Source organism: Acanthochromis polyacanthus, chromosome 5 (assembly GCF_021347895.1).
Source record: "Acanthochromis polyacanthus isolate Apoly-LR-REF ecotype Palm Island chromosome 5, KAUST_Apoly_ChrSc, whole genome shotgun sequence".
NCBI lineage: Eukaryota > Metazoa > Chordata > Actinopteri > Pomacentridae > Acanthochromis > Acanthochromis polyacanthus.
This window is the reverse complement of record NC_067117.1, coordinates 25,599,758-25,743,936: the sequence shown is the minus strand read 5'-3', so window position 1 is coordinate 25,743,936 and position 144,179 is coordinate 25,599,758. Positions and strand designations below refer to the sequence as shown.

The window sequence follows — 144,179 nt, the reverse complement described above, 5'->3', positions numbered from 1 at the left end:
ATACAGTGTGTGTCTCAGATGTCTGAACTGTTAACAGCTCCATAAATTTCCGTCTGGACTTCTGACGTGGTTTCATTTCAATAAATGTTCAAATGATCCAATATCTTTCTTAAAATCAAAGATTAGAGAATCAGTCAAAAAATAAAATGAAAACAGATTTGCGCATTACGACTTTGTAATTTCTTTTCCTCTGTACCATTAATCATCTGATGCCCCCTCAGATTTACCGGCTGTTCCTGTCTATACGACGATATCAAACGCACCGGCTACAACAGTAACATGCTGCTGACTTACTGATACTTTGGCATCATTGATCATATCATGTCATATTTAGTCATGTGTTTTAATATATGAGATTTATGATGATATGTGTTGAATTATTATCAATGTCTCTGCTCAGTGCTCATTTCAAGCATATGTATGGGAACATTTGTCAAGGTAAAGTAAGCCTTGTATGTTGTTTAAATTAAATTTCAACATTAACAAAACATGGAAGCAACTTGTAATTCTGTGCACTTATTGACAACATATAGGCCTCTATGCAAAACGATTTTCCTACTAACGAGTCCACACCACCATTTTGTCATGCCAAAATAACAAAAAAAAAATAAAAAATGAAACTTGGCTTGCTGGACATGACACTCTATTGATGTCAGAGGCCTCAAAAGCTGGTGCAATGTCAATCAATGAGTGTATTTTTGGAAGGAAACATGGACACATTTATACACTTACAAGAACTTCCTGGGGCCTTTAGACCTTTGTTTTCAATAATTATATGCTTTTTTTCCAGTTTCGAGGGCCAGTAATTGAAATGTTGGCCTCTGTTGGAGCCATTTAATCATTTAGATTTGCTGGGAACAATTTTGACTGTGTTCTCATCAAATTTCATGGCTGTGGAATATGTCTTGAGTAATTGAAGCCTTGCAATGGCTTTTCCCGGCAATATGTTTTAAGCTAATTGTTTCTGAAAACACATGCAATTCTCAAAATGATGCCAACATATGTTGCAGAACTTCGGTTTGGGTCCAAAATAATGCATAAGTAAAGTCAGAATGAAATGTGAAATGGTGGAGCAACACAGCTACCCTAGAAGACATAGGCTGTGTCCGAAATCACATACTAACGTACTACATACTACATTCTCAATGAGTATATACTGTATACTACTTACTATAAGTATGATTAGAATGCCGACCGTTCACACTGTAGTATACTACTACGTTTCCCATAATGCATGTCAAACCTCCAACGACAAAAACCGGAAGTACGGCTATCAAATATCTCGGCTGAATGCCGGCTTCAGGTCGATTTTACGCTAACAAACAGTCACATAATTAATGTGGCAATTTCAAGCCAGCACTCCTCATGCAGTTATTAGCCAGATTATGCGAATCGTTTCAGTTGTAGCTGCAGGCGACTGGAGGTAGCTGCTACTTGTTCTGTATGCAAAGCGAGCTGCTGCAACTAGCTGCTAGCATTCAGTAGCACGTTGTGAGGCGTCTGACAAATTTAAAACGTTGGTCAGAAAACGCTTATTTCTCAAATCTGTGGGGTGATTAGGATGACTACTTAACCACATAAAATAAAATAAAAATCGCCCCGGTCCGGCCACATATCCCGCGGAGGCTTGCATTTCGGTGGATAACTCGCAAAGCATTATGGGGCGGTTGAGTATGACTAGTGTGGTCACCGCGCATACTTAAAAATTTTCCGGATATAGTATACATCCGGGTATTTCTCGCGTACTCAGTCTTTTCATACTATCCAATGTGAACGCACTACATACTTATTTTGACGTCACACTTAGTATGAGTAGTACGTTAGTATGCGATTTCGGACACAGCCATAGACTAACCTAGAAGGAAGTAAAAATTGCACAAAAAGAGAGAGGCAAATGAAAACACATATATTTATATTCTTTAACTTTAAAATATTAAAGGCATTTAGTTTTCCTGATAAACTAGTTAAACTGGGCAAGACTAAGAGCAAAGTTCTCTGTCAGTATAATAGCCTTCATGCAAATTAATCTGAGTAAATATTCAAATTTAAAAAGGCGATAAAGTCATCATACAACTTTTATTCCCCCTCAACTTTATCTGATTGTGTTGTTAGTGCTGGATTTTCAGTGCAGTTTAAGGTACGACCGATTAAATCACTGGTGCAGCTCTAATACTGTAGCCTAGCCGCGCTAGACAACCCACGGCAACGAATTTAATTCTCTGCCAGGGTCGGTCTAGTTACCCTCGGTAAGCCTCGAGGTTGGATGCTCCTAAAACTGGCCGACGAATCACCATGAAGTGTAGAGTCAGAAGGCGGGCGTAACTAAGTGACGACAGAGGCGCCACGATTCTGACAGAAACAACCGGAAACAACTAGCCTAGCCGCACTAGACAACCCACGGCAACGAATTTAATTCTCTGCCAGGGTCGACAACAAAAACGACAACAGTCATTGAACTCCATTAGCACCGACTCTGAATAATCTTTCTGTTAACATGTCTGTAATATACTTGAGCTTCACCCATTGACTGTATAAATAAGGCTTCACCGAACTACCACATCCTCTGATTTCCGGCGCTCTAGGAACTACGTTAGCCTATTCGTTGCGCTGATTGGTTGTATATCTACCCAATTGCTGCAGAGGGATTTGAAAGACAACCTTTTAGCCCGCCTCCCTCCTTGTCGAGCGTTCCTAGACCCTTGTGTCTTCAGACCTGGGTCTAGTGCGGCTAGGCTACTAACACTGTGCAATATTCATCCCCCGTAATTAGCAAGTGGCTGTTATATAATCTACTAAGCATCATCAACATCATGTAATAAAGAAATTAGTAGGTTTAATGCATAATTGAAATAATCGAGATGCCAGATGCCTGTGGGCACTCTGCTTAGCTTCAAGAAGTCAGTCAAAGCAGCAAATCGGCCTGTAAATTTAGATGTTCATTCATCAGGGAGTGTTTCCAGCTGCATTCATTCTTTTTTTTTTTTCAGTGGTCAGAATTCCTAAAGCTAATTTCAGGAAAGGCTAATTACGGAGTAGGAAGTAGAAAAAGCTACAACACTGTACAGATGCTAAATTAAATTTGCATGACTGGGCCATGTTTCGACTTCTATTGTGGACTATTGTTGGGTTAGTAATGCTGAATAATTAATGACAATTTGGGTCTTTGCAATGTAGCGTTATTTTACAGTTTGGTTTAGGCTTTTTTTTTAAATTAATGATGATGATGAGGCTGCTTGTCACGTTTGTCTCTTATATTGTTTTAACTTAGCCTCAACTTTGCATTTTTAACAAGGGTCATATTAAAAAAAAAGAAGAAGCACTGGCAATAATCATGGAATTCGCTCTGGGGACAGCAGTGTCCCAGATATTCAGTGGCTTCTACTATAAAGGGTTGGTCGGTCACATGCTTCTACCAAGGCACCATTAAAGGAAGGTTTGGCGTTTGTGATACAGTGTTGATTTATGTAACAAGGATAATTAGAGTTGGTTACAGAGTTATAATAGGTTAGTCGGGGGACTATGTCTAGGCTGAGATTGGTAAATTGCTCGTGTTGCCACTGTTGACTGGTGATTGTAACCGAAGACACCAGAGCTGGGAACAAAGTCACTCCCATTAGCTACTCCTTTTATAGCAGATGCTTACTAGTTCGCCCCATAGTTACTAGATTACATTAAGATTTTAGACTGTGTTTAGGTTTTGACCGAAGACAGTCTAAAAGTCTTTGACTGTCTTTGGACTGAAAGTTTTTGACTGCCACTGTCCCTGGAGCGGGTCAAATATGTTACATCGCCGAGAACTAGGGGATGAGAGTAACAAATATGGAGAAACACAAAACTGGGTAAAGAGGCAGGAAAACTGATTGTGTAACAAAAAAAAAAAAATTTCTTTTCAAAAAATAACGAAACAAAAATTCAACACAAAGCTTATTAAACCCAAAGCTGCTCCAAAATCAAAACACCACACTTGGCTTCACGCAGAACGCTACAAGACTGACTCAGCACACTAGCCGCTGATCTGGTCCACTGGCAACGATGATCACAACCTACCCTACCAACACACAAACACACACCAAGGAACAAAACACCCCCTCCCACAAAAACAAACACACACACACTCTGGAAGATGGGGAGTTTGACTGGGGCGGTACACCTGCCAACCGGTAATGCAGGTGTCTTCAGGTGATTTCAGAAAGATTACATTGCTGTACTTGAAGCCAAGAGGCTGCACAGTGAGAAGATCCCTGGTTCACCTCTCACAAGTTTGTATGTTCTCCCATGGGTTTTCTCCAGCTACTCCAGCTTACTCCCATAGTCCGAAAACATGCTGAGGTTAATTGGTGATTCTAAATTGTCCATTGGTGTGAATGTGAGTGTGATTGTCTGTCTCTATGTGTAACCCTGCGATAGACTGGTGACCTGTCCAGGCCCAAGTCAACTGGATAGGCTCTAGCCTCCCCCCGATCCTAATGAGGATAAAACGGTGTATAGAGAATAGATGGATGGACACTTACTCATCTTTTTTGTCACTGTTAACAGCTTTTCGACAGGGATCAAATTTGTACTACTTGAGTATACAGCTGCTCCATTTAGTCAATATTCATCAACATATGTTTGTTTGTTTTTTTAACTAGCACATGTTTTTTAAACTTGTCTTCATTCTAAAAAGTCTTTTCTTTGAGTATCTGTTACAATTTTCAAGAAACTCAAGCACAGGAAAAGAGACGGGGATCAGTAGAGTAAAACAAACATTTTTATTTTTACAAGACAGTTTACAAGAACTCAGGGTTACAATGTTAACCGGAAAACTGCAACCAGAAGGGTTTGCTAAACAGATACCTAAACTAAATAACTCATGAGAGCGCATAGTGGATTGGTGGGGAAAACTAAATGCAGGAACCAACCAACTCGCTGAAGGTACTACCTAGGCAGGCAAGCCAAACAATACAGAACTCAACTGAGCGAGAATAACTTAAAGGGGAACTTCGGTTTTTTTCAACCTGGGGTCTGTTTTCATATGTCATTTCATACATGTGAGTGATGGAGAAATGAATTTTCGACATACAGTATTTAGCCAGGCAGGCAGCTTAGCAGCTCAGCTAGCAGCTCAGCTCGCGAAAAGTATGGGGCAAGAGGCCCCCCCCTCCACGTCAAAGTCCGCCCTCATGTGCTTTTTTTTCCCCACACTGACCGGCTCGGATAGTCTCAACGAGTGTCCCACAACATACTAGAGGTGAACGAAAACCTCCACATTACCTGGTGATCGCTCTTTGTTGTGGTCTGGATCCAAAGCTCAGAACGCTAGAAAGCAAATCTCGTTCTGAAATCGCGCGATTCGTGTTTTGGCGCTCGCGACAAAAGCTCTTGCACAATTTCACGAGTTATTGCCCAATTTCGGAACGAGATTTGCTTTCTAGCGTCCTGAGCTTTGCATACAGACCACAACAAAGAGCGGTAATGTGGAGGTTTTCGTTCACTTCTCATCTCTAGTATGTTGTGGGACACTCGTTGAGACTATCTGAGCCTGTCAGTGTGGGGAAAAAAGCAAGTTAGGGTGGACTTTGACTCGGGGGCGGGGGGCACTCGCCCCATACTTTTCACTAGCTGAGCTGCTAGCTGAGCTGCTAAGCTGCCTGCCTGGCTAAATACTGGAGCTATTTCGAAAATTCATTTCTCCATCACTCATATGTATGAAATGACATATGAAAACAGACCCCAGGTTGAAAAAAACTGAAGTTTCCCTTTAATGACAAATTCAGAAGAGTGACGACACTCACTAAGAAAAAGAATCCAGATCTAGGAATTACTCTGAATAACAGGGGCAACTAATGTGGAAGAACGACTACATTCACTAGGAACCAACTAGGAAAAAAACGACTTTAGGAAATATTCAGAACTATTAGTAGTCAGTGTAAATATGTCCAAAGACCCAACAATTTGAAAGTATAGGAGTATATAAAATGATCACAGAGCAAAAAAGAAGGTTTGTAAACTGTGAAACACAGAACACCTAGCGAGAAACAAACAGGCTTTAATCAGCACAGGGGGGTTTTATTGTGTTTACTTCTCTCCGTCTCACTGTGCTCAGACATACTGCATTTTAATACAGCTGACTGACCAATGAAGCTGTTTCCATTGACATGTTTTTTCTCTTTGTGTTATCAGACAATGGAATAAATATGAAATAGTGACAAATAAACTGCTGCTCATTAGGGCTACAGATAAACCACCACTGAGGAGTTGCTTTAGCTGCTTCTTTGAAATATCCATCTTGTCGATGTTACAGTTTGCTTAATCTACAGACTTAACATTTTCACTTTGTTGAAGCATTTAATAGAAAGTTAGATTTCTTTTTGAGTTGCCCCCTCTTTATTAAAATCATGTTTGAGTTTTCCATTTTACTGTGCAATTTTGCACTTAAATAATATAAACCTTTGAATTTAAGTTTACATTTTCTCAGGTGTCTATAGCTTGGTCGATGGATTAATTGGTTGAAAAGCCATCAGGTAAATTTATAGTAAATTTTGTGTATACTGATTTCAGACAGTGCACTGGGCGGGAACGATGCAGCATGTGTTGCTTTCAGCTCTGCTGCTGAGCTAGCTGACTGGTGGTTCCTGCTTTTCTGTAGTCATGCAATTATTTAAAATTATTTGCTAAGCTATTTCTTTACCACTGACTCTACAGTTGCTTCCTGGAACATTAGAAAAATATACCCTAGTGCTTTAGAAAAGAAAAAATCTCACCAGTCTTCCACCAAAATAGATTTGCAATGCATCATGAAGGACTACTCAGCCTGAAATAAAACTTTCCATTTCGGAAAAAAAAAAAAAGCAACAATTTACACAAAGGCGGTGGTGACTCAGCTGCACTTGAAGAACAAATAAATATGCTTCATCTCAGTGAGAAGTAGCAATGTGAACAAGGTTTAACAGGAAGTGACACAATACGCCACTGTTTATGCACAGCAAAATGATACAAAGAAATATTCACACATTCTCAATTCCATATATTCACCATCAGAGCTGGTCAGTGAAATTCAGTAGGTGGAAGCACTGCGTGAAATTCAGACTACTGCAATAGCAAACAGAGATTGTATTTTCTGCTATAGGCATTTCCCAATGAGAGGCATTGCAGAATGTGACGAAACAGCTGTCAGACTGTTGTGCTGCAGTCAGACATCACTCACAACAGCTTTTTCAGTGTTACGAGTTCACACCCTTTACTCTTTCTGCTGCTTTACTGTAAATTTCATGTAACGAAGAGGGTATTTGTACAGAGGGAACTGTGACACTGACAATTCAGCTTAATCATAAAAGGTTGGATTATTGACTGTAATTACTGCAGTACAGCAATAATACTTGACATCAGTGGAAGCTGTGACACTACGTCTGTGATAGGCTGCATGAATGTGTTGCCTTTTACAAACAACCTTGGTAGGAACCATCCAGGTCTGCCATTATCACTTATTTTCGCTATTACGGTAATTAATGTGCAGATTATTTGTTTTTAAACTATAAGTCTAGTAATGAATCTATAAAATGTCTAAAAATGTCTCTCAGAGTAAATGTGATATCTTAAAATGTCTCGTTTTGTCTGATCAACAGTGCATCCCTTTAATAAATACAGTTTAATGGGATAAATAGCACAAAGTGTATGTTTCACCTGCAAGTACTTATCTAATACAGTGAACCCTCGCTATAACGCGGTTCACCTTTCACGGCTTCGCTGTTTCACGGATTTTTTTAGTGCAGTTTTTTTATGCTTTTTTTAAACAGTTCATTGTGTTCTGCATCCTGATTGGCTAAGGGACTGAGCAACGTGAACAGTCTCCACGCCTCGTCTCCTCTGCCATACAGGCCAGCGCTGCCTGCTGTGGAGCGCTGGATCATTTCTCTCCTTGGTCTCCATGTAGTGAGACACCCTGAAAGACGGAGCCGACGGAGCAGCCTTTTATTCTTTCCCCCCGCCGTCTCTGGGCACCGCAGCCGCGCTCCCAGGAGAAGAGCGCGGGCGCAGCCTTCCCCACCCCGGACTGCTCCAATTGATTCAGCCAGCCCGCTCTCTGAGGCAAGAGTACGGCCGCGGCGTCCACCGAGCTGCAGCTGCAGCGCTCCCCCAAGTGCAGTATTGTATGAAAACTGTAAAAAAAAATAAAGCTGAGGACTTCACGGATTTTGCCTATCGTGGGTTCTTTTTGGAACGTAACCCCCGCAATAAACGAGGGTTCACTGTATTCTCAAGTTTACACTAACATAAGTACATCTCTGTGCAATAACACGATTATAACTCCATTACTATTAATTGCACTGTGTGGCTACATTTTTTATTTTCTTACAACAATGCACATTATTACATTTTATGCTTTTACTTTTCTACTTATGTTTATATTTATATGGCGTTTTTTCCTGCTTATGTTTGTCTTTATATTTTTTTTGCACTGCTTTAAATTACTAAGACTTGGAGGAGAGCAACTGTAACAAAAGCAATATCAGCTTCAATAATGTACTTCTGATTCAGAAAATATTTGTGTCTGAGACGCTGAATATGCTGTTGCATTTTTTTTTTGCATTGAACGCAATTAAATTAGTGGTAAAACTAACAATATTTTCGCTGATTATTCCAATTGATTTTTGAATTAGCTATTTTATGGCTAGTATTAACACATTTAACATTTTCATAGTACAATGCACATTTTTCCATTTTATGCTTATACTTTTCTCCTTATGTTTGTACTTTTTAATTTACGACCTATTTTTCTACTTCAGTTTATCCTTTATGTTTTTCTACTTTTTACATTTCGAAGACTTGAATGTCAGCAACAAGTATTTGTGACTCAAAACAGCATTTATTTATTTTGTTGATTTAATAATTGGCTGTTTGTTAGGCAGCTTTAATTGTGATCATGTGCTGCTGTCCAGGTCTATCCCTGCTGCCAGCAGAGGAATGTTAATGACAGCGAATGGGACAAATCTCAGTGGGAACTGGGTTAACTAACAGTCTAATGTCTTGCTGTATCCCAAGTTGAACTACGCATTTGCAATCTCACAAACGCAGAAACAAATTATAAATTGTGCCATAAAAAGAGTGGCCCATCTCAACCTCCTGACCTGACATTCCAAAAGCCGGATTTAATCAGGTTTGCCTGCTTCGACATGATTACGGAGATATAACAGCAGGACGGAAAAGCAAATAAGGATTAGAAAGAAAAAAAAACCAACACCTACTGAAGGAAGATGCAGAAATGTTCGCTGTACTAAATTCCATGCAGGTGGGCAGCGCATTGCCAAATGTTCATGTTTAGATGCCAAGATGCCGTCTTCGCTGTAATGACTGTGCTGGTTGGAACAATGTCACTGTCGCTCACAACATAAATGAATAATCAAACAGGGGCAGCTCTCCATTGTATTCAGTCTGAATAAAATCCACTACTTACAAAATGATGCCTTTACACATCAGTTCAAATACAGATTAAAATGTATTTTCTAATGAGAAAGGTAAAACAGAAAAACTGCGAGCAGTGATGTAAAAATATTTGAACCCGTTTGTTACCAGAGGAAAAAACATACCTGATCAGCGACCATTTTAGGGAATTCTAATTCAGCCTCAAGGTCAAGTGTTTTGGGGGGTTTTTTCATCTATTTTTATCCACACGTGGACAAAAACTGAAAACATCGGTCTACAAACAGATTTGAGCACGAGAAAACCATCCTGGATCTTGTTGCATTCAGTTCAGGACAATGAGAGAAGCAGAAAACTGTGTGAAACTGCTAAACAAGAATAGAAATGAGGTTGTGGAAAACAGTACAAGGCGTGGCATGCATGAGGAGCATGAAAAGAGCAACTAGAGCATTTAGTTTTCCTGCACTTGTGTTGTCACTGCACTTACTGTGTGTCTCCAATTTTGGTCACACAGTGAAATTAATGTCTATAAAACCACAATTTTTCCTTTTCTCGTCATCAACACACTCAGCTCACCTTTCAACCGGTATTTTTTGCTGTCAGGCTCAGGTGCTCTGTGGCTCAGCTCAGCTTTGTGTGCACTGCTAAGAACAGTGTGGTAGCACATAGACTGTAAAGCATCCCAACAGATGGTGTGATATCAGAGCCTACTTTAAATTTCACACATTTGAAACTGAGATGATTTTTTTTTCAGTGTCAATGAAGGAATTGATTTTTTTCCTTTCTTCTCAACCACTTTCTACTGTTTTTATCAGAGTCCTCAGAGTTCACAAATTTGTCATCAGGTGATTTTTATTATTTATTTTAGTCCACCTGTTAATGGGAACGTGAACAACTGTGTATCTGAGAACTACACTCAACAAAAATATAAACGCAACATTTTTGTTTTTGCTCCCATTTTTTATGAGATGAACTCAAAGATATAAAACTTTTTCCACATACACAATATCACCATTTCTCTCAAATATTGTTCACAAATCTGTCTGAATCTGTGATAGTGAGCACTTCTCCTTTGTGGGCAGTCTAAGGCACACCTGTGCACTAATCATGGTGTCTAATCAGCATCTTGATATGGCACACCTGTGAGGTGGGATGGATTATCTCAGCAAAGGAGCAGTGCTCACTATGGAAATGGTGATATTGTGTATGTGGAAAAAGTTTCAGATCTTTGAGTTCATCTCATAAAAAATGGGAGCCAAACAAAAGTGTTGCGTTTATATTTTTGTTGAGTGTAATAGGAGAGCTCTCCACAATGTGTCCTGAGATAATTGGACAAAGATAAAGAAGAGGTGCACATTATAATTTAGTTCATATCTGATGTCCACTTTCATTAATTAAAGGCATTTACACACTTTATAGGATATACAGAACCAAATACAAGCTATTGATGGACAAAAAAGCATTAGCTGTCATTTCAGTTTCTGGATTTATGAAGTGTTAGAAAGTAAAAATAACCCCTGTAGACACATGAACTGAGCATTTAATAATAATGGTTACATTTATATAGCGCTTTTCAAGACACCCAAAGCGCTTTACAATGAATCCATTATTCATTCACTCACACATTCTCATTCTGGTGGTGGTAAGCTACATTTGTAGCCACAGCTGCCCTGGGGCAGACTGACAGAAGCGTGGCTGCCAATCCGTGCCTACGGCCCCTCTGACCACCACCAACATTCACACACCAGTGTGAGAGCACTGAAGGCAAGGTGGGTTTAATGTCTTGCCCAAGGACACACAACATAACTAGGCGAGAGCGGGAATCGAACCGCCGACCCTTTTGATCATTGGATGACCCGCTCTACCACCTGAGCCCTAGTATAACTATTTGTAAAGTCACAGAACTTCACTAACTTGCTGAGGCCTTAACCAAGTGTAGCCCCGTGGCTACGCTAAGCACATGGGGATGGTTAGTGGAGGGGAAGCTACAACACTACGCTTCCACTACGGTCAATAAAGCTGGCTACACCAGGCATGTGAGCAGCATGTTAGTGGAGCTTACTCACTGGAGATCAAATGTAAAAATAGACCAGTCTTCTATTTATCTTCTTTTCACAACATATGTGGTCCCCTTTAACACACCAAACTGAGCATAAAGTGTCTAATTTTAAAAGTTTAAAAAAAAATACTGGAGGAAATGGCTACAAACAGGGGTTTCACTTTAGGGTCTTGATCGCCCTTTCTGCATTGTTTTTTACCCCTTACAGAGCTGGCTGTTATCCGGAGATGTTAACTTGCAAACCAGACCGCTCAACACTACCTAAAGGAAAGCAGTCCTTCTTGTTTTGCTACATCCTTACACTGCAGGTGTGGCCCCTAAATTAATAAGATTCAGTGACAAAACATCTTCAAGAATGGTTCACATACATTATGCTAAATGATGCCTACAGAACAGGGAAAAGCAATGGAAAACGAAAAAGTCTGTCATAAAGAAATGGTGGTAAAGAGAAACAAAATATCTGGAAGACTGAGGAAAGCTGTCAGGTAAAACTGCACATGAGCGCAGTAGAAAGACAAACAAAACCACATGACTGCAAATCAGCTTGTAGTCGATTTAGCTCCTGCACCATTTGGCTGGATAGCAACAGCAGGAAAGCTTACCTGCCATCTCATTCTAAAAGTCAATGTCTGTAGTCTGCAAAGCAACATCTGAATAAACCAGAGTCATCCTGGAAGTTCCAATTGAGCTCTTGAACTGTGAATACCAAAGAGATAATTAAAGATCTAAATAAAGGCAGCGGCATTTGACAAAACACCCACCTTGCCAACTCTTAAACATGGGCGGAAATATTCTGCTTTGGGGCTGTGTGGCAACCAGTGGCATAAGAAACACTGCAAAGATAGAGAGAGAAGAAAGGATTCCACTGATGCGGACATCATGCAGTCCTGTCAAAACAGTTTCTACCACTACAAAGACTTTGGGCAAAATTGTGCATGAACTACTTTAAGAAATAAGCTGACGACTGGAGAGGGTTCCATGGTTCTACCTGGTTTGGATTAGGTTGTTTAATTGTATGGCCATGGGTCTCTGGGTCAACAGGCTGCTTCTACTGCAGGTGGGCTGCAACTTTGTGTATGTTCCAACTTGTGGATTCACTTTTTTTTCAGTGATGTTTTCAGAACTATAAACAGTGCTGGTAAATACTTCTAAATTCTAAGTGCTATCTTCTCAAATATTACTATCAGTAGCAAAAAAATTTACCATGTAGGCTATAGGCAGTTAGGGGGCCGTTCTTATAACTGTTTGTGCCAATTTACATGTGCTCCAAGTTCCTGCAGTGGAAAGGCACTAATTATGTTTAATATCTGAGTGGATCTGAACAGATCCAAGCACTGTCATCTCTGATCACAATACGTCACATTGTCCGTAACAAACTGTGTTTTTCTAGGAGAAATAGTACTTTATATGTAAGCAATATGGTATACATTAGTTATTTTGCTTTTAATGATTCTCTTACCTCCTACAATCATGCTCTTTGCCATCAGAATTGCTTTTAAAATAATCAAATTACCTAATTGTGTAACAGTTTGCTATGAGTTGCTTTGCTCACTTGGATCAGATCTATATTGCTTTAGTCTATTTGGGTCAGGCCTAGCTTTGCTTAGGTCTGGATTAGATCTGCGTTTTGTGAAAATGGATTCATGAACAATGAGTCAGGATAGGTTTATCATAAGCTTTTTTGGGATTGGGTTCACCATATTGGACCATTGAAGAACTCCCAGTCCAGACTTGAACATCATTAAAAGTCTGCTCGATCTTAAACATGCCGTGTGTGCAAGACAACTTAGAAATATCTCAAATTTTAAACTGACCCACAAGGAATAGCAGCTGAACATTCCCAAAATCATTTTTGGATACAAAAAGAATTTTAATGCTGTGATATCTGCCACAGGGTTTTTCAAATTAATACTTTTGCCAACTTTTTCATATGCTTACTGTTTAGTATTTTTGTTTCAGTTTTTTTTTAAAAATCTTCAGGCTCTTACAATTAAAAAAAGAAGATCATACATGTATATATTTATATTTTCTGTCTTTAGTGTGTGTGTTTCATTGCAGTGAAGTTATTATGCAGTGCAGACTGTACAGCAGCTACATGAATAACCACTATGAACATAAAATAATGATACTGAGCTCAATATAAAAAGAACTGTGTAGGAGAAATAGCCTTTTTAACACATCGTTCCCAAATTGCAAGGATTCACAAATAATTGGACACTTGGCCGTTCCTTGGACAGCCTGCTTTTATTTCAAATTGAATGTGTGGAGACACAGAACCTGGAGAACAAAAGCTGTGTAACTGTCCAAATACTTACTCTCTGGAGTGTATATTATGTAACAAAAAATTCTTTTTTCTTGGGCTTTTGATGTTTTTTTCTACTTTTTCCACTTGGTCCACCTTTGACTTGTGGTGAGGAGAGGGGAGGTGTTGCCCACATCTCTTGTTTTTTTTTTCCCCTCACAGCACAGACCCAAAGTGCACCAATAAGACATAAAGTGTTATTCTCACCAGCGGATGTTGTTATACCTCCAACTTTAGAGAACTGGCAGTAACAACAATGGGAGCAGTGTCGTGTATGCTGCCAAGCCTGGAGCTTGTAAAACAGAACTCACGAGTCTCTCCATCGAAGCCGTATATCTCAGTGGGAAGCGCTGGACCTTCAGGGGGATCTCATCAGAGAAGTAAATGAGATATCTTACGTGAAACTCAGATATGACAGATCAACCCATCATCATAGACATGATGTAATACTGCAAGATAGGGGGTTCCACTTGGAAAATTGCACTGGCAGGTAAAAAAACAAACCAATGGCTGACAGAGCTGACCTTCCTGGACTTTTCTATGAAGTGACCATGACTTTGTTGAAGAATCACTGTCATCATACGCACCTAATAAACAAATTTTTACAGGCCCCTGTGGCTCCTTTGGAACTGTTTGTGAGGAATGGAACCTAGAGTTTGGTGGGTGTTGAGGTATTTGTTCAACTACACCAGCAGTGCAGTTATCTTCTGGTGGACAAGAAGACATTTGGTCCCAAAGTGGAAAAAAAGATGCTTATATCTCTCAATTAGGAAGCATTAAATCTTGTGATGAGAAACTGCATCAAAACATGTAGTAGCGTGCCATTGAATAATCTGTGAGTCGAAGATGTAAAATAATTTAAAAAAAAAAACATTATTGGAGAAGAAGGGTGAATATGTGAAGCCAGACCCCCAAAACATTCAACTCTCCCCAACAGTGTTGATGAAGAATGAGCTAAACATCAATCCAGACTCCAGTAATAGTGAGGACAGTCAGGGTAACAAGGGGAAGAAGGAATCTGGGGTTCTGTCATTTAAATGCTGAACAAGGTCTGGTTGGACAGTTTGCTATGGAGCATTTTAATTGTGAATGCAGGCTGTTTCAGACCACACCGAGTGTACGCATCGATGCTGAGTTAAAAATGCACGAAGAAAGAGTTGAAAGGATCACATCTCGCTTCCACTGCACGCGCTGCTGGAAGGACAACGTGATTCTGAAAAGATCCAAGGCACACACTCATTTCAAACTTCTCGCCCACTTTTTATCAACCGCACGCCCCGCTCAGCGTGGTGCGCAAACCCTGCTTCTGGGAAAATGTATCCTGGCAGGTTTAAGCAGTTCTTTGACCCACTCAGCGTTTACTTTGACCCGTTGCTTCATGGTGTACAGCTCTCTGGAGTCGCTGCGCTCCCCCAAATCTACCTGGATGGCGAGGGTCATAGAACACATTTTTCATTAAAACTTCAGCTTTCTCAGTCGCCTCTGCTTTATAGAGCACTCTGTGTGTTTTTGCAAAGATTTCAAAAAAGATTGACTTTTTATATGTGCAAGAAAATACACTTTCATAGGTTCAGCCCTAAGTATGAAAAGAGTAAGAAAGTGCAAAATAGCATGTGCCTTTCATAATTAGACATTTTCCATCCATGTACTCTTCCTGCTCGGGGGGGTCAGTGGAGCAGGGCAGCAAAAGCCTCAGTGTTGTGTTTAATAGCAGCAGTTCGCTGCTTCCAAGCCTCTTGACCCATTTTAAAGTTAGTTTTTTTACACTGATTTGCATATGCTAGTGCAAACATATGGTTTCTTCGAGAATCCCCCAATTTGGTGCCCCTATCGGCATATCAGTTTTTAGCGCTATTAGAAACAGAGAGTATCTTGGCTAATGCACTGAAGAGGAAACCCCAATTGAAGCAATTTAAATATCCGATCTTCGTGAAGTAGCTTTTGATTTTGCTACATTGACATCAAATGTAGATTTTTACTATGAAGAATTTTTCTGCTATCAAGACTTTGTGTGTCATATCTTATTTCTGCCAGCAGATTTGTCAGAGCACAGTGTAATACGTTGAGTTACAAATATATGGATGACTTGAGTTCAGATTCTATGTTTTGTTTTGTGTATTTTGACAGAAAAATACATTCAGGAGCTTATGAGAATGGACGCAGTTATTTAATAATAAAGTTATCTAGTGGTACGTACATTTCTCTATGAATCATTGTCAAGAGGATAAATTTAATATTTATGACAGCAACAGAATTCTTCCCAGTTTTATCAATAATAATATGTCTCAATATTAAAGGTGATAACCATCCGTGGAGGCTCTGTCATAACTGTGTTGTGTTTGGACATGAGTAATATTTACTGAATCCAGTGTGCCATAGACTGCAGCTTCTTCATGTGTGTGTTTTATATTTTAGTCCTAAAACCACCAGATGAATTGTGGGATACATTTAGCTCTAACTACTGATGCAAAGCAATGCGGGGAGAATCGTGCATTAAGTATGAGCTTGAGTGCGCTGTGTGTTGACATTTTTAAGATGTGGAACACGCCACCATTGCTGTTTAATAGGACAATCTGCATAGCAACTGGGAGACAAACAAACTAGACACTGACCGATAGTTAGCACAAGACAGTCTGCTGCTTTTATTTACTTTTGAATGTCAAATAGTTCATTCAACAGTTGGTGTGAGGCGCTTTAGCCAAAGACAGAACTAAAAAAGACAGGTAAATTCCATTGCCATGAGCTGTAGCACTGTGTACGCAAAAAGTCAGGAAACTTTTCAAGGTAATGTGTAGACTGTCCATCCACCTTGAGGTGGAACTGTCAGTCTTTACAGTCTGAACATTTGAAATGAAAGTAAGTTTGCACACAGACTATTCACAGTGGACTTAACGTCTTATCAGTACAGTATCTATCAACTTGTCTCTTTTTCTGTGGTGTGTGAGCACCAACTTGGTATTTCTGAAACAAAAATGTCATTATTAAAGCAGATGTTCCACGCAGCATCGCACAGTGTATTATCAGAACTTTGAAAGGTCTTCATTAGCAAAGTTATACTGGTATTAAATTTTGAGTGTAGGATGATGAGATGTTATGTACCTACAAACTAAAGCTGGAATTATAGTGGGAGTACTATTAAATATTTGGAGGGCATTTAGTTCTAATGTTTTTTCAGCACAGTGAAAATTTTTTTGCATGCTATGATTGGGTAACGAATGTTAAACAGTGTAGGATCGACCAGGCATTATCAACAGTGGAACATGACAAGAACAGATTTAACACCTTCACAACCACAGTGGAGATGAGGCTCCCCTTTTGATCAGCGAAGCAAGAGGGACACCAGGACACCACGCCAGATGTGGGACATGTCTGGCATGGGGGCGCGAAGCATCAAGTCAGCAGGAAGCGAGGCCGAGAGCTGACTTTAAAGGATTCCCCCCAATACAGACCTCCAGGATGTGTATTGGACCTGTCTTAGCAAGGGACTGGCTCAAAACACCCAAGTACCACCAAGCCTTCAAAGGAACCAAATTGAGGGCAATAAAATTCTGACTAATTCCTGAATCACAGAAGAGGGGAAGCTCAGAAACCCGGAGAAACACTTCAAAGACATTCCATTCACAAACAAAGGAACTCTGGACTCACCTCAAAACTAACAAAGACAATCATCTCCCAATTCTGGACAAAACTCCCTTTATGTACATCCATGTCACCAAACAAGTGAACTTTTCAATGACTTTGTGATTAATCTACCTCTTACCTCTTACCGTTAATATTTTATTCCTCCTGATTAGTATCAATGTAATAATTTTTAACATGTCTGCCGATCACATATGAGCATGTTTGGTACCATTTTAATCAGCTATCTATCAGTAATGCTCCTAGATAAACCATGTTCAACAAATTTTAATATTTTGGAAAGTTACAGAAATTTCCTGAAAATGTAACTCTGTGGGACATCTGGACCTCAGCTTTCCCTGACAGGGGATGTACCAGACCCCTGCTGAGTTAATGATATGCAAAGGCACCCCTTTAAAAGACCACATCTGAAAGCACCATTTTGAGTTCTCCTGAAAGCAACACCCTGAGTTCTCTTGATACCATCACTCTGAGAGTTTTTTTGAGTTCTCCTGAATTTTGAAGTCGACTTGCTATCCATCACTCTGAGGCTCCACTCTGTCCACTGTTGTTCCGATCCACATCAACCAAGGCTGACTGGACCATCCACCAAGGCAGCATCATCATCATCATCACGGCACGCAAGTACCTTTCAGTCACTGGAACTTGGTGTAACTTTCTCAAATTATCTTTTCAAAGATAATATTTACAGGCTAACAAATTAGCCTACGATCAACTTGACGGCTGCTTTCAGGTGTGGTCTATTTATCCCTTTTCCCTCAGAACCTCATATTTTAAGTGTAATATTAATCCCAGTGTTACGCTGAAATATTGTGTTCTCTTCCTTCCTTTTTCCCATCATTCACATCTCACCATCTTATTTGTTTTGTGTTGTTGTTGTTCGTCTTAATGTGTGTTATTGTTGTTGTTATTGTTTAGCTTAGTTTAATAAATGTACATAAATATAAGTTCAGGGCCTCAATTGTTTTGTTGTTCACATCTTGGTCCCTAACTTGTGTAGATTCCAGCTACCTCAATTTTATACATAATCTTTCAAGCTAAATAATTCCCCTTATGATTCCTGAAACTCTTCTTGACAGCACAACAAGAAGTGTTTCATAGGCTAATTATTATATTTGTCTAATCTAAATACTTCGCTGGTCGAATATCAGGTGGACTATATAATAATTCTGTATGAAACTCTTAACCCCATTTGAGCAAACATTATCCCTACATTAATATTGGTGGAGAAACATTATTATAATCTTATGGTTATAATTGGTGGAGAAAACCCTTACAACCAATTTAAAACATATATCAAAACATATATCAGAAATCCTACAACAGCATACCAAGGGTCATTAAAAGGTTTGCTAACATTTATTTAAATGATTTCCCAAAGCATTATGGTAACAGAGTTGGACACATTTTTACCCAAAATGGAAATATATAAAAGTTCCTCTTTGATATAACCCTTAAAAACCCATATCTGACTATATGTTTAGATGTTTTTTACCATCACACTAATCCTACCTTTAAATGGCTGGGTTGTTGCTATACCCATGTGCTTACTTCAATTCAGTTCAGTTTTATTTATATTACGCCAATTCACGTCATATGTAATTGTCAGGGTCCTCTCCTCACCCTATTCCTGCCTGGCATCCCAAATACCCCATCCTATCTGTCTCCCTCCTTTGTCTCTCCCTCTCTTGCTCTCCTCTCCATCTCCCTCCTTTTTCTCCCCCTCTCTTGCTTTCCTCTCCCTCTGCTCTCTCCTCAGCGCTGCACCTGAGTGGAGTGTGGCTTCACAGCTGCCTTCACTCAGGTGATTACCCACCTCTCCCAGGATCCGGGCAGCTGTGGCTCGTCAGCTGATTACACACAACATGCAATAAAAGACCGGCTCATCCTCCCACACGCTGCCAGATTGTTAAACTAGACTCTGCAGTCAGTTGCTCTCTTGCCACACTAATTCTCTCTACATTCTCAGAGATAAGTAATTCTAACATGCTCTTCTGCTCTCTTCTCCATTAGAAGACCCAGCTGCCCGGAACCCCGTCTGATCTGCCTGTCTCCCCGAAATCCCTCCAAACCCCTCCTGGACTCCGTTGGCACCAAGCCTTCCCCCTTGGACCCCCTACTCGGCTCGTTTCCCGGATTCCCCAGCCATTCTCCTGCTTCGACCCACCTCTGGTCCTCCACCGGCTCCTCTTCCCCTCCGGCGCCCCTCCTCGACATTTCTCCCACGAGACGCCAGCCACCGCCTGGCCCATCCACCATCATGGCCCCGGATCGGCAGCGTCTGATGTCCCTCACGCCGCCTACACCTGTTCCCCCCCACCGGCTCTTGCCCTCGTCTGCCTCCGGCCTCCAGGAATCCATCCACATCTGGTTCCTCTCCCCTCCCTCCACTATTCACCTCCTTGAGCAATAAAAGTCACTTCATTTCACCCAGCCTTGGTGGTGTGCTCTCTGCTTGGGTCCAACCCCCCCCTAGAAACGCGACAGTAATCTCATAGCGCTTCACATAGTAAGGTGAGGACCTTACAAATTTTAAATGAGCAAATCCTACAAATCCAATGCTTCCTTTGGATTCCCATTGAGCAAGCCCTTGGGGACAGCAGGAAGCAACAAAAAACCTTCCCTTTACCTGAAAGAACAACAAAAAAAAAACAGACTTGGGGAAGATGGCCATCTGCCTCGACCAGTTGGGGTGAGGGTGGAGATAAATGCAGGATATGAAGATCTGTAATTCCTGTCTCTAACCACACCAATGCATTTCACAGCAGCTGAAGCTCACCAGCTCACCTTCAACTACAACTGCAAAGCTGCTGTAGTTAAAATGATCGCAAGTTGTAATGTTGGAGTAATACCGCCTACACACGAGAAGTAGAAACCAGTTTTGAAGAAGAATAATGATACAGAAAGTTCAACTCTGCAAGTTAACAGGATGGGCTCTGTATGTTTATTACAGATGAATCCCAATTTGTGGTCTTAGGGGTTTTTGAGTCATTGCTACACTGGGATTTCATGGTGGAAATGCTCAGCCATTGTGTCGACTGCTTATTTTGCTCATGATGTGTCTTTCCAGCGTATGAAAAACACCATATGTTAACATAAAAAACTTGAATTTCACTGAAGGAGGTCTTAAAAAGGAGTCTTTGTAATGAACTAATCTATGCCAAATTAACTTTTTGCTTCATGCTGTCAGTGCGGTACAGCCCACCCTCCTGGCTTCCTGCTTCGCCTCGTTTCCTTTTGGCAGCAACGTGAGCCGTCATCACGGAAGTGGCTGCAATGGAGAGGTGGAAGTGGTTAAGGTTATAAAGGCCTGCTCTTTCAGTCCACTCTCTCTCTGGGCAGCCTTCCACTTCCTCCTGGTCTCTAAATCTCTTTAGTTTGTTTTGCATCTTTATACAACACTCTTTCATACACTTACACTCACCCATACATGTCTTGTAGCACTAATGCCTTCCACCTCCACACCCTGCCGTCATTTTGAGTAACGGTGAAATAAATTCACTGGGCGATTGAATCCTGTTGTGTGTGGACTCTTCTCTTTTGTTTGTAGTTAGAGGCAACACATTATTCAAAAGTGCTTTGCTTTGCAATATCCTGTAACTCAAAGGATATCGCCTTGCCGCTAGAGGATCCCCGGTTTGCGTCCTGGCCTTCCCAGGATCTTTCCGCGTGGAGTTTGCATGTTTTCCCCTGTGCATGTTTGGCACAGGGCTTCCTCCCACAGTCCAAAAACATGTTCAGGTTAATTAGTAACTTTAAATTGTCCGTAAGTGTGAATGCAAGTGTGATTGTTTGTCTCTATATGTAGCTCTGCCATAGACCGATGACCTGTCCAGGGGGTCTCCTGCCTTCCCTCTAAGTCAGCTGGGGTAGACTCCAGCACTCCTACAACCCTAATAAGGATTAAGCGGTGTATAGATAATGGATGGATGGAAAGCTCGTTGAACATTTGTGGTATCACTTAAATGTTGAATTATGGAATTACTCTGCATAAAGGGAGTAAAAATCTGACAAAAAATTGGCATAGAGCGAAACACTTTTATACTGCCTAAAATGTGGCGGTACTTGAGATTTAAATATTCCTTTTTAAGGCCTGTGAAAGTACATTGTCACCTCAGGATTGTGTGAAAGAGAGAAAATTTTTCTCTTGACTTCCTTCAAGAGAAGGTTAGAGCTCAAACTCGGCTATGAAGGACCTTCAGACATAGATGGTCTACAGACACTCCAGCACGACTCTCTGAAACTGATGCTCATGCATGCAAAATATTCTCATCATTCATTTCACCACCTGAGTTACCTGTAGACGAAGGTTGATTATGTGCGGTGTCAGTGTACGTGATAGCCTCATATCTCTGCAGACCTTGATCTGTCATTTTCCTAAACACAACCTCCCCCCACCTCACTCCTCCACTCCCCTTCTCCTCTACCAATAAGACACCAAATGACCTTAATTAATGGAATTTCACCTCCTCTGTATTTTTCCATCATCTCCCTCAAACCCCTCCTGGAGTTCTCCTGTGCCCAGAAATATTAAATATTCATGTCTCCATCATTTTAATATTTAAGTAAATCAAATGGATTGCGCCAGATAAAACTAACAGCAATTATCTATGCAGCGATAGGGAGATTTATTTAGTGCTATGAGTGACAGTTGGTGAAACATGAGGCTGAATGTCTGCTGCTCTCCCTCTTCTTTGCCTATGTTTCTTTCTTTCTTCTTCTTTTTTGACAACACTGCATCTTTCAAGGCTTTCCTTAACTTGAAAGAGAATCGCTGGCACAGCTTATGAAGAGTTTTGAAAATGAGACATCCACTTTGAACCAAAAGTGACACAGACCTCACTGTGAAGTGGTTGACAACATAAGAATTACAAACTCTAGTGCTATCCAGCAGATTGTTATGGATAAAGTGGTTAAAGACCTAAAGTGGCGACTCCATTTTTATTGAGATGTAATGATAATGAGCCTCACATGTTTGATTTCACCATTGTTGTGACCACTTGGGCTGCACTTACAGCCTAATTTAGGGCTGTAATGGTACATTATCACTGAATGCCTTCATGCACCACAAATCTGGCAATTTAATTGCGTGTACGCTTGTCAGAGGATGTTTATTCATTCTAATCGGGGTGAATATTAGTCAGTTTTGTTAAGTTGCACAGATGCAAAACATATCATGATGTATTAAATTATTGGTAATGATTTTTCATGCCTTACTGTCAGCTATTATTTTAGTTTAGCTCTCAAATAATGAGATTGGGCTTATTCTGAACCACAGCCTGCATGCAAAAACCACAACACTGACCAATAGGCAGACATTAAAAACTCCTGGGAATTTTAATCTGCTCAAATACATAAAATTGCGCCCCTGTACCTCAGCTGGTTGAGTGGGCGGCCCATAAATAGAAGCTATCGTCTTGATGCAGCGGGTTCGAGTCTGGCCATTTAATGCATGTTTTTCCCCCACTCTTCTCCCCACATTTCCTATCTCTTTCTACTGTGCACTGTAATAAAGGCCAAAAAAATACATAACTTAAAATTAAATTACATAAGAATTAATGACCCTGAATTACAGCACTAGTGTAATATTTAATAGCCACATAATATGTTGCTAGATACTCAGAAAGCAACAATATGGGGACGCTACAAGATGTAAATACAGTTTTGAAAAAAGACATTTCCCGATCAAATTTCCTCCCATTCTGATCCAATTCTTTTTTTTTTTTAATTAACCTGAGACCATTTTCCTCGATAAGACACTTCAAGTACAGTACATTGCCTGTAGTCCTTGGTTGTAGCAACCAGAAGATGCATTAGTTTTTTGTTGACATGCAGACGACATTGTGGGGGTTTAGATAATAAAGAGGCACCATGACATAGTCCTCTGTGATGCATAATGATCACCGCTCAATGCAAATATATTAAATCAAGCCAGAACTCACTAAGATAGTATCCCTAAACCCAGCGATAAATCTAACAGCTGCCCTAATTGCCTAGAGCAGCAATAGCAGCACAGGACAAATGATTAGTGGGTTCAGTTTACAATATAAATTAATCAGTTTGAGATTGGTAATGCAGCACTATATATATATTTACAGTCATATATATGGCACTTGTGTGATGGTGGGTTTAAACAAACAATCAGACTTAGCTTTGTAGCGATACCAATCTGTTAAAAAATGCATAGATTGCCCTGAACTTGACCTAAGGATGTATTTTAGGATTGTGATCGGGACATACATAATTGGCATGTTGTCATCTAATTGCCTAAGTTAATATGATGAATATATCAGCAACATTCAGCAGACACAGACCAACGCTAGTCTTTGTTTGGTATCTTTTTACAACTCACTGTCAACAATATTCACTCTCCTTTTAGCTCTACTTGGACCTCAGCCACCTCCTATTTCTAGCTTTAGTTTAAAGCTGCTAAATAATGTCCAGTGATTCGCAATTAATCAACTGGTTCTTGACTATTAAGACAATTGGCAACACTTTTAATACTGAATTAAACAGTAATTTTTAAACAAAACACAACAAACTAAAAAAGTCCCAGCTTATTAAATTATAATATTTTCCGGTTTAATTGGTTTACTGTGACAACAAATTAAGTATTTTTGACTTGTGGACATAAAGACATTTGTTATCTTGGGCTTTAAGAAACACTCGTCAACATTTTTCACATTTTCTGACATTTAAGAGACCAAAAAACTAATTAATTATTGAGACAAGCGTTGTCAGATTAATCTTTAGTTGCAGCCCTTTTCACGAGCTAATTGTCAGTTTTGTGTTTGCTGGTCACATCATGTACTGTGGTTTTATGCAAGTACTTCTGACTGAAAACTTCCACATGTTGCTGGTACTACACAAAGCAATAATAAGAGAAGACAGTGAAAAATAGGAAGTTTGTGGTCTGCAGAACCAAAACAATGAGCTGAAAGATACTTTAACACTGCAGACAGCTGCGGAAAACAATAAATTTAGATGATAATTTTGTAAGTTTTGCACCTTTTACTCTACATATAGTAATTTGATTCATTTTGCGCATGGAAATATTGATTACCGCAGCTTTAAACCAGGTGCATGAACACTGTAAACAAGGATCTAGTGTGTAAAATAATCCCACATTATTATGTGTTTATGGATACGCGTGTGATTGAGCTGTTGGGGGGGGGGGGGGGGGGGGGGGGGGGGACTCCACTGAAAACATTCTGTGATTTCGGATGGTTGCATCATGAAAACAATGAAACTAAAATTAGGTGACATCATATTTATGAACCAAAAGGCTGCAAAGCACCTTCCTGTGTGGTCTCTAGCACTGTACCTTTCAGTGCAGTGTTTCAGGATGAACTCTAACAAGGATTTATCCCAAAAAAAAAAGTCCACGTTTTGATTGTTTTTGTTGTTTAAATTGAAATATGCCTCATGTCAAGCTCTAATAAGTGAGCTTCGCTAAAGCACTTCAATCACTTCCCCACCTTCCCTGCTTCTATTGATCAGAAGCCACAATTCATCACATTTACTGCAAAGTCCCTGCATGGATTCACCACAAAAAAGACAATTTTACCAACAAAAAAATCACAGATGAGGTTGTTTGGTTATTGTGATAAACGATTTTTGCTCATGTTCAAATTTCCTTTGCTCTTTCTCGTCATAATTTACCTATTCATTTTTTTAAATCTTCTTCTTGTAAATTTCCACTTGATGTCTGCTTATCACAACGACAAACATCCCGAGATCTAATGTGCACCCACTTAAGCAGAGGAATGGCAGGTGCCCATAGGCTGGTGGCGCATTACTGTGCTGCGATGGGTGTTTTCACGCGTCACCAGTGGGCGCTTCTTCCTGCGCACAAAGAGAGCAGAGCCGGGGATGCGCACAATGTGAGTCTCCGCTCAGAGGCACCGCTGTCCTCTCCTGCTTCTTGGCAGCATCTTGTGGAGTGTAACACGAGGAGGTCGAGGAACAAGAGCGCGTCGTCTCCTCATCCCAGCACCCCCAAAAAAGAGAGAGAGAGAGAGAGAAAGGGAGAGAGAGAGTGAAAGAGGGAGAGGAAAAATCACTTGAGATTTGTGGAATTTACCGAAGACAGAGGTTACTATTAAGTCCCATCCTCAAACACCGAGCGGAGCAGAATTAAGTGCAGAGCGCAAACACGGCGGGGAGCGCAGAGCAGAGCAGAGCAGCCTCCTCTCTGGCTTCTGAGAGAGTTGCTGTGAAAAATGCACATCTGACGGATAGTGGAATTACAATCAAAGCAGTTTAATGAAGAGGAAAAAATCTGCATCCTAGGACAAGTAAGTGATCAGCTAGAGATCATCCGTGCATGCTTGGATGCTGTTGTGACGCCTGATTTATTTTTTTTTCCATTGCATGCCAGGAACTGTGTCCTGTCAAGTTTGCTTCCTTTGCTTTGCAGGAGAAATGACAGAAAACACAACTTCATTTGACAGAGAGCAAAAATAAAACAAGCCTACATAAATCAAAAAAAGAAAAGAAAAGCCTCAGTCCTCTGGCTGTGTGTGCTTTAAATTTGCAAGAGGGGACAGAGTGTGCATGCTGATAGTGGTCTCACATGCCTGATGCTGATGGCTGCGTTTCTAGCAAGCCTCAAATGGTTTGAATGGTCCTACTGGGATTTCTACTGTTGGGGCTCATTTCCCTCATCTAGGACAAAGTCCATATGGTGCTGCTCTGCTCAGTCACACAGAGAAACAGCATCAGGACTGTCCGCCTGGAGAGCAGCTCTCTCTCCAACTTGTTTAAGGCAATTATTTCAGTCTCTGCTGAGCAAAAAAAAGGAGTCTGAGCTCATGTGGATGATTTAAAATATTGCATTTGTCATTCTGATTTGCTTCCCTTTGTCCTCTAACATAAAAATATTCTAATTCTGTCTTCAGCTTTTTCTACATAATCTCACAGGATCCTGATAGGTGATGCTCACAGAGCACAGTTATTAAGGAAATGATCTTAACAGCCCAGTTCTCTTTCTTTTTCATGCCCATGCCAAATATTTGCCCACTGGTTTTCCTGCACTGGCAAATATTCATTTTTCTCCCTCTCTTTTTTTTTTCCCTCCCAGACTGCAAATGGACAGAACAGTGAAATGCAGTCGGCTGCATCTTCAAAGTATCCTACTATTCAGGAGGGATTGTAATTGTTCTCCCGTCTATTTCTGTTTATTTATAGAACCTCTGCAGGATAACAAGTTATAACCAAAAGAGAGGTGAAACATGTCTTTGAAGCCATGCAGCGAATTATTCTGTAACGCAGCAATATCCAGCATGGCAGTGCAGGAATGACTTTATACTGTACCACCATTTGCTTTCAAAAGCCTTTTTGATTGAACCAGAGTGGCAATTACATTCTACAGCCAGTTTCCTTTTCCGGAAAGGCGGTGAAATGAATTGAATAGCATATGAAAAAAACAAAATGTAAAGAGGCTGCCTGAGTGTCTCCTGCTCCTCGTGCTTGACCTCGAGTCATGTGTTGTGCGGCTGTATCTAGGATGAGGGTCTAGGGATGTGCCTGGCTGATGATGGGATTGAGAAATGGATCGCGTCTCCCCTCTCTTTTAAGTGCACTTACTCTCCTGCCCCTGCGTTAGGCAGCAGCTGAGGGATGCAGCCGTGTTTAACATCGCAGGGAGTCACTGGGGGCGTCCTGCTGTCTTCCAGGGATTCAGTGATTTTTCGCATGGAAATACACAGCTGTACAACGTCTGCCAGAGCATCCTGGCCAGATGTTTAGTTGTACCGTGGTAAACAGACATTTCAAATCTGCTGTCAGAGGGGGTCATATGTGGTAGTGAAATTGCAATTTTCTCTGCATTTGAGTGTGAAGTGCTGTCATGTCCCTTTGCTTTTCACTTGAGTGATATTTCCCAAGCACAGCTCCTGGTTCTAGTTATAGCTCTGTGTTGTCTTCCAGCATTCAACCCTGACCTTAGCCACAGTTGTGACCAAACCGCGCTGTTTTATTCATACACAACAGTGTGACATGCCAATCACTCGTGTGAAGTGGCTACTTTTATTTTTAGTCGGCGTGGCTTGTGCTCAAAATGAAATGGAAGGAGCATCTCTGGAGAGAAATCGCATGCAACCAATACTTCCATGAATGTTAATGTGACAGCTGTTGAAGCTGGGTTTGGGAGGGGCCAATTACATGAAATGGCTTTTTATTTGAAACCTTAATGCATAATTTGCCATAGGAAGCACTACTCACTCAACCGAGAGCCTAATGCAGAGTTGTGGCACAATCAATACCGAACAATTACGCCGTCTCTGCTTCTTCTTTTCATTTCCTTTCAAGTATTCAGCTCCAGTATGAGCCATGAAATACAGTCGTGTAGCTTTGCCTTTATTTGTTAATCACTTTTTTTCTGTTCTGGTTCATGTGAAACAGACTCGCGCAGGTCTTCAGTCAGTCAGAGTAAATTGGGAAGCATCAGTGCAGGGTTAATTGTGAATTCTTCATTCTCTGGCAGTAGCACAGAGCAGCTGTGTATTCAGATTGAGTCCGGCCCTGGTGGCGGATCCTTGTCTCCCAGGTTCTCCTGCTGAGTGATTTAATGGAGATGGCAGCAGATAGCCATAAAGATAATAACTCCATGAGGATGAATGCATCACACACTGCAGTGAATTCAGATTCCTTGTGCCACCGGTGTTGACTTCTGATAGAAAGAGTTCTTTTTTTGTTTTTCTATGATCTGATATATATGGATCTCCTGGCTCTGTGTTTCTTGTGTACCGCATGTGATCTGAATGCAGACTTTGAGAGTGCACACCCTTTTGATAGAAACTCTCCTTTCCTCCCTCCCTTATTAGATTCTTTTGCAATTATGCTGCCCTCAGGGGGGAAATGGATGCCTTTAACCACCTCTCCTATCAATTATGCGCCAAACAACAGCCCCACTAACCAAGAAGTCATCTCATTTACTCTGGAATGCGTTTAGCCAATGACTTCCATTAGGTTTAGCTTCTGTGGAGGTGAAAGTGTGATGGCTCATTACATTTGGCAGAGCAATCTTTTGCTCATCATTTCAGCTGAGAAAGCTGAAGAAGAAAAATGCCACCTCGCTTTCGTCGCCACCGAGGCCAAAAAGAGCTGTTTTGTGTTTGCTCCGGGTGAGGTATTGTGTTCTTTCTTCTTTTGGATTCGCAAAAGCTTCAGGTGATATCGAGCTCTGCAAGGTTTGACACTGGTGCGGCTTTTTGAAGGTCAAAAGAATTACAGTTTGTGTTTTATGAAAAGACAAGTGCTCAGTGTGTTGCCTAGAATAACATTTTTTTTAAATGTGTTAAGACTCACAGGATCGGAGCATCATGAGACAGTTAATCTCTTCACTAAGAAGCACCGCAAAGCTGTCCACTGAAAACTGAAATCCTTCAAGGCAGGAATGACACACCCTTCTTACACATAAATCTGGGCAAGAAACATCATATATAGGGTGTTTAATGGAACAATTTTTAATGAAGAAGCAAATGTAGTAGAGGTTAAAAAACCAAAACATTTTTGCAGGTTTTAGAAGATGTACTCAGGAGGAAATTAAAAACAACCATTATACCTGCAGAAACACGAACTGTGCAACAACCAACTTGCAAAGAAAGTCTTTTCAAGGAGATTTTCCTCTCACGAACTTGAAGCTTTTTGGAATGATGGGTTGGGATGCCGAGGTTGGATCCTCCTGGAAGCGGATGGCAGCTAATACGGCACTCAAACTGAAAAATGCAGCACACTTTTTTTTTCTTTTTTTTTACACCAGTAGAATCTCAAACCGTGTAATCCAATGTGATGGGTTTTTAGAGTGGCAAAACGCCCCCTAAATTTTGAAAGACACCAGGAAATCCACTCCGAATCTAGCTGTGCCTGCAATTACACTAGATGAAGAACAATTACTGGCACCAGGACACATGAGCTAAGCCAACACTGGCCATTAAGTTATGATCAAGCAAATGGAATGATTTCTCCTCTCTGTGCTCCACTGTGCTTTCACACTCCTCTATAAGATTATGTAGGCATGCCTTTCACGTCAAAGCACAGCCGCAATCCAATAGTTACAAGTTGATGAAACAAGTGAGTGGTTAGTATTTAGGTCTGTTTCAAGAACTCCAAAGATAGCCCTGGGTTAATCCACACAACAGGGTTGTGCTGTAAGAATGAGGGGTTGGGTTGAATTCTTAATCCTGAGAGGCGTATCAGTTTCCACTTACTGTGATGTAGGTCAGAGCTTGAGCAAAGCCCCTCCTGTGCCACTGATACTGCAATTACAATGCTACAACTCTCTGTTCCATCGCCACATAAGAAAAGTTTTTATGGCCATTTACGTCATTGATCACTGGCTACAGCAGCAAATCACTGCGGCTGCTTGTGGTACTAATAAGCTATAGGGCTGGACTATAAAATCTTTCTTTATGGTATAATTTTTTATCATGATATGTATTGATACTGAGACATAAAGCCCAGAATGTCTAATCCAGGGAGTCTACCATAAAGCAGTCTTACTCAGTGAGTTACCAGCAATGACCTTTATGCAACCAAATATATTAAAGTGGCACTTTTAGCAATTATGTATCATGCTTCCACAAAGTCCGAGGGCTCACAAGAGACAGGTTTTAAAAAGAACAGTTACATTTAGTGCACCAGAGACTGAGATATTTTGACTTTTAGCCCTTTGGATGAATCACACTTCACAACCCATATTCCAACAAAAAGCATGTTCCTCTCTAACACAGGCTCTTTGTTTTAAGCGGTGCTGGTCTAATTACATGAGGTTTACAATTAATTGCTTGTTACATGTTCCTTGAAATATGTAATTGCACCATTTCATCACTTTTAACAGCAGATGTACATTAGTTTCTTTAGCCACCAAGAGAACCAGAGACACCATATGTACATATCTTAAGTATTTAGTGTGTAGAGTTAGAAAATTAAAAACCTTGTTGGTTTAACAAGCAACAAGCTTTAAACTTGAAGTAATTGACTTATTTAAAAAATCAAGTTAGAGCTACTATATAACCAATTGCATATAATTTGAATGCAACATTTGTAGTATAAAATTATTCCAAGTTTTTGCAGTGTTTCTGTAGCTTCAAGGTCATCTTACTGTATGGCAGTTGCAAAATTAGCAAACAGCCTTATTTACCCATAATGACTTACTTTTATGCCATGAATGCTGGAATAAAATGTGCAACTGCTTTGAAAGATTGTATCTTTTTTCATTCATGTCAAATGGTAGTTTGAATTTTAAATAAAAAGCAACAATGCTAATGTTTACTCACAATAACTAGTCAGCAGCTAGCTTAGCCTAGCACCTAGCACTTGAAATCCCATCCTCATTGCGATGCCATGTAATTAAACCCCATTCAAGTCTGAAAAAAATCAATAATTTAGGTTGTATGGATGCTTTGTCGTTAGCCAAAATTGAAAATGTGAATAAATATTTTTTGAAATATGGATTTTAAGCTGTATTCTTAATAGTTTCGGTGCCTAGCTAAATTGTTTCCCCTTAGCCCCAGCATTAAGGTAGCACATCCCAGACAACCTTGGTAAATGATATGAATTATCTAGTCCAAATGATTGTTTAATTGGGAAACTGTCCCTCACCCAAAAATGTCAAAGTTTCACAATTACCCACATTAGTAATGTTGTTACTGAATTCCTAAAATGTAACCTCGGCCTGCACAATACTTAAAAACAAAAAACAAAAAAAACTACCATTGCAATATATAGTTTCCCTGCTATCTATACCATGGTGTGAAAAAACACAGAATATGCCCCGGATGACTTGAATGAGTCTATTTGGAAAGAAAATATATCATTCCAGAAGGGTGATGTAGCAGAAGTGGAAATCATTTAAAATAAGCTGAGAAATGAGGAATTATTTTGAGTGTGAATTTCATATGGTGTAACATTGGCAAAGACATCTGAAATAGCTTTTTGCTTTGAATGGCTTTTCATATCTGCCTTTGCTCTCATAACACACAACTCTGTATAGTGGCAGCAATTGCAAGATACTGATGAAAGAGTACCGGGTTTTACTTGAACGTTAAACCTTAAAATTCTGAAGACCCGATGATGTTAGTTATGATATGAATTCACCTGAGTAATTTAATATTTAAGATTCAAATCCTTCCAAGAATAAATACAGTTTTATTGAACTTTTACTTAACTTTAAAAACTAAACTATATGTAGATGACGGAGATGAACCTGACTAATTTAGAAAGTTACAACTGTCTAAAAATAAACACAAGAACCCAATAAATCTAATGATTCTGTGGAATCCCAGTGAGCAAACTTTCTTTTTTCTTTTCATTATTTTTTTAACCTTTTGTAATAATGTTTTATTTTTTTATTTAGTGATGCAATCCTGGTAGTGTACAAATCTATATCACAGTGAAACTTTAATACAGTGCATTTCCTTGAGACAAAATATGAATCTAATGGTACTCAAAATGTCTCACTTGCTGCACAGCTGATTATCAATAGATATAACAATTTACTGATGTTCCACAGAAGCCTCACATGCAGACTACTGTAGAAGCTAACTGAACAGCTGTGCACAGAGAAGCCTCTAGTCTCCGCTCAGTAATGCAGCAGCAAATAAGATATTCTGATGTTTTATTTACATAGACTGTTTTCTGTTGGTGGAGCATTATAAATGTCAGTAATGCAGTCTATCTTTGAATTTTGGATGCCGAAATCATTGTTGTGATTATCATTCTGCTAATAGTTTATCCCTCCGATTGACTTTTGCAAGCAAATCTTCCTTTGTAATGTTTCTCTCATGGCTCTGCCTCATTTTTGTGTGCACACGGGAAGCCTGCATGTCAACAAACTCTGTGTCTTTTGTTAAAAAAAGCAGAAGAAAAAACTCCTCTGTTTATCGAGGAACCATTAAATGCTAGTACATTAGGTTAAATCAGGCCAACTCTTCTTGTAGATCAGTAATGGAAAATGAGGAACCATACAAGTTTTCTTTTTTGCATAAAAAATAGACTTTGCGTGACATGTTTGTGTTACTATTGCACCCATTGCATTGTCAATTTAGGGTTAGGGATAGTAGGGTTAGGATTAGGAGGGTTAGGGTTTGAGGTAGTGCAGCCCTAATGTAATCCCTTCATCGGTTGTTGCTGACAAAAGCAATCTAGAAATCTGCTACTGCCCAACACCGAGAGCATTAAAGTCATTGTCTTATACAGAAGACTCCTTTCCCAGGCCAAAAAGACTACTAAACTGAGCTTTAAGTGTAATGGTATGCGACTGCAAATTTGTGTCCTCCTATAGTGCATTTATTATGTCTGTCAACCCTGTTTCAGTGTGTGGCCCTCTTGTATTTTCTGTTGATCTAAGGGAAGATGATTTGTGTATGTAAAAAAGAAAACAGTCACTTTAGTTACATTCAGTCGACCACCAAACCCTTTGGTAAAGTATGAAGTGGCACTTTGTGGTGTGCTGGTACACAGTCTGCCAGCTCCTATTAATAGTCAAATTGGAAGAGAGAAGTATCTTTTGAGGTCAATCATTTCCTTCCTCGCTCCTCTTTAAAGCTGCAGAATTGAGCTTGTTAGGCGGGATGAGAAACATGCACAGTAAAAGAAAACATACCCATTTAGCAGCTGTCTCGTCTTCTGTGCCACCTGAAAATCGCACCACCGGCTCCTCAGGTTTTTTTGTAAGCTGCTGTTTTCTCTCACCCATCCCCTTCTCACTTCCTCAAGATTCGCTTTCCCTTGTCTTACAGTAACTCAAAAATAATAAGAACCAATTATGTAACTTAACAACACTGTAATCGTGTTTTTTTGCTGTTGAATGCTTGTCGTATTTGGTTCAAAATGTCATATTTTAATCACATCCATAATTACTTTCCCCTCAGATTAAAATTCCTGTATTCAAGGGAGAGCATTCCATTCACAAGCAATTGGATGAGAGTCTTATTAGCCCTCGGCAACTAAAGATGATGTTACCATGGAAACAAATTGTTCTGCTATCAATCACTGGATGCCTTGCAGGTAAGATGCTTTAACACATATTTGAGTCTCACTGCATTTGTTGTCATGGTTTGTCACAAACAACATTTCGCCTTTAAGAAATGTATATTTATTCCAGAAGAATGTTGGGGTCCTTTTGTCGCTCTTAGCAGTGTTTCAGTATATATACTTTTTAGTGAAGAAGTGACAAAATCAGAACAGTTGTAAATAGTCTTCCCAGCCAAAAATGCTACACTGATTAAGTCGAAGTCATTATGTGTACACTGTTCTAGCGTGATGTCCTTCAGCGTTCCCTAGAGTGGTGTCCTGCTGCATGTCTACTGTACACTGTTAGGGACAACTGGGAGTCCAATCCCATTCCTGTTTATGGCCTGTCCAGATCATTATCGGGATCCATGCAGCGAATCCAGCCTCGCATTTTAGCACAATCTACTTGCCACCGTGTCTCATTCTGCCCTTGTGTAGCCACCTGGGATTCGAGCAAAAAGCACAGACACTCTACCAGAATGTCAACCCTTGTTCGAATGACATTGTAAATCCCAATGAATGTTATTCAAATTGGCTCATGGGTAATTCACGCCCTAGCACCCAAGGGAGTGAGATCCAAGCGGTCTCACCTTCCTAACGGACAAGTGTTTTTAACAGGGACTTGGCGTCTGCCTGTAGGTGCTCGTTCTTATTCAGTGTCGTGATCATATACTGGAAGCAACTCGCAAAAAAAATCACTAAAGCTGACAACAGTCATTATTAACATCCGAGGTGACATGTAGTGTGACTCAATATTCTGGAAGAATGCACCAACTTCACAAAATAAATTGGCATCTTTGATGTTTCCATCCGTGGCATTCCGTTCAAATTCACATTAAGGAGAGGATGTCAAACAGAACTTTGGGGTGAATGGATATTATTGGATCTTTTATCAAGAGATCATTGTACAAGAATGTTTTCAGATTTCATCCCAAACTTCATTTTTTGTAGATTGATTCAGGGATAGACTGATTATCAGCCTGGCCAAGTATTGTGACCAATATTTGCCATATTTGTGATAATCAGTGTATTTATTGGCTGATTATTGATAAACTAAATGCACTACTTCAGGTCTGATGAAGCCTCTTCTCTCTGTCTGTATGGTCTCAGAATTGTTTCTCAAGCAGAAATTGCAAAAACTGAACAAGAAATGCAAATCAGGAATGCATCTGGTCTCACAGCGGCTAAGGCTATGCTAACAGCTAGCGGCTAAGTTGGGAGGGAGTCACAAATTACCCTGAAACAGAGTATGGAAAATAATAACTAATAGTGCTTTAAAATATGGATCGTAGTGGACACTTAATGTGATAGATCAGTGAAATATTTTCATATTATAATATAAGACAGTCTGATCAATCTCAGTGAATTCCACGTAAACAGGGGAGAACGTTCTAGTTTAATTGCTACTATTTCTATTTTACATATTCAGCTATAGTCACCCTTATTAATGAATGACAGGTTCCCTGCAATCACATACAGTTAAAACATTACATCTAATATATATCAGTTCCAAATATTGGTCATCAGCCTTTATTGACCATCAATATTCGATATCGGCAATGGAAAACCCATATAGGTTGATACCTAGATTGATTTAATTCTGATTTGTCCATTTGCTAAATAACCACCAAGACTACCTATGATTCATCGTCCTGTCTCATCTTCCAACCTGCCATGACTCCTTGACATATTATCGCAGGTTAAAACCACATGTAGAAGTGCTAGCCACATGCTGCAATCTGTTAGCAGTAGGATATTAATTAGACCTACTCTGGCCGTCTGTTGACTCTGCTTTCATTTAGTACCAGATTGTGTTCCACATCCTTTCCTTTTAGGCTGCTGGCACATGACTGCATCCTTATGGCCTCAATTAACTGCTGCTTGTGTAGCATGACATAGATATTCTGAAAATAGATCATGCTGCTTTCATGTATCAGCCCGGTCACTTGCAAAGCATCACCCATTAATGAGGAAATATGTGAAAAGAGGCATTTTACATTAGTGGCCAACCATTGTTGACTTAGGCGCTCAACTTAACTCCTCAACCGTTGTTATCTATCATTATGTTACTGTTCTGCTCCTGGCAAGCAATTAACACCGAACACCTCGGTTTAGTTGCATCACTCAGCCAGCTCCATTAAAAACTCTCAAACACCTTAGCCAGCTAAATATTTACACAGGACTCAAAGCTTTTTTGTGACACGTTTTGCAGTATTTTTTATTTACTTGCATTTTTACTGGGAAGCCTTGAAAGAGGGAGATTAATCATTTCTTTTTTGGACACACTAGCAACAATGTGATGATTTATTATGATGATAACGTGTCAAAGTACAGCCCAGTATGCAAAATTAGAGTAAATACACATAAGTGCCGTGGTCAGTGTTTTTCTTCTGCATTCCAAGTGTCAGGTTCATCGGAAAAATGCCGTACTATAGAGAGAAACACATACCAAAATGTCAGCATTAGCCATTAATTCCTAACAAGGGTAAGTGGGATTTGCTTTCCTCACAGCAAGATAAGCAAATAATGCAAACAACACATCATAAAGACTGTCCTAATGCAGAATTCAGAGAATAGGAGACAATATACTGTGTATATAGTATATCGGAAAAACTAATACACACTGGGTGTCACACAGTTCCTGTATTTCTGCAAGATTAACTGTTTGTCCTTACAGGGTTTGTGCTTTTGCTGTATTCTTCCAATATTTTCTCTTTAAGGTCAAAGAGACAAATTTTCTCGCTTGTATGACTATAGACTTTTCCCCCTTTCTCCAGCCTGTACAGAGGATGTCATATTTCAAGGGCCAAGATGGAGGACGGAGCCAAGTGACCTCATTTTACCAATCAACTCCCCAGACCACCAGGCTACCATCACGTGCGAGGCAGAGGGGAGCCCTCCTCCGCAGTACAGGTAAATTACCACATCAAAGTAATATTCCCCCACAAGCACCGGCCTGCGATGCCTACCTGCCCCACATCCGCATCACATGGCGAAAACCTAATGCTGCCTAATTGCTTGTGAGTCTTCATTGCTGCTTCCACAGGAATCAAAGAGGGCACCGATAACGTTGATTGCTATTGATTTGCTAAAGAACAGCGTTTTCTGGACATGAATGCTCCAGAGAGATTATGCGCTGTCCGACAAAAAGGCAGGCTTCAAAGAGCAGCAGCTTAATTGAGCATCCATTTCTAATTGAATAAAGCTTATCTATTTTCAGCCTGAGCCATGATGTGGAGTTAGCGTCGGGGTGCCGCCGCCGCCGCCGCTGCTGTTGATGAATATGCCAACACCTAAGATATGACTGGGGTTAACTTTCATAATGATAAGATTTAAGCCACTGTACGAGCTGAATTCATAATATGGTGTGCGGCTTAAAAAAATCATTAAGGGAGAAAAGGAGATCCCAGCGACTCATTTGCACCACAGATCCTTTGATATCTCTCTGGCTATTCCCGAGTGGTGCAGGGAGCCTGGCTGAAAATGGCAGCTGGCGGTGTTTTTTGCGGTAGATTGTGTTTCGGAGCTTGGTCAGCACCATGTAGATGCACAGCAAGCAGAGGGGAGACGCAATAACCTTGTGAGTGACATTCCGTTAAATGCTTACATTTCCTATAATGTGTCTGCACTGAAAACACGGCTCAGGCACAGCAGCGGGGTGAGGGGGGAGGGATCATTATACCTGTTGTGCAACCTGAGCTATGTCGGGAAAAGAAACCATCACTTGCATGATTTCTCTCGCAACTTAAAGCCCTCTGACGTCCGCTTGTGTTGTTCAAGAGGTTTTCTCTTTCAGGCTGTGTCTGGCGTTAATGCAGTGGAGGGAAGTGGTGCTGTTGTTAGGATGATCTGCTGCTTTTTCTGATGTAATAGCTGTTACAAGAGCAGATATGCACCGATTATCAGCATCGGTGTATCTACAGATTAAAGCTGCTCTAATCGATATATGATATGAACAGTGGATCAAATGACGAAGTCTGATATGGAAGTCCCCACCTGTAGCAAAGAGATCTGCAATTCCCTTTAGCTTCACAGAGCGCATTGTTGTCTTTCAGCTCATTGTTTTGGTTTTACGTTCCGCAACTTCGCCGCCTTCATCTGCTGTCAAGCGGCAGATGGCAGCTTTCTTCATTTCAAAAAACAAATAAATAAATCTCGTAAATTAGCTTTATACTACATGCCCAACACCAAACGCAGACAGGGCATGTTAGCGACCAGCTAATGAACACCCTGGAGCATTTAGCTGCTAATGTGCCAGATGCATTTGTCATGAGTAGATGGAGATCAAAACAAAGGTTAAAGTTAGATTTAAATTAGCCAGGGTGCAGGAACACTACTCCAAATGAATGCTAATGCTAAGGTGTCTTCTGGATGCATAAATTGGTTGGCGTTTAATCGCATCCGCCTCACTCGGTAGCATTTGCACACGAACATGTGGCTTTTAAGTTGTTGTGGAGTTCTTACCCTACCTGATCAAACAGAACGATACAAAAAAAAGGACAAAACAAAACAATGCAGATTTACGTTCTGTGATTTTCATTTTTAAAAGAAATAATAATGCGATGCAGAGTAGTACGTGGGTGTTTTCATACAGCCTTAATATTTAAAAAAAGTAGACCACCCACATCTTCGGAGTTCTGTTGATAAAAGTCATTGTTATTGCCCTCTCTATTGCTCTGATTTCATGTGCATCTTTGGTTTAACTTTGCGATGATTTTCTGGTTAGCCTTGTGTGGCTTCTCATTTTCGGTGGTACCTAACTTTCCTCTATTTCATTGGCTTCTGTTTGTAGAACAAAAACAATGCACATATCTCTTTGGCAATATTCATTTAGGTCAGTGGCTCCTAATTATGGATTTAAAAAAAAAAAAAGTAAAACTAGGCTTAAAAAGAGGAATTTATGTTTGAGTAAGCAAACTCACCAATGTGGGCTGACATTTTTGATGATGCCTTTTCAACACACTAGCTTTTTGCCTTTTTGTTTTTACTTTGAGGAAGGAGTCATTTTTCTGAGCTTTATTTGGGTTGCATCAGTTTTTCTGACACTGATTGCCCTTGACTTGTTTCCCTTCTGGCAAGGAGAGGATTTTTTTTTTGTCCCGGTGATAAAATAGAAAGCATAAATTCTTTGCAATTTATTTCACTAACACTGGAATTAGAACCTCAAAATGTCCTGAGCAGGCTGAAAGAAATGCCTTTAGGAAGTGGCCATGCTGTGACTTTCACCACAGTCTGCAAACTATTCTGGCCTACACCCTGCAAATGAACAGTATTTGTATAATTAGATATGCCAAGTGAGAGGGTATTACATTCAGAGCTACGCACTTAATTTCCTCAGTTACTCCGGCTATTAAGAAAAATTCATCCATTTAATATCATACAGAAAATTGGGCCACACAATATTGAATTTGTCAGAGGAGATGAAGTTAACCCTTGTCAGGGAAATGCAAATGGGCTCATAGCTTCGAGTATGTCACATAGAATTGATTGTTTTAGCTTTCACATGTATCACATGGTCACATTTCACATATAGCACTCATGAAATGATCAAGTATTACCAGGATCTATTTTACTTTGTAAAGGTTTTCTCTGATTCCGGTGGAAAGGGGCCCAAATATACACAATGTAACAGAAGTCTAGCATAGGACAAAATGTTATAATCACAGGTACGGGAGGTTTTTATTTCATAAACTGGGACTATTCCTGCCCAGCCCATGTAGACATATTTAAGTAATCCAGTAATGCAGATTGCTATGCATAAACAGACTATCTTTATTCATACATATGTAGAGAAATTTACGGAACAAAAAGTCCAGCGTTGAATTGATTTATGTAGTCCCACACTGTCTAAAGTTAAAATAACAGTTCTGAAATTATTAAACATTTAACACGGTGTCAGAGTCCCTACTTTAACTCTCTAAACAGAGTTAAATTAACGCTCATGGATTAGACAAGTAACACTGATGAGATACTACTTTTTTTTTTTAAACTATTGTTCTTTTTAACATCCTGGTTAGTGTTAGCTTTTCTTGCTAAAGTGTCAGGTTATCTACACTTAAAGGTGTTCAAATTAATTAGAATGAATATCATTAACGACATTTTTTTTTAAAAAGAGACATTTTTTCAGCCCTTTTACCAAAAATGTTAATATTGTGAGTGAAGGTATGATGTACAATCTCTCATCTGATCCGTGACAAATTTTCGTTTGGAAATGTCTGTGCTGAAAGTGTTCCTGAAATAAAACAAAAATGATAATAAACGTACTGACATTGTAAGCTCATAAGAAATCTTAGCGAATTCAAATCCCCATATTATGCGCACAGATTTATGTGCATAATATGGGCATTTGAATTCTGCGCAGAGAAAACGTTAAGCAAAACACTAATGACTATTACATAGCCTTTCGTGGCGTATAGATCCATGAGGGAAGGAAGCAGCATCACTATCCCAAGAGCATACTCCTCTCAAATTGCTTTGGTAAAGAGGTGCCTGTGAAGAGATGCTAATTTAGTAATCCAAATTTATGCAATTTCCATACAATCATGTGACACAAATATTAAGGACACCAAACGCACGCACTCATGATTATTGACTATGTTACCCATTTGTCTTCTTGTGGCGTCTGTCAGGTTTTCTGTTACTTGTTACTCCTGCTCCTGTAGTACCTCTTCATCCCCAGGCTTGCTTCTTAAGACAGCTTCAATCAACTGATAAGAAACAAAAAGAGAAAACAAACAGAGAGAATGCATAACCTGGCGATACACAACTTTTCTCAAGACTTGAGTTTTTTTTAAAAAAGTCAAAATGTTCAAAACAAAAAGCAGATTTGGCATCTCACATATCTTGCAAGAAACCTGATCTAAGATTATAATTAAGGCACTGCAGCTGAAGCTTGAGTCAGATATTTCAGAGGCAGAAGACAAACCAGAAAAGTCTGAAGGAAAGGGAAAAATGTCAATGATTTTATTCTTTAGTGTGTATAGTGTTTGATTATACCTGCATGTATAGCTTACCATATGGTTTTAAGTTTCAGACCGGCACAACTTTTCCAGTTTTTCATTGAAACTCAAGTAGTTCAAGTCCAATGAATAGCTTGAAATTGTACAAAGGTAAGTGGTGAACTGCCAGAGGTTAAAAAAGGGTAAGGTTACCTAAAATTGAAAAGTAATGTCCATTTCAGAGTTATACAAAAAGGCCTTTTTCGGGGAACAAGAAATGGGTTAACAACTTAAAGCTGTTCTGCAGCATTGGAGATTGATTAAGCCTTAAAAGCTGGTGCTACCAAATCCTACAGGTGTCACAACTTTTCTTGATTACTTACAAGACCCCTCTGTCTGCATAAAGGTAGTGATGGAGCACACAGTGGCGCCATACCTTCCAGAGCATTATTTGAACAGTATTATTCTGCAGAAACAGTACTATTCTGCAGAAAGTAGTGTAAAATGGTGAGGAAAAGGCAATTCAGAGTAGAAGAGAGACAGACCATCACAACACTTCTAAGTCTTTTCCTACAGAGAAGGAGAAAGTCAAGGTGTCAGCGAGCCAGAATGTAAAAAATCTTTGAAAACTTTGGTTAATCACACAGGATTTTTGTACGCTGTCGAGTAGGTCGCTGAAAGAATGGTTCTTCAATGTGTGACATCAGCTGTCAAACATGGATGAGGATGCGTGATGGTCTGGGGCTGTTTTGTTGGATCCGGGGTCGGTGACTTGTACAGAGTGAGAGGTACCCTGAACTAAAACGACTACCACAGCACTTTACAGTGCCATGCAGTACCTTCTGGTATGTTCCAAGTTGGTCAGGGGTTCATCCTACAGCAAGATAATGACCCCAACAGCCAGCCAGAACTGCCTTAGGAAAAAAGAACACGATGGTAAGCTTGAAAACATGAAGTGGCCAGCACAGTCTCCAGACTTAAACCCCATGGAGCTGGTTTGGGATGAACTGGACAGAAGAGTAAAAGCAAAGCAACCTACAAGAGCCACACATTTATGGGAAATTCTGCAACAGAGTTGGGAAGAACTTTCTGAAGAATATTTGATTTCCATTGTGGAAAGAACACCACAAGTCTGTTGAGCGGTTGTATCTGCCAAAGGTGGCTATTTGTTGAGTCAAAAGTTTAGAATACATTTTTATTTCAAAATATTTTTTAACATCATTTGTTCATTTGTTCTGTGCTTTCATTTCAAAGTACAATGAGACATTAACGTGCATAATTTCCAACAAAAAAAATGGAAAAACTGGAGTGTTATAACACTTTTGACCGGTAGAGTATATGATTGCAAATAGAAAAAAGACCTCAATGGATGATGCTATATTTTTCTTGCTGTCTGCAAGACAGACCAATCCGTGAAAAGACCAAAACCAAAGCTTTCATCCATCTCTGAATGCTATATGATTTCACTTTCTTTTGCATCTCTCAGCCCAGGCCCCGTGCTTCCTGCTGAGGGTGTAAATGTTTAAAAATGGTTCTCAATTTTACACTTTCATTATTTTTAAACAGAAGGCCCAGTAATTTCTTGAAACAGCTTGATGCTCAAAAGGAAAACGGCATTTGTTGGGGACTTTGTTCAGTTGCACACGAATGCAGATTCGGCATTTATGGCAGCAGGATGGTTTGGAGCACGATCAGTTTAAAGTAAACAGCAGTGTCCATGTTCATGTTAATAAAGGAACGTGTCACCCGGTGCATCAGTGTGTCTCACTGATGCATTTTTAATAGTTGTTGGATAACAATGGAGCTGCTAGATCAGGCTTCGCATAGACACATGGAAGTGATTGACACTAAGAAGAACATACTGAGTATTACCTACCTTATCATTGTAGCGGGGGGTAAATCATTAGCAGTGACTGTCTCTGTCAAAGTGTCAGTCACAGAAAGTGCTTTAGAGACTTTACAGTCATCTGTTTGTATGAATGCTCAGAAGTCACTTGTGGAAATAGCTCATCGCAGAATCAAAACCAACAGAGCAGAACAGAATGCGGGCTGGCATTTTGGAAAAAGCAGGAAACCACTAAGTGAAGAAGGCCCGACAAGTAAAAACATCCCAAAAATATACTGAATTATAAATTGGTGATGGGTTTATCTTTTAACAGGCTGTTTGACAAAAATGTAAATTCTGTCTAGTTGATAAAAATGTTACAGTAGAGATGTGAAGCAAATATTTCAGCGGTAATATGCAGCATGTGTGATTAAAGGAGAAGGCCAGGTTGTCATTTAGGTTCATGCTTATATTCCTTGTGAGTCTAGATTTTGTTTCCCCTGGAGGAGAGTTTTTGTTTTCCGAAGTTTGACCCTCTAAACTCCAAAACTCTCTACCAGATTCTGAGCACGTTATCTATAAAGGGATTAGCAGAGTGCTGCCATTTGTCAGAACAAAAAAACAGAAATAAAATCACCACATTTTCTGCTTTCTGATGGTCCTTGATGTCTTCATCTACAGGAAGTCATTTTATCAGGAAAATAAACCAAATTTGAGCTTAAAATGGTGATGTTTCACTTAAAAATCCACCAAAAAGAAATCGTTAACCAGAATCTGAAAAAAGCCAAATCTTCTCTTGTTGATTGAAGTATAACAGTCGAGATATGAAGAGAATATTACAGTTTCAGTTCGCAGAAATAGTACAATACAGATATGCAGCAGTTATGACAAAATTAGAATGCCAGGCTGTCATTTGGATGTATGCATATATTCCTTGTTAGTCTTAGTTTCTACCTGGTTTTATACCATCTAGATTTGGTTTTCCCTGGAAGAGAGTTTTTGTTTTCTGATATTTGAGCCTCTGAATCCTAAAAATCGCAGTCAAGTTTAAAATACATTATCTATAAAGGAGTGACACTATTTGTCAGAGCTGGAAACTGTAAAATATGAGAAAAATCCCTAGATTATCTGCTTGAACTCCTCATGTCATTACATTAGGAAAATAAATGAAATTTGAGCTTAAAATCCTGCCTTTTTAGTTAAAAATCCAACACAAAAAATGCTTTAGCCAGAATCTGTGAAAAACCAAAAATTCAGAGCTCTTCGGCTGTTGATTGAAATCTTGCAGTAGAGATATGAAGCAAATATTACATTAGAGATATGCAGCATGCGTGATGAAATGAGAATGCCAGGTTTTCATTTGGGTTTATGCTCATTCCTTGCAAGTTTCAATTTGTAGCTGGTTTCATCTCATCTTGACTTTGCTATCCCTGGAGGAGAGTCTTTGTTCTCTGAAATTTGATCTTCTGAACCCCAAAACTGACCACCAGGTTTCAAATGTGTTATTTATAAAGGGACTGGCAGGATGACGCCATTCATAAGAGCAAAAAACAGAAAAAAATCACCAAATTGTCACTTCTCTGATGGTCCTCGAACTCGTCATCTACAGTGAGTCTTTGCGTCAGGAAAATAAACCAAATTTGAGCTTAAAATTGTAATATTTCACTTAGAAATCCACCAGAAATAACCCATTTGCTTTAACCAGAATCTATGAAAAACTAATTAATTAGAGATATGAAGCTTGTGTGATAAAATGAGAACGCCAGGTTGTCATTTGGGTTTAGGCTCATCTTCCTTGTGAGTTTCAGTTGCTAGCTGGTTTTCATTCCGTCCTGATTTTGTTTTCACTTCGCTCCACCTTCACCTCGCCCACTCAGCGACACGGCGAATATATACGAACGGGAACCCTGACAGTTCTTCGGTTGACAAATAGACCAGTGTAGCACCAGAGCACACTCCAGGGCTCAGTGCTGTGCTTTATGAATACACCTGTCACTGTGTTTACTATGAATCTGCTGTAACACAGGATCAAGGGCACAGCAGTGATTGGAAAGGGGGAATAAAAAAAAAGTGCTCTGGCTGCTGTCTCCTATCATGTAATGTGACTTCAGACAGATGTATGACTCTGCCTTTGTTTACGGGTTGGGACATGGTATCAGGGACATAAATAGAACTGGGAGAGTGTGATTAGACGATCGTCTTTTTTTTTCTGTCATGAATTCAATCGCGGCATGAGACCAGATAACAGCATTAAATCTTGAAACAGTTTCAGATGGCATCGATTTTTTATCTTTTGGGGGTTTATCTGTCCCTTTTATAAGGTGAGGAATTTCTATGACCCTTGGGCTTGTGAGATCATTTCAAAACCAACAAGATAAAATGGAAGAATGGAGCGCTATGGTCTTAAATGTATGCTGTAAATCTGAGGAAGTACTGTAGATATATGAGCAAATCTAGTCTGTCTGTGCTTGACGAATATGGATTTATGAGTTAAAGCATCATTGCTAGGCCATAAATTGTAATTGTAAATTGCATTAAGTCCTCTGAGAAATGTCTGTGGGGTGTGTATGTGCTGTGTGTTTGTTAATATTTCACTAATTCCATAGGATTTTATAAGCTAGCACACGCATCTACACATGCAAAAGCACCGATACAGGGTGTTATTTTTGTAATATTTATCGTATTTTTTCCAGGTTGAAACCGAATGAACTTCTATTTACCTAAAAGCAGCAGCAATAACCTGAGAAAACCTAGCGTGTAGCGAGTAGCCCGGTCAGCAGTAGAGTTTCCATTTTCAGCTCTTAAGCTAGTGAGAGTGTGCGAACAGCGTGTGGTCTGTGTGGTCACCGCTGTCTCTGCGGGTGTCTGGCCTCAAGAAAAGCCAGGTGAGCCGGTGCTGCAGTACAATCCCCCGGTCTATTTGATGAGGAGACCTCATGCAAAATTGATGCGAACCTCAAGGTCATGAGGAGTTCATTTGGAGCATGCTCAGATCAGCCTGCGCCTGCAGCACACCGCAGCAAATAGGACTGTTCTCCTGGACGCTGTCCGACTTACTGCGAGGTCCTCTCAGCCTGATGTGGTGTTAAATTCAATGTGTTTCGACGTGGACTGCGCTAAAACCAATGTCTCACCTTTCTGTTTTAGCGATGCGGTAGAAGGAATTTTAATAGATAGAATGATAGAACCAGTGCTTTTAAATCAGTAGAAACATTGCCTTCATTGCTTTCTGCACATTTGCTGACTACATACCACAGGAAATGGGTTATTGATTATTATTTTACATGCTTTAATTGAATTTTCTTTCTCCAAGTGAGTCCCGCACTTCAGTGAATGCAGCGTGTCCTTGTCACAAGCTACGGCTTTAGAATGATTGTGAGTTGTCAGCAGCTGAACAAAAGAAGGATTTCTTATAGGCATGAAGAAGTTTAAGCACCTGATATTTCAGATATTTTCAAGACATAAAGAAAAACCAAAGAATCCCCTGCACTGTCCATCATCTGAACTCACTTAATCTTAAGCTTAATGAAGTGTCACTAAGAGTTTATGGTGTGTAAGAAGCTTGTTGACCTTTTATTGACCCTCAGACATGAAACCACTGAGCTATGAGACAGGAATACCATATGTAGACTTGGAGGTTGCTCAAAAGTATTTCACTGGTTGAAGAAGGAAGGAGTTCTGCGTGTGAAATCATTCACATTTTCTTCTGGATACTTTCACTAGTTCTGGTATTGTAGGTGTCTGAAGTGGAATTTAGGTACCATGACTGAATGAAGTACTAAACAGTTTTTTCATTGCAATTAACAGCATTTTTAGTGAGAGTAAAAATAATTAAAATAATAAGTATTATTAGCGCTCTGTATGTCATTTGTAAGCCATCAAACAACGCAGCATTGGGTTGCCAGATTGTTGAAAGTCATCCTTCAGCGTGACATCACACTCTTTTAAAATCATTTAGAATAATTTAGAAATATTTACACCTACAGATGTAGCTTAATGTGAGAAATGCCAAAATTAGCATTTATAACTGCAGATTCAATGGCTTATTAGCCTTTTTTTAAATGACTTATTAATATTTAGATTTACAGATTACTATAAAGTAACAAATTAAAGATTTAGTAACATTTAAAGCTCCTCTCTGTTATGTTCCCTTTCATTAATGACCTAATAATGGTAAGTCATGTGTTTTACTATTAATGAACCCTCGTGTTGTCCTGACCAAAAAATGTCGTTGCCTTGTCTGGAAAAATTCCAAAAATTCAGAACAAATCTCCCCAAATTAATAAAAAATTTGCAAAATCTTCAGGAAGAAAATTCCTGAAAGGTTTCCCTCAAAAGTTTTATTTTTTTAAATAAAAAATGCCCAAATTTGACAGCAAAATTCACTGGATTTTTGGTTGATTTTTTTTTAATGTTCTTAAACATTTTGTTTATTTGTTTTTTTCCACCCAAAAATGTTTTCAAATTTCCTGAAAAAATTTTTTGAAAATGTGGAAGCTTTCATTGTGATTTTTTTTTTTCCACATTTTTAAAACTTTAAAACGGGTCAATTTGACCCGCAGGACGACAGGAAGGTTAATGAATTGCTAATGTTTATTGTTCAAGATGACTTGCCAAGTTAGACACTAGCAATCTAGGTTCTTAAGTGCTTATTTAATGGGGTATAATCTTCTATCAATGCCCTGCTAACAATTATAATTATATTCTTTTCTATTGCTGCTGTAACATAATAATCCTATCATTTACTTTCATGCATAGATTTTCCTCATCTTTTTAAAACTAAATAATAATGGTTTATAACTGATCTATAAAGAATTAGTGAATTCTTTATTAACCATGAATGACGTGATTGAAAAACTTAAAATTTATTTGGATGGCGTGATGTGACTGCTCTCAGAAATTCTGTTGTAATTCTGCCATCCAACGTGCAACATGGTGTTCTGCACTGTTCCAATAGCAAAAGAACTGATGAATTGATTATGATGGAATGGATGTCGGAAAAATAGCAGCTAATTTGAACATATGTACAAAACTCAAACAGCATTCTGAACAACTGTGAAAGAGCACTCATCAAGTCAAGGTTGCATTCCACCTCTCTTCTCCTTTTTGTATGCCGCAATTACAGCCTCGCTGCCTTTGTTAGGGCGCTGTGTGTTTTTCTGATGTTCCTTCACATGTTTTATGAGCGTGTAGGTTCACATTTTCTTCCTTTGCCTCTCACTGCCACCAGATGAGAAGGTGCAAATGCAGGCTTATTGTTTTGTTCACAGCTGGCCAGTAACTTTAACGAGTTCCATAGCCGCCTTTCTAAACAAAAAAAAACCGGACAAAATGATCCTTTAAATACGCGGCGGTAATGTGAAGGATGGATCTGTGTACGCTACCTCCTGTGACAAAAAGACAGCAACCCATTTGCTCTTGTTGATCTTCCCTTATCTTTAAATCACAGAAAGGCAAACAGGAGCTCTGTGATGACACATCCCTCGCGTCTGCTAATATCAGAACACATTTCTCAGGTGTTTCTGCAGCAGTAGCGGGTGAGTTGCTTACCGATTGTGGTGCGGAACAGAGCGACCATCACGCCCGGCCAGCTGTCGACTCTAGAGGTGTGTGATCTGTCCAGGCTGCCCACCTTCCTCTCCCATTAAGTTCAGTCGTGCTGGGTGGCTGGAAGTCTAACTAGCTTCCTATCCTTCTCCATTTAACCTCCGCCCTCCTTGCACATACAATAATCCTCCCTTTGGCGCAAACAGAGGCAGAAAAGCGTAGCGGAAAATGCACAAGTAGAAGTAAAGAGGCGTAATCGATAAAGCCTAATACTACAAATTACTGTTACATGTTTAATGTTTGTGTTTTCACATATATCCTTAGAAACCTGCGCTTTTTCATGACAAGTGCGGGGCGTTTAAAAGTAATTCTGTTGGAACAGTGACAAAATCAGTCAGATTAAGTGACTGGCACAGACTGTTAGATGAATAATGCAGGCTACAAGATGAAAGACAGCTTCGTCTTTTGTAGTCTGTCAGGCAGGAAACGGGGGAGAGCCATGACTGGCTTTAAGACTGCATGAAGCATCATTCTAACTGCCTGTTAGTTTGCCTGGGAGGTAAAAAAAATATTGATTTTTTTCTTCTTATCACTGGAATTGTCATTTCACAGTCTTGTCGTCTCGGCAGACTTACACACGGCATTCCAATAATGCTTTATTTCTCACATTCCGTACGACAACGTAATCATTCATTTGTGTTAACGCTCTGAGATAAAGTCCTGTTTGCCTCCCCGCTCCTGTAGATGCAGTATAGGAGTTTGTATCTCCTTCATATATGTCACTGTCAGACTGACACACTGTAGGTTTCGGTGAATTTACAGATAAAGTGTTTTTACTGCTCAGCGTCAACATTATTCGGTGTTATTGTCTCTGATGGTAGCAGTGATTAATAGCTGTCACCTCCTGAATTCAGCTTCCATGACAGAGTATCTCACGACCTTTCTTTGAAGGAAATGGTCCTAATACGATGCAACGCGAAGGTGTCAGAAAGCAGTAAGTCAGAAACACAAAGAGCACAAACAGAAAACTAATTAGAAAGCGCTGGAAGAGCACATAAATCTGCGAGGCTGCACGGTCCTGCAGATTTGTAATTTTAATAACAAAATCTTTAGGCATTTTAATGTTCATTCAGGATTATGCAGCATACAGTACAGATACAGTTCATTCATTCATCAAGCATGTGCAGTGATTGATGAACAAAGAGGAACATGACTGCTGGGTGCTCTATGAGACTGTGCTTAGAAACAGCATGTTAGCATGTTTATTGATGGTGGTGTGTTCACTATAGCGGATTTTTGAGGCCGATACTGATATTGATATTTGAATGCTGAAAAAATCTGAACATCATTATATCAGCAATGTTGATTTTACATAAGCTTGCGATGGAAAGGAGCTACGTGCATTTATCGGAGTATTTCCACTTTATGCCTCTTTATACTTCCATTCGACTGCAATAATCTGACAGGTGTAGTTGTTTTTAAGACAAAGGTTTAACACTGTGGATAATAGAACAAGCTTTCAAAATACAACATGTTGTTTAAAGATCAAACCAGTAGTTTCCAAGCTTTTTATCTTCTGACATCTGGCAAAAAACAGTATGTATTCAGAGTCATATTTCAGATGTCTACGAGTTGTTAGTCTTGCTCAGGCAGGCCATTGTCTTTTGCTGATACAGCACTGTGTAGAATGGTCTGACTCTGCCTCATTATCATTCTGCTGTAGAAAGGAACAAAGCTCTGCCGGGTTTGTGTTTCTTCAGAGTTTTCTTAGGCAGACCTAAGAACAGGAGATACAAACAGTGTTCAGTGGCAGGGGAATTGGTTTGGTGGAACATTTCTGTGGGGGGAGGTGAATATTGTCAATAAAATGGATAATTCACCAAACAGCAATACCAAAACCAAAAAAAAAAAACTAGCAGGGCTGCCTTGCTGCACTTTTAAACCTTTGGCGAAATTTGAAATGTGATATGTTGTTAGCCAGAGGGTTGTTGTTTTCTTTCCCACAGTGAAGGGGATTTTGAAAATCGTAACATGCATATAAATGCTATGAAATGGAAGTAGAAAGCTGAAGGAAATGTGCATCCAATGACAAACTTAAACCCATAATTTACATTTGGTGAGTCAGACTAATGAGTTCCTCGCAGCTCTAATTAATAGTGCTTTTGTTATTGATCAAATTATCAATTAACCCAAAAATCAAAGATTAAACCAAAAGTCTAGAAGCTTTGTTTTGTCAACCTGCAGCAGCTACATTAAAATGCTGCTGACACACTAATCCTTAACTATTAATAATCTAATGATGTCATGTATAATAATATATCAGTCAGAGAGACCAAACCATTCCTTTCGTTTTAGTATGTTAACTACATTTTGCTGCTAATAGTTATGAACTTTTGCTTCAGTTGGATTTTTCATGCATGATTTTGACCTGTCATAGAGTATTTTTACATTGTTGTTTTGGTGTTGTGTAAAGGATCTGGATATTTTTTTCCAAGTACTGACATGAACGTCTCTATATTTCACTTTCCAAACTGTTTAATGGAGGTACTGTTATTACTTATTAGGTCATTTAAAATCAAGGAACTAATAGACATTAATATATTGACCTGCTGGTTTATTCGTCTGGCATGAACTCAAACATAAGCTAATCCGTGCTAAACAGACAATACAGATGATGTTAAATGGAATCTTGATAGTTTTTCAAGTGTTTCATGGAAAAAATACGACGGACAAAGAAAAATTTTGTAAAAGCTGGGGGATGGTCATACTTATGTTTTCAAGATGGTGTATATGTGTACAAACTTTAATGGCAATCCAACTGATAGTAGTTAAGGCTTTGCCGACTTGCTAGAGTCAGCAAAGCCAGTTGGATTCACTGTCTGTTCACAATGATTGTCTGTACAGAATCTCATCATAGTTGTTGAGATATTTCAGTCTGGATGAAAGTGGCACCATAAAAGAAAGACCAACAGAATCCATAATGGAAAATGTATAAAGCTCCATCTTACTATGCTGTAAAACATAAATGTATGCATTTTCAGTCACAGTTGTTCCTTGACCCATGGCCTCAATTTCCACAAAGTTTCATAGAAATCTGTTTTTCAGATATCCAGTTAACATTTCCACCAAACATCAATGAATCTGTTTTCCTGCTAGCAGACTCACAAACTGGACTAAACCTCCTTAGTGGAGGTAATTAAAACTGAGATGAAATAAAATCCACTTCACCACACAAGCAGGAGAAAATCAATACTCAGCAGAGCTCCGTTTTGGAATTTTGCCTAAATTAACAGCAAAACAAAATGCTTAAACAAAGTCAAGCTGATGTAAACTGGGATCCAGTGCTGTCTACAGTGACAGGAGATATTCTCTGTTCGCATTTTTGTGTTATTAATATGAAGCTGTACTCCTATTACTCACCTTTTATCCTCTCAGCATGATGTGGGGGGACCGATCAAATCGATCTCTGTGATAAACACTGCAAGTGTTCATCTCCAGGGGGCTCAGCTACTGATTGTGTTTGCGTTTTTCCAGATGGTCACTAAATGGAACACTCATTGATCTGGGGAATGACTACCGGCGTCACATGTCTGGGGGCAGCCTGATCATTAGCAACCTGGACAAGGACCAAGACACTGGGGCGTACCAGTGCACGGCTTTCAACACGTGGGGGTCCATCCTCAGCCGCAGAGCCAGCCTCCAATTTGCATGTAAGTGATCCTACAATTGCTAACACGTTTCTGGCTCGGCTCTGACACAGTTATGACATTCCGGTATCTCTTTGTATTCGCTGCGTGTCAGCCTGACATGTGGGTAATATGCTCGTGGCTCTGGTCTTCCTCTTTTTTTCATTTACTATTGCGATTTCTCATTTAGATTGCCTGGGAATAGATTTTTAAGAGGGGAAATGGTAATCGAATGAAATGTCAGATGCAACAAACACAGTGGGTGAGGTAGCTTCTGACTGCCTCTGAACTCCATTGATTCTCATTAGTGGTTCCAACTCTGACAGCATCTATGCGCCGTCTGAACCGACTCATATTTTGCCAAGTGATATGCCCGCCCTAGTGATCCAGACATTAAAGCAGGCAAACACAAATAATGCTTAAGAAGTGTTTGTATCTTTGTAATCACCAGCCACTTCTTTAAGTATAATGTATGCAGCAGATTGTGAGCGGATCAGACAGTGACAGTGTGTCTGCTGCTCTGGCAGCATGCTGCTTAAAAGACAAAAGGCGAGTTAGGAAGTGATGCTGTGGAGTGGGGTCCTACCTTCCAGACAAGCACAGTAGAGGCACCTCTCCTCTCTTGATCAGGCCTGCTGACTATTGATCATGTCCCAAGGATAGAGAGCCTTTCACTTCCTCTCAGGAGATGGACTGCCATTATCCCTATAGCTCAGTAATGAATCTCACTTGTGGGGACTGGGTGAAGACCGGAGCTGCTTGACATTTATTGTCTTGCCTAATGCACAGTGAGGGAGGTCTAAGAGATCAGCAAGGCTGATACTCTGTTTTCCCATTTAATGAGGCCACTGCCCTAAGATAGAAATGTCATGCCTTCTTTGCTGCTCTGTTTAGTTCTCAAAATCCAGCAGCGAAGACTATAAGCACTATAAGCACGTTCCTCGTTTTTACAGCATAAATGATGAAAATGATGTTCAAGATTAATTACAAAACTATGATTTAGCAAACTGTGCATTTATACATCTCAGATCACCAAATCCGACTTTGATGGGACAAGAAACACGGCCACTGAGATGATCAGACAGGGGAAACTTCACAAAAAACATCTTTTTTTTTTCTGAAGTGCGAGTTAGACACAGGAAAACTGTAGCATGCGTTGTCTTTTTGTAGAAGCGCTGCCTTAAACACAAACAGAAATACCTGGTTTGCTGTATGCATTTAAAAGCACATCAAATAAATGAATCGCACTGTTTGAATTACCATTTAGTTTCACTTCATTACTGAACAAATCAGTCAATTGCAGCAAAAGATAAAGATAAAACTCACAGCACATTTTTAGATTTAAATGCAATACAGCTGTTCTTTTAATTTGAATAATTTCCTGTACAACCAGTCTGATTGCCACACATCTAGTCTTATCAGACTTTGTTATAACAATGTTGCTGTGGATAGAGATGCTCAAAATGATGCAACTGAGTACAATTTCACCACAACCAATTGAAATGATGGACAAAATTGAGCTAAAAATAAAACCTCAGTTGCAAATAACCTGAATTTCCCTCGCATACACTGAGAGAGCTGTACTGTGGAGCAAAGTAGCTTTGCCTGAGAACTCTGTTGGACACAATATATAACAGGAAATGTCTCTACGGCGGCGCCATTGCCCAGACTGATCATGTTTGAGCTATGAGAGTCGCTGGTCGCTAGGCTGGCCATTCTTATATGGCTGAGGCTGATTCTGCTTACAAAGAAATCACTGCAGCTACAGTGAGTTTGGCCTCTAGCTTTCAGAGCTACAGTGTGTGGTCAGTTCAGTCCAGTGAAGCCCATTATTCTTCTGCTCAGAGGCCAGAGAAGAGAGAAGTGTATCCCCTCCAGCGCCGAGCCCAGCTACAACTTTAGCCTTCTCTGTGCCGTTTTGCACAATCTGGGTGAAGGAGTCATCTTTTTTTTCCATCCACTAAAAAATTATTAGGAGCTCTGTTTCACCTCCTGGTGTTTCCAAATACGTTGCTGGTATAATTATCCACTGCTGTTATGCAGGGCATTTTTAATCAGCTGGGTATATGAATCCGGCTCCAGCACGGCTGTTGTTGGGAGATGGACTCTGTATTTACTAAAGCAGCCCGATGAGATAAGAAGGACATTGCCTCTGTCTGTATTTCAAGTCAGCCATCTCCTCCTGTGGCCTCCTCAGTGTCCTGCCGTGACTTGGCTCTGTTTGATTCCTCTGCGGTCATCAGAGAGCTGCTCATTAATCTTACCAACACTCTGTCCCACTTCTCTCCATAATCTTCCTTCTCCTAATTTCCCTTATCGGTCACACTGACTTTCTTTTGTTTGTGTTTGGAAGGCTTACTCTAGGCTGTTAGCCAGAGGGTGCAGACAGAGTACAGAGCAGACTGCAGCAGCTTCCCTCCATCAGTCATGAAGCCAGGGGTGGTTTATCATCCCAGGTTTAGGTTTTGTCTGCCAGCAACTGCTCATTCATTTGCAGGGGATAGATTGTGCTGAGAGTATTGATGGGGAAGCTAATGCTTTTAAGTGCAAGATTACACCACATTTAATAATGATGTTACTTATGGCCGCTGGCTCTGCAAACTGTCATTTGTCATGTGTGCTCGCCTGTGTTTGTTCAGAGCATGGACAACATTTCCATCCCGCCCCACCCGTCCCCATTCATTTCATCCTATTCTAGTGTAATTCTCTTTCTTGTGCTAAAGAGTAGCATTGCGAGGTAAACGCCACCAAGTCAGGTCCGTCTATTTCATCAGCACCCCAGATGCCTTTGAAAGTTGTCGGAGGCTGTCAGGAGGTGTCCCAGGGCAATCGATGATGCCCTATTAAAGTCCCAGTGCTCAAAATGTAACATCAAAAACATGCCTCAGTGAATCAGTGAGGGGAGTTTGGGAGAACTCATGTCCCCTATTTTCAAAACTATCTCTTTTCAAAGCAACCCTTGTGGATATCGACTATGTAAAAAAAAAAAAGACTTCTTGACTGTCTGGCTCTCCATTCTGCAGTCTAATTCTGTTTCAATCTTATTTCACTCATCAGATCTCGAAAACTTCAAAACTCAAACAGTGAGGAGCGCCGTTAACGTCCGCGAGGGCCAAGGAGTGGTTCTGCTCTGCGGACCACCTCCACACTCCGGAGGTAAGTTCGCTGTATCAGGCTTTTGTGCCTGTTGTTTCAGATTTGAACATGACTCACAGAAATTACCTCCACTCATTTCACATTGCAACCTTTGATAAAGGATTACTGCCTTACTGAAAAACCTAATCTCTTTTTACACTCATTTCTGTGTACACATGCTCTTAATAATCAACTCCTAATGTTATGTATACAGAATACTACTCAACCAATCCCCGCTTGGCTGTTTGTTTCTCCATAATCTGGCATTTTTGGGGGTTTTTTTGACGAAAACAGCATGTTTCTCAAATTAGTCTCACTTTCTTTGAGAGGTAGATGAGAAGATGGATACACTGTCTTCTTCTTGTCTGAAAATATGACGCTGCAGTAAGCAGATGGTTAGTTTAGCTTCGCACAAAGACCGGAAACAGGGAAGCTGCTAGTTTGATGCTGTCAAAAGGTGGCAATATCTGCCAAAAAAATCCTCTAAAACTTGCTATTTAAAACAGTATATGAATTTGCTTATTCTTTGGAAAATGTTATGGTTTTAACGAGGATTAGGTGCTCGAATTGGAACCCCATAAAACCCCAACTTGTCACTTTTGCACTTCGTGTTTTTTCCTATGGTTTATAGTATGTTAATTAGTGAGTTTTAGAGGAGCAAAAAGGTGGATTTTGTTTCCAGTCTTTATGCTAAAAAGCATAAAGCTGTTGGCTGGAGTTTTATATTTATGCACCTGCACACACTCAGAAAAAGACACTTTAACTGTTCAAGTGAGAAGCTAAAACTGTATTCTCTAAATGAGAGGATACAAACAGGAGATAAAGACGCAGGCTGCTCAGCTCCACCACCCTGAGTGTGTGCAGAAAACTGAGAACATGCACAATGGCTGCTGCCTAGCTTGTCTCCCTCTTGATACAATAGCTTGCACATTGGAACAACCAATTTTCTTCACAAGCGAACAGTTTGTAGCGCAGTGCATTGTACAGCTGGTCTATGGGATAATGGGTCAGAGTACTCTGTGTGAAATACAGTTTGACAGCTTTCCTCTCTGACAAAGGCTTATATGCGGTTGGCTGCTGTAAGCGTTTCCCACATTTTTAGAAGTGAATGAAAGTAAAGCGGGGCAAGCCTACTGTCCATTTCTTCCTTCCTCACCCTGTTGCTCTCTTCCTGGCTGTCTCCCTCTTCTTTCATTTTTACTCTTGACTTTTGAAAGCACTGATGTGCCACGTAACCTTGAACTCCACTGAACTTTGTCTGACACCTACAGCAAGAGGCTCTCCTTTTGTTTTTTTATTACACGTGATTGGCTTTGAGTTCTGGAAAAAGCTTTCTCATCCACTGCCACACACATTATCTCACCACCCAGATATGAAAAATTGAATGCAATACTGTCTCAAGCAATTGTTTATGTGTTGCTTTTGTACCCCCAACTTAGACGTTTGTTTGCTCAAAGGGCTTTTTGGCACTTCTCTCTCTTGCATAAAAGCCTTTAGTTGTATTTTGTCATAACAGTTGCTTGGAAGACTTCTATCACTGCTCATTACAGCCACATAGTTCAGATGGAGGTTATGCTGACACTGAACTATGTGGCGTCTGCTTGTCTAATCAGAAGGAGCTCCGTATCTGCATCGCTGCACCCCGATCGGACGCTCCATCTCATCCAATGCCGTGTGTCTTGCTCCCTCGGGTCACGTTGCATATGATTGACAGTCATTGCGTTCACCTTTTGACTCCAAGTCCCTCACCTCCAAAGTGGTGGATTACACAGAGCATCTCCTCGCTCTTGGAAGTCTGTGCAGTGAGCGCTTCTCGAAAATGACACAGTAATTCATCATGGCAGGTCGCTCCTTTCTTATGGTAGACCTGCAGCTTGTGAAGGGGGCATGACAGCATATTCCCGTTTCCGTATGTCAATCCATCCATCCCTCAGTCCCTCTGTTTGCACCACCCAGGACCCAAGTCACTCAGGGACCCGGGGAATGGAGGCCATGTGTCAGGGGAGGGCCACTGACGCGCTGTAATCCATTTTGCTTCGCTCCCTTTCCTTAGGTCTCCCATTTATTCTGCACTGATAACTATTACATTTGCCATGTCTTGGTATCTTCTCCCAAGGAAACTGAGATAAGGAGAAGAAAATGAGGTGATATGCTAACATTTTAAGGCCACAGCGGAGCCCTTTAGATTCGGGCGTCCCAGCCGTACAGGCCAATGCATCTAATATGCGTGGAATCGGCCGTGGTGTGACATTGGACCACTGCAAGTTTAACTGTTTGCCTTTCTGTTCCAGAGCTGACATTTGCGTGGATCTTCAATGAATACCCGTACTTTGTTCAACAAGACAGTCGTAGGTTCATCTCTCAGGAGACCGGGAGTCTGTACTTTGCCAAAGTGGAGCCCACAGATGTGGGCAACTACACCTGTGTGGTTAACAACACCATCACAAAGGAGAAGATCCTCAGTTCTCCAACACCTCTGGTCCTCAGAAGTGATGGTAAACACCTTAATTTATAGAGTAAATTTCATTTGTGTCAACTGCTCAAGGTCATTTATGTCAGCCTTCATAGATTTCACTGTCATTTGTCAGTTTTCTGGTGATTAAATAAGGTACGTTCCTGTGTTTGTCGCCTATGGACAACAATTGAATAGAATTATACTGAAAAATTGGCCACTCTTAGCAAGATATTTGAAACATTACTGTCCCCTACCATATTCATATATGAGTAAGCAATTTAAAGTGCTCTGATGTTTGTCGGTAATGTCTGATTCCACTGTTTTTAATGTGTTCACCAGATGGCAGCTGAGAATGCCTTCTTTGTTTTTTTTAGTCAAGTCAAAGAATGAATATTAATTAGCCACAAATGACTAATTTACAGGCAACAATCAACCTTATATGACCAATAAAATCCACTGTTTCTGACTTAGCTTTTCACTTGGGACAGCTTCTAAAGTCCTACAGAATGTTGGCGATTTGAAAAATTGGTGCTTTAAATTACAGTTTTGATATAAAAACAGTTTATTGCTCAGACGTGTGTGTTACAGTAGAAGAGTTTTACTGTTCGCCCAGTGTGTAGGATCTGCTTCACATTCGTAAGTGCAACTTTTGGGTTCATCAGCTTGTGAAAAATCCCTCTTTGCTGGTGTTTATCTCCTCTTGTGGAGCCAAGTTCATTCAGGATTTATTAACTTTTGTAGACTTTGCCTGCTTTGATGACTTAGAAAATGAGAAACCCACCACTTTTTATAAATGGATTGCCCGTACCTATGTCAGATTAATAACACAATTGTTTTGACTGCTATTTCGCTAAGCTTTGCTGAGTTGGCACTAGGCTGTATGACAACTTGTCAGAGTGTCATATATTATTACTGACTACGCATTAAGATGATGACAATACAGATTGTGTGTTAAGAGAAATTCCATATCCTACATGTTGTCTACTCGGTGTCTAGGATGTTCACACTTGTCACAGCCTTTTGTGACTTTTCATCTAAATGCATGCATTGAATTAGCTCTTGCATTCACACTGTGGGGTTGTAATTGCTGATAGTAAAGGGCAGGCTAGTATCTCTGCAAAGAAGTCTTTGACCCGTCCTAGTGATGTGAATATAAATAAAGTCATAAATGAAGTCACATTGCCAAATGTGATAAATCTCCACCAAGCTGGTCTTTTCCCTGATGTGTTCTCTGAATCTTTTATAACCTGCCTCTGATTACTTTTCCTCTTTACAAGCCCTTCACTGGTCACATTTGCTCTATATGTATTAAGACTTTTGTGTTGGTTTTCCCACTGTATTACCACTCTCGCTCTGATCCAATATGGGTTTAATGTCTGCTGTTAATCATTGAGGTAAAAAGCTTCTCATCTATTGTCTCCCCTTTTGTAGGAGTAATGGGCGAATATGAACCCAAAATAGAAGTTCATTTTCCTGATTCGGTTCCAGCTGCGAAAGAATCAGTAGTGAAACTAGAATGCTTCGCTCTGGGAAAGTAAGTCTGCCTCATTGTGTGTGTGTGTGTGTGTGTGTGTGTGTGTGTGTGTGTGTGTGTGTGTGTGTGTGTGTGTGTGTGTGTGTGTGTGTGTGTGTGTGTGTGTGTGTGTGTGTGTGTGTGTGTGACATAAGCTGTAGACTCATGCATGCATGAATTAGTGCTACTCAAGATGATTTAAGAATGCACGAGCCGTAACATTACTCATTCTCAGATTCATCAATCCATGGGAGAGCAGGGGCCCCAGCATGAGAAGACAAAGGAGCAGGAATCAAAGTTCTTTTAAGAGCATCTGAAATCTGAGCAATCACAGCTTGATTTGTAGGGAACAATAATTCACAAGGCTTTTGCTTCAACAACTTTCAGTCTGTGCTTAATCGCACTTTGATCACAGCGACTGACAGTTGCAATCCTGGGAACTCTTTGTTCCTCTTTTGCAGCCCTGTCCCAGAAATAAGCTGGAGGAGAACCAGCGGCGTCCCTTTCCCCAGCAAAGTCAAAACGAAGAATTCAAACGCTGTCCTTGAAATCCCTAATTTCCAGCAGGAAGACGCGGGAACGTACGAATGCATGGCGGAGAATCGGCGAGGCAAAAACGCAGCACGGGGTCGTATTTCATTCCATGGTAAGAGAGCTGTTTCTAAATGAATGCTAGTGGAAGCAGGAAGAGGCAGGGACGAATGTAACAGATATCCACACTTATATAGGAAACATACATCTGACCAACAACTTGAATCCCATTTGTTTGACTGAGAAACTGCGAGTCTACAACATGTTTGGCCTAATTCTGCCATGAAATCTCAGAAAAAACTGACAGAAGCTGGAAAATGAACACTGAATTCCACTCAAATCTGTTTATTAGCATGTATGTCTCACTATGCTGATAATCCACTTGTTGAGTTTAAACTTTGATGCAAGTTTCAACTTTAATGCAAGGCTGCTTCTGAGGATGCCACTCTTTACTAATCCAGTGCTACCATAATTAAAGCACATGTTTGAATAGCTAATCCTTTCATTTATTCATAGCTAAACCTCACTGGCTCCAGACAATAACGGACACAGCTCTGTCCATAGAGGAAAGCCTCTTCTGGGAGTGTAAGGCCAACGGAAAGCCGAAACCTTCTTATAGCTGGCTGAAGAATGGCGAACAAGTGATGGCTGAGGTATGGAGATCTGATTTCTTTTGACGATGACGACAAACGAAAGGAAAACAGCACACAGTTTCTTTCTGCACAGCAGGTGCTCAGAGGCGTTCAAACTGATTAAAAATGTCCTTTTCACAGTTTTGGTAATGGCTGTAATGTTTTATGACTTAATGAGGTAACAGAACTAGTCAATTAACTGAATCAGAAGAGAGGCAGAAACAGATTATTAGACATTTGGAGAAATTCACTTCGCTTTCTTGCCAAGACAAATGGAGTCTCTTCACTGTGAAGTTGCTAGTTGTCAGTGGAGTTTCCAGGAAGTCGTAGTTTCAGCACAAATTGTCCATTTTTACATTTTCATTTGTGAATACAAAGTGTTAAGTACTGAATTAATACGATGCCGGCAGATGCATTCTTGAGCTTTGGCGTGAACTTGGCTTGCTGTTTCCTTCAGCTGTCAGTCTTTACGCTAAGCTAAGCTAACTAATTCAGACTCTTCAGAGACTTAATGAACTAAAGCTGCCAGGATTAATTGATTAATAGATTCACTGCTAACTTTGAATTAATTGCCAATTATTGGCAACTGGTTCATTGATTTGAATAATTTATATGAGGGGGGAAAAATCTAAATTTGTCGTAGCTTGTAATATTTTCTGCTTTCTTTACTCCTCTGTTATAGTAAAGTGAATATACAGGGTGACACAAAAAAAACGGTAACTTTTTAACACTCCAATAAAACCAAGAGTGATCTAAGAAAAATATTTTATTCATAGTAATTGAAACCTTAAAACATGCCATGTAAGAAACAATGATGGAATTTTCATTTTTTTTAAATTACTTCCCGTAGATGGCGTCCTCCTGTACGAATGTATTCTTGAAATCTGCTGTTGAGATTCCTCATAGACCGCTGCAACATCTCAGCTGGGATACTGTGAATTTCATCCTGAATTCTCTGTTTTAACTCATCCAGAGTTCTTGGTCGAGTCGTGTACACTTTACTCTTGAGATAGCCCCAGGTAGATTACAAGAATGCATTCATACTGGAGGACGCCATCTATAGTAATTTTCAAAAAATGAAAATTCCATCATTGTTTCTTAAATGGCATGTTTTAAGGTTTCAGTTACTGTGAATAAAATATTTTTCTTCCATCACTCTTGGTTTTTTTGGATTGTTAAAAAGTTCCCGTTTTTTTTTTTTTTTTTTGTGTCACCCTGCATTTGAGTTGGGGATAAAATGAGACATTTGAAGATGTGATCTTTGATTGGAACCCCATTTTTGTTTAATTTTCATTTTATCGACCAAACAACTAAGGGATGAATTGAGAAAATAAGTGACAGGTTGCTCTATCAATAGTGAAAATAATTGTTAGTTGCAGCCCTATAATGGACGGACATGACCATGAGTACCAGTCATAACTTTGAAAGAGAAAGCAAATAAATACTTTTTTTAATGTGAAAAGCTAGAACCAGCTTTTCATCCACTTTCTAGACACAGACACTGTCTATGAAATTAGAGAGTTACTCCAGAGATTTAACTTCCTCTGTAATAAGAGACTTCCTGACTGATAGGCATCTGGTATCAACATCTAATCTCTTATTTAATACCAGGATCCCTGATCTGGATCACATCTGATCCCACAGGCCTTAATATAATCTGCATTCAGCTCATACTGTGATTGGACCCAAATACAACATTAATCTTAAGCATGTTTTTGGGTCATCTGTCTGTACATGTCAGTATGTCCCATTCTTGAGGGAATTTCTTCAAATTTGGCACACATCTTTGCCTGGATGAGCTGATTAGATAGCCACAGGTCAAGAACTGATACATTAATTATGACAAAACTTCACATAAATGACTCATAGGATAAAATGATGAGATGATGGCATTTTATATTCAAAAGGTCGGAGGTTAACTGCACAGTGACATCATAGTGTTCTGCAAAAACACATTACTCAACGCCATAACTCAGGAACAGACAGAGAAAAGGATGTCAGCTGCAACTTGACTGGTGGACTGGGGTATTATTGAATTAATTCAGTTCAATTTCAATTTTATTTAAATAGCGCAAATTCACAACTTGTGTCATCTCACAGCGCTCAACATAACAAGGTACAGAACTTACGAGTTATAAACAGAGAACAGAAAACCCAACAGTCCAAATTCACCTTTGGATTCCCTATGAGCGATGGTGGGAAGGCGCGAAAAAAAAAGCCTGGAATGGGTAAGGGAGGAAAAGAAACTTCCAACAGAACCAGGCTCAGGGAAGACGGCCATCTGCCTCGACCGGTTGGGTGTGAGTGGGGATCATTAGGCAGTAATTCCAGCTAAATCTTTGTAGTAGTTTATTGCACCAAATAAACTACTGCGACTCCCGAAAGCCTGAAGGAAGCTGCAAGTTAGGTGACCTTTGTCTTGATAGATGGACTTTTTTTCTTCAGGAAGCAGCCATATTGAACAGGTGTGGTGTGGTTGATTCAGTCGCATTCTGTTCACAGCGGATTGTACGTGCATATGCACCTTCCTAGCATGCGTTCTGACCCTATTTGCACCCGATATTAACTTGCAGTCCCCTTTTTCTCTTGGGATCTGAATGCAATCGTATTAACCAGACTGCATTTGGAGGTGGTCTGGCATCATGATGGGATTTCAGCCAGATGTAAATGCAGTCTTCACACTGTCAGCATACACACAGCTAACGTGTAATTGGTACATTGGCAGTTCTAGGCCAACAATTTTATTGGGTTAATAATCATTCATCATCACCTGAGCTGTCATTATAGTTTTTCCAACCGAGCAACCACAGAGAATAAATGATGTTTTAATACGCTGTTTGTGCTTCTCATAGCTGTGTGTATCGAAGATGCAGGTTAACTGTTTTCACTGCCTCCTCATCAATTCCCAGCTGAACATACATGGAATGACACAGGGCTCTGTGGCTTTTTTCTTTTCCTGCACTCCTGCTGTCCTCCTCCCTTCGTGGTGCACCAGTAATTGCTGCTGTGCCTTTGGACATAATAGGCTGGCCTTGCAATGGATATGCAGAACTGTTTCTCTTTCCTCCGCAGGGCCGGGTACAAATCGAAAACGGGGCCCTCTCTATAGCTGCGTTAAATCTGTCAGATTCCGGGATGTATCAGTGTGTGGCTGAAAACAAACATGGCATTATTTATTCCAGTGCCCAACTAATGGTGTTAGGTAAGATTGCCTCCCTCCTTTTGCTTTTATCCTGCTTATCTGTCTGTGTGTTTGATCATCTCCTAAGATAAAAAACAAAACCCAGCAGCCCACTGTAACGTGGCTCAGCAATCAGTCTGCACACTCATTTGATGTCACCAAAAATATGAATCTGATATAGTGTCTCGTTTCACTTTCAGTCATTTCATCTATTGATCTGGATACTACAAGCACATTGCTTTGTGGCATTGTGCATGCTTTCTCATGTAGACAGGGTATTGATTTATTTGCAAAGCTTTGATGACTTCCATCTGAGTGGCTCGATGAGAAATTCAATTCTCTCTTGATACATGTGATGACACTTGAAGGTCCTAATGATGGCTACAAAAAGTGATGATGAGTATAGACGGTGGCTGCTGGCAGGAGATATGATATGGGTGGATGCAATGTACGTATAAGTGTGTAGTCCAAGGGTGGGGCAACCAGTGGGTCCATAGCTGAGTTTGTGCTGAAATGTCAAGCTAAAGAAGAGCTGATCTCAAGACTGCAAAGCTGATCCACAACGGTTTAGGCTGCCTATATTTATTAATCTTCTGCTTTTCTCCCCTTTCACACAGCTTCACCTCCTAGTTTCTCCAAAAGTCCGTTAAGGGCCTTGCTAAAAGCTCGCTCAGGCAGCGAAGTCACTCTCGAATGCAAGCCTCAGGCTTCACCCCCAGCAATTAGCCTGTGGAAGAAAGGGAATGAGATCCTGCAGAGAACTGAAAGGTAGGATAAAAGTTTAAGTGCATATTCCTAGCAGCTTTCATTCACATTCACTGCAAGCTGACTTGTTTGAATAGCGAATTTGGCATTTGTGCACATGCATAGAAAGAAAGGCTAATGAGGGGGAATAAAAGCACAGTACCCACCAGGAAAATTGCACATAGCTAATATACCCTTGTGTGCAAATAACTCGGTGTGAGGGATGGAGATGCTCGGTGGTCGTATCAACACTGCATGCTTTAAATATTTAAGATGAAAGATTAGCAAATGGAGTTGCTGCTGGAGATAAAGTCGTTTTAAAAGAGGAGGGAATTCAAAAGTAACACTGAAGCTTTTGCATCTGTGATTATCTGCTTAATCATGAAAGACAGATACAAGAGTTTGATTGTTGCAATCACCAAAACCACAGAGACGAAAGCCTTGCTGGAGAGCGGAGAGCATAGACTGTCACAAGAGTAGAATCTATGCACACTGACATGATGAAAACAATGAGCAAACATCAAGCACCGCTTTCAGCAGCGTAAAGTGGTGCTTAATGTAGTTTGTTGTTCTTCCCTGTCTGATTTCTTATTGAATGAACCAGAATATTTCTCTGAAAGCTAAAAAGGTGGAGAACCACAAAGCACATGACACATTTGACTTTTCATCATGCCGACTGGCGGAGGAAGAGAACCTTAGATGGTGACTAAACCCTGCTGCAAGTCACCGTGTGCACAATTCATACCGTGTACACGTGCAACAGGCATGACAAACTGAATGAGAACGACTCCCATCCCAGCATGCTGAAGCTGTTTGAATCACTCCTATGCTGCTTATTGACAAAGGGGGCCGGAAAAAGAACAATGCGACCAAAGCGTGTTGTCAAGACATCGCCGAGACTCTTTAGTTGGCTCCAGATGGAGAAGCTAGATCTATAGCTGCAGAAAATTGGTCGAATTCCCAACTCGACTGACATTTAGCACACTATATGTGAAGCCCACGTACTCTTTCAAGGTGAACTAGACGAGATGTATGCAGACACCGGAGGGGAAGTGTTTACTCGTATATGCAGTCATGCTGTAAATTGGAGCAGTGTTCAGAAAATGAATTTTGCAACCATTTTGTCACTAAATATCGCATCAGGTAAAGTTGGTTTCATCTTCATGGTGTCTATCCAGGCGTATAGTTGTGGCTTAATTTGCACACATTTTGAGAGATCCGTCTCGTAAATATATATCAACATTCCGCCTTCACTACCTCTGATGCCCAACAGAACACACTGATATTAGTTTATTGGTTGTATTTTCATCAAGTATTTGAGCACAACCATTTAACTTCACTGCACTGACATTTAAAACAAGCACATGTAGCTGCTGAATGAACCAAAAAATCCTGAAAAGTGGAATTCATTAGCTGCAGAACACCCCCAGCTGAAGACACATTGAGATTTAAATGCTACAGAAGTTGCTCCGACGCTTCCATTAATTGGGACTTTTCTCGTTAGCATTTAGCATTATCACGTAATTGTCACGTAATGGCCGTAGTAGCTGCTTTTTAGGAAACGTTGTCCCACTTTTCATGTGGCCCAAACCAAAGATGGCAACAATACAGCAAACTGCGTTATTCCCTGAGATCTTTTTAAATCTTTAATCTTGTATGCATATTTAGTTCATAGGACTTTCTGATGAATTTCTGTGAACCCATTTACCTGTGCAGCACTGCGTTATATTACATCTAGCAGGCAGAACTATTGTATATCGGTCTTTTATTAAATATCCATTGAGTCAGTGACCTCTCAGCATGATAGAGGTTCCTCGCTGACCTTAGCAACATAAAGCCTTTAAAGCACATTTATTTATTCAGAGAGCTATTCAGGGATGCTCTTTGTAAAATATTTCTTCATTTAGTAATGTGGCCCAAAGTTTAGCCCACCGCTGAGTCGGGGTGATGGGTCAGCCTGCCTGCTGCTAACCCACCTTTAAGAATTTCATTTTTCTGGGATTTACTGGAGAGCTTTAAAGTACCATCAGGGTCAAAGTACTTTCTCAAAAGCTTTTCTATTTTGACAAGAATATAGTGAACCATAGTGTTGCCATAGAACAAATTTGCTACCTGAAGACCAATAGAAAAAAAAGAAGCCACATGTGAATATATTGAATATCGGCACAAAATTTTGGAAGCAACAGAGAACTGAACACTTCAGTCTAACTGTACGCTCTCAGCTTTAGTCAGTGTAATAAAAAAAAAGCTGTTTCTTTCAGGATTACTTTGTTTCCGAATGGAACATTAAAGATCGCCAACGTAACCAAGCGGGATGCGGCTAGCTACACGTGCATCGCTAAGAATCAGTTTGGGACTGCAAGCACAACTGGGAAGCTGCTTATCACTGGTAAGTCCTGGTTTTGTCAGTCAACAACTGCTCAAATAGCAAATCACCTTCAGTTAATTACCTTTGCTATGCCCTGCCTCTACTTAGTTGATATTACACTGTCTCTGACAAGATCTTCACTAAAGAACTGCTTGCACGCAGTTGTCAGTGATAATAGTGACGAGTTGTCTCTTAAGATTTGCTGTAATTTTTTTTAGGAAAAAAATGGTTTGCTGATTTCAAACAGAATAAGACAAAAGCAGCTTCTCCTCTTTAACTGGTAGATTGTGACAGCTGGTATGAGATTTCAGCTTGCTAACAAGAATTAACTCAAGGGTCATACAGAAAAAAAAAACATTTACTTTCTTGTTGAGACTTCAGTGAGACTGTATTTGCTACATTCATGTGAGAATGTGGTCTCGATGGTGTTGGATAATGTAGGCGATCATGTTTGAAACACTGCAAACATCAAAGAAGTCCTTCATTAAATGTTCTTGTTGCCATTCTTAACATTTTGTATTAGAGATTCTTGTATCTACATAAATGTCAGGTGTCAAGTGTGGTGCACGCAGATTGCCTTGATACATCTGCCATTGATTATGTTTAATGCTAGAACTGAGAGACGCACAGTTATTCAGAATCTGAATCTATAAATGATATTGCACAATGGCAACATTTGTAAAGCTGATGCACGCGAGTGGAGAAAATTATAGTTATTATGGGAATTTAAAGCAATCTGTTAAATTTGAGGAATTAACACCAATTATATTTTAACTTTACACCTCAACTGTAATTTGCCTTATGTTGTGCTAAACTCTGATTTTTGTGGGTTTAAATGGTGCTGCCTACTATGACTGCAATTTGTTCTAAAGATCAGCTGCTGCTGTATATTGATTGTATTGTATGACAATATATAAGACCATGATTAGCTCTGTATTACCAGTACATGGACAGGCATGATGACCACCAGCATGGTTCACACATTGCCTTTAGATGCATTCAGGTGTTGTAAATGGACAACTTTTACTATTGTCAACAGTGCAGGTGTTGACCTTCTGTCTCTTTTCTTTCCTCGATATCTCAGTGGCATATTTTGAAGGTCGACAGCTGCTGAAGAGTCTGCCATCAAAAATAAACATACACAGCACTGTAAAAATGAGAGATTTGAACCTCAATAATTAAAGATGTATTGACTTTTACTGTGACGACCTTGTAGCATGGGTCCTGTATTTTTAATATAGTAAATCTAAACAGTTAATGCTTGACTTCACATAAGTGGAAACAGTTCAGCTGAGAAATAATACAGTTACTCTAAAGTGATAGACTTTTAAATCATTTGAAATTTAGGTGATATTCGACAGGTTTGGACTCACTTCTGTATTTAGAAAGATGCAAAACATGGAGAAATGAGAGTGGTATTTCCTGGTCAGTCAGCAGCGGGTCCTTGAAAGCCAAAATGATTTACTTATCACAGGTTTTTCAAAAAATTCATGGTAATGATGAAGCAGTGGCTGCTTGCAGTACCTTCAAATTTTGCATGCAGACAACAGTGTGGTACTGATCCTCTCTTCTAATTCTTGGCAAGAGAAGACATGCATTTCCTTTAAATATTCATTTGATAGCTACATGCATAATACCATTCTAATCCAGTGACCTAATAATGCATAAAGCAGACTAAGTTCTGAGCAGTTAATATGTAGATGACATGAAGAAGCAATATTGCACTTGTATTGTGTGATAAAATGTTACCAAAGAAATGCATAATTTACAAGAAATACAATGTTTGGGTTTTGAAACGGCTTTTGTACCATATTACTGCACAGAATAATGTCATAGCCTGTACAGAGGTAACTAATGATATGCTAAATCTTTGCCTATAGTGCCAGATTACTACTTAGGTAATTCCCTTCTTGGCCAGTGTTAAAGAACGCTTGCAATTTAGTTACTCTAATGTTGCTGTAGCATCGCTACCACCGCATGCACAAACTTCTGGGATGTCAGGAAATCCAGAGTCTGACAGTTTAACAAATGGCTTGTTTCCTTGCTGTTGTGGCAAAGAAAAGGTCAACCATTTCTTGTCAATCTCTGACTTGACAGTACATTCACTTTTTATTATTTTACATTCAAGTTATACCGCATGTGTAATGTTTACAGCCGAGGTCATTGTCAGATTAATTTGGCTGGTATGCATTATGCAAAACAGCATTTAGACAAGCAACAAATATTATCCTTGATTTAGTTAAAGGTCATTATTTGTGAGCGCGGCGACATAACACGTTCATGTAGTCCCCCGGTTTAATCTGTTGTGTGTGTAGCCACCTAACTTATTTTTCTCATTAGCTTCTATTCTTCTCATGCACTGACAGCTGAACCATTTAATGTCATAGAATTTAATTACTGTGACCTTTCCTCAACATACTCCGAGGCCTCCAGTCCGCCACAGTCACCAGTGGGAATGTGCTCCCATCTCTGTAATCCTGTTTCAAACATTTTCCTCCAAATTGATCCCGCAACATAAAGTGCAAACCGGAGATGTCATTAAATGTTACTAATGGACAGGCTTGGAATTTAAGTGCTTATTAAAATCAGGAAACGAACACATCCACGGGGCAATTTAGGGATGGCCGCTTGATTCAGCCGTGAATCGGAGTGAGGTGACACTTGCGGAGGGTCACAGCGGTGTTGGGGGTTCTGATTGCAGAGATATTGACATGCGTGTGCTGTCATCTGTTGTCTGGCCAGATCCCACCAGAATCACCATGAGGCCCACTAACATGGAGATTATTGTTGGCGAGAGCATCGTGCTACCCTGCCAGATTGCCTGCGATCCAGCTCTGGATGTCTCTTTCTCGTGGGCATTCAACGGCCAGCTCATCGACTTCCAGCGAGACAGCGATCATTTTGAAAGAGTGGGCGGGGTGAGTCATCTCGAGCATTAAACTCAGATACTTTCTAGCTATTCTGGGATTAATTGGGACATACTGTGTGATGTGCAAGGGTATGCTCCACTGCCCGACTGAGGGCTTCTTAGACACCAATAATACCCAAGCAAGAGATTTATGCCAAGGCTTGTCCATTTGGAAATTTCACCGTGGTCAGTGGTGAACAGAATACCAAGAAGATGGAGATCTGTTAGGAATCAGTTATATTCGGCCATTCATATGCTGGAAAAGCCTCAGCGAATGGCACTATCGGGTCAATAATTGAGATCCTTACCTTCTGAATTGCCTGTGTGAGCTGCCATGTGTTACACCTCTAAAAATATATTGGTGAAATGCCATTTCCGTCTTACTGAGGGTCCTCATTAATAAAGTCTTTATACTTTTCATCCCTTCAACTTCTAATTCCTGTACCTCAAGGGAGAACATTTTCTTATCATCTCCCTCTGCCATAATTGAATTTGCATACCTATTTATGAATCTTGAGCCCTGAAATAATTAAGTAATGAGCTGGCTGGCATTCACCAAGGGCAGGCCTGCCACCAGTAAATGTTCATTTGAAATCCCCATGCCTTGAAATAATGATAAGTGACGACTTTTTGTCGAATATTTGTTCCCTTTGATGAAGGGCAAAGTTAATTGTTCAGAGCTTGTCAGTTTAACACTTAAAAGAGTTTAGCGCACTCTTCTTTCTTTCCCAGGTTCCAAGGTTAGCAGTCTGATCGGTGCCATCCGTGTGCTAAGGGTGACACCATATCTACACCCTCACAGAGTTTGGGACATGCCAAATTCATATCTCGATGAATGCAATTGGCAATTACTAATGACATTGAACTGTGCGTAGGCATTTAATGAGATATAGTTTTCACAGGATCTGTTTCCCCTGTCCAGAGAGATTACCAGCCCCCTGCTCAACAGCTTCTGATGAATTAATTAACATAATTAAAGCAAATCTGCCTCATCACTTCCTTCCTGCCAAGGCAGGAGGCCTTGTGATGCATCAAGAGCTCTGAGGTTGGCCAGGTGGTGGCTGACATTGGAGCGAATCAGAAATGCTGCTTTAAAACTGTCAGGAGAAGGGAGGGGAGATGAAAGCAAGGAGGAAAGAGGAGAAAAAGAACCGGGGAGGTAGTCTGTTTATCCCATAGCGATGCCATTCGGCTCAGCTGGGCTACTTCAGGTTCCACAGAGAGGTGGAGCTCTGCGGGTGTTCAGCCCAGTTGCTGGCAGAGTGCGACTATGATCAGTAGCTGCTGGGGGTGATGAAATCTACTATGACTGCAGCGAGTGTTACCTGCTCACCCCCCCCAGGTGACTAGTTTCTAAAGCAGCATACTCCTTCTCACTGGCTGACATGCATTGTGACAGACCACCTCAAGAGGTGATTTTCAGAGGGTGAGCTCAAATCAGCTGCAGAAATAAGAATAAAATAAAATAATATTGTGGGAGTAAATGTGGTGACACACTGAGATGGACTTTTTGTCTTTGCATGTGTATATCATTTTAACAGATAAGATTGATGATGTTCTATGCTTTTCTTATTGTCAGTAAATCGCACCATAAGACCAACATTATCCTTTGTACTCTGTGCAGTAATCGCAATCTAACAGGTTCAGTAAATGTTGCACTGTGCAAGATAGGTCTAGTAATAACTTGATTGCAATCTGTGTCGGATTGACCTGCTTAAAACTGCACAATGCCAGTTTTTAGTCATGTCATTATGTGAAGAAGCTTCAGTAATTGTTAAGCACTGTGGCAATTTTTATGCAAGCCGTGTTTGGTTGCCAAAACTCCAAATTCCCTGTGTATTTTAGGACGATTATTTTGGAGTGAGGACAGAAGATTTTGCCATGTTTTCCCCACAAATTGTCACTTTTTTTATTCGTTGCAGACCAAAATTTGATCCATTAAAAATGTTGTTGCCAAACTCTGATGCAGCTCATTTCTCTGAGCAGTAGTGCTCCAGTTTGGTCCAAAAGCCATTAAAAATTGTATAATTCAATTGTGCTGTTTTATTGGGTGACATGTTCCACAAGTAGAATGACAACAAGCCCTGCTATTTTGTAGTAAGTAATACACGAAATACGTATGAAGAAATGGCATATAGTCACCAGCAGATGAACAAAGGTTGTTTTTTAACCTTCCAAACCTGAAAACCCACTGGCAGTGTTGAAAGGCATGTTTTCTTTTTAAAAATTGTACAAAATTACACCATTTATTAGAGCCAAAAACTAAAACTGAAAGAATCCTTGGATTTTCAGTTTTCTAGCAGTCCTTGACATCCATGACATGGTGTTCTGTTGAATAAATTAACCAAGTCTAAGGTTAATATCACGGCATTTTATTAAAGTTTTACATCAATTTATTTATTTTATGTCATTTGAAAATTTTTAATGAAAATAAACTCTTTTCTGTAGCTTGATTCTGTACGTTACAAAAACGGCCAGGAAGCCAGGGAGCAGATAGAAAATTTGTATGGAAAAAAACGTAATTAAATAGTTTAATATCTATAGTATGTGGAGCACTATTTATTTCTGTGTTGGTAACACCTGTAGAGCCTTGGAAAAGTGTCTGAGACTTAGATTTAGTTTTAGATTTTCTTTTTTCTATGATTTCTTTTCTTTGATTTATTGCACGATAACTTTGTTTAGCTGCACACGAGAGACTTTGGCCTTCTCTCCACTTCTATCCACAGTCATGATGTTTCCATAGAGGTGCAGGACTTTACACAGCGAGTAAAAATGTGAACGGAGTAAAAAAAAAAAGAAAACACCCACAAACAGCCTCGGGTTCAGGGGATTCAAATGTTCAGCAGAAACCCCTGGGCTACAGAATCACAGACAGGGTAGCGAGGATGATAAGAACTGAAATGTGGACTAATGCATCATTGGTTTTTCTCGCTTCATTGCACTTATTGACACAAAAAGTATAGAATAACACTACCAACCTTACTCATTCAAAAGTCTCCTTCATGCAGACACAAATAACAACTACCCATAAACAAAAGATAAAGTAAAGAGTATTTGCTGTAAGGTTTTTGTTGTTCTTCCTTCCACTTGCATGCAGTAGAACAATATTTGCTCTTTACACCGGGAGTTCTGCACATATCTTGCTTCAGCTTGTGTAATTAGAGAATAATTAGGATTGCTTTGCCAATTAGCTAAACTATGTTTGCTTTGTGTGTCCTGTGTGCGGCTGGTAGCTGTTTGCAGGGGGTTGTTGGGGTGGGGGTGGGGGGGCTGGTTGGTCGGGTAGCGCCTGAAGGACAGCCAATAGCTTATTTGTGCAGAGTACATCTGCCATGTCTGTTGTTGGTGTTTGAAGAGATGCAAAAATCAGTGGCCTGGAGATGCTGTGATTTCAGAAAGCGCTATAAATGTTAAAACATCCCACAGCCAAAAGCTGAGTGATGAAATAACACTACATCTCTTACTTAGCCTTATTCTCCTCTCCGTTCCAGAGCATATCAGGGGATCTGATGATTCGTAACATTCAACTGAACCATGGTGGGAAGTATGTCTGTGTTATTGACACTGATGTGGAGAGCCTGTCCACCTCTGCCATATTGGTTGTCAAAGGTAAGTAGAACCAATTGATTTCAGCAGCTTGTTTGTGTATGTCTGTGTATAAATACCCCGGTATATGTACTGCAAAGCAATGTGGCAGTGACGCATCTGTAGAAGTATTCAAAGTGAAAGACGTTGGACAGAGTGGCGTGAAAAATCCCAGAGGCTTCCTGTAAAGATACAGAATGGGAAAGCAAGAATGAGCGCTCAGTCAGAGTTATGTCAGCTTCTGTTTACGTTACATGCGGCACGTGTCGGTGAAATGTAAAAATGGAACTCACACGTACAAACACACACACACACTCACACGTCAGCTGGACCCACGCGTGTGCGACTGTGGGCCCAGCTGAGGTAGCTGTGTTGATATGTGCTCGGTGTGTCTGGCTCAGCTTATCTCCAGTGATTTACATTGGTATTCATGCCCTTAACAAACTGTAATAGCTGTCCCAGGTGCTTTGAGAAGGCAATGTTTATCACAGAAAATGACTATAATTGGTTCATTTACACATCGGCAAAATATCACGGAAACCATTTGAATAATGGAGCAGCGGAACAAACAGCGACAGCATGGTAAAGCTGGAGCATGTACCAATCACAAACACTTGCTTTTGCCTTCTTTGATCCTCCTCACCTTTCTTTTCCTAATAACTGAAGCCATCCAGTTTATCTTTCTGCAGTTATTGATTCCATGTTCATTCATCACTTTGTAGTCCCGCACATCACACACACACACTGCATGGACACACCAAGGACACAGCCCCTAATTAAAGTGAGTGTGATGGCTTTGATATGTAACAAGGTGTAGAAGTCTTTATGAGTTTGATGAGGGGAGGCTTCTTGGAATGGCTGATCACCTTGGGTTCGCCCTCCTCGTTGTCTGATTGATGCAGGTCCCCCTGGTCCTCCGGACAAAGTATCAGTTGAGGAAATCACAGACAGCACGGCCCAGCTATCGTGGACTCCCGGAAGGGACAACGGAAGCCCCATCACCGGCTACATCATCCAGGCTCGAACACCTTTCACTGTTGGCTGGCAGGCTGTAGACACAGGTACCCTGAAAAACACTCCTCCTGCCCTTGTGTAGTATTTATGTGGGGCCTTATGTGGGTGTTTACTTATTTATCATCCAATTTGCATCCAGATGTGTGGCAGCCAGGGTTTCTAAGGTTTTAAAATTCATTTTTTCAGTGCCCGAGGTGGTGAACGGTAACATGCTGACTGCCACGGTGGTGGGTTTGAACGCCTGGGTGGAGTACGAGTTCAGGGTAGTGGCTCGAAACACCGTCGGCCTCGGAGAGCCGAGCCCCTCCTCAGCCAAGACCAGGACGGAGGATGCCAGTATGTAGACACACACACTAAACCGCACACATGCTTACACACAGGGCTGAAGGATTTTTTTTGTACTAAAAATATGTTCTCCTGTAATTTCTTGTCATAAATAGCATTCAATTGTAACAAAATAGCTGTGAATAATCAATTCTGAAAAAGTTTATTTTAATTTTCTGCTGTTTTTTTTATATACATGTATGCTTATGATTTCAGCAACAGTTTTCTTGACATTCTCCTCGAGGTAGAGAAAACACTCTCTATATTCAGCTAAATATAGCAATTGTCTGATGAAGGTCTCCTCGAAAAACAGCCACTAAGATTCTCTGTTTAATGGCAAAGGTTTAGAAAAGAAAAAGATAATTTAATGTCACACATTAACCAGTGTTGCATTGTCAGAAGATCTAAACATTTAATAAGGTTTCTAGGGCATTTCAGTCTGTGTATAGAAAAAAAAATGCTGCTGTGTGTTTTGCTTCTGCAAAGAAAGAACATTGAAGTATATTTAATTTAAAGTTTAATAGAATATTAAAACTGTTAAACACAAAAGCGTGATCAAGGTGAGAGCTAACATATGGTATTTGAGACTGTGTGTGTGTTTCCACTAATCAGAGCAAACTGAGGGGTCTGCGGATTTTTCAGTGATTATAAATCAATGTTGAAATGAAGTTGTAGCATGTCCTGTGTGTAGATCTAACTTGTGCAGTTTAAACGCAATATTTTCTATCTAAGAGACTTGTGGCTTATGCTTGATTAGAGCTTGGAACAAAGGTCAAAATGTGACATTATGAAGCCCTGAAATAGTTCTGAATAATAGTTAGGAGCTGTATTACTGGGCTAATGTTTCTTTTCCAAATTGGAATACACATAGCTGCAAGTTATGTGAGAGCATTATTGAAGTATGGTAAATGAAATGGCAGCAGATCTTGGCAAGAATTCTTAAGCTCAACGACGATCTCAATTCCCAGCATTCAACCCTACAAGACAAAAACCCCTCATGGGCATCAGATATAAAAGCTGCTTACTAAAACAGGGCTCCACTTTATAAAGGATACTATGAGGACGTGCTTGAGTGCTCCTCCACCTACACTGTCGTTTTTTTGCCAACACGCTGTGGTGCACAAACAGCCGAGTGGGAATAGAAACGGAGTGGGCTGAGTCAAATGTCATTTGCAAAATATTACAAATCTTGGCTCGTGGTGTGCGCACGGTGACATTTGAGCAACGGAAGTAATTCACTATTCTCTGAGATGTTTGTGTGTGCACAGAGTGAGGGATTTGTGGGGTATAAAATAGAAGGCGGTATCTGCAGCAGGCAGCCTCGTCGTAAGGCCACAAGTAGAGTTGAGGTTTGTCGTTGAGCTTTGTAAACTGTGTTCTAATTGCTCCCCTCTGGGCTTTACCTCTCAGTTCCTGATACAGCTCCCACTGATGTTGGAGGTGGAGGCGGCACAAAGTCTGAATTAGTGATAACATGGGAGGTAAGTCATCTGTTACATTTTACTGTTCTCTCCATCGCCAGTAATGGTTTTGCTTAATTGTGCAGAATTGAACGGACCAATTTTATGACCCACATTAGAGAGAGACACCTCGCATCTGGCTCAGCCTCCAAGTGCCATTTCTCCTTTTAAAAGCAGGGACAGAGTGCACTTCTTTGGAGGAGTTTTGCACTTTAGCCACAATTACATAGCCACGCAAGAGGAAAAGATAAGGTAAAAGGTGATTGTGGAGAGCTCTGGGTGGTGACTGCAGAGAAAAAGGCGGCTGTGTCTGTTCCCCGATGCCCTTGTCAAGGTGCAGTGCAGCGCAGAGACGGGCCTGTCTGTTTCTTTGTCTGTATGCGTTTTAATATCACTATAGTTTTGTGTTTTGCTCCCAGCCTGTGTCCGAGGAACTGCAGAACGGTGAAGGCTTCGGCTACATCATCGCCTTCAGGCCTGTTGGCACGGTTACGTGGACGAGGGCGGTTATCTCCACACCTGGCGTGGCGCGTTACGTCTTTCGCAACGACACCATCCCACCGTTCTCGCCTTTTGATGTCAAAGTGGGAGCCTACAACAACCGGGGGGAGGGTCCCTTCAGCTCCATAGCCACCGTGTACTCAGCTGAGGAAGGTACAGTACAGACTTCACAGCCCGGCGGCGGAAAGCGATGCTTAAATAAGCTGTAATCTTTCTCCTTACGACTATGACCTTGAATAGTAATGATGAAATGAGTTTTTTTTTTTTTTTTTCCAGTGCTGTTATTTCTCTCCCCTCTCAAGCTGGGAATGTCAACTTGATATTAGTTATCGTGCTGGTAGATTACAGGAAATCCTAGCAGACACTTACCACACCGCGCTGTCAGGGAGGTATCCTGTTAATTGAATTTGCTGGGCAGATAGTCTTCCCTTATGTCAGTCACAGATCCCATTAAAAGAGAGCGGGGGAAATAGCTTTTCAGTGAAACTACAGGTCTATTCTGTGCCTTACCTCTTATTGCTATTAGTGTGTGTGATGGTGTTGGATGAGTCTGTGGGATTCTCACCACATTTCTGCTCTATTTCTGCAGTCCCCAGTGTGGCTCCTAAGAGGGTTAGAGCTAGAAGTGTGTCTGCAGCAAAAATTGAAGTGATCTGGGAAGCTCTCCCTGCCATTCCCGAAAGAGTGCTTGGATATGAGGTATGATTCACTGTAAAATCATTCTTTTTTTTTTCCCCAAATAACATAATTGAGCCTTTTCTTGTGGCTTGTTTATGTGCTCGTAACTGTTCTTTTGTTGTTCTTCAAATTAGTTTTACTCGAATGTCCTGCTACGTGTTCTCAGGTATCGCTGCTGCAGAGATAATATTAAATGACCGTGAATGCTTTGGCACCCCAACAGCAAACCCACAGGAGGAAAATAAAATCCCTCATCTTTCTCAAGAATGCAAAGAGGGCTTTGCTGTTTTTAGTTCCCCCCAGTGCTCTTTCAATATCTGTCACCTCTGGCTCCTGGCACTAACTAAGCTCTGCAGTTGCCATAGCAGTGGCCACATTGTCCGTTCAGAACACAGCTCATTTCTCCAAACGCCGTCCTGAAGTGGATTTAGGCTGCTAAATCTCAATAGGCCACCAACAGTATGGAAACAGAGCCGTGTGTCAGCACATGTGTGGTAATTAGACGTCGTTAGGATTGCAAATGTGGACCAGTTTCAGGTTCATGTGATACTGTTGAAAAGATTATATTACTGTACACTCAATTCTGGTGCTTATACACAGTTTTAATTGATAACAAATTGGAAATATAATAATTTATGGGCGCTGGAAAAGCAGAAATATCCCTGAGGGCAGACTTCACATTTCGCTTTAATTATTAATTGACTTAACTCTTATGTCTCTTAATACCAGACGCATGAATATTGAAGATGACCCAAAGCAAGCAGCAAATTAGACAGTTTGCTTTATCAAATACGGCTTCACCTGCACCCATAACTGTCAGCCAGTGGCCTGAAGGGAATTAAATTCTGCATCTTGTTTTGCAGAGCAGATAACCCAGCTTTGAGGTGGAAAGTATTTTGAAGTATTTGTGAGATTCTTGCATATTTTTTCACCTTAAATATCCGGTTGCCTTAAACAAAAGAAAATAATCTGACGTTGAATTTTTCTTCCTGGGTCAGTTATCATATGACCCACTAATGCTCTGTTTATAAGACCAGCATGGCTCACAGGATGTGCATCAGTAATTGACACTCCTCTAGTAAAAAAATTATTATTCACCATCTCTCTCTCCACCCCCACCTCCTTTTTGTTTGTAATACAAACAGCATTTCATGATGGAATATGAATTTTAGTAATGCTCCACTAGGATCTTTGCAGTTTTGATTCTTTTTTCTTCTGTCTCTTTGTGTCCTCCCTCTGCCAGGTCGTGTACTGGGAAGACGACACTAAGCCCGACACCATTGGCAAAGTGCGCATATCTGGAAACTCCACGCAGGTTAACATCACAGGGCTAAAAGCGAACACAGTTTACTACCTGTCTGTGGCTGCTTTCAATACAGCTGGCCCCGGGCCGCAGTCAGCGCCCATCAACAACACCACAAAGAAACCACGTGAGTCCGTCCCCGGAGGGCCATTGAAATCATTTCCAAATGGAAACTCATTCATGAAGCCTGTCAGATGATGTCGTACTGTCCTCAACATGATAGGCGTAGCATTCCTTCAGCTTTGTTGGTTGTGCTTAGAAATAGTCAATCTGACAAGGGAGCTTTCGACTTTCAATGCGGGAGGTCTGGTGCTCACTGCGTTACACCTGCAGTGAAGCCTGGAAGTCTTTAAGGTGCCCTTGAAGATGAAGAAATGCTTTCAGGCACAACACACGCGAGGGGAAGAGGTGCATTACTGAATTTTTTTTTAAATTTGTTTATTCAAGCATAGCGTTAAAACACAACTGGAACAATGATATTAAAATTAAAATTAAATAATAATTAATTTCATCTCTCATAAAATAGTGTTCATCCCTCAGTAGGTACAATCATGAGGGCTTATAATGTAGTTCTTTGTATAAACTGGAACATAGTAGAGCATCATAAATTACAACAAGTTTCCTTTGGCACTTTTTGTAAAGCAGTTACATGTTCACATACTTCTTTTCCTTGTATCCTTAAGAAACCAAAGACTTTTTGGCTTTGGGATTTTATCTGCTAGACTGGGAATACTAGTTAGAACAAAAACCCACATTTCTTTACAACAGCCAACCTGAAAACACAAGAGCAGACATATACATATATAAAATCAGTTTAAACGGAAAAACAGACTAAAAATGTGTACATTACAGTCTGTATTTACTTTTATTATGATTATTTTAGTATTGTCTTGTTTTGTTCTTCTGACGTTTGAATAATCGCGCTTTTGAGCTCCTCTGGTCATTATGTCTCATATGTGCACAAAAGCACGTATGGAGTACATTCTGCTAAATTTCATACACTATGTGCATATGTTGTTTCCTGCAAATCCCCTTCCTCAATATATTTATGTCTTTTTGATAGCTTGTTCATGTGGTTGAGAGGTATTGTTTCTAGTATTTCTTTTCATTTTGCACACACTTTGTGTTACCTTGCATACATCTGTATGAAAAAGTCTGGACACTGTCAAAAATACACCTTTTCAAGAAATAAAATTTGTAACAACATTTTATTCAATGGAATTATTAACAAATAACATCTTCAATATGATTTCCATCATTTGTGATGCAAAGTTGATGCACTTCACAAGATTCACGTGAACTTGATGCAATAAATACACATTGCCGTCAATTTTAGCACGTTCACTCTTTATGCGTTCAACCAATTTTCTGTGTGTCCAGACATTAGGGACACCCTGAAATGTAAGTCTCATTGGCTGATTGACTGGTTGATGAATTTCATCAAGATTTGTGAGAAAATACCCATTTGTCTCCCTTGATGTGTTAGCTCAGTAGCTGTTTCCCCAACAAATTTATGGTTCCTAAATTCTACGTTGCTAGTTTCAAATCTTTTGAATACAGAATTACGCTCATTTTGTAAACTATGGTGCAGTTTAGACTAAGATATCCATATAGGCTACCTTGTGATTGAGAGGTTGCTACCGAATGAGCATGACTAGTGTCCTCAAGTACACTAGTCATATCCACCACTCGCCTGTTACATTCAGTTCCAAAAGACCAATATGGCGACAGTCAAATCCAAACTTGAACCTTCACAACAGTACTTTACAAACCAGTGGGTGATGTCATGGTTGCTATGTCCATCTTTTATACACATGTCTATGGTCTGTAGCCCAGGGATGCTAACCGAGGGATTGTAATCGCTAGTGACAATTGTCACTGCCTAATGTGAGTCAGACACACACGAGTGTAAATGGTTTGCGGCATGTAGGAGCTGCCATCTGCACACATGAACACAAACACAGACTTCTGACGCTCTGTGTCCATGCTATGAAGATATAATTGGAGCGCAACAAATGAGCACCTGTGACAGTGGAAATTGTGTAGTTGTAGAAATTAGTCACACGTGTGTCGGTAAACAGTTGTAAACACCTTCTACAGGTGTGCAGCTCTCATTAAATTAATTCACATGCTGTTTTGTAGATGTACAGATTGATCTTTGATACATGTGTATGAATGCGTTTTGTACCATATTCAGTGCAGGATCTGTAACAAAACTGTGAGCGTATGAGTTCCTTAATTTGTGATTCGTCCAACTGTTGTGTTGTGTTTGTGGAGTTTGCAACCCCCTGAGCTTTTTATTCTGACTTCATATTTACTTACACACATGTATTACTATTTTTTACAACTAAAAATTGAGCTCCAGGGCCACCGTAGAATTCACTATGTCTTAATTAGTGCAGGTGTTCTGCTGAAGTCCCACTGTATTAGCTTTCTGTATAAACCAGGAAATTGCAAATTCTTCTACATACAGTACAAGCAATCTTTCAGAAAGACATCCCCAGTAACTGCAATATCTGGTATATGTGTACCTCTGATTTCTTTTTCCAGCTCCAGATCGGGCTCCGCTCAACATACAATGGACCATGATTGGCTCCACACTCACGCTGCACTGGGACCCTGTTGTAGCCATGGAGACAGAGTCAAAGGTCACTGGGTATTTGGTAAGTCCCAGTTCTGTGCAAAGCTCTGATTTATCTTCAGAAACAAGGATGTTGATTTTTTGCATTATTGATTTTTCTGCATCACCCTCTCCTGCCTCAGGTCCTGCTGAAGAGACATCACTACAATGACATCAACACTATCTTGACCAACAAAACCACAGCTGAGCTCACCTTGTCAGCCAACGACAACTATCTAATTCAGATCAAGGCCATGAGTGAGGGCGGCGAAGGTGTGGGCAGTGAACCCATCCACATTCATAAATTAAGTGAGTTTACTGTTGTCTTTGTGTTATTTCCCTTCTGACCACTCACAAAGCTTAAGCGAAGGTTTAATAACTGAGTGAAGAACGTTCAAATTTTGCGTCATTGCATCCCTTTCCAACCATGTGTAATAGACTTATTTCGAGTGCGACAAAAGCGACCTTTTTAGAAATGCGTGCGTGGTGTCATCCATCTCTGCCATTGGGTTATTATTCCTTGTTGACTGGCTGCGCAGCGCTGCAGCATATAAAGCAGTTCTGTGCTCCCATCCCGCTGCTGTGCAAAATTGTGAGGCGGCTCAGTTTGCCGCTCTCTTTGATGTGATACCAACTTTATCTTCTCGGGATACTTAAATAGCCTCTCCTGTTGAAAGCCAGTAATAATGTAGATATGGGGGAGAAAAAAAAATATCATGCTTGGCTTTTGATTTATGAAGACTTGTCAGAAATTTTAGAGGGGATAGCACTGCCGACAGACTGCAGGTTTTCTTCTTTTGATGGGAGGGTTATTTCTGGTTCTTCACGGGCTGCTCTGCTGTTTTTTGGTTGCAGGTATGGGAGCGCGGGGCTCCGGATCGAGCCGCCTCAGCCCGTTGTGTCGCTCGGCGGTCCTCATCAGTGCACTGCTCTCTTCCGTCTGGTGATGTCTAATCACAGCCTATGGAGTGCCCTCCCTCCCCTCCCCTCCGTCCCTTCAGTCAGCCTGTCCTATGTTAACCCTCCACTGGATTTGGCACCAAGCCCGGGCTTCAGTGGCAGGACTGGGAAAGACTGGAAAGGACTGGACTGCGCCAAACTCTTAAAGGGACCATGCCACTTCCTTTAAAGGACCATCAGATAGAGACGTGATGATTTGCGTGCATGATATTCTTTTGTTATTTCCTCCAGCGTCATAAGTGCCACCTGTGCTCTAGGTTTTCATTTTAAGAGTTCTGATGTCCACATGACTTATCTTCTCAGTATCTTTGGAGATACTAATGCCTTAAAAACCCACTTTACATATACAGTCCATACCAAAGTAGGTGAAAGAGGCTGCTTGCTTTATGGTTTCTTAACTCTATAGAAAAAAACTGTTCAGCAAAAAAAGAATTTATCTCCTCATGGTCTCAGCAGAACAGCTAGATTATATGTCAGAAATTATTCAATCGCCATTAACCAGTAGCCACACTTATCCCGTTGTTGTGCAGCTTCTGCCAAAAGAAACATCAGACATCCATTGCAGGCTTCAAAGTTGTACCTGGCTTTGTCACAGATATGAAAGACGCACAGCAAATTGATCAATTGTGCCTGAAACCCACTTACTTCTGCGTACTAAAATAATATAAAATCTGCTCAAGAGCTGTGGGTTCCCAAGCTGTAGGCCCCTATCTACGCTACTCAGCTAGACCTTGGCATTTTCCCCTATCTCATGCTCCTCTAAATAATAAATGCCTATCACACTCTGTATTCTCAGTCTAGCGAGAAAGCCGGAGATTGCGGAGAACAGAGACGTGTGGTGTTACTATGTCAAGCAGGTCCCATGTGTGCTGTTCTTCCTCTGCATTTAGACGACCTGTGTTCTAGATACGTTCATCATATCATGGAACACACACCATCCACACCCCAGATGACCAGCCGGCCCAGTGCACAATGGACTACGGGATAACAGTGCCTTCACTAGAGCTCACTCCATTCATTTTTTTTTTTGCTTCCTCTTCAGATAGCTTAGGAGGTAGATTCATGTTGCAGCAGAGGCTTTGTTTGCTTTTCTTTTCGGAAGAAATTAGTCACGAAAGACAGGAAGCTCAGAATGTAGAGAGAACCCATTATTGGAAATGGTGTGTTGATTAAATTTTCATTGAGACACCGGAGCACCTAAGACAAAAAGGGGTTGGAAGCTTTAGGAAAGCCGCAATGGATTGAGATATATGGCAGAATTTTTTTGTCTCGGTATTTATGGTCTGTGGTATAATAAATGTATGACTCCACTCGTAGAATAATTTATGGTCTATTAAGGCATAAGAATAATTGATGCGAATACCGTGGTGAAAGAGCCCTGACTGGAAATGGAGCAAAAGGCATGGCTGTCATTTTACCCCAACCTCATCACCATCTGTTGGACACACACCAGACTGAACAGTAACAAAAGAACTTTTCTGCTCTGCTGAGGGAGCTACTTTTCACGCCCTTTTATCATGTGGATGAGTCTGTCAAAAGCCACCCGAGTGAGAGCCGAGGTGTGATTGCTGGGGTCCTGACGATGTTCAAGTGGAAGGATACAGTCAACTGAACTGCTACACATTACTGTGCCTTTGCCGAACATGGGGCTGCGTACGGTCATTAGCTAGAGGCTGTTGTCGTCTGCATTTTGCACTCTTTACCCCGCTCCTCAACCCGTCCCAAAGTCGAATGAAAGCACAAGAAATTGATGCAAGGTGACTGGATGTCCTCACTTACCCGTCTGAACAGGTGTGCAGACCCCAGAGGCCTCGTAAAAGTCCAAACGGCCGACATAATCAGGCTGTCCTATCTGCTCCTTGACTGGTTTTATAAAGCTCTGTGCTCGTTGATTAGACTGCTGCAGACCAGTCAATGGGATATTGATTTTCCTGCCCCATTATTACAGCTGTCACAATTCAGCTGCTTGATTGACTGATGGCCGCTTTCTTATTGCACTTGATCTGTTGTGCTACAGTCTGTGATGTTTCAGATGTCCTCCATTACTCCCTATCACACAAGTTCAAAGGCATCCTTTCAGTTTTTGTCGTTGTGGTTTGGTTTGACCCGAGATCTCACTGTATTTGCTCAGTTTCTTGACAGAATTTACTGTTCAGATTTAAGTATTTCTTGTAGTGTGGTGGTAGATTGTGACTTTCAATTGGAGCAGTGACCTGAAATTGATTAGTTGGTTAATTCTTTCAAAGTACACATCAAAACAATCCCACTGTTGGGCTGTTGTGCTCCCACCAGTTGTATTAGTGTATTTTTTTTTTTCCAACAGCATAAAAGCCAAGTCACACCAGCATTTAAAATGGTGAAAGTTTATGTCATAAAAAGCTCAGACGGCAGAAATCCTTTTTTCACCTCAAGGTTAAAATTTTCATATTCCTAACATTGCTTATCTTGAACAGACGGCCCAAGAATCCAAAATAAAGGGGCCCAACACTGTTTATTTGCTGTGTTGTGGTATCCAATTTTATGTTGGGTGTATAAGCTGCTCTGCAAATATGGAATGAATTTTTAAACAGATATGATATTCAGTGGGGCAAATTCATTTCTTGAAAAAACTGTGTTGACTTACGGCCAATTTATGGCTTCCACACGTCCGACACAGACTTTCAAAACAGACAGTGGATACAGATACAGATACAGGGCTGCCATCGATGCTCTTGAAATTCTAGCAATCTAATCTAAGTAATAGCAGTTAGTTTCAAACTGGGCTGGAGCACGACGTCAGTGAATATTCCTGAGGTGTGCAATGCAATGGGACGGACATAGGACAGGATATCTGAAGAATTTACAACTTCTTACTGTGCTTGGGCATCGTTTATGAAAAGCATGTGCAAAAAAAAAAAAAATCATTAAATGAGAAATTATAAAGCTGTGGATGTTGGAGAATTTTCTACTAGAGTGTTTTTGTTTTAAGCACCGTTTGATACATCTATAGCCGGCACTCTTGCAGTCCACATGGTCACAAATTTTGGATTGGATTTGGATTTTTGGACCTTTGCAGATGGATAATGAAATTTACGTTGCATGTAGTCTTGCAGACCAAGCATGAATTGACCTTTAAAGTCACACCACTGACAGGCAGTTTGGCGCTAGCTAGCTAAAATTGTCTCCCGCTGTTCAAGAACTCTTTGCTGAATGAATCCTGAGAACAAAATATCATTGTGTGAAAATAAGCCAACACAGAGAAAAACTCACAACTTTAGTAACTTACTAATTACCCTCCGTTAACGTCTGTTTCACAAGCGTGCAGATGAATGCCACTGTGCTATTTGCTGGTGTGACCGGGCCTTAAAGCAGCTTACGTGTTGATCCACGTGGTGTTAGTATTTCCGTTAATGTCCAAATAAGGTAACCGGATCGCCAGATTGCAGGCTAATAGGTTAATAATTTACACTATGTACTCGTGTGGCAGTTTTCTCAGAGCTTTCTTATTATTTAGTTGTAGTTGAGCCTAATGTCTCTAACCTCTTCTAATGCTCACATAAGACAACAAAAGTATTGTTTCTAGCTTTGTGCTTTAATGCATACAACAAAGTACAATCTAAAGAAAGTATTTGGAGCTGACTGGAGTGGTTGAAATCTATTGATCACAGAACAACGACATATCTATTTATATCCATAAGGTCAGTTCAGTTAGATGGGTTTTCAGTGGTTGTCGTTGGTAGGAAGGAGAGCACCCAGTACAGTGTAAATAGCTTGCATATATTTTTTAAACATGGCCATCGAAGACAACCTTACTGCTTTTATATAGTGTGTTCTCTGAGCTTAATACTGGTGTATTAATCAATGATCTCTGTGAGATACTGACATGTAGAATGGCATTTTCATATTGAAAAGTAACTGTATTGTCTTGTATACTAAAACTGTGCATGTTAATCATTGTTTGTGAATTTGTGTTGGATTTTTTTCTAAAACTATAACTTAATAAAAATGTTTATTCCAGTCATTGCTGTTTTGTCTCCTGCTTCTGCCAAATGCATTGGCACACACAGCCCTATAGTGTTAGTGGATTTTCGAGAATTTGATTGCAAATTTGCAAGAGAATTTGTAACAATAAAGCACAATATCGGCTATTCAGTCTTACTTATTGGCTATCATGCCTGATGTCAAAATCTAGTTTTAAGAACAGCATATAGCTAATTAAATTGTGTTTAATCAAAATTAGCATAAACTGACTAACATACAGTGCACCTGAAGCCAGGATGTATTATTTCAGCTAGGATTACTGCTTAGGTTTTGAATCCACGGACACATAATGCAGCTGCAGAGTTTGCTGTGTGCACTGTTTTGCAAGCAATAGACTGCATGGTGTACACACTGCAAAGAAGTGAACGAGGGCCACACAGCAGAGGCCTCCTAACAGATTAATCTAGCTTTGCTGAATGAAATAGTTGAAATAATTATCATAACATTAAGGTTATTTCCCCATAATAACAGGTGTTTCACAATGGTACATCCATGCAGAATCGCACATAATCCAGCTAATGTCCACAGCAGTGAACTATGATTGAGAGCTCTGCACTGTGTGAGATAAAACTATTTATCAGACAGTTTTTGTTTTGTTGTCGTTTGGAAAACACTATGAAATGATATGACAGTTTACCCAAAAGTATAAGATTACAGTCACAATCTGAAGTCAAGTTAGGTCAAAACTGGACCAAGTACTCAGAGTTTCAAGACTGAGACCTACTAAAGACTGAATTTGTTCTAAATCATGCAGATCTTGCCAAATGTAACAATGATTAACTGGCCTCCTAAGCATAAATGGAGATATTGATATATTTGCAGGCCCCCTGCAGCACTTCATTATTCATGGAAGCTCAAGCTTGAGTTTTGCTCAGTTCAAATCTCTGTTAATGTTTGTGGTTATAAGTAGAAAGTATGCTTAACATCCATATAATGACCCAATTTTAACCCCTACATGCTACATTCTCATAACTAAAAGATGTATAGATCTTTACCCCCTGCTGCTGAATAATGCGTAGCAGCTCACTGAGAGGACTTTGCAGATATCAAGTGAAAGCTGATGTGTAAATGACAAGTATTAACTGATTAAAGTAAAAGCAACTCCATCCATAATCCAAAGCCAGAAACGGCAGAAAGCTGCTGCTTGTGGGTTTCACACATAGCTGGCAAGCAGGCCTTTTAGTCAGTGAGATCTAAACAGGATTACTTTATACCACAGCAGTTTGTAGAGCAAAGGAGTGTATCAGAATATAATCACCCGATTCATCAAAGCACAGCTTTCCACTGGCTTCTCGGCTGTGCATTTTACCCGTCATTAGCCCTGCACAGGCACAGAGTCTATGAAGAATAGATGTTTCTTTATTTATGACCAGGGGTCATATCTAAGTAATACACACGCCGTGGGATTTGAACTCATGCTTTTGTGTCAGAAAAGGTTGCTCATTTGCTTTCATCCCTTGTTGACCCTCATGTTTGGTTTTTACAGTATTTATGAAGAGAGGCAATCTATTATGCATGTAAATGATCACCAGTGAATGTCGTGTTGTAATGAGATATATAAGGGTGCAACACGGTTCATGCTCTTATGGTCTATTCTAGTTTTCAAAAATAATATTCCTCCAATTTGGGGAAATTATTTTAAAATTGTGGTGACAAGCGCAACAGGAGGGTTCTTTCATAGGTTTCACAAAACAAAAAAATATTTTCAAAATTCACACTTGCTTAATTTTTTGTTCTACAAAAAGGAGCAGCATAATTGCCTGCATTGTGATGAAAATAATAATAAGAAAAGTCCACAGAGAGTTCAGTGCTCCGCCAAGGCTGCTCTGTCGTTGCATCATTTCCCACGGTTAAAATCTTGGCACTTAGAATGTGTCCATTTAATATAGATGTACCCACAAACAAAATGACCTTAGACTGAGCATGTACATTATGTACAGATACTGAATCGTTTGACCTAAATATGTCGCAGGCGGCAGGAAATGATGGGACTCGGAAACACTTACACAATTTAATCAATTGTTCTTTGTATAATTTCCAATATGTAAGTCCCATTAAGTTCACAGTGGTGGATTTGGAGTAGATTCACAATCTTGTGATCGTCAGCAGACAGCTGACATAGTGTGCTGCTAATATGCCGCTATCTCACAATGATATACACATCTTTAAAAAATCCATGGATCCAGACTATTGCTGCATCACTGCCAAAATCTAATCAGGTGGTCCTTGTGTCATTTCGGACCTTCCCTGAAAATTGCATCCAAATCCGTAAATCCATTTTTGAATAATGTTGCTAACAGACAGACAAATTTACGCTGATTGTCACGTAAGTACTTTGTGGAGTCATAACTTTATTTATATAGCACCCTTAAGAACAGCATTCACAACGTGTTTTGACAGTCAAAACATGCAAACACAGACAATAAAGCAAAACAGGAGACAAGGCAGAGCAGTCAGTTACAAGAAATAACGAAAAACGATGTAAAGTTTAATTGTTTATAAGCTAGATTTTAACTTGCATCAAACAAGGGAACTAGGCAGTTTAAAAATTCAGCAATAAGCTTGAGGGTTAAAAGTTAGAAATCAAAATCAAAAGATTAGAGAATTACGGAATTAGTGATGACATCACGCCAAAGAACCAGGGAGCCGAAATTAAAATAAAACAATAGAAAACATCTCAAATAAACAGGACATAATACAAAATAGAACACTAAAACTAATTAAAGTTAAAAGCAAACTTTACATAAAAGCAAATCTATAAAGGTGATTTAAGAGAAGTTACTGACTGCTAGCCTTATCTCCTCAAGCAGGTCATTCCAAAGTTGAGGGGTCTAGGTTCCCATAGATTAAAGCCTCAACTTTGGAACAACTACAAGGGATCCACCTAAGGATCTAAAGCTGTGAGCCGGCTCATAGGGAGTCAACAGATCACAAATGTAGCTTGGGGCGAGACCCTGGTGAGCTTTGTGATCAGGAAGTGATCAGAAAAGTCTTAAAATCAATTCTAACACAAACAGGGAGCCAGTGGAGGGAAACCAAGATAAGTGTGATGTGGCGTTGTCCGTTAAAAGTAGCATTAGTATTATAAGCCTAATTTATGTATTGTTTATTCAAGCTGAGATGTTTATGGATTACTGAAGGTCATTTCATGCTTTTGAATCTATTCCTTAATACTGTGGGTCAGGATTTTATAATTAAAGTGTTCTGGTCTTTCACACAGAACCACTCAAGTTATTCATGACAAATGATTGCAAATTCAATATACAGAACATTTGCTTTAAAGAGACAGAAAGACAGCAATTTATCTTTGTATGTCATCTCTTTTTTTCCACTGAAATGCTTCATATTTCCTAAATTCAAAAGACTCCAACCTTCCTCTCGTATAACCACTGCTTTATTTCATAGAATTAGTCAGACTGATTGGTAGAAAAGGAATCTGGCCTTGACACAAGGACCCTCACCCTCACTTTTGTTTCCTAGAAAGAAAAAAAGTTGAGTTGCAAAGTTACATTTATTTCAAGGGCAAAATATTATGTTATTACAAAGTACTTCAACATTTTTAGGAAATGTGTTTATGTGCTTTCTTGCCAAGAACTGGATGTGGAGATGGATTTCATATGTCTGTGAAATATAAGGCTTTGGCTTAGTTTAGCTTGGCATGAACACCCATTTACTCCTGGCATTACATGTGATCTCTATCTGGATACTTTATCTGCATAATACAGTCCAATCCCTGCATTACAATGCATCCAGTGTGTTCCTGATTGTCATTCTCAGTATGTATAGGCAAGCCTGACTGAAGTAGTCCAGGTCAAAGGAAGCAATGCTGCTGTATGGGCTCTATTTTTTCCATTGCTGATCTTATCCTTATGCCACTGTTTGTAGCTTTTGCAAGAACCGCCTGAGCTAGCAAAAGAAGGCAAAGTGATCGGGATGCAGAGTGTGTGTTAAAAGCAGGCATGAATGAGGTTGAAGATTGGTAGCAGAAAAGAAGAAAAGCATCTCTTTTTTTGTATGAATTAAACAAAGGAAACGTAAGGTGCTAAAGCTGACTGGCTTTAGTGCTGCTAGAAGGTGCATTTTGTTACTTTAAGTTTCAAACAGACTCCTGCACACTGTCTAACTTGCAAAAATATGTTCTTTCACAATCATCATTTTTTTCATCGGGAAAATGGCTTGCAACAAAGAGAAGCCATCTTAAACAGGTAGCCGCTGTAACTCTGCAACCAATCACATCCTTCATGCGCTAAAGGAATGCATGAATCACAGAAAATCAGTCTAATGATATCATTCGCAGATTGCTAAACCGAACATTTACAGACCATATTCAATGAAAGAAATCACAGAACGATTTTAGTCAGCCAATGTAGGAAGAGTATAAATCCAGTATTTATGATGTCTGAGTATTTTATCATGGTGTCCACTTCTAAGTTGTAGGGTTAATGTTGGAAGTTTGTTTACTGTTTGTCATTTTCTACTAAAGATTAATCTGACGAGGTGCCTAGTCCAGCTTCAGACAATCCTGGATGCACAAGCATCTAGAGATACATTACCAGGTCCACTTACTATTGTACTCTGATTGTGTCCATTTAAACTGTATATTTATACATAAATGTTGCATGGATTTCTGGAGGCTTAGATACTGATTATATTTATATATTATTCCAGGGAGGATCTCGAGGGGATTTATTTTTGAAGTAAGTCATCATTAATATTATCCTTCTTTGTATGCTATGGGAACTGTTGTCTGCTTAATATGTGCATTTCCTTAATTACAATAGCCTCTGGAGGCCTGAAGGACCTATTTATAGGAATTCACTTAATTGTATGTATACACTTCCAAAAAGGCATGGGTTAACTATTAATTATTACTATCAGAATAGGTTTATACTGGCAGCAGACTATTGGGACTTTGTTGCATTGATTATCAAAGGATTCTGTTCATCAGCGCCTTTTTACATTACATGTAAATTATTTCTCCAGGTTCATCTACATACGGCTCCTGCAAGAGAGATGGAAATGGGTCTTTCCATCTCAAAACATCCTCTTTTGCTCGAACATTTTTGATTAGCCTCACGGGTTCATAGTATAAAATGTGGATAAATATAAAGTTATTTCATAAATTTCAGCTGGATGTATCAAATGTCTTTCAATGTATCTCAGAAACTATTAAAGATAAAAGCCTGAAATTTATTCTTTTTTTCACATCATGCCACTGATTCTGAATCTGTAATATTGGAAAAGTAAAAAATCTCATCTTTGAGGACAGATAATCAAAAACTCTGATATGCAGACGTCAGCCAGTGATATTTTCTGAACCACATGTAGTTACGTGTCACAATAGCACAGAACAAAACACACAGAATGCTTTTTCTCTCATGAAATACTCGGTCACAAATACTATTTAAATTTGAGAACAATATGGAAACTCCTGAACTCTGTTCTACTTCAATAAGGTGATGTACCATTGTTTGCTTGTTTCGTTTTTGCAGTACAGCTTGAGATACTCAGATCAATAGCTTATCAATAGTTTATAGGCAAATCCGAGATGGTTGAGCAGAAGGCCTCTGATGATATGAGATGGAAATAACCCACGTGTTTTTGGGAATGCAGTCAAACTTTTGGGGATTTCAATAATTCACACAGTATATTGCCTATTTCTTTTCATAATTGTGGGGTAAATTTATGATTGTAACAACTCAGCTGGCCTGGTCATGTGGGTGTAACAAAAACAACCAGATGTCATTGGTTAGGGTGAAGCAATTTATTGCTCAGTGACGAAATATACATCAAAGTGAACAAACAAAGGCTAACAGGGTTCTCAACCTACCTAAAGAAAAAAAACTAAACTCCTGAGCCAAACTTAAACACAATAGCAACACCAATGACAAAGAACAGAAACTAATATAAATGAGAGCAGAGTGCACAGAATTAGCAAAATGAAGCAGGTGAATCCAAAACACACATTATTCACAAGACATATGCTATGAAACACATTAGACACGGGTAATTTCTCACCCAGTTCTGCAACTGCTAACAGAGGTTACAGTCTTCACCAAGACATGAGTTCCTCTCACCGAATTAACAGCTAGCACAAGCTGCATTTCCCAGTAATCACCCCTCAGTGGCTACGAAAAACAACAAAGACACACACAAAACACAATGACAAAAGACACCAGGATGAACGGATCACATTAATCCTTGACTGAGAGTTTGGTTGTAGATTTGCATCAGGTGTGGTGATGGTGGGAGTCTTGTGGGAGGAGGAGCTGTGGTTGTGGACACATGTGATGGGTTGGGGAGTGGGGAGAACCAGGGCTACGAGAAGGTCTGGAGCTCCAGGTCAGTCATTCCTGATGTCTGCCAGGTGGGATGTGGAGCTCGGTGTTCAGTCAGCTGTTAACAATACAGTCTCCACAAACCATCTCCCCACGCAGAGGAGCACAAAGTCCGTTACAACCACATGACTACGAGAGGACCGAACAATGATGGTCACTCTGTAAAGTGTTTTCTACCTTTCTGTACATCATTAAAAACTGTCATTCAGCAGAATGATGTTTGGTACTCCAAGACTTCATTCCATATAGGATACGCCTCATTATGGAGTTACGGCACTCCCTTTTATAGATGCTAACAAGTCATTTTGTCGATGAGTGTAGAAAAAATGTAGACATGGAGCATTATTGTATTTGAACCTTTAAGATAAGCTTGTCCCTCTCCTACACAGGTATTTCATGAAACAGATGTGCGAAGAGTCTCTTTTTGTGACATTTGCTTATCTTAGAAACAGAATTAAACTCAATGTTTATCCAGACTTAACACACCAGCTGCTGGCAGCAGCTTTTTCTGTGAGCATAAATGAGCATGGAGCAGATCAAATAAGAAGCAGATGAGTGTACTGATGTTGCGAAATGTTGAATTTTCACTTTTACAGTCCATACCAATACAGTCCCTTTTTTTTGCCAACTGAAATCAATAGCAGGTCAGCCTGTAAGGAAAGCTGGGTATTTTATCTCCTGTGTTATGGAGGGACGGCCATAAATGGTTATATTTGTAATTATAATAATCCCAAGGCACAAGTGCAAAGAAGAAAATATATATTCAGGTAGCTCCATACAAGGTTGTCGCACGAATGGCATTTGCAGTAGAAGGATGACAGCTATTCAGGAATTAAATGAGTTTATATTCAACAACTGGATTCTACTAGAATGAGGGCACTAGTGAAAATTGATTCAAATCTAGCAGGGTGCTAATATTTTTTCACACAAAGGGCAACTCCATCTCCAAGATTTACATCAATGCAATATACTTCTAAGATGTATATTATGCATTTACACTGTGCTGACAAAATAGATAGAAAAGAAGTGCGTACTGATATGTTTAGTACATTTAAAAAATATACTTTCCAGAAGACAGAGTTGCAGAGGGACATCTAGCATTCTTCTGAATGTTTTCTTATCATAAAGCTATCGGTGCTCCAGGTGCCACATAATCAAAGATGAGAGTGGCGCTGATTATTACACTAATTAAACCAGAGGATGTAGGCACACAGATTTCAAAGGAAAGCAATACTTTTCCATACATAGCAGTTCTATAAGTGCCATCCTGGTCATTAACAGAACTAGAAGCTTGGATTTTAAGGTCAAACAGCCAGTATACTTTTATCACATTTCTACATTCTTTTATACATGTGTTGGATTTAATTGATTTTTATCAGTTTTCTGTGAGACACAAAGGAAGCTTAATATCTTTATTACTTGGATATGAGGTTCTGAAATGATCCATTAGACCAACAGATGAAGACTTCTGTCATAGTCAGTATTCACAGCTTTCCTTTCAGCCGCAGCCTCGCTTTGTCCCCGGCCACTCTGGATGCTCCATCAATGTTCACTAATTAGCAAGGCGCCTTTTACTTTTTCTTTTTTTTTCTTAACAGGCAACAAGGGAAGGGACGCAGGAGGGAGGTTTGAAAATTAATCACTGAGGTTTATTAATGAGGGGGTATCGGCCCTGTGTGGCCAGAGAACAATATGAAAAGGAGCAATCAGAGGCGAGATCCATCCATCACTCTGGAAACTGCGAGGAGCCACCAGCGGAGAGAAGCTTTCAGAGGCAATCTTTAATGTGGTCTCAAGTGAAGAAAGAGGAAAATCATCATCTCAAATGGCATGTAATTACCTCGACCTGATTTTAACCTCTGTTACGAATGTTTGCGACTGTTTAAAAAGGCAGATAGGCTGTATGCATTGTTTTTGAGGATGGATTTCTCTTTAAAGCGCCCCTGAATGTCATCCTGTAACCTCTGTGATGCTACTTTTACCTCCGCTGACAGAAACACTAAGAACTCATTCTCCAGAATCATATTTTCTGTGCAATAGATTTGATTCGATTGTTCTGCATTGAGTAAAATGTGACATCGCTCTAAAATGTACCCATAAAGCTCCATTTGGCCTGGATTTGTTACTCGTTATTCAATTTTTTAAAGAACAGTCTTTATTTAATTTAACATGACAATTTAAAAAAAAAATATCTAAAGAGCATGTGCAATTAAGAGAACATTACGGGGTTGAGAGTAAAAAGCGAGAATTATAATGATTAGTGCCGGTAAGTCAGTTTCTTCGAAGAGTCAGTCAGAGCTGTTTTGATCATGTAGCCTATCAAATGTGCAGCAGGTTCTGGGGAAGGTGCTGATTTTAATCTATTGATCTCCTCTGGAGGAGGCCAGTAAGTGTGTTTTTAATGACCATGTCACTGTCAATCACAGTCTGATATATAATCATGCTGCATCTAGTTTTCCAGTTAGATTTTAACCCCATCCTGAGCACATGTGTAGGCCACCTTTCACCCACTCCAATAATAATTAAGCACAATTACCTGCTGGTTATGGCTAATTTGGTGATCCTCCAGCCTGGTAGCATGAAATTACTCATGAGTGTCACGCCAAATGGCTTGATGCATGTTATCAGGATGCATGTTTTTGCTTTTCATATGTTATTTCATGCCGTGTAGCCTCGATGAATGATAACCTCCCCCGATCTTAAATGAACCGTGACTGTTTTGTGTGTTAGTTTAACGCTGTAAATCGACACCTGAATCTGGGATGAGGGCCTCTTTTATCATCTGTGAGGTCCAGAGGAGCTTTGACTCATTAGGGAGCTTCGGCTAAACCACCTTGTCCGGCTCCCAGATCTCTCTGAGCTTTAGAGGATAAATTCAAGTCTCCTTCCAGGAGGCAGCTGGTCAGGCGTGGAGGCCCAAGAGATGGTGGCTGGGCGCTGGAGGTTTCTGTGGCTGACTTCATAACCACTGGCAAGTCCTGAATAGGGCACATAGAGCCAAGTGAGAGGAGAAGTAGGACATTGGTTATTGTCGTAGGAAGCAGTGGATGACTGGAGGTTATACACCACTGATCTAGGAGAGAGCTGGGTAGCAGGAAGTGTAGCAAATCTTAATCCTGTAGGATGTGTTTGAGCTGTTTTAAATTCAGTGTTGATGCCACCTCTTTAAAGGTCTGTTCCTCAGAAAAAAATACTCTTTTAACAGTTCAGTGAGCTGATTTCATTGAATCTGTTTAAAGCTTTTGTATCACTGCTTGGTTTGGAAATCTGAATTTGTCCTGTGAAAACAGACTTGGAATTTCTTTTTTACAAAGAGATCTCAGTGAGTAGTCAGGAAGAACTCTTTTTCATTTACAACAGACAGGTCCTTAGGAAGATAATGCTATATTACATTGCCAGAACCATCCACTACATGGGGAGTTTGAGCGATTGCCTTCAGGCTGTCGTTTCAGGGCATCTGTCTCTTTTATCCCAAGAGCTATTGATGTTCTTAATGGCAGTTAGAGCTCTGACTGTGTTCCTTTCACTATGATGCATTTACACAGCTACACATCTTGCATGCAAAGGCCTGATATTAAAGTTTCCTACATCAGTTTTTGTGATTTGTTGTGGATGTTATGTTCTCCCTGTGCTGATGGTTATTGTGTGAACTCTTGCTGGAGAACAAATTTCTCCTTTAGAAAAAATAAAGATAACCTGACCTAACCTAACCTAACCTAACCTAACCTAACCAGGCGTCTAGCTAGTACAGTTTTTACTACAAATCCCAGAGCAGCAGGGAAAAAATCTGAGCAGGGAAAGCGATTGAGGATTTTTTTTCTCCCTCCCCCAAGACTACCATCAAACTGCCCTTGATATAGGCACTTAACCCCAGTTTGCCCTTGTGTTGCTGCTCTGTGGTTAACAGCCGAGGACTGTGACTGTGCTGGGCTGCTCCCAGCTGTGAATGTATCTGACTGAGTGGGCATGTAGCTTCTCTTCATAGATAAGGGATGGCAAATTAGAAAAACAAGGTTAGCATATGCCTCTGAATGCTAACAGCGTTTTATTTTCAAAGGGTGACCTAGATCAGATAAAATGGGGCTTTTCAAGCTCAGAATGTGACCAAACATGGACTTGGATGGTTCGGGGATTAAAAAGCAGTCCCTTTAACTTTCTATTATCAATTTATAATGCCACAGTCATTTCAGGAAAACTATAAAACAGAAGCAGACACTGAAATTTCACCTCAACTTTACGTCTGAACGCTAATTCCACTGTATTGTAAGTCGGATCGTGTTCAAGAAATGTATATCCTTGAGCGGGAAGCTGCAGTTGACACAAGTAATCTTGTCCCACGAGCTTCTCTGGAGCTGTTTGGAAGCTTTCAATTACATCAGAAAGTGGAACAATCAAGTAAGCTGGAGTCAATTCCAGCCGTTTTCAGTACAAAAATCGCTAATATTCTATTTGTAAATAAAAAATATGACGAGAAATACAGGGAATATTGGACGCGCATCGTGAGGTGCATTTCCTTGAAAACGACCTATTCGTGGCGTATATACCGACTTCAAGACATGTTTTGGACAAAATATCTTACTGGCTTGTTTCGTCTGGATATCCAAGGTTGGATTATGGCCGTTTTTTGTGGAATATTTTCATCTGTGTGTAATAATGAACCCGCAAATGTGAGTCGCGCTGTGTACGTTGAAGCCGTGTACAGAGAACGGATGGGTGGATATTCGTTGTTTGTCGGACAAATGTGTTTCTATTACCCGCTGTGGTAATCACATCTGAAAGTGGTTTATACCGGCGGATTCATGAGAACCTAAGCTTTCCATCGGCATATAGTGTTTGTATAATCGCGTTTGCAGCCTTCGGACATTCTTTAAATTCCTATGCAAATTAGTAAGTGTACCACTGGCGGTACACTGAAGTTTAACGGGTTAACACAGATTGTCAAAAGTTATTAAAGGGGAACTGTATCAATTGTACACATTAAAGTCTGTTCACAGGTGTGCTACAGAAGTGCTACTCTTGAATGCAGTCAAAATGTGCTAATTAGAAAAGATATTATATCCAGTGTTGTTTAGGTGTGAAGACTGAGTTTAAAAATGAAAAGTTTCGTTTTTTGAATCGAAAAGAAGTGAGTTTACCAGACCTCTGTTGCCTGCTGCTCATCTCTGCTTGAGGCGAGAGGCTCCAGGCTGCATGAAGTGCTACCAGTGTAGCAGCTGAATCTCTCACTGACTAGAAAAATGTGTGGAATAAAAATCACAATACATCTTGCATTCTACTGCATCAATTTTGGCCGTCTTTGAAAACATTTTAAACTGTCTGTGAGTTTGCCAGTGTCATATGTCAGACAGGGTGCTGTGTTAAATCAATATTCTTTTAAGGGAAAAGTAAACACATTCAAAATATTTAATACCAACACCCAAAATCTGTAGTATGTGCACAATTACAGTGAGTAGATAGGACAGCAGAATGTCATCTGCAAACTTATGAATATTTACAATGGATTCTGTGCTTCAAGCTCCCAGACTCAGGTGATTTAAGCTTCTTGGTTAAAGAAACCAGTGTTGACAGTTAGAATAAGTTCATCCAAATAATTTTTTTTTTACTGATAAACATCTTAATAATGAGAATAAAACTTATGAAATGAGCCTGCCAAGACAGACTCTTTGTATCACCTTCAAGAAAATATTGGCAGAAGTCATTCATATTGTAATGCTTTGTATTCAAATCACACACTGCACAGCCAAAAAAAGCCATGCCAAACATCCATGCTTAGCCCTCACACCTCTGCTGCGCCTCTTAAACATATCTAAAGAGCGGGTTCGAGCAGAATCTGAGGCTTAACCTTCTTTTTCATGTGACTCGGGATGCACATGGTGGGTGTAAATGTCATTGGGTTCACCTCAATCATCTTTCCTCCCCTAAAAGTTTTGCAACAACTTCACGCTACTTGCACAGCCACAAGAGATCCTTGTCAGGGAAATGTAAACAGTCTTTGTTCCAAAAGTGTTCTCACATCGTGTGTTGTCTGCAATTACCTGCTTCATCTTCGTCTTGCATCTCTTGCTTCTTCCCTGCCTGTTTGAATGGTGTCCTTGTCTTTGTTCCTTTTGTTTGGCTGGTGTCAAGCCTTTTTCTCTTATGTGTAGTCTGTCAGATTTTCAGATTTTTCTTGGAGGGGTAGGTTGTGTGGCAACATCAATAACATATTTTTATTTTTTTTATGCAGCTAACCAAATACTGTCATTTAGTTTCTCCTCACTGTAATTTTATCAATGCTCTTCCTGTCTGCTCAGACTACTGTACCTCCTGTTTTTCTCTTCCAGAGTTTGTCATGTATTATTTTGGAGTTTTTCATTATCTAAATTGAAAGTAGAGGGTGTCATATTTTTAAAAACCTGAAGAGTCAAAGGATTTTAGGGTATGTAAATAAAACTGATTAAACTGAGTCTAGTTATATACATATGCTTATTGTTTTTTATTACAGTGTCAGTGCTATTATTGCAGATAGAAATTAACAGCAGAAATAACATCCAGGTAATCCCTTCTTGTACGTCCTGTTGTGTTTGATCAGTCAGGAAGAGAATTTTAATCAGGATCTACCTAAGAAATATTGCATCTATCTATCAACCATAGTTGCAGTAGGTGCTAATCCTCTGAGCCTGGATTCATTATCCCTCTACAGTGGATGAACGGAGGCAGCTGTCATTTACGACTGTTCAATTAGTTGAATTCGACATGATATTTAGAACGTAACAAACTGCCGTATGTTTGGTTTCTTGCAGATTATGTTGTACATACATCCATCAGACAACATAAAACCACTGACAGATGAAATGAATAACATTGATTATCTCATTACAACGACACCTGTCAAATGCTGGGACATGTTCGACAGCAAGTTAGTAGTCAGTTCTTGAAGTTGATGTGTTGGTGGCAGGGAAATTGGGCAAAATAAGATTCTGAGAGACTCTGACAAGGAATTAAAATTGTGATGACTAGACAACTGGATCAGAGCATTTTTAAAACAGCAGGTGTTGTGGGGCATTCCCAGTATGCAATGCCCCCCTGAAAGTAAGATCAATCATGAGCTCTTAGGTAATCATTTATTATCTTTTTGCTCATTTTATGAACACATATCTTACCCTGCCTTCACCCTAAGTCAGCTGGGATGGGCTCCAGTACACCCACAACCCTACAGAGGAAAGTGATGTAGAGAAAATGGATGTATCGTTGTTGTTGGGGAACTATTTCCTGTTAGTAGTGTAACTTTCATGAAGCTCAGATTCAAGAGTTACCTAAGGGGTCGAAGAGGTTAAGAATTGAGGGCAACCAGAGAAGATATGTTTATACTCCTGATAAGGTTTTTGCCTTTGGAAAGATGGACTTTACATGGTATAAACATTTTTACAGTGAGCCAATAGGAGAAAAGTTTGTTTATGCAATAAAAGTTGCAACAGTTGTGCTTCTTCTTTGGGGGAGAGAGGATTGACGTATCTCCCCTCATGTTAAGTAAGGTCTGTTCCCAACTGCAATAACATACTTTTAACAATATTAGAATTACCGACGACCCAGCGATGTGTTATATATAATAAGATAACATATCTTATTCAATTGTATAACCCAGGTGCATAAAATATCCCTGACACAATCAAAAAATGGTCCAACGATGTAAACTGGTGAACCACCAAAACGGTCATGAGCACCCAAGGCTCACTGATGTGGTCTGATTCCACAGAAGAACCATTGTACCAGAACTTGCTACAAACCGTAATGCTGCTATGATAGAAAGTTGTCACAACCCACAGAGCATCGCAGTTTTCTGTTTAGCTGCGGATTAGTCAGAGTGTCTCTGCTGACCCCTGTGCATTGCTGAAACTGCCCACAATAAGCAAGTGAGCATCAAAACTGGACCACGGATCAATGGAAGAAGGCGTCTCGCTTGAAAAATACATTTTCTTTACTTCATGTGTATAGCCAGGTGTGTGTGTGTCATTCAGCTGCAAAAGGCAGAACGGCGGCGGCACTGTGATGCTCTTGAGCTTCGTTCTGCTGGGAAACCTTGGACTCTGACATTCATGTAGATTCTACAATAACACTGTAGCTACCACCTACATAAACATTGTTGCAGACCACATACATCCCATCGTGACAGTACGTTTTTTGTTATTTCAGTGGCCTCTTTCAGCACGACATGGTTCCCTGCCAGACGGCAGACGCTGAACAGGAATAGTCTGAGCAACGTGCCGAAGAGTTCAGGGTGGTGATTCGGCCTCCAAATTCTCAATCTGTGAAATGTGCAGAAAAAAAACAAGTCAGATCCACAGAAGTCACAATTTACAATTACTAGGAGTTAAATGCTGCTAATGTATTGTTGACTGATGCCACAGTCCGCCTTCGTATGTCTTCTGTAGTCCATTGATCAGAGTTGTTTTGGCAGCACGAGGGGGACATACACAATATTTTCAGATGGTTTTGATGCTATGGTTCATTGGTATGCATCCTTAAAAGCAAAATACCCCCCAACTTACAGATTTTATGCTGTTTTTCTGTTCTATTGAAAATTTCTGCCATTTGAAATCATGTCACAGTGTAGCACTACATGTATTTTTTATATAGAGCAAAGCTAAAAATCATTTATAATGTATATATGTGGTCTTTTTTTCTGATGGCATTTTGGTGAATCTCCCTTTATTAATATTTCCACTGCTAGCTTTATTGCACAGCATTGCATGGCAGCAAATTATACCAGTGCATGCACCTTGGCGATTAGGACAGTGATAGATGATTATTTTCATGCTTTATAATTTTTCCTATTCCATGAGGAGTTTTCTGCTAAAACAACTTAAAAGGATTATGCCAGAGTTCAAATAATAAACCTTAATGATAAATCTCCCCTTGGATCGGAGCAATAATCTGCTGAAACTAAATTACAGATAGACTTGATACACACTTGACACTTTATAGTCTTAGTGATATAAGTGGAGCTTCAAGTTTGCAATGTGAATGCCTTGAAACTATGAACCATGTTAGATTATTCTGTTTTCTCAGTTTATTTCGAGCCTTTAAAAAGTTCATTAGCACAGAAGCAGAAGAAATTTATTGCAAGCAGCTTCTCTTTTCACTTTATCCATGCATTCTTAGCTTAATGACAACATTTAACAGTAGAAAATCTGCTTTTACGTCCTTCCCTAACATTATGAGTTGATGATGTATTCGAGTATGTCAGGATTTAAATGTTTTTATGTGCAAAATTGAACTGTTCTTCCATTTAAATCTGAGCACAAATTAGTACATGCAACCAGAGTTAGAAATTCTGTCACACTTTCTTCTTATGTGTTTCAGTGGGATTACTGGTGATTCATCTAAAGGCAATTTGCATCATCCTTGAAGTTTTGATACATTTTTACAAAATTGGTGTGCCACTTTAGATACACCCAACCATGAATAAAGTCTAATGTTGTATTTGGATCAAGCAAGAACGCAACTCTGCCTTGTTCTTTCTCTGAATTAACAATGTTAACGACAGTGCTCACCTCCCTGCATGCAAATGTTCCTCTAAGACAGTTTCCCTGTCACTGGTTTACAGGGGCACTATTGCTACATCTGGGGCTTAGCACCCACCAATTAGTTAGAATAGTCTTTGTTACCTCTGCCAAGGAGGTTATGCGATCGGGTCCATTTATTTATTTGTCTGTCTGTGTGCGTGTCTGTGGACAGGATTTCTCCGAAACTACTTGTCGGATCTTCATGAAATTTTCACCAGAGGTGGATCTTGGCCCAGGGAAGACTCCATTCAAATTTTGTGTTGATGTGGATAAGGATCTGGATCCGGATTTAGATTTTCCAACTTTACCATCCACATCCTCTCTTGGCGGAGGTCAGAAATCTCGGATTGCTCTTGGGGTCATTGTACCGGGTACAACGAAATTAGGATACCAGTTCCCATTTGGTGTCAAAGCAAGAAAAACAGCAATAAACAGTACAATTTAAAAAAGAACAATAAATATATTTACACAAGGGCATAAATGCAATAGCAGCATGAGTCTTTCAGGTGCCGAATGAATGTGAGTGTCAGGCTCTGTGATTGTTGACTGCAGTGATAGCTTTTGGGAAGAAGCTATTTCTGAGTCTGCTTGTTCTGGTTTTGTGTGACCTGTACCGTCGACCGGATGGCAGCAGGTCAAACAGATGGTTACTGGTGTTAGTGATTGGTTAAAAGAAATATAAACGTGCCAGATCATTTCCCCTCTATGACATGTGTTGACACTGTGGAGACAGGTCTGGCTATATAAGACTTATCAGAGCTTTGAAACTGAAAAAAGCCATTACTGATGGCATTGTAATTGATGAAAGCTGTGAAAGTGAACCAAGAAATAAAGTAGCTGTCATGCAACAGAGATCGAACCCAAGCAGCAAGCAATAGACAGGCAGGTGGAATAAAGATTATCTTTAATATGAAGAAATAAATATAAACATAAAACGCTGAACAGGGTAATACGGAATTAACGGGAGGTGTAACTAATAAAACTAAGGACGACGGCCTGGGGCTGCGATGGAAACTAAATTAACTAAAGCCGGGAGGAAAGAAAACTCACGAGCAGTCCTGGGAACGGGAGACGAGGTGGGAGGCTGAGCTGAGGGGGCCGAAGGTGGACGTGGCAAGGAACGAAGCAGACAGAGGAGAGGTGCAGAACGGAGTGGGGAATTCCAGGGCAAAAAGGGGAGACGAAGCCAGCAGTGTAATCCACAATGAATTAGAGTCCGAGGAGTGACGGGTAAAAGGCGGCGTACAGCGTGTGGTAGGTGGACAGAGCAGGTGAGAAGAATCCAGAACTTACAGGGTCCAAGAGGTGGTGAGAGCAAGACGGAGCACTGTCTGCAATGTCCCAGCAGTGTGTTCAGCGGAGAGCCAGGCTTATATGCTGTGCTGATTGATAATTCATGCCGGCTGTGCTGAAAACACAGCCGCTTGTCATTCTGCTGACGAGCCAAGTCACAGAAGCGGAAGGTGTGACAGTAGCTGCTCTTTAAATGAAAACAAAGCCAACAAAACAAGAAATGATGCCCGAAAAGACACTACGACACAAGCTAAGACAAGCTATTTAGTTGGATGAAAATTTTAATTTTATCATCACTTTAAATTGATCTTTTAACACTAAATGTTGACATTAAAAATTGACATAAAATGTTTGTTAATGCACCTTCTATATTCATTCCTGTTGCAGGATAGAGACACAGTGACATTTACTGACAGCTGATGGAATCATGTGTGCGTGATTTGATTTACTCGGCCTTTCTTCAACTTGGTGACTGTTCTGTAATCACCGCTAACATGGGTGTTAAACTGGATTACAGCAGTTACATGCTGTGCCATAACCATTATTCATTGCTCCACGATTCTATTTTTGTAACACTAATTCATACCTTGGCATTTATGCGGGACAAATTAAGCATATTAGAATCGTATTTCTTGTAACCTTTTCAGTATCGTTCGTGTGTTTGTTACGACAGAGACACGCAAAAGCATGGGTTTTGTCATTTACGAAAATGTGCAATTATTTAGAGTCAGAGAAATGTTTGTTTTAAAAATTCATTCATAGACTGAAACATTTCTTGTTCATACTGTCTTCATGCTAAGTGACATTTACTATACCTAAATTAGTCAGCACAAAAGTCATGAAACGTGTTCTTGTGTTTTAATTCTCATGGATATTTCACACCTCTTACATTTTCTCCAACTGTGGCCAAATCAGCTGCTGTTAAATGTTTAAGTTTTTCTTCTTTTCTGAAGAGTATGTGTTTAATGACAATAATTTCAGTAAACTTCATCTGTCCAGCCATATTTGTGGTGCAAAGAGAACTGAAGTATCTACATGAACAAAATGATTTCACCATAAAAAAGATACGAAATAAAGGAAGATCAAGACCCAACAATCTCCTTAAGCAAACACCCTTTAAACAGAAGGACTGTATCTTCCACAATTGACAATGGAAACCATATGTGGGTTTATAGGAGCGCAACTGAGGCAACTATAGGAGATTCCTTTATTTTGATCATTGTGCTATTCTGAGCCCACGTAGTCTGATACACACTGTGAATTGCTAAGTCATTTTCCATGCCCATGTCCCGCTTTTAAATGATCTGATTCATGAACAAACACTTAAATCATCAGTAGCCTCGGGTACGTATTCATTTGCAGAGCTTTCATCATCAGGACGCTCCAAAATCAAAGAAAACGCTTCTCGGAAATAAACCTGTTACACAGCTGTAGTCCCGCCGTGTTACTGCGACAGTAAGCCAAACAGACACATTTCTGTATCATTGTGTCTGGATTTACAGACTGTAACAGTGAGACAGCAACACAACGGTGAAGTAAAGATGGATATCAAAACATTATCCTCAATAATTTAAATCAAGGATATTCACCTTTTTTTCAAGGTAACTCTACTTCAGGTTAGTCGTGACTCTTAAATAAAACATTTTGAAACATGTTGTCGGATGAATCAGTGTTTTATAGTCGCACTGTTATTAACAACCTCAATCGTGCTCTTTGGGGTTAATGCGAGAGCATTTATTTGCTTTTCCTACTCATGGATCAACTTGCCAAACTGGCTGAACGATGGCTTCAGAGTCGACAACACATGTAGGAATTGATATGCAACGCTGGCAGTAGAGCAGCATGCATCATAGGAAGCCATTTGCCCAATCTGGTACTGTATAACTCGTCTGAATGACAGCTTTTAGAAACGTGCACGGAGAATTTGAATAGGCATTTAATTGAGCAGCTAGCATAAAACCAGAGCCTGGCAGATGACATATGTTAATATGTCAGTTCTTTTTCTGCACTGTAATTCGTTCTCTTGCACACAAGCCTAGAGCAAATTAAATATGTATCTGAATTATTTGAATTATACATTTGTATCAGCAGCACGCTAAAGCAGAGGATGGTGCGGTGATTAACATTCCTAAACTGCTGTTATGTTAAATCAAACCGTGTCTACACAAGCAATTTCATTTGTATATTCTTGAATGATCATGTGGTCAATGAGAAATATCTTGCAGAGCAATTACAATGACTCAGCACAATGTTCTGGTTTTTATTCACTGGATCTTTTTCTGCAGTTTTTTTATGGTTTGTACAGTTGATCTTCCTTTTTTTGCCCTTAGCTTGTAGCCCTGTGAAATATCATTTCTTCAGTCTGTTTCTGCTGTTCATATTGCCCTGAGGTTTCCCCAAGACTGAGGTGCCAATCATGGAGCCTAGTGGTATAAATGAGGTCTGACACTGGGCACCAGAAATCCCTGAGCTGAATGTAGCATCCCCACTTCTTCATTATGGCTTAATTAAGACACTCAAACACAGATGTGGATTCTGTATGCTGATGCTGCTGAAATTCTCCGTTAAATATACTCACAGGAATTCTGTTGCTGTCGGAGGGATATGGGGGCTTTGCTGCTTTTGTGTGCATCTGCCAAGATGTGTATATCAGAACAAATAGGCTGCTGCAGCTGATAATTGTTGTGAGATCCAACTACACGGGGTCGGATGAACTTGCATGCCTCTCTGGGCTGTGGCAAAAGGACACTGTAGTGTGATGTTGCGTATCATTAAGTTAATTTAGTCTCCAACAACCTCTCAGAGTTTAATTCTGATATCACTGAAATACAATTTGCACAAGAAAAATGCAGGGAAGGAGATATGAGTGTCACCCACGTCTGATATATTCCGGATGAGCCATGAATTGAAAAGATATGTCTTAATTTTCTTTCTCTAAAATGTGTGAATTCATGCTCAGGCACATACAGAGCCACAGTGGAAAGCAACACACCAATTATTGGTGCCAATACCATGTGATGGCGGGGAAAGGGTGAGTCGATCATTGCTAATCTAGTTCATAGCAAAGTGGCTCCCCTGTGGTTTCGACACAGGGCTTCCTTGATCAGACGCTAGCGTTTCGTGGCAGGACCTGGATTTAGTGAGGCCTGTCGGGGCAGGAGAATGTGAATTACAGCTCAATGTTCCTCGACAGTGCTGAGCCGGTAGCTTCATCTGTTCTGACAGGCTCTTGACTGTGTGTGATGATGAGAGACAGCTCCGGGTTGGTGCTCGGCACCAGCTCTTCAGCTGACAATGTGAATTATGGAGACCCACAGGAGCAAGAGCATGCATCAGCAGACCCCCACTCCTATTAATCCTTCCCTCAAAGGTTCCACCGCAGAGACCCCAGACGTACCTCGTTGTTGCGCACGCACTTCAATCGCTGGCTGAAACATGATGGAGGCAACAGACCCGAGTGCCTCTACTTCTTCTTCTGATTCTTATATTCCCCACCTACCTATACTTCATTATTAGAGGATTCTCTTTTCATTAAGATTGTAATATTTATGGCACATTTTAAACAAACCCACTTATGGGGCCTCAGTAGGTATTCTACTACGTCTTAAAAAATCATTAAGACCTAACTAGGGCTGCCTCTAATAGTTGACTGAATGTTAGTCTCAGCTTACCACTACTAGAAGAGCAAGCAAAGAATCAGACAGGGCTGCTAAAAACTTTATGCATTTTTTTGGCAGTCCACCGGCCATCAGTGCAGTGGAGAAGTGTCCTTTTTTGACAGGGGCCACTGACAGAGTGATGGCAGCATTAAAGTGTGGTCCTAAACTTTCTGAGATAACTTAGTGAGGATGATGTAGCTATGTTTGTTCACCCCAAAGCCCAGTACATCGGCTTTTTGACACCTTGCTATTTTTTCCTGACACGTTCACAATCATTAGTCTACTGTTTTTGCTTCGTGCATGCACTTGGAACATTAATATTGTATTATTAGCTGTAATTTTGTGGTTTCTCTGCTTTGTAGAATAGTGTTAGCTATGATACTAGAACAAACAAAACAGATTCCATTCTACTAACTTATTAAGTAATGCATCTCTCAGATCAGATACTACATTAGCCTGCTTATAACATTTTGTCTTGGTGCTGCAATTCAAATCACTGTCTGATGCTCCACAAACAGTACATATTTGGATCATTTATATCATAAATGTGCATTGATGAGTTTTAGTCGACGAGGAAAATAGTTAGTCAGGATGCAGCCTGAAGCTCAACCTTTTTATTACAGTTATTATTTACTTTAATGCTTTGCTTTTATTCTTTATCGTAGCATATTTTGTTTTAAATTTAAATTTTATTTATCCTATTTTAACCGTCTCACGGCTGCTGCTACTATTGTTGTTGCTACTGTTATAAGTCCAACCTGCTCTACGTGCCTTTGAATTGCCCCCAGGGGACAAATAAAGGTTTTTTTTAAGTTTAATTCTCTTAGTTTTGTTGTATATAATTTAATTTCATAATGGCCTTTATGGCACTGATGCTTAATTGTAATGAAAATTCCTAACACTACTCGTCTTGACTGTCTGTTGCAGGCATGGGCAAACTCCGGCCCGTAAGGCTTTTCAATCCGGCCCACGAAATAATTTTGTCAATATTAGAATTGACAAAATTACAGTAAAGACCACATTCATTTGGCCTTCTCCTAGCCTAGCCACGCTAGACCCAGGTCTGAAGACACAAGGGTCTAGGAACTGGGAGGGAGGCGGGCTAAAAGGTTGTCTTTCAAATCACTCTGCAGCAATTGGGTAGGTATACAACCAATCAGCGCAACGAATAGGCTAACGTAGTTCCTAAAGCGCCGGAAATCAGAGGATGCGGGTTCGGTGAAGCCTTATTTTTACAGTCAATGGGTGAAGCTCAAGTATATTACAGACATGTTAACAGAAAGATTATTCAGAGTCGGTGCTAATGGAGCTCAACGACTGTTGTCGTTTTTGTTGTCGACCCTGGCAGAGAATTAAATTTGTTGCCAAGGGTTGTCTAGCGCAGCTAGGCTAGTTGTTTCCGGTTGTTTCTGTCAGAATCGTCGCGCCTCTGTCGTCACTTAGTTACGCCCGCCTTCTGACTCTACACTTCATGGTGATTCGTCGGCCAGTTTTAGGAGCATCCAACCTCGAGGCTTGCCGAGGGTAGCTAGACCCACCCTGGCAGAGAATTAAATTCGTTGCCGTGGGTTGTCTAGCGCAGCTTGGCTAGCCTTCTCCTGTAGTACCCGACGTTTCTGTTGTCACCACTACATGGCGCGCTCCAGACACAAGTGACCTTTGTTGGTTTATTTTCTCTTCTTCTATGTTGCAGCTGCATTGAGCCCTGCTGTAACAATGAATAGATCAAAGAAATGAAAAGTCGACAGTGAGAGTGGAGTGTTTCAGAAGGAGTGGACTACTAAATATTTTTTCGTTGAAGTCCATTCAAAGACTGTATGTCTTATTTGCAATGAAACCGTTGCGGTTTTTAAAGAATACAATATCAGCCGGCACTTTTCCACGAAGCATGCTAACTACGCTAGCAACCAGTCGGCGCAAGAACGGACAGCTACGGCTCAGAGGCTGGGAGCCAGTTTACAGACTCAGCAAAGATATGTTTTTTCTGCAAACTACGATTCAAGAGTCAAGCACAAAGGCAAGTTATTTGCTAGCATTTCAAAATAGCAAAGGCTAGCAAGCCTTTCTCCGAAGGGGAGTTTTTGAAAGAATGCATGGTAGAGAAGGTGTCCAGAGAGCATAAACAAATTTGAAAAAATTAGTTTATCACAGGACAGTTACCTGCTGTGTTGAACTAATCCATGAAGACTTAGGCAGCTCACTGCACGAAAAAGCGGAGTCCTTCAAGCTATATTCATTAGCACTGGACAAATGTAATGACATAAAAGACACTGCTCAGCTTTTAATTTTTATTAGAGGGATTAATGAACATTTTGAGACAACCCAGGAATTTTTGACCATGGAATCCATGCAGGGGAAAACACGTGGAGAGGACTGTAGGACAAATATAAGGAATCACTAGAAGACCTACACGGACAATTCTGCCATCGGTGGTCTGATTTTGAAAAAAATTGACAAGACACTTCAGCTGGTATCATGTCCCTTGTCACAAGACCGAGAAACAGCACCTCAGGAGTTGCAGTTGGAACTGATCGATCGTCAAAGTGACTCGGTCTTAAAGAAGAAGTTCAGCTCCCTTAAACTGAATGACTTTTACGCTTCACTAAGTGAAGCCAAGTTTCCAAACATTCAGAAGATGGCACAGAGGATGCTGGTGTTGTTCGGATCTACCTACGTGTGTGAGCAGACGTTTAGCGTGATGAACATCAACAAAGCACACCACAGATCCCAGTTAACTGATGAACACCTCAGATCCATCCTGAGAATTGCCACAACCAAACTGACACCAGACTTTGATGCACTGGCAGAAAAGGGTGACCACCAACACTGTTCCCACTGAAACTGAATGTGAGTGTTCTTTACTTTGTCAGCATTGTCTTTAACATGTATTTCATATTAGTTTGCACAATCTCCAAACATCTGATGCTGGTCTGGCCTGTCTGTCGAATTTCAAAAGTCAATGTGGCCCCTGAGCCAAAACGTTTGCCCACCCCTGGTCTACTGTCACCAGCATTTCTTCTGCCAATCATAGACTCCCTTCTCCTATACAGCGAGCAAACCCAACAACTGCAACCAGATTTAGGCTAACATGAGAAACCGATGTTATCTGCAGCTTTTGCTCATTCAGTAATATCTGCCATACATTTCCCCTCATTTCAGAATCCACTGAAATAGCAATCTTGCGATTTCCGACCATTTGTTGAACCCCAACTTGAGCCTCTGTTGAAGGAGATATGAAAATTGAGCCATTCCCCAGAAAAGCCCAAATCCTGTTGCGTGTTCATCGTTAATCCTCCCTTTGGACGGTAAATGCATCGCAGAGCTTAGAAACACACCACCCAGGCTGAACCGTGATGTACAATCTCCCGGAGACAATAGAATTGGTGAGTGTGTTTTCTCATCTCATGTCTCTGCCAAGTTCACATGCCCACACACACACTCACACACACATACACACACACATTGATGCCAACTGCATCCCTTCCCCCGCCCCCGGCCCTCACAACCCACCCACCACCACAAACCACCATAATATGATAGGTTTATATGCCGGAAGCTATTGGTAAGAATATATAGAAAAAAGACAACCTTATAGGAAAGGTTTTTCACTGAGGGACTGTTGGGTGAGTTGGTCAGGATTCTTCACTGACAAGATGTTTGTTCTTAACTCTATAATCAATCCATTGCATATATTGAAATGAAAGGTAATTCAAAGATAATATGAAGGTTAATGGATGCTACATTACAATACTGGGAACCCTTCGGCGTCTTGCAACAGTAAATCTGACCAGCATTGGAACAGAGACTATCCTGTTGCACACTCGCTGCCAGCTAATCTTATTACTTAAAAAGAGCAGTCTCCACTGTTGGCATGTTGTTTAAGGTTACCCCCTTCCCACTGCCTCCTCCTCCTCCTCCTGCTCCAGCACACACAGAATGTGTTGCTGTTGAATATATCCATTTCACTTTCAGTACATTTGTACGTGTCGATAGAGATCTTTGCTCTACTCTAATGAAAGTTGCAATTGATTTTAGATTCCGGGCATGCCGTGTTTTCCAAGATTTTGGATCAGGATGTTCCAGCATCAAAATGTATATTGTTGCACTAATTTGACTATTTGTGCCCATAATTCCTAGCAGAGTGCCTCACATTTTTGGATGTATTTCATTCAGTGTTTGGACGTGTGTGAGCGTTAGGTTGGAATATAAGTTCAAGGACAAGCTTGCTTTTTCCTCAAATCTAAATTGGCTGTGCTCACAATTTGAATGCAGGGATATCTACTCTGTCAACAAATCAGCAGGCATTTATTCCTGCTTATTTATACCCGCGGTTGTGCTGTGTGCCATTCACGGGTTGTTTTCGCCTTACTGTCAGGAACAATAAGGTTTCTGTGGGAGAAGTGTTTAGTCATATCATTGGTTTTTAAACTCTGCAGAACGAAATGAGATTCCGCACCAGGAAGGACATATTATTGAATCGACACCTCCGTACTCGTTCGAGCCAGGCCTCCTCCTTTAATACACTAGTATATGCATTTGACTCCTCAAAATTACATTACTTTAATATCAGTCACATTTCTTCCACTCAGTGTTTTCGCACAACATCGGCATCATCTTTCATTATCCACTACTACTTTGAAGGTCCTCCTCTGCACTCATAAATGCTGCGGATTATTCAATTGCTGTCAATCTGTCTGCTGCCTCATAAATATACTGGCACCACAGTACAGGGTCATAGGATTCAAGGGGAAAGCTCCTGAATCTCAGGAGGATTTCTGTGTGCGGTAGAAGGACTGTGGTTTTAATGTATGTGAAGCACTATCCAGCTGCAGCCCACGATGCACTGACACAGGGTTCTCTTGCCCAGGGGTGTACCTGATCTGTGCAGTGTTCACATGGATGCCACCAGCCTTAAACATGTAACTCCGATGAATTATTAACACTGCAGCAGAAGTAGAGGATGATACAAAGAATGTGCAGTCATAACATGTCTGGCTAGTGAGTTTCTCTGGTTTGACAGAGGACAAAAAATAGAAGTAGTCCTTTAGCCTTAGCATTTATTAACAGTATGTATGCACTCAAATGAAATGGTTTATCACGCACTGAAGTATTACAACTTTACGAACATTTTCTCTGTTTATTAATTTATTTGAGCAAGTATGCTATACAACAGATCAGCAGTTCAATTTCACTAGGATGTCAAATGATTCAAAATCATATCACTTTACAGGGACTGTTGGACCGCCGAGTATTTGCTCCCATGTAAATTAAAAACTAACAGTTTAGATTTACTGTATTACAAATACAGGCCCCACAATAGGAAATCAGTGCAACCAAAGTCAGTACATCTTTTCATTACCGAGATTCATCTTTTATTTCCATATTTCTACCTTTATTTTGATGACAGACTCACTTCGCCTCAGCTTGGGGATAGAGGTGTCAACAGATTTCAATCTCACATTCCTCACAGACAACTTTTTTCCGGCTTTACGAGAAGGTTTTCTCCTTAAAATACCTCGAAGGTGTTATATTGGATTCAAGTTTGGCAACTAACTTTTCCAGGTGATAGTTTAACTTTTTTGTGTGTTTTTTAGAAACTATTGTGTGATTTTTGCCATGCCTTTGGATCAACATAATTGCATTGTCAGATTCTTATCTTTGTGCTTCACTGTCAGGATGATGCATTCACTGTGTTAGTCAGGTTCATGCCAAACATGCTGGACCTGATCTGAACCAATGTATCTTTATCTCATCTAACCAAAAATGTGCCACCAATATTCATCAGGTTTCTTTTCTTCATCTTTAGTAACATTTCATGTGGCATATTTGTGACGACGAGAAAGTAAAGATATTTGTTTTGTTGGATGCGGTAGGTCTCGATATTAATGCAGTGCCCTTCTCAGTGTCTAAGCTGGCACAGAAACTCAGATTCCTATTATTCATCCCCATGCCAAATATGAAGCATTTCCCCTTCTGTTTTTCTGAGCTGTGTGTAGATAATCATCCTTTTAGGAGGAAGATCATTGCAGCTCTGATTGGTGGTACTGTGACTCATTCTATAGCCCCCGATAACTGCTGCCACTGTGTTTCCACTGATTTTAAATTAGTGACTGATCCTTCCTGTATCCTTTCCGTCTGCAATCATCAATTCTTTTTTCCCACTTTTTTCAGTTCCTCTGGCAGTTCTGCTCCTTATGAAGCCATGATGCAGACACGCAGATAGTTCTGGTTCTGGTCTTTACAGGTCATTTTAAACCCATGTTCATGTAGTTATGCTGACTGGCAGTCGCAGGTGTACTCATATATTTTCTAACGTGTTTTTTGGTGCATTTATTTTTGTTGCATAACATTTCTACTTTAGGTTTGTATTTTCAGGATAGTATTTTTTTTAAATTATTGTTTCTAATTGTTTTCTTATAAGGAAACGATCTCCTCATCAAGACAGAAAAAAATGCAATTACTAAGAGTTAATTTCATTTTGAAACATTTGAAATTCATGTGATATTGCACAGGGGTGTACTGACTTCTGTTGTGAACTGCACCTGGCGTCTGGTACCTTAGTTGAAATTATTTTTAACAAGATGCCCATTTGATGCTGGATGCTCGTTACAAATGTTTTTCTCTGAATGTTGCCCAGAGCTGTTGGTAGCAGCCACATGGTGTTTCATTTCCTGAGGCTAAAATGATTTTTTTAAAAACTGTAAGACACAATAACTAGGCATCTTGATAATGATCACTTTGAAAAAATGTATCTACAGCAGACATTTTGGTATCAGACAAATTCTTAATTCCCCATATTTCTAAACCAACATTCTAAATAACAAGTGCAGTACTCACAGTTTGTGAAATTATCCTGTTTTCAAAACCCAGAGGCTTGTGATAAAATACAAAATAGGTTTGGAAGGTTTTACCATTGCATTACATTTTTTCATCAATGCAGCAGTGAAACATAGTTTTTGTTTATCTTATTGACTGAGACCAACACTGCAGTCCTTCATAAATTCTGTTACTTTAACAGAGAAAGTTAATGGAAGGACGAATGCCTCTAAAAGATGTTTTAAATGCGTAAGAGTTTATATGTATTTACTAGTGTTACTGCATTACAGTAACCTTGCCAGCAAGTTGATTTCTCGCGATATTTGTGAGTTCACAAATCTCTCAAGAAACCATCTTGCTCCGTTCCCGCATTCACTGTTCGTACAGAGCCAAGTTGGCACGGGCCAATCACACAGCAGTATTCGTGTGTGGGGCGGGATATCCGGGTGTGAAGACGACACCAAGCGCCAGTAGATCAAAACAAACATGGCAACGGAGGACAACAATCATGTAGATGCTGCTATTAAGTCAGTTTTAGCTGAATCTCGTATCGCTTCTTTGAAGGAAGAACAACGAGAAGCGCTTTACGCATTTCTGGATGGTAAAGATGTTTGTGCTTTTTTACCAACAGGATTTGGTAAGAGTTTAATCTACCAATTGGCTCCGCTCGTTGTGAAGATCCCGCGATTGGCTAAAAACAAACCTGTCAGAGGCGGGACATATTGTTGCATTGTCCAATCCGTGCCTCTTTCCTCCGAACGGATTTACATGGAGCGGTCCCAGATTGATATTGTGGAGTACTATCAAGTACTACACAATTATTAATCTGGCTATTGCCAGGTTAGCATTACAGTATATCTGACTATTAACGTTATTCTTACTTTGTGATTTAATTATAAGGACAGAGGGAGCAGATGAATTAAATAATGTTTTATGGAGAACTGCGTAAAATGACAAAGTTGCTAACTGGATGCTGGGGAAAAATTAATTATATATACATATATATATATATATATATATATATATATATATATATATATATATATATACAACCTGGTCTCACGGGGATTCGTGAAACTGTCACGTAAGTTTTAGTTTCGGTTTCGTGCGCACCAACACGATTTCGTCATGTTTTTCGTGCCGCTCACCACGAAATGTTTTTCGCTGTGGTAATCACATCTGAAAGTGGTTTATACCGGCGGATTCATGACGATCTAAGCTGTCCATCGGCGTATACTGCTTGTGTGATCGCGTTTGCGGCCGCCGGCCGCCGGACATTCTTGAAATTCCTATGCAAATTGGTAAGTGTACCACCGGCTTATGGTTAGGTTATGGTTAGGATTATGGTTAGGGTTATGTTTAGGGACGATGTCATGCAAAATATAGCGTTGGATTCGCCACGGTTTTACATTAAAAATATAATATACACATTCTTTTGAAATACGTTCTGAGTGGCACGAAAAGTCCGCCGTTTAAAATACATTGGTGCGCATTTCGTGGTGAGCGGCACGAAAAACATGACGAAATCGTGTTGGTGCGCACGAAACCGAAACTAAAACTTACGTGACAGTTTCACGAATCCCCGTGAGATCGGGCTCATATATATATATATATATATATATATATATATATACACAAAAAGTTATGAATGAATAAAGTAGTTCATTAGTGAAAATAATAAAGCAAATCTTTCAAACGTAAGTGCTTCTAAAGCCTTACATTTGCTTTAAATCATTTATACATTTTTAAAAATATACATTATTACATTATTTCATTATTATTATTTTATTAGCTGTGACCTAAAAATGATTAGTTAGAAGTCAATAAATCATAATTTGCAACATGTTGTACATTAAACAAATCCGTTTTATAAAGATTTGCTCATCTTTTACCAGAAAACTTAATGCCTTGGTAGGTTGTGATGCAGAGAAGAAAATTCATGTTGACCCCCTAAAAAAGTAAATTTTACTCACACTGCTTTCTGTCCCTCTGAGTAGCTATAGTTTTGCAATCTCACTTTCACCTAGAAGGCAAATATGATCAAACAGCATTACTAGTATCTGTTAGGATGATGCAAGGCTTGCAGTGAATATCTACATACCTAAAAACTGTTCGTGATACTTTAAAAACTCCATGCAATCTCAGTCCTGCAAGTGTGTCAATCAAACTGATTTTTTCTGCATATAAAGTGATGGCAAAGTCAGCAGTGCTAATACTGTCTTTCTATTCTTAACACAACAGGAAATCTGAGTATCTCTGGGTAAAAACTTTATAAAAACTTCCAGTGTATAATATTCATGCTGGATAAGAAACTTACCTTTCTCTTTGAACTGCTAGTTGATAAACCCCAACAGAGAGCATACGGAACACTGTGTGAAACTTGCTTTCTTTCTTGTACACTGTTTTTTGTTTTGTTTTGTTTTTTTACTATTAAAAAGTATAATATTACTTGGGGGAGTTTGGGTGGAAAAGTAAACAGTTCATCAGCAGGTCAATATGGGGAACTAAACTGTGGTACAGTCTGAGTTGTTGTTTTTTTTTATTCGCCAGTCAATTGTCTCTTTCACTGAACAGTTGCAGAGGTCAAATAAAATGGTAGCTGCAGACAAAAGATTGTTCTGTACTGTATTGAACTGCTTTCTGAGTGACTTTGCTGCTCTCAATTCTATTCCATATATGATGCTCAAATATACGTGTCAAAAGTCAAATTTAGAGCTTGCAGACAATTGGGATTATACACTAAATGTATTTTCTAGCTATATATTTCCAAAAATGTCTCAACCTCTGATGAGACTGAGCTAAGGACTTTGGTAAACAGGACCAGCTCTCAGACTTTTCCACCGGACTAAAGTAGTGTATTTGTTTTGCCGTGGCTTTCTCCCCCTTTGGCAAACACGGCTGCTGTCACATAAGACTCCTGAACCTGGCTGAGCTCTGAATACAGACATGGTCTGTCTATCAGAGTGGCTCAGTCAGCACTATTCCTGCAGTGCAGAGACTTTGTCCTTAGGCACCAACCCCCACCGCACCTCACCCCAAGTATTCTCTAATAGCACTCCACTTGATGTGTGAGAAGCACAGCTTGTGGTAGACCACAAAGCATTGAATCATTGTTTGCTGATAAAACACTCAACACAGTGAATGCGCACGGAGAGTCCATCTCCAGAGTGCCGGCAATGACTGCAGATGAGACTGAGGGGCCTCCGCTGGTCGATTTCATTACAGGCAGATATAATGGCATTGTGTTTACTGAAGAGAATGGCAACGTTACTGGATACTATTTCCCAGGTTTCATTTCATATTTCTTAAGCCAGCACAACCAGGGGTTATCGACAAATAGGATTGGGGAGGATTTTGGTTCAGGACTATAAAAGGATAATCACACGACTTCTGCAACAGTTCTCTGTGAAGGGCTCCCGTTTAGTAATTGGACTGGATTCCCAAATGAGATGCAGAACTACAGTATGAGGGCTGAATGTTTGATGCGATGCCTCATTTCTGTGTGTTTCAATTTTCTCCATCTCTTGGAACACCATCCTCTACCGCATTCGCACTTATAACAGAAAATAATACAGAAAATAGAATCATTGCTGTAACCTTATTCTATTCCACCGCGCAATGCCAAACGCGAGGCTCCCAGACTGATGAGACAAAGGTTTTCAACAATTACCTATCAACAAGAGATGTGCACTCAGATAAAAATAGCATGCAATACACACGCTCGTTCTGCTGACTGAGAAGCTACAGGCAAAACAGGCTCAAGTGAAGACTGTCAAATTAGGCACCAAATTATGCATTAGATAGCAAAGGCATGGCTGGTGACTGGTGTGCTGTAGAGCAGCGCGAGTGCTCCGGGAGGTGAGGCTGGAAGGTTGTCTCCTGCTGTAATGGAGCCTGACAACCCTGTAAAAGAGCAGGGAGAAGAGAAAAGCAAATCTTTTCTACCTTTTAAACACCACATGTCAGTGAATTAGCAGAGTTCAGCTTTTGTAATTCGCCATTTTTTTGTGTTGCGAATTAAAAATAACTGTTTGCAGCACTGTTAATGGAATTATTTTGCTCTCAGCAACTGTGTTTTGTCACAAGAAGCTCGTTTTACACTTAATGAAGGACATCTAGGGCCAGATTGATAAAATGTCAATGAACGTCTTCAAACTTTGAGGGAATTGTGTGGAAGGAGGAATTGCAAATGAGTATCCACAGAGATCTTGACAATTATTACTAAAGTGTAGTGACTAATCTCCGTATTGCCATACCGGCACTGTAACTGATTAGTTACTCTCTGGAGCAGTAATAGTCTCCGTAGAAATTTCAATCTGCCTTTCGTGAACCTCATAGAAGCAAGACAGCTCCTCTCAAGGTGATGAACGACTTGCTTTTAGTAACTAAGGTGGAAAATCCTGTTTTAGTTCCCCTAGATCTTCGTGCAGGTTTTGACACAGACGATCATTCACTCCTACTCTCTGGGCTGGCATCACTGCCACCGCTTTAGGCTGCTTTCCATCCTCTGCACAGAACTTTATCTGATGCAGTTGAAGAGTTCAGGTCAGCTCTGTGGTACCCTCCACGGCTCCATTCTGTGTTCTGTTCTTTTCCCAATATATACTACACTTACTTTAGGTGGCATGCTGCGAAAGAACAGCGGTGCGAATCGAAAATGCTCTCCAGCAAAAATCTGCTTGAAGAATGGAACTAATCAGTTTGCAGCAAACCAGGTACGATAAAATGCAGAACTCCCTGTTAAATTTCAAACTTGATCCAGTCTGTTTTATGTGCTATATTGACATTTTGATCCATGCAGTTCACCATTATCAATACTGAATCTGGATAGACAGCAATTTGACACCCAGCTGAAAAATTCAAACAGACTGTGAAAATTAAATAGAGTTTGCTTCTCCTTTTAAAACTGAAAAAAACTTTACATAATCTATTATACTGTGCATTATTAAAATACCCTGTATGCCCATGCTGCTGCCACTACTCTTAAAGGTCCATGTAATTCATTACACAGGACAGCTTTCAGGTTCAACACTGTGAGTTATATGAGAAGGTTGGACAGTCATCACTTGAGATCTGCATGTGTCTTCATTCATAAAGCTTTGCTGCCCCGCTATGAAGATATTTTTAGCTAAGTTCAGAGATAATGACCATAACACCATATCACAAGATGGATTGGCTTTGAAAGCTTCTCGGAGCAGCTGTGAATTGGAGGGTTTCAGTTCTGTTCCCCTCACTAAAGCAACACAGCATGGAGTTTATTCACTTATACCTTTGGGAGACTTTAAATCTTTATTAGCTCATACTTCTAATATTTGTGGCTGTTTAATTGGTGTGCTGTTGTGTGCATAAGCACACATGTGGCTTATTTCCATTGCTGTGTTTTTGTGTACTGTAATTTGTTCTTAGGTCTCTCTGGCATCTTGATCTCCATGAGACTTCCTAAATGAAGGAGACTATGGAACCTGTCCAAACAACTCCAGCAGAACTCTCATTTCAGTCTCACTTTATTACACCTTGACCAGACTTCAAGTTGAATTTAAATGCAGAGTATTGACTAGCAGCGAGCCATATGTCTCATTTTCCCTACGAATGCACCATGACTCTGTAGATTCATTACGAAATCTCAAAATTCAGCATGCAAGCATGGTGGTGACTTTTAAAGCCCTCTTGCGTTAATAATTAAACCCCTTAAAAACTCAACTCTGTATACCAAAGTTACATATTTGGAAATTATTTCCATGAAAATAATCCCATGAAAATAAATGTTTCCTCTAGAATGTGCAAATCCAGGAAATGCTCACCTCTTTCTGCACTCTTCTTGCAACTCCCTTGAATCCCTAGAGCAAAAGCTTACCTGTGATTCTGCTTAAAAACATTAAAACTACTCTGCACTACACAATGCAAATTGTTGAACAGGAGGAATTCAGCCAGAAATGTACGTGAAGAAAATTGACAAGTTGACAGGATTGGTTCCTTAATTTTGCTACACATGAAACTTGATAAGCCTGAATCCACGTTTTTGAGATTGGTCATCGATACGCTACATGTTCACCTCAGAAATGCCCAGCCGTAGTATTGACTGCTTATTTTGTTTATGATATTTCTTCCAGCATAAACACCAGATGGTACATCAGTTTGATGGATTACTCACTTGTGAGGGATCACGATTCCTTTAGTATGATGGTTCTGATTAAGAATAACATGCTGCATGCTTGGAAACCACATCATAGTAGTTACAGTAGTTGAGTGGGTAGTCGCTTCACTTAGCAATTAAAATTACATTAGTGCTTGCAGCTAGCTGATTAGACTGAATTGACATAAGATGGACATGCATGACAAAATGTAATGTGAATAAAATTGTAATGTATCTCCTTGTAATTGGACATAATTTCTCCCATTCATCTGTGAGAACAACAACTCCTATGATCCTTCACAATATCATTAAACTGTGACTTTTGTACTGGTTTGCATTGAGATGTGTTTAGAAAAGCCAAGCAGAGATTACATATTGTGCATTAAAATCTTGTGCATCATTTTAACTTTTGAGTACACACTGTGCAGTATCACATGAAAGTCAACTAATACCAAATTAAATCTCAACAACTGCATTGTTTCTACATTGACAAGTAAAGCGTTCTCTCTTTTTTTTTTAAATGACTTCAGTGAGACTGTATCCAAAAGAAATACTTCACTGTAGAAACTGCGTAACAAAACTGAATACCCTTGTGATTACTGAGACATAATTTAGAAAACCTGTGATCACTGAAACAAAAGTGTGTACACCAGTGATTTCCAACCAGTCTAAATGTATGAAGATGGTTATAAATTGAGCTGTTAACACCACAACCTTCTCAGTTTTTTGACCTATGAGTTGTGTCTATCTGCTTGTCTGCAGCACGGCTCCACATGAATTTCCAGAGGAATTAAGGAAGCCGACTGTGCGACTCAACAGAGGTGGAAAAGAATACAATAAGATCAGTGACCAACTTAAAATCTGTCAAAACACAGTAACCAAGAGGTATAGAACAAGACATCGTACCACTAATTACCACCTAACGGTGGCCAGCCTTGTAAAAGTTTTATTTCTGTGACAGCTCAGATGGTGTGAAGAACATTGCATACCTTCAACCTCTGGCGTCCAAGAAGAAAAAAATGAGAAAAACTTAGTTGCTTTTCAGCACAAAACTGGATGATTAAACTTTCAAGAAGAACATTAATAGAACCAATATGGATCAATATTGGGAGCGCATTCTTTGGTAAGATGAGATCGAGATTGCCTTACTTGAATCCAATAGAATATATTTTATTGTATGTTTAAGAGAAGCGCTTTTGTATTTTAAGAAGAATGGCAGAGCAATGCAATCTCTGCAGCAAAGAGAAATTTGTGAAACACTACAACCCTCCTTACAGAGGAGGATTGACATGGTCATCAAAAATAAAGATGGATATATGAAGTATTTAAAAAAAAACAGATTGAATCTTAGTATTTAAAAGATGGGCTGACATTTGTTGCATTGATTTTCTACTGTGAGGCCTGTATTTTTAATATATTAAATTTAAACTCTTAGTTTTCAATTTTACATACATATATACCTCAAGCTATTATTGGCAGTGATATCTCATCAGTGTGAAATGTTCTCATTAATACAAACTTTCTTTAATTTTTTTTTTGCAATTTTAAGCTTAAAAATTAGAACAATTTAAACAAAGGGAGATATAAATGTATACAGTGCGAAAGAATAATTACATGAAACATACAAGACAATTAGTTAAACAGCATGCTTTTAACTGACTTATTATAGATTGAAGTGTGGGCTGCAGTAAAATCATATACATTGTGTGAAAACAGCTAACAGCCTCAACAATGTTTTGTTGTTAGACCATGTTCATCAATATTAACTTTCCGTTTTTCACACTGCACAGCCTGCTTTAATAAAATCTAGTCGACGAGTGGAAAATTGCCTGTGCATGAGTTTGTGTGTGTACATGTTACTACCACATTACAAATGTCTGTGAAACTGTGTTTTTAGGTTCACTTTCATTTCACATAGGGTCACCGTTATATTTAGGGCCTGAGCACCAACACACGCGCATCGGACCCTATTGGAGGAATAATTTTTTACACAAAAAATCATATTTTTGAGGGCCTAGACATGCTCAAAAGTCATGGAAATTTTCACACACATCAGAATTAGCAAAAAGTTTGATATTTAATGAAAAAAATTTGTAACATCTACTACGGGCAGGACCTGTATCTATGAAATTTGGTAGGCACGTGCAGCACATCAGGCCGCACAAAAAAGCCAGTGGCAGCCACATCCTAAACCCAACAGGAAGTCTGACATTTTGCAATCCTTGTGAGATTTTTTCTCATTTTTGCTTATTTTCAGGGGTTAACTCCTCATAGGGGGTCGCTCCAAGAGATCTCAAAAAGAGTCCTGCCCTGATCCCATCCATATGCTAATATCCATTCACAGTCATAGCACCACCTGCTGACAAGGAAAGGACATGTTTTACACTTTGATGTCCTGTTGTTAGCCGGTTGACCATATTAACCTGAAATGTGGTGACATAAGCCTTAAGACATTGATAATGAGAAAATGGTGACTTGTCGTTAAACGCCATGTCCATGGCAACATGACAAATTTCAATGTCTCACCAAGGCTACTAAAGTGTTTATATCTCAGCTGCACATAATCCAATCTGGCCCAAATTTCAGATGCTGGACAAGAGTCCAATTCTTAGAATATCCACACTCAAAAATTTGGACATAGTCATTGCGCCACCTATTGGTAAAAGGAAATTATATGCATTATATTTGCACATACTGTTGATAGAAACTTTGTGATATCCTTGAAACTGGTCAGTTGAATCGCAGCATCCTCCCATTTCTGCCACACCCCGACATCCACCACACCTCGACGAGCCCCACTTCCTCACATGCGTAGGTGTGCGAGGACGCCGTTCAATGCTGCTTGCAGCTTTAAATGATCTTTCTTATTGTGACCATAAAAAATGGCATGTGTTGTTCACACAGAGTAATTCGGAACAACATATTCTGTTCTATTCTTGCTCTTAATTACAACTGTCTCAACAGGTTTCAGCTTGTCCACATCATTGAACATGAAATGAAAATGATAAATTACCTACATGGTTCAACACTGCAGCAACTTAGTTCGTAACCAGTGACAATGACAAAAGAAGCATTATACTTCTTATTGTATTCTATAAACATGAATACGGGATGTGCAGATGCTTTCCAAGGTCACTCAATAAAATGTTCACATGAAAAAAAAAAAACTACAGCAGCAGCTCCTTTGACCTGAAGAACAATATACAGTTAGAAGCAGCCGGCTTAATAATTCCCAATCATTGTCTCTTTCTCTGTACAGGAATTGACATCGCATTGCACAGAGAGAGCCGCTGTACATTAATTGAATCACCCTGCCTCTGTGTTCAAATCAATACTTGGATTTATGAGCAAGCCTGCGACATATTTTTGCTCTCACCTCAAGCCTGGAGGGCACTTTAATTGGTGAAATCTATTCCTCTGATTAGACATAATTCACATTGGGCATTGTTTAATTCACTTGTAATTAAAGAGCCAAGTAAAGAGACAGGGCTGTTTAATTAATTAACACTCTGATCCCTCACGTGTAGATAAAATCTGCAGCACATTCCTCCATTTATAATTCACAGACAAAAGTGAAAAATTTGCCGCTCATCCCTGAAGTGATAACATTTACTCAGACAAGACGCGATGCCTTCGACTACAGCGATGGGCTGGTGATCATATTTGAACTTGTGAAATAAGTCCTGAAAAGAAGCAGTCCACACAGAAGTAATTAGTTCAACATATCTGCGTAACATCGCAATCTAGACATAAAACCAGTCTCATTCTATGACCATGTCTACATCTGTTAGTAGCAAGAGATCCTTATCTGCAGATGTTGTCTAGGTAGGGAAAACAGATGTCAATGTAGGTGTGAATGCAGAAGGTAATTCTAATGCAGAACAAGTAAAATGCAATTTTAGTTTGTTGTTACTTTATAGATTTTCCCTGTTTTTGCTAAATGGCACATACTAAGTAGGAAAATCACAGAAAAAATACTTTAACTTGCCAAACTGTACATAATGTCCAAAAATCTGCATCAAAATCAAAAGTTCAAAAAACTGTAGCTCTTCTAAAAAAAGTTTACAAATAATGAATGTTATTTTCACTGTTTTTCACCATTATAGCACTCTTCCGTTTTGTTATGCGGTTTTATCTTGCAATCATTGCTGTCAGTTTTTTCGTGGGATTTTTTTTAACAGTGTGAACTTTTATTCTTGCCAATGTGGCGAATGTTAGCACATTTAGCAAAGTCTCTAAATATGGCCTGAAGATTCCATTGGGTGTCTCCATTAATCAATTTTTCCCTTGCATGTCATAGTCACAATTCAAAGATGCCAAGATGTTGTGGAACTCATCACCATGGTAACCCAGAAAATGGAAGAGAGGCTTCAGACAAGTAGTTATGGAACCTAAAACTAACCTAAGGGCAAGCAAGAGAGAAAGTACACAATGAGTGAAAACCAAACTTTGGTCAAAAAATAAGAGCCACATGGGATACAAATATGGATCTTTGAAACTAGGAACATTTTCCATTAAGTCATACTGTTACCTTTTTAGGGAGAAACATATTACCAATATCCTTTTGTTCAAAACTTAATTAAGAATAGAGCTTAGTTGTATAGAAACTCAAGTTTTAGGTGACAAGGCTAGTAGAGTGAAGTTTAAAGTAAAGTTAAAGTTGCTACTGTTGTTTTTTTACCCATACAACATCATTACAGAAGCACCACAAATCACCCATAGTTAGGTCCAACAGAATTTGAAAAGTCTGAAAGAGCTGTGGATGTAATTTTATTTTTCAAGCAGTTCATACTCGATGGAAGACAGTTGACCAGAGAAGAACTCTGTGAGTTTTAATAATTACTTTTCATTCCCTCATTTGCAAATCCCACAAATACTCCTCAGTATCACACAGGCATTCACCTAACACTCTCTGAGCATTTCATTTACTTTGTCTCACACATGTCACTTATGTAACTTGATTTCCATACAAATGCAGCCACAATTTTAACCATTTTGCCAGAAAATCAGCAAAAAGAAAAGGTGAATGTGCCTTCCATGCAGTTGGTGGCACTAATTGTCGCTAATGGTGCCATTAGACCATTACAGGAGGAGAGGGTGGAATGAAATGGTGTAATTAAGAAAGAACTAGTAAAGACTCAAATGGAAGAAAACCATGTCAGAAGGAAATATCGTTTTAATGTTTGTTTTATGTTTCAGTTCCCCAGACACTCAACGCAGATGTGATGGTTTCATCTCTTCAGCAAAAGCTTGAGTGCACTAAAAAATCATGCTCCATAGAAGTGACATGCTTCATTGTTATGATGTATAAAGCTGTTCTTTTTTTTTTGTTGCAATATTTCAATTGGACTGAAAAGCAGTAGAGGGAAATTACTATTTGCATTTGCTCAAGTATGAGCAAATGTAACAGACTTTTGAAATAGATCACATTGTTAAAGCTGGAAACCAATGGTTTCCAGCTTTTTTGGCTCCTTACAAAAGGTAGTGTGCGGACAAGGTCTCATTTCAGATGTCTGAATTGTTAACAGCTCCACAAAATAATTATTTTGCCTTCTATTAACTTCTCACATGGTTTCCTTTCAGTAAATGTTGAGATGATCCAATATCCCAGCCAAAGATTAGAGGATTAGATCAAAAACTGAAAACATATCTTTGTGTCATAACTTGCTCATTAATTGTGACGAGCCCTCGGATTTATTTGCTGTCTATCTGCTGTATATAAAACTGGGTATAAAGTAGTTTAAACTGGCTCCATGTGCAGCAGCTACAACGGTAAGATGCTGCTGGCACACTGATGCTTCATTACTGATAATATCTAACACTGGCGCACTGTACTGTAGTCAATGCAGTAAAACAAACTAAACTGCAGAGTGAACAAGCTAACATCTGGGTGTGCTACCAGCTGTTAGCCTACAGCAGCTGACCAGTGTCGTCAAACATGGCTAAAAGGAAAAACCCGACCGCCGAGGATTTTGATGACCTAAAAAAATCAATCGATGAACTCCTGGCGGAAGTTTCAGTGGTAAAAACGCAGCAGATGGAGATTTTGAAGTTAGTTGCGGACGTTAAAGAGCTCCGGCTCGCAAATGAGGAAAAGGAAAAGCGCATTTCCCAACTCGAGAAGACCGTGGCGGACTTGGAGCAATACACGCGGATAAATGATGTTATCATTACAGGATTACAAATTAAACCCCGGTCCTATGCTGCTGCTTTGTCCACAAATGAGAACGGAGGGGTACCTTCTGAACAGGATGTGAGCTCTACGGAACAACAGGTGGTTGCTTTCATGCAGTTCAAAGGTATTCGTCTGGACAGTGAGAGTATTGAGGCATGTCATCCATTGCCCAAAAGAGGAGTTGATGGGAAGCAAAGTGTGATAATGAGATTTGTTAACAGAAAACACAAAACTGCTTTACTTAAACAAGGAAGAAAACTTAAAGGGACAAATGTTTTCATAAATGAACACTTAACCAGGAAAAATGCAGCAATTGCAAGACAAGCTCGATTACTCTGTAAACAAGGCAAAATACAAGGAACGTGGACATCAAACTGCAAAGTATTCATAAAGCTGAACGGGTCTCCAGAGCAGGCGAGAGTTTTTTGGATTAAGGAGGAGAATGAACTGGACATATACAAATGAGAGGAACAAATAACAGGTTGGAGACATCATTACAGACTCCCTAATAACCCATGAACATACACAATAACACAAGTACTGGAAAAATATATGAATTGGAAAATGATTTTATACAAAAAATATTGATGCCTGAAGAGACAAAATATTACACATTAGATCAATTTAATTCCACTATAGACAAAGTTTCGAGTCAAGCTTTGTCTATATTCCATCTAAACTGTCAAAGTCTAAACAATAAATTGGAAAATATTAAAGAGCTTCTTAGTAATCTGAAATTAACCTTTAAAGTAATAGCTTTAACAGAAACCTGGATAAAAACATCTGATGTTGAAAAAGTGCAGATTGAAGGCTACACTATGTTTTACAATAACAGAGAAGGGAGAAGGGGGGGTGGAGTTGCCTTGTATGTCGATAAAAACCTAAAGTGTAAAGTAGATGAACAGAAAACTATGCTGACAGAAATATTAGAAATGATTACAGTTGAGATAATGAATGAATCAGGAAAAAATAATTTGATTAGTTGTGTTTATAGACCACCTGGCTCTGGAGTTGATCTGTTTACAGATAAAATCATTGAAATGTTTCAAAATGTCAAAAAATCAGTTACTCTTTGCGGAGACTTTAATATAGACATAGGAAATGATATGGGAACAAATGACTTCAAAAATTACATGGAGATTGTAGGATTGTGTCCCAAAATAACAAAACCAACAAGAATCACTATTCATAGTGCAACCACAATTGATAATATATATACAAATTTACAAGGAGAAATAATAAGTGGTATCTTCATAACTGATTTGAGTGATCATCTCCCTGTATTTATAATTTATGAAAAAATATGTTTAAATAATGTGCAAAAATCTCTAACCATTGTAAGGGACAAATCAAAAAAAGCCATAGATGCCTTGAGGGATGATCTTAAAATGCAAAACTGGGAAGAAGTATATACAAATGACCTTAATAGCGCTTACAATACTTTTTTGTCGATATTTATGAACTTATATGACAAAAACTGTAAAACTACCAAAATTCATGCTCACTGCATAAAAAATGCACATATTAACCCATGGATGACAAATGGTATAAGAAATGCTTGCAAGAAAAAAAATTGTCTATATAGAATATTTTTCAAATTAAGAACTAAAGATGCTGAGGAAAGGTATAAAAAATATAAAAATAAACTTGTGTCAATTATAAAAAGGCAAAAACAAGACTACTATACTAACTTATTGGATGCAAATAAAAATGATACTAAAATCACGTGGGGTGTACTAAATACAGTTATGAAAAAAGGAAAGACCGATTTAAATATACCTAATTGTTTTATAAAAAATAATGTTGACATCTTGGGGGAGGAAGAAATTGTAAATGAATTTAATCGTTATTTTGTGTCCATTGGCCCTAGTTTATCAGAAAATATTTCTAATGTAGATTTTAACACTAGAAACATATCAGACAATTTAAACAGTATTTTTTTAGATAACATTTATCCAGGCGAAATTCTGACTATTGTTCACAATTTTACAAACAAAAAATCAACTGATTATACTGACATGAATATGGTATTAATGAAACAGATCATTGATGTCATCATAGAACCATTTACATATATCTGTAATTTATCATTCACTCAGGGGATATTTCCGGATCAAATGAAAATAGCCAAAGTTATACCACTTTTTAAAAAAGGAAACAAACATGAATTCTCAAATTATAGGCCCATCTCTTTGCTTCCACAGTTCTCTAAAATTTTAGAAAAACTCTTTGTAAAAAGGTTGAATAGATTCATTGAAAAATATAACATTTTAGGCAACTCTCAATATGGGTTTCGTCATGGTCATTCAACAGCTACCGCAATTATGGAACTGGCTGAAGAAGTTGCCACCGTCATGGATAAACAGCATTACCTTATTAGCATTTTTGTTGATCTTCAAAAAGCATTTGATACCCTGAACCATCAAATACTATTGCAAAAACTATATAAGTATGGTATCAGAGGTGTAGCTCACCAATGGGTTACGAGTTACCTAAAAGACAGAAGTCAGTATGTTCAAATCAAAAATGCAAAATCTGAACGCCATAAAATAATTTGCGGGGTTCCGCAAGGATCGGTCCTTGGACCAGTACTTTTCTTACTTTACATAGATGATATTGTTTCTGTTTCTAGTTTACTTAAGTGTATCTTGTTTGCAGATGATACAACTTTATTTTACTCTGGGAACGATTTGAGCAAAGTGTTACAAACAGTACAAAATGAATTTTTGAAAATTATCACATGGTTCAATGCTAACAAATTATCTCTAAATATAAGTAAGACTAAATTTATGATCTTTAGTTGTAAAAAAGTAGATACTGACATGGCATTGTTTATACAAGGATCTAAGATAGAAAGGACACATGAGATTATGTTTTTAGGTATTCTGATAGATGAAAAGTTGACTTGGAAATCCCACATAGAACATCTTAAAACAAAGGTATCACAAACTATTGCAGTGTTACAAAAGGTCAAAGGATGTATAAATAAGAGAGCTTTATTATTATTGTATAATTCACTAATTGTTCCATATTTGACCTACTGCATTGAAGTATGGGGAAACGCATGTAAAACCTATGTTGAATCAATTTTTTTACTACAGAAACGTGCCATTCGTGTCATAAATGGCAATGCATATAGAGACCACACAAATCCAATCTTTAAACAACTACAAACATTAAAATTTAGCGAATTGGTAGATTATAACATCCTTAGGACTATGTACAAAGCACACAAAAATTACTACCGGTTAATTTGCAAAATCATTTTAAAAAACGTGTACGTACATATGACTTACGAGGAAAGGAAACTTTTGTTAAACCAGAGTTTAGGACAAAATTAAAAGAAAGATGTATTTCTGTGCAAGGAGTCAATTTATGGAACAAACTAGAAGATGAAATTAAATTATCCAAATCCCTTCACATTTTTAAGAAAAGAGTTAAAATGTTATTGTTAAAACGATATGATGCCGTTTTTTGATTTATTTAAATATATACATTTTTTTCTTTTTGCTATTTTGTTGTTTTTCTTTTTTTCTCCTTTAAAACTATAAGTGAATAAGTTTTGATTTTGTTTGGTAATATGTATTTGTTTAAAATACATCAGTGTTAAAAATACTATTTGTTATCGAAACTATTAAAACATAAATTGCCTATATCACACTTGTTTTGTAAAATGATAGCGTGATTAAGATTTATAAATAATTAATGAAACTGTTATTCCACATAAGAAAAGTTTGCAGCTGAACTTATGCATATTTATATGTGATTCTGCTGCTATCATTGTTATTATTATTATTATTATTTTTGTTTATTGCGTTTGAAAAACTGTCAGATGCTAACAATGAAGAAATGGACAATGAATGCATGGTTAACAATAATTGTAATGAGGGGTAGGCGCTTATAAGCGATCTCGCTTCGGCCTACTCCTTTTGAGCATATTACCTCAATGTAAGAGAACAGTACTGTGCTAACGAAATGTTAATTGCTCAAATAAAAATGAAATGAAAAAAAAAATATCACATAAAAACAATATATTAGTCAGACGGATTTAACCAGGGCCTGCACAGTGGTATAGTGGTTAGCACTTTCGCCTTGCAGTGAGAAGATCCCTGGTTCGTGTTCCGGCTTTTCCGGGATCTTTCTGCATGGAGTTTGCACGTTCTCCCTGTGCATGCGTGGGTTTTCTCCGGGCACTCCAGCTTCCTCCCACAGTCCAAAAATATGCTGAGGTTAACTGATTACTCTAAATTGCCCGTCGGTGTGAATGTGAGTGTGATTGTTTTGTCCCTATGTGTAGCCCTTTGACAGGCTGGCGACCTGTTGCCCGAGTCGGCTGGGATAGACTCCAGCCCCTCCGCGACCTGAGTGAGGATAAAGCAGAGGATGGATGGATGGATTAAACCAGCACTTTTACTTTAATACTTTAACTACATTTGGCTGGTAATACTGGTGTTCTTTTCTTCAAGAAGGATTTTTTATGCAGTGTTTAATTTGTTATGGAGTATTTTTGCATTGCTTTATTGGTACTTTTACTTAAGTAAAGGATTTAAATACTTTTTCACTCACTGATAAGGATACTGTGTTTCAATGAAAGATTCCATGATTACGTATCAGTATATAAAAAAGGATTTATACTGCATTTCTAAGACTGAAATCATAACATTTTACTGTATTGCATCGCATTACACGATTGACATTTTATGCACTCTATTTATATTAAGGCAAAACACCAGATACTACTCTTTGTATAATATAGAGCAGTTCAATAGCACCACGAACTGGAGCGTAAAAATTAGCATAAACATTTCTATGGCACACCTACAGCAAAACGTGAATATTAGAACCTAGAAACTGCATTAGAATGTGCTGCCCTTAGCTTGGTGTGTCTGCTAAACCACCAAGTATAAAGTGTACACTGAAGAAAAGTGTCAAATAAAGTTAGCTAATGTCAACTGATTCTGATTTAAGACATGCAACTCCACCGAATTTTTATCACATCTGTGGTTGTAGCAGTTTCTCAGGAGTCCCCCGCATCTTGACCGAAGCTGACTGTTTGTTGACAAGTGAGCCATCTCGGCCTAAATAATTTGCATACTGAGATCTGAGTCACAAATGCAATAATAAGACTGGCACGAATGCGAAGGCCCCACAATAATGTACCCACACAGACTGCATTTTATTACCAGGTGAACATGAAGTCTTTTTGGAATGCAATCTGCCTCCGACGGTAAACACAAACGCTGGAAAATGGGATTTTACTTTGAAGGAGGGAATCAGAACAATAACATCATTGTCCCTGATGTGGGCACACAAATAGCTCCGTTATAAAGATGTGCTGATTTATATTTATGTGAATTTGAAAAGGTTCTGACAGTGTGCTGAAAACACAAGATGGGACTGTACTTCAGAGAGGAGGAAAAGAGATTTGCCTTTGAAAAGCGATTTCTTTTTGATTGTTAATAATTTAAAGTGAGATAAGCTTTTGGGTTTGAAGTTTGCCTCTGTCAGGTCTCGATATCCCTCCGGCCCACTGAAAGGCCCGGTTTGGCCCAGTGCGGTATGACACTTTTTTCCAGATGACGGTCGCATTAAAATGCTCAGTGAGGTTTTAAAGCCAGGAAGTCGAAGGGGGAAAAAGCAAAATCAATCTTCAGATGATTAACTACTAACCATTTTCAGCTGCAATGAACTAAATAATGTGCACCCAGGAAAAAGAGAGAACGCACACACTTGTGTTAAAATCCCTTTTCCCTTCCTAAAAAAAAGGATATTTTATAAAATTTGCATGCAAATGTGGATTCATATTGCTTCACAGGCTACTCTGTGTGTGTGTGTGTGTGTGTGCCCTTTTTAAATGATAAATAAATAGAGTGAGGTGGCTGCTGGGATCCGATGTTCTGCAATGAAGGGGTTAAAATGATTAACAAGGCAGAATGTAGCTATTATGTGGCCGTGACCTACTAATGATGTTAGTCGCTGGAATTGCCTGTTAGTGTTAAAGCAATACTTTTCATTACATCATCATTTCTGCTTTAAATGATTACTGTCAAACACGGTCAAGCCCAAACACTGCATCTCCATTAGGACTGCGTAATGCTCCAGGGACTGCCTTTTCTCATCATTGGTATTACCCACACCCGTACATATTTGTCATGCAGGCTGCACCATAAGCCCAGTGTTCAGGCATTATGCTGGTAGCTCTAGCATGCATTAGGATAACTGGTATTCCGTAAATATTAGTCTTGCAACACATTTTCAGCTTGAGTGACTCTGTTCATATTAAGAGGTGACAAAACGGGAAGTGCTAGCGACAAAAAGAGGAAGGCTTAAGGCTGTCAAATCAATTCTGTGAGAAGTTGTAATGCTGCCTATACTAAAAAATCCCTTAATCAAATATGAAGATCGCCATGAGTATCTGAGGGAAAGAATCAACACCGTTCAACAGGCTTGTTATTATCAGCAATAAGTAAGCCAAGTTAGACAATAGAATATCTCTTAACCAACTGTTTGAAATTGCAGCAGCAGGTGTATGAGCATAAATATAGCTTCTGAATGTTGCATTATTAAGGCTGCAGAATTTGATTGCTACGACAAGTTGAGTCCCGAGTAATAACAATGTTGGTAATAACTGTATTTACTTCTCAAGAAGCAAAGAGAATTAAGTACAATTACAAAACATGACGCTTCCTCGAGCGCATGCAGCACAAAAGACTCCAAACACAAAGGAACTAGTCGATCAAGAAATATCAGTATGAAAAATGCAGAAGCAAATTCAGGAGATGGATGGTGGTAACATGACAAAACACTATTATGCAGCAACAATACAGTCATTCATCAGAAAGGCAAATCTATAAAAATATGTTTTCAAGTCGGGTTTTAAAAACAGACAGTTTGGGGAGACTGAATACTAAATGGTGCTTCAACAGCACATCACCCCATGACTTCAACCTGGCCTTTGCAACAGCTAAAAGACTAAAAGCATCCGACCTGAAAGGCCTTTTGAGACAGCAGGGAGTAAAAAGTTCACTGACATAATCCATTGCCAGGTCATGTAAAGTCTGGTATGTCATTTTAAATTGAAATCCAGGAGAAACTGGCAGGCTCTGCAAAGATGCACAGGTGAAGAAAAAAGTTTTAGTCAACATCATTTCTGCAGAATTCTTCCTAAATTGGTAGCTGTAGTGTTGAGGCGTGTTAACAAGGGGTTATGAAGCTTCAAGCACAGGAATTTTAAAGTAGAAGTCATTCTGTTTGCATTGATGGAAGACAAAATCTCATGGTGGAATGTTAGGAATATGTGGTGGACCGAGAAGATGCTTCAGTAAGTGCCATTGCAGAAGCACTGAAGCACGTTTTTTATAGCTTGAGCTTATTCTAGTAGATTTTCTTTTTGATTCTTTGTGGCACAAATTTCATTTTGGTAACAATTTGTCATACCGTTTCTACCTACTTTGTTCGAAACGCCATTAAAAATGCCCATTGAAATAAATGGGAAGTCAACTGCAAAACTGCCAAAACCCAATCATCTTTGGAAACCAGTAATTCTGGCAGATTTTACAGAAGAAACTTAATTCAAACTATTTTGTATGTGTCACAGAGCTCTGAAAATTATTAGTCTAAATCTGAATTTTGATATCTTTTACAGTTGCTATGCAGTCACAATCTAGGTTTTATGACTTTTTAAAAATTCCTTCAGTTAGGCAAAGGGAAGGAAGTTAACGTATTTGAATCTGGCCTGGGATAAAACTTTAAAATCTCCAAAACCGCTTATATCTAAGGAAACATAATCTACATGTGTGAATGGTTGGGTGTGCATAAAAACAATTCGTAGTTGGCCATTGCAAAATACACATACTGTCAGTCAGGTTTACACAAGTCGGTTTCAGAAGTGAAGGCTCAAGGGCTCAGTGTTCTGCTACATTGTCCTTGTTCAGGCCAGAACTGCACTATGAAATGAAGTCATAGCTCCCTCCAAGCTATACACCCAAAAAAAATTATAAAAGGGTCAAATATTTCAAATAAAAATAGAATAAACAATGAAACAGGCACACACAGAACAAAGAAGAGTATAAAAAGTGGCAGTGAAGGGAGAAACAACAAACAAAGCATAAAATATTTAAAAGGAGGAAATATACACAGGTCTGTCAAGGACACACACCACCCTCACCCAAAGTGGTTTCGATATTGTATATACCATATCAAAGAATAGACACAGCCTGTCTTCAGTGTGAATAACATTACAGGCCCATATGAAATTCGAACGGGATCCAAGTGATTTTAATTGGAACCATCCAATCATCTGGAACAGGTGGAGGTAGTTAAATGGCCGTTCATGCAACCTGTTCTCAGACACAAGTGTAACCCACTGACAAAATTCAATGTCTGCTGAAGTTTAGTTGTGCTTAATTTCAAATGTAGACATAAAATTAATTATTTAGAATGTGGGTGTTCCAGCAAATTAGCCATGTACCTCCAAATCCAAATTAGAAGTGGTTGTACAGCTAATGGCAAGTTGGCTTTGTGACAGTGACGTGAAAAAGTAGCACTCCAGAGCTCTCGGAGTTATTTCATTTCTAACTGGCAACAGCTTCAAGTAGTTGCTGTTTAGACTTGTAGGTCAAATCATACATAAAACCAACTGTAATTATTTGACTTTGTCTGTGTCCTGTTTCAGTTTCATTCAAATAAGAAACATTCAGATAATTTATTTAAGGTAAAACTCGTTGATTATGGACAGAATAAGTTTAACATAATTTACATAATTTTATTTTCAGAAAGATTTTTCAATCTTAAGACACAACATATGAAATAACAGATGGTGATGAAGTAGTAGCGACACTTAAAACAGCTAACAAAGCTAATCGAAGCCAGTTAAGTTTGACTTCATTACTTGAAACATTATTTTACATTGTGCATATGAATGTAGTTACATCGTAGGGATACACATTAACATGCAACATCTTCTGACTTTTCAAGCAGACTTAGCTACCTTCCATTGAATACTGTTTTCTGTAGGTGAAACAGTACTTTGCGGTAAATGCTAACATCAGTCTGCTACCATTCTATGATGTTCACAGTTACAATGCTAATATGCTAATATCTACAAATTGGAGGAGGGTTCTGGCCAGTTGAAATGGAAGAAGAAAAAAAAAGAGTTTGCTTTACGAAGTTTTAAAGAAAGTAAGACATGTCAAAACCAAGCAGCTGTGAGAAACATTACTGAGGCAAGAGAATTTCAGATATACTTACATGACAATAAAAAAAAAAAATCTTTGTCATATGCAATGCTAGCTATCCATCAAGTAAAGAATAAACATGCTATTTTTTAACTAAAGTAATATTTAATTTCCCTGGTGTTTGTATTTTTAGTTGTCAACAAAAATGAAAGTTTTTTGGTATTTTATAATGTGTCATTGATACATATCTGGCTTTTGAAATGAATCAAATGACGGTGTTACAAACAGCACCACTCATTGACTTGTGATGATTTCAATTCCACATTGACCTCTTGTCCTGATAAGCATATTTGCATCATATCGCGGCCATCCTGACACAGTGCTTTGGCAAATGAGACACCTGTGTGTTTATGGGCAATATTTTCATGGCTTGTTTATGGTAAGATGTTTTAATTTTCAAGTTCTGAGCTCTGGCTGAGTTTAACTGTTCACAACTAAAGTTAAGGACATCAACAACATCATCTTGAGTAGTCATAATGACATAGTGACTAATTTTTATTCCAGATATTTATAATGTCATTCTGTCAAAATTCCAGAAATGTCAGTAAGTCAAAATATGAGTTGCAGATATCTTAAACATCATTAGGACTAGTCCTATTTTCTGAGCAGGATGCTGCTGACCCAAGGCCTCCCATTCCTAGCAAAGCATTTCAACAGTCTTTGTAGGAGGAATAACAAGCACTGTGGTAGATGAGATTGTTGGGAAATGCCCTGAAAAAGCAAGAGCTCATCAGAAGGAAGTTTGTAGAGAAGGAAAGCTTTGTTTATTAAAGACTTGTGGTGGAAATTTACTTGAACTTTGGCTCCAGGCTGCTCTAACATGGCAGTAAAATGGCTTATCATATGCTAGTATAGTAGCAGTGGTATAGAATGTTTGAAAAGCAGGCTGTCACCACCTCTGTGCCCTACCTGATGTAGTTTCAGGAGTAACTGCGGATATCAATCCATCCATCACCTAGACACTGCTTAATCCTCATTAGGGCCGCGGGGAGTGCTAGTGCCTATCCCAGCTGACTTAGGGCGCAGGCAGGGGAGACTCTGGATAGGTCACCAGTCTATCACAGAGACAAACAAGCACACTCACATTCACACCTACGGACAATTTGGAATTACCAGTTAACCTCATCATGTTTTGGACAGTAGGAGGAAGCCGGAGTACCCAGAGAAAACCCACACATGTACAGGGAGCACATGCAAACTTCATGCAGAAAAATCCCAGGCGCAAACCAGGGATCTTCTAACTGCAAGGCGACAGTGCTAACCACTGATCCACTGTGCAGCCCTAACTACAGATATAGATAGATAGATAGATAGAAACTTTATTTCAGACTGACCGTCAAGGTGGTCCATATCATTAAAATAAAATACACACATATTTAAAAAAAAGAAAACAGAAAATACACACAGATTTAAAAGAAAAGCCTAGTAAAGGCAAGAGTGCCAATGGCTCCAAAGCCTCGAAAGAAACCTTACCGAGCTGCACTGAGGATTGCATATTACAGAGATTATGTTGTTTTCAGACGTATCAACCCTACACATAAATCTGTACATTAAATTGCGAAGCACTGCCGAGCATGTTGGTACACCAATACTTACAAACATATTACTAGCACTACAACTCCTAGGAGCTCTGACCAGCAGCCTCATACTGTCATTGTAGGCCACAGTAAGCCGTCTCAGGCTGCTCTGTCTAAATCTGCACCAAAGATGGGCAGTATAAAAGGGATATCTGCAGTCAAAATTCTAATTCATGTTGTCTGTAATTACAAATTGAATAGACAAAATTAAAGTAGGAGATATTTCCAACATCACTCTCACAGTTCCACTTCAAGTTATCTGTGTAAATTATTATAAAGTAGAATTGTAACCACATTTGGACTGATGAACCTCAACATTGTCCATATGTGAGAATGTGAGTGTGAATGCTGTATACTGTACTAGACACAATTCAACCTAAGGTGACCCCCTCCTGTTTTCTGAAAGTTTGTATTCAGTAAAGAGATACAAAAATCCACAGAAGTGATTAAATCACCCTTTTCTTCTCATTTTTTAACTGCCTCCCTATACCGAGTTCAATGCCTTCTTCTTATTGAACTTAAATTCAGCAACAGATGTCAATAGATTAATGAATAGGTGGTGTGAAGGCCAGAGCTTTGGTTCTGTCACCACAGATGCACCGCTCACTCGCTAGTATCTATTTTGGCAGCGGTGGTATGGTGCTCACAGGGCTTTGGAAGCAGGAGTTCTGGAGTCTCTATTGAGAGACAGTAGAGAGAAACAGAGCGAAGGAGGGCTCTTATCACTGTCCCGGCAATTAATCCTTGTGTGCTGCACTCCCACATATACAGTACACGGCTCCTGCGTTGCACCCTCTAATTTACAGGCTGAGAGACAGCAGGTGTTCAGGACAAAGTAAACAGAGGGGAAGTTGGAGGGAGGGATCATTCGACCTGCTCCAGCCTGCTATTATGTGGCTCCCTGCTGCACTGAAAACAAGGAGACACCTCTCTTGGTATGCAAAACCTGTTTAGCTTTCCCTGTCTAAGTACTAGGCCGGGGCCCAAGGTCACACTTCCAGGGTAGGCTTCGCAAATGTTGTTCTACCCCCGAGGCGTCAGACAGCAAGAAAATTAGCAGACACTTTGTGTTTTTCAGTGTGTTCCTGTGGGAGAGGTGGCTGAATGCCACACTGATCCTATCTTGATCTCCTCAGCCTAAACACTCCATTACTCACAACAATAGTTTACCCTCTGTTCAAAGTTATGCTGCAGCATAAATAACTGGTTTCTTAATTACAGCTCTGTGTGATAACTCAATAACATCAATTCCTTAATGTAGTCCGTCACATTTTGTGTCAGATGCGTGCTGTGTGGGGGAAAATATGCATTTTTATAATCTTTTATCATTTTTGTTCATTATAAATACAGAAAAGCATTCATTTTCTTACTGTGTGCAGCACGCTACCATAAATCAAAGTACAGTTTGTCGTCCCATAAAGTTATTAGACTCACAAGAAAAAGTGCAGGACTTATTTTGCATTTGTCCTTGCTTGCTACTATAAAGAAAAACTCCAATTTTGTCAAAGAAACATCTCCCCTAACGTCTACTGGACTTATATAAGCAGATGCTAGGCCTGTATTTCTGTTACTAATTGACTCTTTGCAGCAGAGGGACTTGGAGTTCACTACTTTGAGCAATTTGGCAACAAACCCATATTGACAGGCTTCATTTTAATTTGATTTGCACATATTTGGTCAAAGTTTTGCAAAATACTTTTTCCTCATGTTGCCAATAGAGGATTCTCTTGACTAGTCAGGGGATCACAAGAGTTAGCAAAATTCATCGTGTCTGTTTCATATATTTGCACCCAGTGTCCACTTTTAAGGTCCTTAGAGGAGAAGTTAGTCATTAGCATTCATCTGGAGCACCCAAGATTGCCTGCATCAGCATTTCTGTCAGTTCAGCAAATTTTAATTAAACAAGTTTATTCATATCTCACTTTTCAAGATCAAAAATCTAACTAAAGTCACAGCAACATGCAGGAAATAGACACATAGCTAAATATGCCAGAAACCATACAGTATAAAAATATAAACAAGTGACTGTTAAGTTGCTCCTTCAAAGGTGTCAACAGTGTCCAAAGGGAGAGAGTTCCAAAGTTTAGAAGAAACAACCTCAAAAGCACTCTCTCCTTTTGACTTGAGCCTGGAGCAGGGAACAATCCACCAGCCTCAGTCAGAGGACTTAAGAGTTTTATTGGTGATGTAAGACTGCAGCAGCTCTTAAAGTTCGTTTACAAGCTTTTCCTAATAATGCCACTTCATAAAAAGTCAGGGGATCACCAGTGTCATTGGAATTCATCTTCTAAGGACACTGGTTTATGGTAATTCATCCAACACTTCAGTTATGCCACTCAAAATCCCAAATGCCAACTTCATAGTGATGGTATGGGAAAAGAAAGACATCAACAAAAGGACTCTTCCTCTGTAGACCTTGAAGGTCTGAACAAAAGTTTATGGGTCATAAAGATATTTCAGTCTGAACTGACCAATATTTGTGTGGCCAAAAACAAAAGGTCAAAACTGATGCAACAGAGGCTGAGATATCCTGACCTTTAGTCTCTCATGCTCCAAAAATGCTAACATAAACCACATTGCAGCCCAGTAGCATTTATAGTTAGATCCTTGTAACATTTGTAGTACAGTCATCATTCATGGCACTTCACAAAAATACTCCAGTCACAGAAGACATCCTACAGTTTACCGTGTTTTTCTTTTTTTTAGTTCCCCTAGAATTACTATAAAATCAGCTGCAAAACAGGCATAAATGATATGTTAACTATAGAACTAGTGCTCACATAAATACCATTTGTGAAACTCCTGAACAATGGTGCCTCCATGGAAGATTGTCCTGGAGCGTAGCAGTCGTGTTGCAGCCTCAGCAGCAGAGGCAGCATAATTAGCATGCTGTCAGATGTCATCCAATTGGCCTACAGACTCGTTGCAATGACCTTTATCACTGTTTGAACTTTCCCTCACTGCTAAATATACATATTCTAAATCGTTGCAAGCTACAGTTTCTTTAGACACACTTTGGCTGACATTTCCTTAAGAAACACTTTGATGTCCATTTGACATTTTTAATCTCTATATTTTTTCTGAGAAAAACATACCAGTGTTGGCATTTCATTTCCAAGCTACAGCAGCACTGTGTCCTTGCTTCAAGAGCTTCCTAGGTACTGCAATGATATGAGAATTCCTTCAATTTTTTAAATGTATTTTCACTGTGATTGTGACATTTATTTAGCCATGTGAGTTGTGTGGATTTTGGTCTGCAGGACACGTGTAAAGCTAGCGGTGCAGTAGTTTATTTCAGTATGATACCGTTGTTTTGTATATTTGGAACCTTGTGAGAAATCTCTTTACGTGTACTTATTCACAATCCCGTAAATTCTAGAGCGCAGTGGCATCGGCTCAAAGAACCAAATAAAACAAAGGCTAACAGAGTTCTCAACCTAACTAAAAAAGAAAATAAAAAAACTTAGTAAAATCCAAATGCAATAGCAACATCCACAACAAACAACAGAAACTAATACAAATGAATGAAGAGTGCACAGAAAACAAGTGACTCCAAAACACACATTACCCACAAGACACAGGACCCCTCAGTGGCTACAAAACACATTGGACACTAGTAGCTTCTTACCTAGTTATGCAGCTGCTAACAGAGTTTACAGTCTTCACCAAGACATGAGTTCCTCTCACCAAATTAGCAGCTGCTAGCAGTCCTGATGTCTGCCAGGTGGGATCTGGAGCTCGGTCTTCAGCCAGCTGTAAACAATACAGTCTCCACAAACCATCTCTCCACACAGACGCTGTACTTTACCAACCACATGACTACAAGAGGACATAATATAGCCTTTGAAAGTTTTTTTTTTTTTTTGAATAAATGACAAAAAAATTATTTTAGGTTAGATTCATCATTGGTGTCATTGTTCAGCCAGAAAATTAATGAAATACAGGTATTATCTAACCAGGAGTGCAAAGATGTGATTCTTTACAGATAAGAAAAGGTAAAACAAAATATTGCCACATAAGTTGTGCTATTTCATATAGTCTCCAAAGTGAGACTAATAGTGGAGAGCAACATACAGAAAATGATTATGTACGTATGTCTAATGTATTAGACATATTAGAGGTGAGGAGGACAGAGTTGAAAAGGTGAGTTTTAATGAGGGCTGTATGTAGAGTTAATTAAAAATAGGTACAGTTGGTTGTATGTACATAATAATTGTAATCAGAACAATGAAAGACATTGCACAGTGCAAATATGAGACAGTACTGTAATGAGTGCAACAATGCCTAGCGCTGTGGTGTGAAGGTCGAGAGCCTCGGGGAAGAAGCTCTTGCTGAGTGTGCTGGTGGAGGGAGCAGAGGCTTCTGTAACGTCTGCCGGCTGGCAGGACAGAAAGGGCATGGTTAGGGTGGGATGTATCCTTGATAATGATTTTCATCTTGCCAAGGCTAGCAGATTACTGTAGATGTTCTCAGTGGTGAGGGACTTGGTGCTGCTGGAGAGCTTTACAGTCTGATGTGGAGCGATTGTCATACCGCACTGATACAAGTCCGTTAGTATTCTAGGACACAGGTGAGCTTTGTCAGGACAGTGCATAGCGTTGCACTCAGACTGAAATATTTCAACAGCTATGGGATTGATTGCCATGAAATGTTGTTCATACATTCATGGTTCTCAGAGGATGAATCCTGCACACTTTGTTGATGATGATGATTCCCTGGCACTGCAACCAATAGGGTTAGAAGGATTGGTACAGATATTCAGAATCTCCAGATTAACTTAGTTTACTTAATTATATATTATCAATTTATTTTTATTATCATGAAGTATTACATATCCCTTCACATGTCACAGTTTCACTCATCCAGTGAAATACATGAGATCAACTGTATGGATTCCCATACTCTTTACTGAATGTAGAAGTGTAGCTGATTTCATGACATGCAACATCACAACCAGTGCTGTGAACCAAATACCCACAAAACCTACTCAAGACAGTCCCATCAGCCTTTGCTATGGTTGTGTTAAGTGCCAATTAGAAAATATTAACAAGCTAATACTTTAAATTAGAGCCATGCACGAGACTGTTTTCATAATCCGACTCCCGCCCACTCTTTCTGGATTTCTGACAGTTACCACTCGCTCCTGCAATGTGTGTGTTCCGCTCCCACCAGCACCTGCAAACATTCACACCTGCAGAATACAGAGTTCCATTGATTTTGTGTCTTCTCCCATTCCTCAGGGAAAACATGCTATTTTACCTTGTGGTGTCAAGAAAGAGATGCATACCCGTTGGTAAAATGTAGCAAAATCACAAATGAATTCATAGGAATTAGTTATTTAAAGGCAGAAAGCACACATGTCGTATTTCTTAGTAGTATCTTGGTTTACTTGTGCAGGAAGAAGTGCTGTGTTTTTGAAGAAGAGCTTATTTCTGTGGCAGGAGAATAGAGCAAATGTTGCCTCAACCCAGATTTGTTAAAACTACCCATCCTGTGAGATTTGCGTTGAATCTCGCGGGATCCTAATCCCAAAGCAGTCCTCTAAACTACAGTGGTGAGCATGGTAAGCACATCTATTATAAGTCAGTATATTAGCATTAGAACTAGGTGCCATCAGGCCTCACAAAGGTGCTAGCAGGCTGTAGACTCTCCATGTTTTTCACATATGTGACAACTTGTGTTTTTACTGTACAGTGCTGTGAATGTCACAGTGTCTAAAGCACCGCCTCCTAGCCCTTAAGTTGAGATGTGCGGATTGTATAAGCCAATGATCTACATTTTATTTTTGTCTAGTGTTTGAGCAGACATGTCAAATCATATCATATAGTGAAACACAAAGAATGTTTCCCAGACCAGCAGCTCTTCTTGCCCAGTCAACAGTGCCGTCATTGTCATTTCCAGCCATTGATGTTGAGGCAACTGACTGTCCAAAGGGATCTTTTGCAAGCCATGGAAATAACAATGGCTGAATGGGAGCATGGGGTTGAACATGACTATGGGGGCAATGGGCCAGAGCAGTGTAGTAAATACAAGGCTAGCAGAGAGTGCTGTGTGCTGCTAGCACTTGGTATGAATAGGGTTATAAACGCTTGAATGGGCTGTCAAAATGATGCGATGTGGCGTTTAACCATTTATGATGTATGGAGGAAAAAATATGATGTGATAACCAAGGACAGTGCTATCTGTTCTGTGGCACTGAGCGGGAAAAAATCTGATCTCAAAGTGCAGATTTGTCGGGAATAATGGCTTCCACAGTGCTTTCAGATGAAGCATCTCATTTTGTGCATGTCATATGGTGTGATCAGTGGAGACTTCTGTATGGTATTTCCACACAGAGATGCCTTTGAGATATGAAATTCTGCCAGACTGTGCTCTCAAGGATCCGTGTACCACCTCTTAAGCAAACATTTACATTCGCCACACATCTGTTAGTGTATCAAACCGTCCTCATGCAAAGTGCACTTCTCAGGGAAAAAAAAAACAATCTCTGTCAAGGGTGATTTTCTAGCTCAAGGTTGCAAAATGCTACTGTGACCTCAGTCCACTTAAAATAAAGTTCAACTAGACCGTCCATTTATGAAGCGAGCTTGAGCACCCATCTCTCCTTGCTGTGGCTGGGATTTTATCAATTATCATCTCATAAGTGCTCATGCAAACATGCCACGGCCGTATAAACTGGAACATTACGGATATGAAAATTCATGTTTAATGATCTTCATACTTTATGGGGCTACTCTGCGATCTTTTGTGTGCTATTCAAATTATGGAAACAATACTTTTCAAGGTCGTTTAAATGGAAGATTCGGTTAATGCACGTTTGTTGTCTGACGGTGGAATATTAAGCATAAATTTGCTCTCGCAGACGGTGTTTTTAAAGACTAGAGCATGGCATGTTGTAAAGATGACAGGGTTGCTGTGCACCAGGATGACCTTAAATTTAAGGAAAAAAATATGCTATAGTTTGATGTCCAAAGCCTCAACACTTGTGCCTTTGTCTGAGAGTTAATTGCATGTCAGGACCTTTGGACAACAGATTTATGTTCTTTCAGGCTAATGCTTCATCCAGAGCATGACTTTGGTTCTGTTAATGTGTAGCCTGAACACTGACATGGCCTCACCTCCTGTGTCACCATCTCCAGTCTCACTAAGCTAAGCAGCTCTCCTTCCCTGAGTGCCTTGAGCTCCTAACATGTACTCAATCCATCCCACAGAGCAGACCTAAAGTAGTTTCTGGGCTCTTGTGCCCACTGAGATGCATTTAAATCAGGTATGTGACAGTTGTGCGTATATGCATGCTATGAATATAAACGCACCGAGCGAGGCTGCTGAGGAGTGGATGAAAAAACAGAGCCGTAGATAGAATGAAATGTAATATAGAAGGGCTGGTGCTCGAAATGCTGCCGGAGCTGTAACATCTAAGAAATGTCTGCTCGTAGCTCAACAGAAGCAGATAAATATAAATTGATTGGAAGTGAACTCCCACAGTGCAATGTGCCATAGTGTTTATAGGCAGGTGGAGATGCAGAGTGAAGTGCTGTGGGCTTCAGAGGAAAGAGGCTCTCTGCACAGTAACATAGAATCTCAAGAGTGGAGCCATTCAGCAATGTTTTGGACTGCTTACTTATAGAACAATAAAAAAAAAAAGAAGAAGAAAGAATATGAAAGTGACAACAGCTTGTATTGGAACTGACTTGTGTTTGAACTAATGAACAGCTTGCGGAGTTGGAAATGCCATCTCTTTGACAGTGCACTGTAAAATTATTAAGGTAAAGTTAAGCTGGAATGATTACGGCTAATTATAAATGCTCCAAACCGTGTCATATTCAAACTTTATCACTGTCACCTCATGGTAGCTTTCAAAAGGAAAATGGCTGTGATTGAAAACAAATAAAGTATTCCCTTTTTGCAGCAAAATAGAAAACAAGAAATGCAAAAAGATTTTCAGTTTCATTCAAAATGTTTACCCCTTTTTTTATATAAAATGAAAGCATTTTCCTTTTCTTTTTTTGTCCACAAACCCTCCATCAGCTACAGTGTTTGAAGGCTCAGTGAACAGAAAACAT

The 144,179-nt window shown here is 39.7% G+C and overlaps 1 protein-coding gene across 1 annotated transcript; it reads left to right on the top strand.

Annotated features, from left to right (window-relative positions):
* The first annotated feature begins 25,236 nt into the window (after nucleotides 1-25,236).
* cntn3b (contactin 3b) lies at nucleotides 25,237-85,324 on the top strand. The gene is made up of 23 exons (XM_022222640.2): nucleotides 25,237-25,696; nucleotides 33,275-33,410; nucleotides 36,194-36,329; nucleotides 51,261-51,436; nucleotides 54,470-54,568; nucleotides 56,839-57,042; nucleotides 58,434-58,536; nucleotides 58,977-59,161; nucleotides 59,563-59,699; nucleotides 62,751-62,880; nucleotides 63,477-63,627; nucleotides 65,865-65,992; nucleotides 68,714-68,889; nucleotides 72,371-72,488; nucleotides 73,367-73,525; nucleotides 73,665-73,814; nucleotides 75,213-75,283; nucleotides 75,682-75,916; nucleotides 76,353-76,462; nucleotides 77,685-77,871; nucleotides 80,295-80,407; nucleotides 80,508-80,673; nucleotides 81,220-85,324. The coding sequence occupies exons 2-23, from the start codon at nucleotides 33,356-33,358 to the stop codon at nucleotides 81,309-81,311; spliced, it is 3,081 nt and encodes a 1,026-aa protein (XP_022078332.1). The 5' UTR covers nucleotides 25,237-25,696; nucleotides 33,275-33,355; the 3' UTR covers nucleotides 81,312-85,324.
* The last annotated feature ends 58,855 nt before the right edge of the window (nucleotides 85,325-144,179 follow it).

Bases quoted from the DNA above. Each gene is read 5' to 3' on its own strand.
- cntn3b (XM_022222640.2), top strand. From the start codon at position 33,356: ATGATGTTACCATGGAAACAAATTGTTCTGCTATCAATCACTGGATGC. The intron at 73,815-75,212 runs GTATGTAGACAC...TTTACCTCTCAG, and splicing joins GACCAGGACGGAGGATGCCA to TTCCTGATACAGCTCCCACT. The intron at 80,408-80,507 runs GTAAGTCCCAGT...CTCCTGCCTCAG, and splicing joins CAAAGGTCACTGGGTATTTG to GTCCTGCTGAAGAGACATCA.